The sequence below is a fragment of the Podarcis cretensis genome (genome assembly GCF_951804945.1).
Source record: "Podarcis cretensis genome assembly, chromosome: 6".
Lineage (NCBI taxonomy): Eukaryota > Metazoa > Chordata > Lepidosauria > Squamata > Lacertidae > Podarcis > Podarcis cretensis.
In genome coordinates, this window is record NC_137175.1 from 1,689,317 (window position 1) to 1,832,086 (window position 142,770).

A 142,770-nucleotide genomic window follows, 5' to 3' on the forward strand; every position below is an offset into this window, starting at 1 on the left:
TATTTTAATTTCTCTATTGCTGCGTTGAATATTTCTTTCCAGCTAAGTGTTAACCACAAGCAGGGTGCTACACTTCCAAAGAGGAATGCCAGCCAGCAGACCTGCAAGGGCCCAGGTGGGTTCCTGGTGATGAGTTGCTGGGGAAGGCTGTGCGTTTCGGTGGCATCACTTGCCTGGTCCAGGCGGCAGATTCGAGGCTAATTTCTGTGGACGACACAGGAGGCTGCTATCTGGCGCTGCCAATGGTTGCATACAAATTTAACAAATACAATACTAGAGTGATAATAACGATAAAGGACTTCAGCCTTGGTGGATCCATAGTGATGGTCTCCGTCAGGAGGTGGTGCACTCCCCTTCCTTGGAGGTTTTAAGTGGAGGTTGGGTGGCCGTCTGTCATGGATGCTTTTGCTGAGATTCCTGCATTGCGGGGGTTGGACTAGATGACCCTCGGGTCCCTTCCAACTCTTAAGATTCTATGAACTAGAGGAGCTATCGCAGGAATATCCACTCAGATGGGTCAATTGATTCTTTTGCTTGTGGTGTTACATCTGCTGGGCTTTCAGTTCTTTTTGCAGTACAGACCTTGGTTCTCAAATGCCTTGGTACTCAAACAACTTAGAACCCAAACAGTGCAAACCCAGAACTAAGTGTTCTGGCTTGCGAACTTTTTTCGGAAGCCGAATGTGCTCCGTTTTGAGTGTTACACTTCTGTTTCGAGTGTTATGCTGAGGTCCATCTCTTTTTGCTATTTATTTTGTGTTTTTGTGGCTCTTTTTTGTTTTGTTTTTGTGACTGTGTGGAACCCAGTTCAGTTCAGTTAATGGTTAATTGATTGTGTGACTGCAGTACATTGCTTATTGCTTTCATTTTATGGAGCAAGGGTCTCATTAGATAGGAAAAAATCATGTTAAAATGCTGTTTTAGGGTTGTTGTTTTTTAAGTCTGGGACGGATTAATCTGTTTTGCATGATTTTCTATGGGAAAGCACGCCTTGGTTTGGGAACGCTTTGGTTTTGGAATGGACTTCTGGGACGGATTAATTTTGAGAACCAAGGGACCACTGTAACTCTTTCCCTTTTTACTCTTGTGCAATGCCTCTTTTACATTTCCTAGGCGGCCATTCTAAGAAAAGAGAAGAAGAGCCTGCTGGATCATGGCCAATGGCCCATCATGCCCAGCATCCTGTTCTCCAAAGTGGACAACCAGATAGATGCCCATTGTGGGAAACCCACAGGCAGGATCCAAGCGGAAGCAGCAGCCCTTTTCCTTCCAGTGGTTTCCAGCAACTGGGACTTGGAAGCAATAGCAGGGTCCACTTCCTTCATATGAACAGGACTTGGGTCTGAGCGCATTATGCGTAGGCTTGTGCTGTCAAGTGTTTATTCTCTATTTATTTATGCCCAAATTATTGTGCCTTCTTGCTCAGCGCTAGTCATCAAGCTTCCCTGTGACTCTTCAACATTCCCAAGGATACACTGATTTCCGCAGCGTAAGTGTACTCGCGTCCCTTGGTCACAGCTGGCTCTATCTGGATGCTCAATAAAAAGGATGATGCAATAATTATGTGCCATTTATCTCTTCTTTAGAGCAGAGATTTGTGGAGTTAATTTCATCCTGACTGCTTCGTCGTCAGCTACACTGAAACGTCTGGGGCGCTGGCTGAAGGCGTCTGTCAAAAAATTATATATGTTTTTAATTTCAGGCCTATCTTTCAAGAAAACTCCCACAGAGATAACTGTGCGCACTCTGCTGTTAATGATACAGGAATTTGTTTGTTTGCTTTGTTTTCCTAAAGGGGGTGGGAGAAAAAGACATACTACACAATGTTTTGCAGGATTCCATGCAATTAGCTTTCCTTTCCAATTTGTGCTGGTAGTTTTTGCTTTTCACTACTTCAGATCTCCTGCAAATGAAACACATGGATCACCTCTTTGGTTTAACCGAGGAGTTTTTCTCCACTTTCCTTGAGCAATGAGGGGGCTCTCAGGGTAGTAGTCTGCAGAACCATTTTCCAGCAGAGAACACATAGCACACTTTTGCAAGAAATAGTAGTGGGGTTTATTTGCAAATCTGGAGAAGGTGGTGTAGCACCCTCCTTGTGGTTAACGCTTAGCTGGAATGAAATATTCAACGCAGCAATAGAGAAATTAAAATAATTTATTTGTCAGACAAATAAATGAGAGGCACAGTGGTATATGGTTACCAAGCTCTGGCCTGGCCTCCTGCCATTCTGGCCAGCACTTATATTTCCTTAATCCAGCCCCCTTGCTCCTCCTTTGGCTGCCTCTGTCCAATCAGCCTGGTTGAAATTCCTATTGGCTGTTTGCTAGAACCAATCACAAAAGATACACCCATTTCCTATTGCCTTTTATGGGAAATAAAAGCTATATATTCTTCTATCTATAAATGACAAATAAGTAGTCATTTATCTTACATTTGTCTCAACAAGGAACCTTAATTACCAGCTCACCTCTTGCCCTCCTTGCCCTATTGCCCTCCAAAACAGATGGTTAATAGTTTTAAATTTTTATCTTAAACAGATGTCAGAGATCTTGAGTTCACATCATCATTGAAAGATCTCCTTCTTTTGGAGGTCTTTAAACAAAGGCCTGACAACCATATGTGTGCTCTAATGGTGTTTCCTGCTTGGCAGGGGGCTGGACTCGATGGCCCCTGTGATCTCTTTCAACTATATGAAATAAGAATCTAGCATAAGCATTTAACATTTCTTAGTTTCTAAATCCTTTGCATAATTACATTTAAGCCAATATATTTCATACATTATCATAGATAGCTTTTTAGAAGAATAAACCTTCTCAAAGTAAAAAGGAAGGGACAGTTTACAGCCTCAAAATAAAATAGGAAGAAGCCTCTTCTTCTGTTTACACCCCCCTTCTCCAGCCAGCTGCTTTTTCCATTTGCTCTTGCCCTTTAACCTTAGGAAAATATGGCTCAAGTTTAATGGGAGGCACATGGTTTTATTTTACTATTTACCAACTCTTAATTATGTTTTTTCTCAGCTTTTTATATTCTGTAATATGTAGGGTCAGTGTAACCTTTGCTCTCAGCCTGTAATTCCCTTTTTACGACTTTGAGAATTGTTTTCTGCTATAAATCAGGGGGCCCCCTTGTCCAGGAGGATAAACATCTTGCCAAGGTTCTTAGGCAGCTGGTCTTCTGCCTGGCATGAAACATTTGAAAATCTTTAAGCTCATTTTAAAATATAGGCCCTGATCAAAATATAAGCCTTGATAAAAATGCAGGCTATGATTAGATGCCTTAGTGGATAAGAAAAAGTTTTTCTCCCTCTTTCATAACGTTAGAACTTGTGGACGTTCAGTGAAGCTGAATGTGGGAAGAGTCAGGTTGCATAAAACGACTTTCTTCACACAGCATGTAGTTAAAACGGTGGAAATCACTCCAACTGAAGGAATGAAGGACAGGTGACCCCATCTAGGCCCCAAGTCACCCCCCTGCCCTAAAGCAGGCTCAAAGCTTCTCAAAGCTTTTCAAAATCATTTTCTCAGCTAAAAGGCATTAGCTAAGCATCAGAAACATTTCGCTCTGCTGTAACAAAGGTCGCTTCTCAGGCTATAGTTGACCTTGCCAAACAGTACATTTGACTTGCAACTTTCTTTCCGGAACTATGCCAGAACAAGAGATTGAAACATATCTGAACACTCTGAAACCCCTTGGCTCTCACCACCCCCTTTCCTGGGAAGGGTGCCAAGAGTCCAATAGTCCCAAGACAGCTTTCTGTTCATGCTCAGAGGAACTCAGGGGCAGGACTCTGGAAGAAGGGGGAGGGAACTGGAAGGGGTATATATGTTTGTACACATCACTGTGAACTCGTGCATGCTTTTTGTGAGTTATCACACTTGCTCCTTCTACCAGTTCATGGATGGTAGAAATAAAGCTTTTTCTCAAACTATTCCTTGAGTGTCTGTTGACTCCCATTTTCCCTTTCCCACCCGAGGGCAAAGCCTCATAAGGCTACACAACGACACCTTTCTTTTTGAAAATTCAGGTAGGTAGCCGTGTTGGAGCAATGTCAAACCTCGACAGCTTCTTAAAAAGCAGAGACATCACCTTGCCAACAAAGGTCTGTATAGTTAAAGCCATGGTTTTCCCAGTAGTGATGTATGGAAGTGAGAGCTGGACCATCAAGAAGGCTGATCGCCGAAGAATTGATGCTTTTGAATTCTGGTGCTGGAGGAGACTCTTGAGAGTCCCATGGACTGCAAGAAGACCAAACCTCTCCATTCTGAAGGAAATCAGCCCTGAGTGCTCACTGGAAGGACAGATCCTGAAGCTGAGGCTCCAATACTCTGGCCACCTCATGAGAAGAGAAGACTCCCTGGAAAAGACCCTGATGTTGGGAAAGATGGAGGAAAGATGGAGAAATATAATGTATTTCTCTTAAATACATTATAGATCCCCCCCATTCCTTCTTAAAGTTCTTCCCTTCCTGGTTTCCGATTTTCCCAGTCAGTTTCGCCATTTTGGCATAATCCATCATCTTCATCAACCATTCCTCTCTGGATGGAACTTCCACACCTGGGCTTTTCTTCATGCAAAGTGTGCTGTGATATGAATCTAGACACAACACCTGCATATACAGAAGCTCCCCCCCCCCACCTATCAAGGGAGGTATCGCCCCCACCCTATCTTTGCTGAATTTTAATGTGTTTCTTTATTATTTATAAAGTGGGTGTGTGGTTTTTATTTTTTCATAAGTGTTATGAAATATTAATGCATCATATGACCCCCCCTCTTTCCCCTTCATCTCCTTCTGTTTTTGTTTCTCCCCTTTGGCTGACAAGCAGCTAAAAAATATAATGCATGCACACATCCTTTTATTCGGATGCTGCCCCTCCATGGTTAAAAACCATGCTGTAGGCAGCTTACAACATGAAAAAACACGCATAACTACGCATATAACAGAAATAGCCATAAACAATAAATAAAACACCGACAAGCACACAACAGATTTCCATATGCATCATAAGAAGATCTAAAACAATGATAGAAAAGATTAAAATCAGTAGCAGCAGCTTCCCCTCCACCCGACAAAACCACCTAAACAAGACGCAGGCCAAGAAAATAATCATAATCATAACGATGGGGAGGGGAAAAAAAGCTTGGGAGCCGCCGCTCTAACCGCTGAGCCACACTGCCTCCCTCGCAAGGAGGGCGGGGGAAAGGAATGCCGAGAGCAAGCGCGCCGATTCCCAGCCCGGCCGCCAGGGGCGCTAGACGCAATATGTACGCTTTACGGCGGCGGCGGCGGCGGCAGCGGCCCTTCTCCCTCCCCCTCCCCTTCCGGGCGCTTGGCGGCAGCTTCGCGGCCTTTTGCGACAGTCCGGAAGAAGAAGGCGGCGGCGGCGAGAGAAGCGCCGGTTGGTGGCGGGGAAGGGGCGCCGCCGGCATGGACGTCGGGGAGCTGCTCAGCTACCAGGTCAGCGAGGGGGGAGAGGAGGGGGGGAGGGAGGCGCCTGAGGTGTCACCATGGTTACCGGCCGGGGGAGGGGGCTGGGGGGGCTGCGTCATGGCTTGTTGTTTCGGGGTGGGGGAGGGGCCCGGGGGATCCCCGCCCCTCCCCCCTCCGGGTTCCCGTCACTTGCTAAATGGACATGGAATACCGCCTTTCGCCCGAAGGTCGCCCAGGGCGGCTCACGACATGGGAACCATCACCCTCATCATCATCATCACTTTTAATTTATGTACCTTCCAGTAGCACTTTAGAGGCCAGCTAAGCTTGTTCTTGGTATGAGCTTTCGTCTGCATGCACACTTCTTCAGATACACTGAAACAGAAGTCACTAGATCCCTTTTTTTTTGTTTTGTTTTAAAAATGATATTTATTAAGAATTTGGAAATTACAAAAAGAAGAAAAGAAAAAAGTCAAACACAACAAAACAATACAATACAGCACAAAACCAAAAACACTACATAAATATAACAAATAAAAAAAAACAATTAAAAACACATTCAATACTTTCAATATTGTTGTTGTTGTTGTTGTTTAGTCATTTAGTCGTGTCCGACTCTTCGTGACCCCCTGGACCAGAGCACGCCAGGCACTCCTGTCTTCCACTGTCTCCCGCAGTTTGGTCAAACTCATGCTGGGAGCTTCGAGAACACTGTCCCACCATCTCGTCCTCCGTCGGCCCCTTCTCCTTGTGCCCTCCATCTTTCCCAACATCAGGGTCTTCTCCAGGGAGTCTTCTCTTCTCATGAGGTGGCCAAAGTACTGGAGCCTCAGCTTCACAATCTGTCCTTCCAGTGAGCACTCAGGGCTGATTTCCTTCAGAATGGAGAGGTTGGATCTTCTTGCAGTCCATGGGACTCTCAAGAGTCTCCTCCAGCACCAGAATTCAAAAGTATCAATTCTTTGGCGATCCTTAAATCGTTTCAGCGACTTCATTGCACCTCCCTTTTTTGTATCCCACTTCAATTAATTGTTTCCGCAAATCCTTTCCATCTTCCTCAATTCTTTGTCCTATAATTTATCTTAACAGGTTCTAACCTTATTTTCCCTTTAATCCCTTTACAATTTATTGTACTTAATTCTTTATAGCATTTCTGCTAAAACCATGTAACTTCATTCCAACATCTTTCTAACATTCCTTAATTTTACAATGTTTCTGTAGATAGTCTTTAAATTTCTTCCAATCTTCCTCCACCAACTCTTCTCCCTGGTCTCGGATTCTGCCAGTCATTTCCGTCAGTTCCATGCAGTCCATCAACTTCAACTGCCACTCTTCCCGGGTGGGTAGAACTTGTGTCCAGAAGTCACTAGATCCTTATATATAGTGGGAGGGTGGGTTAGGGTTAGGGTCTGAATAGAGACATTGGATTCTTATCTCATTATAAAGCTATTTTTAGCCATCTCACCCCTTGCTTTTTCCTGTAGGACTAATTGCAGTCGCTAACAGTCGTCAACAGGTTTACCATGCCCATTGAGTCAATCACCCACCTCCTACGACCCTCCTGAGAAAAACCCCTCCCACCCTCCCACTATATATAAAGGTCTGGTGACTTCTGTTTCAGTGTATCTGAAGAAGTGTGCGTGCACACGAAAGCTCATACCAAGAACAAACTGAGTTGGTCTCTAAGGTGCTACTGGAAGGAATTTTTTTAATTTTTTAATTTTGTTTCGACTACGACAGACCAACATGGCTACCTACCTGTAATTTGTATACAGTCTTTCTATCTTACAATACCCAAGGCAGTTTACAGGCTGAAGAAACAAAGAACACACACCTTCTAACAATCTAGGTAAAGGGACCCCAGACCATTAGGTCCAGTCGTGGCCGACTCTGGGGTTGCAACGCTCATCTCGCTTTAATGGCCGAGGGAGCTGGCGTACAGCTTCCGGGTCATGTGGCCAGCAGCACTAAGCCGCTTCTGGCGAACCAGAGCAGCGCACGGAAACACCGTTTACCTTCCCGGCGGAGCGGTACCTATTTATCTACTTGCACTTTGAGGTGCTTTCAAACTGCTAGGTGGGCAGGAGCAGGGACCGAGCAACGGGAGTTCACCCCATCGCGGGGATTCGAACCGCCAACCTTCTGATCGGCAAGCCCAAGACGCTCAGTGGTTTACACCATAGCGGCACCATAACAACCTAATGCAATACAAAAATGTGATAATAAAGCATAACTTTAAAATAAGCAACCTACATCAAATAAAGTAACATTCAACAATCATTAGAATAGTATAGATTAATAATATTCTGTAAAAATACAAAGTGAGAAACACAAAGCACATTATAAAAGGGAAGCAAGCCAGTCACCCCCTCCTTCCACAGTCACATCTCACAGGTTAACTGTACAGTTGGAAGGGGCCATGAGGGTCATCCAGCCCAGCCACCAACAGCACAGAAATCTTTCAATTTAGGTGGGGCTCAAACCTGCGACCCTGAGATTAAGAGTCTCATTCTTGGGTGTGGGGAAAATTATTGGGTTCTTTGTGTCTTTGTTTTTATTATGTATTTTGTGTTTTTATAGTGTGTTTTTATGTTGGAACCTCCCTGAGACCTGTTGGTATGGGGCAGCATACAAATTTAATTAATCATAAGAACAATAATTCTCTGCCAGCTGAGCTATCCATTCATTATTTTATATATATATATATATATATATATATATTTATATATATATATATATATATATATATATATATATATATATATATAATATATATATATTATAACTATGCTGGCAGAGGAAAACCTTTTTATTCCCATAAGCATTTACTGGCCATTGGTGTTTATTTCATAAAATTTATACACTGCTTGATTGTAAAAAAAAAAAAAAAACCAATCTCAAAGTGGTTTTAAAATGTTGACTTAATTGTCCTCTGCTCACTGTTTTCTTGTCTCTGCATGTAGTTTGATGCAGTTTTATTGTGCTGTTTTATCCTTGTACCACCTGGGTAATTTTACAGTGTAAAGCGGTATACAGTGGTGCCTCGCAAGACGAAAAGAATCCGTTCCGCGATTCTCTTCGTCTAGCGGTTTTTTCGTCTTGCGAAGCAAGCCCATTAGCGCTATTAGCGGTTTAGCGGCTTTTAGCGGCTTAGCGGATAAGCGGCTTAGCGGCTTAGAAAAAGGGGGGGGAAAGGGGAAAAACCCCGCAGGAACTCGCAAGACATTTTCGTCTTGTGAAGCAAGCCCATAGGAAATTCGTTTTGCGAAGCGCCTCCAAAACGGAAAACTCTTTCGTCTAGCGAGTTTTCCGTCTTGCGAGGCGTTCGTCTTGCGGGGCACCACTGTATAAGTCTCTTAAAAAGTAATAAACATTGGAGAAAGAGAGACAACCTGTGGCTTGGTGGATAGAAGCACCAGCTTTGTGTGCAGAAGTTCCTAGGTTTAGGGCTCAGCATCTCCACGTTTTTTCTTCCTGTCTCACCTTAATACTAGAACCCAATGATGTCCTCCATCCATTGAATACCACTTGCTGGGAAGGCGTAATTGAGGAAGTACTGTTGCCTCCTATGGGCTCCTCAAGTGGCTTCTGGTTGGCCACACTGGGCAGAGTGTGGCCTTTGTCTGGTGGTAGGCACGTAGCCTTTTGCATTCATTCTAATGCCCACCTCATAAATATCAATCACTTAAGGTGCCATGGAGCAGTGATGGGAGACCTGTGCTGGTGTGTGGTTCCTAGCATTCTTCACCAGGCTGGCTGGGGCTGGTGGAAGTTGGGGGGGTCCAACACCCATCTGGAAGGCCTCAGATTCCCCTGTTGAAGCTCAGTGCTCAAATGAAGCAGAACATGCAAAAGAGAGAAGGTTGTACCAATAGCAGGAAAACTGTAAAAGGAGATGCAGCTTTGCTTCTATTTAACAGTTGAATAATTTCTCAAGACTGAAGGTATTTGAAATGGGTTAAATTAAAGTTGCACCTCATTTGCTTTTCCAGTTTCCATGTAACAAAAATAGGTAATTTTGAGAACCAAATTGAGGCTCCGTCTCGCCCCTTTCATTTTTTAAATGTTATTCCTTCCCCACCTACTCCTTCCTTTCCAAGCCTCTAGTCCTGGGTCCCTTCCCCAGCCACACTGGGCAGCTTCCAACAGAACAGTAAAATATAATAACCTATTAAACATTAAAAGCTTCCCTAAAGAGGGTTGCCTTCAGATGTCTTCTAAAAGTCTAGTAGTTGTTCTTCTCTTTGACATCTGGTGGGAGGGCATTTCACAGGGCGGGAGCCACTACTGAGAAGGCCCTCTGCCTGGTTCCCTGTAACTTGGCGTCTCACATCAAGGGAACTGCCAGAAGGCCCTCAGAGCAGGACCTCAGTGTCCGGGCAGAACGTTGGGGGTGGAAACACTCCTTCAGGTGTACTGGACCGAGGCTGTTTAGGGCTTTAAAGGTCAGCACTTTGAATTGTGCTCGGAAACGTACTGGGAGCCAATGTAGATCTTTCAAGACCGGTGTTATGTGGTCTTGGCGGCCACTCCCAGTCACCAGTCTAGCTGCCACAATCTGGATCAGTTGTAGTTTCCGGGTCACTTTCAAAGGTAGCCCCACATAGAGCGCATTGCAGTAGTCCAAGCAAGAGATAACTAGAGCATGCACCACTCTGGCAAGACAGTCCGCGGGCAGATAGGGTACCAGATGGAGCTGGTAGACAGCTGCCCTGAACACAGAATTGACCTGTGCCTCCATGGACAGCTGTGAGTCCAAAATGACTCCCAGGCTGTGCACCTGGTCCTTCAGGGGTACAGTTACCCCATTCAGGACCAGGGAGTCCTCCACACCCGCCCACCTCCTGTCTCCCCAAAACAGTACTTCTGTATTGTCAGGATTCAACCTCAATCTGTTAGCCGCCATCCATCCTCCAACCACCTCCAGACACTCACACAGGACCTTCACCGCCTTTACTGGATTTGATTTGAAAGAGAGGTAGAATTGGGTATCACCCGCATATTGATGAACACCCAGCCCAAACCCCCTGATGAGCTCTCCCAGCGGCTGCATGTAGATGTTGAAAAGCATGGGGGAGAGGACAGAACCCTGAGGCACCCCACAAGTGAGAGCCCAGGGGTTTGAACACTCATTCCCCACCACCACCTTTTGAACACGGCCCAGGAGGAAGGTGTGGAACCACTGTATAACAGTGCCCGCAGCCCCTCTAGATGGTACAGAAGGATGTTATGGTTGATGGTATCAAAAGCCGCTGAGAGATCCAGCAGAACTAGGAAACAGCTCTCACCTTTGTCCCTAGCCCTCTGGAGATCATCAACCAGTGCGACCATATTGGCAGCATCTAAATATGGTTTTTTAAGAAGCGGTTTGATAGCCGCCTCTTTCAGCAGGTCTGGGAAGGCTCCCTCACAGAGTGAAGCATTCAACACCCCGCAAAGCCCATCGCCGAGCCCTTCCTGGCTAGCTTTTATAAGCCAGGATGGACAAGGATCAAGGATACAGGTGGTTGGTTTCACTCGTCCAAGCAGCCTGTCCACATCCTCGGAGGAAACAGATTGGAACTGAACAGCTGAGCCTGCAGCATTTTGTCTTTCTTGGGATCAAAGGAGTGCAGCACTATCCAGAACAGGTTGGCTCCTATCCACCCACTAACAGTGCCTCAGCCTGGCTTGGATTGAGCTCCAGTTTACCGGCTCTTGCCTGTGGAAGTACAAAGCAGAAATAGTGCCGCATGTCATCAGCATATTGATGACACTGCAAAACAAATATTCAGGTGACCCCACTTAGCCGTTTCGTATAGATGTTAAGTGGCATGGGGGATATGATCATCCGCTGTAGAATTCAATATTGGAACATCCCCCACAAGCACCACTTTCATCCAAAAGCAATTAGAACCACTACAAAGTGGTCCCCCCCACCCACAACCAAGGCAGCTGAGTTGATTCAGGAGTCCCAAGGCAACTTATATAAAAGAATGAAATCCATCTAATCTCTTCTAACAGAGCAATTAAATCCAGAGCAGCTGTCTGCCCTCTTTATTGTACTGGGCCCAACACTTTTCAGGCCGTGGGGAGCAGCTGCTTGTGCTGGGAAAGAGGAAGATTTGTTACTGAATCTTAAGTTGCCTCCAGCCCCCCTTCTAAAAACTCTCTTTGCTACAGTCCCCATGGGGCCTAGCATTTCTGCTCTGCCGGCCCGAGCAGCCCCTTGAGGAGAAGTTCTTTTGGAGGTGCCCAGAAAATGACTCTGATCCCAGTCGCCATACCTTTGGATTCCTTGTAGTTCTGTAGAGGATGCTGAGGAATAGCTCTTGGGGCGCCTGGAGTTGCAAGGGACTCTGTCTTGAGACTCTTGGATCACATGCTGCTTTGCTGAAATTTGCTGCCCCCCTGTTGTGTAGCCCCGAGCAAGCTGATCATCTCCGTGTCCAGTCTGAAATGGGAATAACACTTATGAGGTCAAACAAGTTAAGTTCATATAATTCTTCCCTTCCTTTCCCAGTTCTAAAAATACGGCACTGCTATACAGTGGTACCTCGGGTTACAGACGCTTCAGGTTACAGACTCTGCTAACCCAGAAAAAGTACCTCAGGTGAAGAACTTTGCTTCAGGATGAGAACAGAAATCGTGCGGCAGCAGCGGGAGGCCCCATTAGCTAAAGTGTTGTTGTTGTTGTTGTTGTTTAGTCGTTTAGTTGTGTCCGACTCTTCGTGACCCCCTGGACCAGAGCACGCCAAGCAATCCTGTCTTCCACTGCCTCCTGCAGTTTGGTCAGACTCATGCTGGTAGCTTCGAGAACACTGTCCCACCATCTCGTCCTCTGTCGTCCCCTTCTCCTTGTGCCCTCCATCTTTCCCAACATCAGGATCTTTTCCAGGGAGTCTTATCTTCTCATGAGGTGGCCAAAGTATTGGAGCCTCAGCTTCAGTATCTGTCCTTCCAGTGAGCACTCAGGGCTAATTTCCTTAAGAATGGAGAGGTTTGATCTTCTTGCAGTCCATGGGACTCTCAAGAGTCTCCTCCCGCACCATAAAGTGGTACCTCGGGTTAAGAACAGTTTCAGGTTAAGAATGGACCTCCAGAACGAATCCAGAACCCCTTTGCATTATAGCCATGCCTTTATAATGATATCCTCCGTGCGTCACTTCACTACCACCCTTGACGAGGCATTTGTGAAACTCAAATCTGTATCTTAAGCACATTTCACTGAGCTCTCTTCATGTGGCAAATGGAATTTATTTCCAAGCTGTCTGCATGGGTGTTTGAAATGTGAAAACAGTTATCAGAAAGGTTGGCTGTGCACGTGATATCCTCTAGAAATGTGACAGTGGGGTGGTGCTTTCTGTTCCCGTTAATCGATAGGGTCTTAATGACACCCTTTCTTCTGTGGCAATCCGTACTCTGCCTTCTGCTGTAGCCTTTTCAACTCTAGAGCTGATGGCATTAAGAGTGTGCAAATAGAAGCAGTGCTTATCATTCTGATACCCACAAAAATGTGAAAAGCATTTTTAAGAGCCTTTTGGGGAAATGGCTCCATTGACGGGCAGCAGGCCAACAACTGCCCCATGGTGTGATTTTTTTTGCTGGCTGGCATCCTTGGCAACCTCTTCGAGTGCTCAGGGATAGTTTTCTAGGAAGCTGCGGCCAACTGTTGATTTTCCCTCCCCTTGCCAGAATAACCCTGCAAGGGCAGCCGAATGCAGACTCGCTAAATTTGACTGATGTTTTTATAACAGTGTTCTGATCCATTTATTTGCGCAGAGCCCAGAGTTTCATGCTCCAACAAGCTTATTCTTCATCTGACAATTCAGTGGGAAGCCAAAAAGCAGTTAAAGCATTAGCCGGAGTCATTACAGAGGGACATTCTCATTTAAGGGAGGTTCAGCTAGATTGATTTCCTCAGAGTCTAGCAGTTGGAGATGTCTTGGGAGCAGCTTCTGTTGGTAACCTTGCTGTTGCTTCGGCTGCAATCACACTCGTGAAGATGCTTTATCTTCTTCACAGCAGTGGCAGCGGCTGTGAGTAGATGGGTGCGAGTCTGCTGCTTTTAGAGTATAATGGGAAGCGCTCACCCTGTGTGGTTCCTTTGGCATAGGCTTGTTGGGGCGATACCTTCCTTGCGTCAGAGTCATAGAGTTGTACAGTTGGAGGAGACCCCAAAGGATTGTCTAGTCCAACCCCCTCCAATGCAGGAATCACAGCTAAAGATTCCCTGGCAGATGGCCACCCAGCCTCTCTTTAAAAACCTTCAATGAAGGAGAGTCCACCACCTCCCAAGGGAGTCCATTCCACTGTCTAACACAGTGTTTCTCAACCTGTGGGTCCCCAGATGATGTTGGACTACAACTCCCATCATCCTTGAGCTTTGCCCTTGCTAGCTAGGGATGATGGGAGTTGTAGGCCAAAAACATCTGGGGACCCAAGGTTGAGAAAGGCTGGTCTAACAGCTCTTAACTATCATAAAATTCTTCCTAATGTTTAGTCCAGTTTCCTTTCTTGTACAGCTTGAATCCCATGGTTCGAGCCCTACCCTCCAAAACAGGAGAAAACAAACTTACTCTATCTTTCATGCCATAGCCCTTGAGATATTTGAAGATGATGTCTTCCGGGTTGGCGCCATCGCCGAATGGCGGACTCCCTCCGAGCTCCGGAGGGAGCCTGCTCGGCAGGGGCTGGGTTCTACCGCGCCGGCGACGTGGGGACCCTCAAAAACCATGGGCGCTGAAACCCATGGGCATGGTGACTCGGCGGGCACCGTTTGCGTCCCCCCGACCCGCGAAGGAGCCTTTTTAAAGGCTGCGGAGCGGGTGACGGGGGGTGGTGGTGCTGTGAGTCCTCTGCTTCCCCTGCCGAGTGAAGCCGCATGCCATTCGACGGAGAGCGCTGACTTCTTGCATTGAAAATTTGGACTTTAAAAGAATAACCCGTGAGTAATTGGAACTTGGATTAAAAAAGGGGGAAAATTCTTTTTAAATTCGGAGCGAGCGGGGGAGGTGCAAAAAGGAAGTCAGCCTCCCCCCTGTTGTAGAGGAGCTAAAGCAAAGGATTTGACAACTAAGATCGAGTGCAACCTTTTTTTGATAAAATTATTAACTTCGCGATGGAAAATTATAAGACTGGGCTGGAGGAGAAAAGTGGAATGTGAATTAAAAGGCAACCCCCCCCCCCGGAAACCCCGGGAGCGATCCGTAAGAGCGCCGGGAGAGGAGAAATAGAGGTTTTGACAGCTGTCAAAGGAGCTGTCAAAGCGGAAGAACAAAAAGAGAACTTTGTTACGAGGACTTTGCTGGTCACATTTGTTACAAATTGGATATAAATTGTTTAAAACAAGGAATAATAAGTTACTTTGACTGTTGGGTGTGATCGGGAAGGAAACTGAGCTACTATAATCCCTCTAGAGGAGCTGTGGGTTATTACAAGTATTGTTGGCATCGAATTTGAATAGGACTTTTTATCTCCTGGGAAACTGCAGAAATGGAACACTATTTTGTCTACAGAGGTCTACACACTAAAGGAGACAATAGATTTATCTATTGAAGAATGGAAGGGACTTGACGTAATGTTTTGTTCCTGAATAACAAAGCCTCTGCAGAGGAATTAGAAGCTTTTTGGAATTAGAACATTTGTGCAGGAGAGCAGGAAAGAAAAAAAAGAGGAGGAGAGAGAACAACAAGAATAACAAGAACTGGACAAAGTTGGAAGATAGACTCCTTCCAAGATTGGACATGTGAAATCAAAGATGACCAAAAGATGGCAAAGACTAATAAAAAGACGGCAAAGCGGACTGGTGAAGGACTGTGGTTTAGATGTGGGAGCTCCAGGATGACAGTAGATACTGACGGACATTGGGAACGCAACCGGGAAAGGGGGGAGGGAAATTTGGAATCCAAAGGGTGTTAAATTACATTTTATTCTTTTTTCTATTTTTCTGTTTATTTTAATCTGTATTGCATATTAAAGAGGGGGACTCGTGGAAGGGAACAGGTCGATTTTAGGGGATGGGAAAATATTTTTTAAATTGGGTCAATGATAAATAATTTTAAAATTTGGGGTAAGAATTTGTTGAATCTATTTGAAAGAATTGGAATACAAGAGGGGGAGGGGAGGGGAAGTCCTGGAAGGATGCCAATGAAAATTAGGTTTTAAATTTGGATGTTTTTCTTTTTCTGTTATATTTGAAAATCTTTAATAAATATTATTTTTTTTTAAAAAAAGAGATATTTGAAGATGGATATATCATGCCACCTCTCAGTCTTCTCCTCTCCAGGCTAAACATGCCCAACTACCTCAGCTGAAAAGCCCTTGCACCTTCCTGATGTTCTGGGCTGCAGCTCCCACCAGCTCCAGCATCATGTGGCCACACTGGCTGGGACCGATGGGAGTGTTCGTTTAAAACATCTGGGTGGCGCCAGGTAGGCAAAGGATGCTTTAGGGCAGGGGGCAGCAAACCTTTTCAGCAGGGGGCCGGTCCACCGTCCCTCAGACCTTGTGGGGGCCCAAACTACCATATTTTTCGCTCTATAAGACGCACCAGACCACAAGACGCACCTAGTTTTTGGAGGAGGAAAACAAGAAAATAAATATTCTGAATCTCAGAAGCCAGAACAGCAAGAGGGATCGCTGTGCAGTGAAAGCAGCAATCCCTCTTGCTGTTCTGGCTTCTGGGATAGCTGGGCGGCCTGCATTTGCTCCATAAGACACACACGCATTTCCCCTTACCTTTTAGGAGGGAAAAAGTAAGTCTTATAGAGCAAAAAATACGGTATATTTTGAAGGGGGGGAATGAACGAATTCCTATGCCCCACAAATAACCCAGAGATGCATTTTAAATAAAAGGACACATTCTACTCATGTAAAAACACGCTGATTCCCGGACCGTCCGCGGGCCGGATTTAGAAGGTGATTGGGCCGGATCCGGCCCCCGGGCCTTAGTTTGCCTACCCATGCTTTAGGGTTTCCCTCTAGGAACTGCAAGGACACTTCTCAATTCCTGGCAGCTTCACTTCTGAGTATACTTTGGATTTCCTGGAAACATTTCTGAATTGCCTTTCTCTGGCTGATCTTTGCCACAATCCCTTCTCCCTCTGTACAGTGTTTGGATCTTCACAGGTTCTTGATATAGTTCCCTCTCCCCACCATCTCCGCGCCCCCAACCTGACTCCTGTACATTCCACACATTGTACAAATTCTTCATCTTGCTTCTAATCCCAAGTGAAAACATTCATTTTTCTCCTGTCGTTGTTTCTCCAGTTTTCATGGGTTTCGTTATTATTTATTACCCTCTTATTTAATTCTAAGTATTTTTGATGCAATTTGCATGTGGCACAGAAGACATTAGAAAATGTAATGCTGCGCTGTATTTCATCGAGCTCCGCTTGTTTCAACAGCTCGTCTGGAAAAGAAGATTGATTTTGCTCATATTTTTTCTTCCCGGTTTTAGAAATGAAAGGCTCCCGCAGTGAAAGGAAAGGGGGGCCTGCATCTATTCAGGCATATTTCAAATCCCTGCAACATTTCCCCCCCTTCTTCTTTCCCCCCACCCAAGCTTCACATTTCCCAGTGAGATGAGGCTTCTGCAAGCAAGGTTGGGGAAAATAAACATTCATTTCCTTATTTGTTTGCCTGTTTTCAAAGCATAGTCTGGGTATTACTTAGGAGTCAGCCTCTGCCCGTTTTTCCTCTCCCTTCCGCTTCTCAGACCCTGCGCTGCGCTTGGGTGACCCGCCTGCCGCTTTCAATGAAATGGCCCCATCACATCAGAACGCTGTCATTCATTCATCCCCCCGGGGAGTTGTGTGAGGGAGGCTTGGTTTACTTGCCTGTTGTCTGGTGATATCCCTTCTGAGGATGCTTCCTGTTCACTCCCACCTGGTGCTGCTGCCACGCATGACCTGTGGGGATTACGGAGTCTGTGAGCAGGGAGGATTGCGGCCACCTTCTTCCTACCAGGCTTGCAATATATTCGATGATTACAGGGAGATGTGAAAATACCCCTGAAGGAAGAAGGCAGAGGTTCTCAAAAGGGTGTGGCAGCAGAGGATGGCAAGGGTGGCAGGAAGATTCAAGGACAATCAAATAAACATTCACACAGCTCAGAAAATATTTTCATTATTATTTTGCAGAATATAGATAGGTACCTTTTCAAAATGAGAGCAAGAGCATCAAGTGATACCAAGCAGAATCCTGTTTGCGTTTTCCAATGCATTTCTTGCCAATAAAAAATTTGGTGTGGCGCGAGTAAATTTATGTTCTGAAAGTGTGGCCCAGAGGAAAAAAGTTTGAGGACGACTGGTCTAAGGTTTGGATTCTTCCCCTTCTTGTAAGATCCGCGATTATTTATTTATTTAGTGGAACAAATGTTTTTGAAGTGGGGTGCAATAAAAAGCAGGGTTTTTATGTGCGCATGCCCTTCGGATGCTGCTGCCGCCGCTTGTCTTACATTTGGATGGCAAGGCCCCCTGGAGGGCTGAGTCCTGTAGATCAGTTTGAGCCCAGGCCTCCAAGTGGGCATCCCACAGCATCGCCTCCATGGACTTTCTTTGGCCTTGCATTCATTCCTCCTCCGATGCCATTGAAATAGTTCTTTGAAAACAAAGACTCTGGGCTATCTGTGTTGAGGCAATTGTTGAACACATTATCTTAAAGTGGCAGTTAATGGCGTGCATGCCCTTGTTTCCTCTGTTTTTCCGCGCTTGAGGCAATGTTGGGCTGCGTTGAGTGTGCTTATGATCTTTATTCCACGGAGCCAAGGGAAAAGATGGTGATTTGTTTGCACCCTCTGGACCGGAGGACAGAATGCTGTGTCTGCACCGCTGTCAGTAGCTGGCGGTGAGCTATTCTTTGGCACCAGGTGTGGGTCAGGGGAGGAGCCATGCGTGGTTTTGCTGACATTGCCAGCAGCCCGATTAAACGGAAGCCAGCTTTGTATTATTGTGTTCCTAGTCTGAGGCCAGTTAATTCTGGTGCAGAGGCTTGGAGAGTTTGCTTCCAGGTGTAATGTGTTTGCTCCAGGCAAGGCTTTTGGTCCCGACACGGAAATGGATTGGTGGTTGTGCAGAAGTGCCATTTGGACGGCTCCCTTGGCCCTTCATGATTGTGTTGCCAAGGTCCTTAGGAACACGGCTCCCCCCTTTTCTGAGCCAGCTCGACTAATTGCTTTCCCATTTTGATTGTCCTGGATTTCTCTTCTCTAAACATTTAATCTATGCTGTGCTCCATCAAATAGTGGCTCTGCCTTCGTGCCAGGTTTGGCTTGGGCGACGCTGGGCACCGTGCCTCTTAATTCGGCACCAAACATTTGGTCAGGGGAGGGAGGGAAGGAGGGCCCCGCCTGCAACAATTGCACTGAGTACAGCACCTGTCGGTTTGCAAAGAGCTCAGGAACCCATAAACTTTTACACAGCGCAGCAAAACAGTTGCAGATGGCCTAAACTGATGATTAAATATTGCTGCTGTTTTGCCCAGAAAGGCTGTGCCCATACCCCATGTGTCTGGTTTCTGATTACTTCGTGTAATTAAGGGGTCGCAGCCAAGTCCAGCTATTTCCAAGGGTTCCTCTTCCAATCCATCTCGGGAGAGCAGAGGGGAAAGCAATTGTCACGATTGCCAAAAGCTGATTTGTGCTGCTGCAGTCAGTCAATTCCCAGTTGCCACTTTTGGGCCTCGGAACAGAATGCCTGTGTGATGCTTGAGGACAGCTGAGAGAGGCAAGACGAGGATGGATCGTGGGCTCTGCCTGCCGCCGGCGGTGCACAAGCGACTGAGATTGCTCTGGTAGGCAACAGGCTATAAATCGGCCTGTAGCGAGCCCACTAGATGCCAGGGGCAGCCAGTTTGACAAGACGCAGCCTTCTTGCAAGCCCCTTCCCTCACAGCCTTCCCGTGTTTCCCCCAGTTGAGAGGCCATTTTCTAGTGGGATTCCGTGGGAGAGTTCTGCCCTGGCTCACTCCTCAAAGAGCCACCCAGTAGATGAGGAGAGGGGCCTGGGCAGTGGAAAGCTCAGCCACTTGCTTTGCCTGAAGTTGCAAAGTTCTAAAACATGCCGGAACTGATTTTTTATTCAGTTTTCGTTCCCTCGAATAGCAGACTCTGTGTTCGTGTGTTGATGGACTCGGAGGCCCAGTGGAACCACAGGAAAAAAAATAGGGAGATTTCAGAATGGTAGGGTGAACCCCAGGGGATGCAGAGATATAAACAAGGGCACCCGCACGAAGAACAAAATGTTGACCTATAAAGCCTTAACAGACCGCAGTACCTCAAGGACTCCCCCCCCCCCACTTACCCCAACCCTCTGACCCTCATCTGGGGCCCTTCCTTGTGTTCTTCCTCCATGAGAGGTCCGGACGACGGTGACATGTGGACGGGCCTTGTCTGTAGTGGCTCCGCACTGGTGGGATTCTCTCCCCAGGGAGGCTTACCTGGTGCCTTCACTGCATATTGTTAGGTGCCAGGAAAAAACGTTCCTCTTCTAGACCTTTGACCAATGAAACAATCTATAGCCTTTTAAATGTATCCGTGGGAGGGGGGTTGTTGTTACGTTACACATTTTTTGTTTTGTACTGTAAACTTGCCACCTTGCGATCTTTGGATGAAGGGTGTGTGTGTGTGTGTGTAACTGTATACATTTAATTAATAGGAAACATAAATAAAAAATCCCATGGGGGGCTGAGCATGCTCAGTGGTCTCCAGAAACCACAGAGCATTGAGTGCTGGCTAGAAGATGAAAATGGATGACTGGGGACGGGTGTGAACTAACCAGCTTGAGACCCTGACAGAGTTATAGCCGGGAGTGTCCTGCAGGATTATTAGCCACAATATTTTGTTGCAGTTCCTACATTAGTATGTCAGGAATCCATAGATCTGCTCTGTATTTTAATTTCCTATTGTCTGTATTCATCCTGGCAGCAATGGTCTAGGTCGTTTCCTAAACACCAACATTTTTTTTTAACATTTCCATCAGCTGTGGGCTCTCATGAACGGTTCTAGTCTGTGGGTTATATAGCGACTCTGAGAAACGTTCAGCTTAGTTGAGTCTCACCCTCCTAACCTGTAAAAGGGCCAACTTGCAACTGTGTGTTTTTCCCCACTGGAAATGAGCGGTGCTGGAATAGGATCCAGTGGCTCTTGCAGCCGAAGGCATTTCTTGAGAGGGCTGCTGTCAAAAGCTCTCTTTTTGCTGTCTTGGCAAATAAAACAAGAATGGTGCACACATACTCTCACACACCCCTTCAGCAAAATGCCAGGCAGGGAAATCTTGAGAGTCGCCTGGTTCTTTAATCTGTTTCACATTCCGCAAAGTGGATGCTTGTCTGCTTTCTCATGTCTCCGGAGGCAACAGGAAAAGCTGTCTTGACAGACTTTGATGTGGAGTGTCTGATCTGTAGGAATTCTGGTGCTGCTCCTCTCCAACTCTGCCAGTCTGCTTATTGTCTCCATTATGGCCCAGATGGCCAAAGCAGAACTTCCAAGCAGTGCTGGGTGTACCAAAGGGGGCTGCTCCTGCGTCTCTGTGGCTTGGGAGGGGGCAGTTTGCTCCCTCTGCACCTGCATTTGCTCCCTTGTTATGCCTCCTTGCCTTGCTTTCCAAAACGGAACAAATGGGAAGATGGTGTAATGAGGGACCACTTTTTTCAGGTGACTGTCTCACCTTCTTCTGTAGCTCAAAGGGAGAGAGAGCCTCAAGGTCCATATCTAGCAACACCCTAGTGGTCTCTGGCCCTAAGGAAGTTAGATTAGCCTCAACCAGAGCCAGGGCCTTTTCAACTCTGGCCCCGGCCTGGTGGAACGCTCTGCCTCATGAGACCAGGGCCCTGCAGGATCTGATTTCTTTCCGCAGGGCCTGTAAGACAGAGTTGTTCCGCCTGGCCTTTGTTTTGGAGCCAATTTGATTCCCTCCCTCCCTCCCTCCCTCTCTTTTTTTTCTTCTTTTCCTTCTCCTCCTGCGATGAGGCTACATTTTAATATTTTAATGTTCCATTATTTTAATGTTGTATTTTATTTTTGTTTTTAAGTTGTAATCATTCTTCTTGTTTTTATTATTGTTTGTAAGCCGCTCTGAGCCCGGCCTTGGCTGGGGAGGGCGGGGTATAAATAAAAAATTATTATTATTATTATTATTATTAAAGGTTTGTTGGAGAGTTTGGGCTTGCTGTGCTTGTCGGAAGACAGTGGAATAGTTTACACGGTAAACGCAGTATGTCAAAGTGGAGAACCTGCATTGCGAAATGCGCTGGCCAGTATCCTGGCAGAGCTGTATCTTGGACCAGCTGCCATTTCCAGTCTGCCCCATATAAAGGGCATTGTATTGCTTCACCCAGTGTACAACTAGTACATGGGCAGGCGAGGTCACATCAGTCTCTGACTTTTGTCTTCTGGGTTTCTGGGTGCTTTCCTGTTGTTATTCTGTCTCTCACAGCTACAATAAACCTACCATTAAAATTATGGACTGGTCATTTCTTCGTCAGAGGGCAAATGGGCAAATTTAGCAGGGGATCAAATACTTCCCCTCCCCCACTGTATTATCTTGAATTGTGCTTATGGGGCAGTGGGGAGTCATTGCAGGCCCCGGGACACTTGCAGACTTTTGGCCCACTCTCTTTGCGCCAGCCTGCCCCCATTATGGAGAATGAGCAGGTTCGTCCCTTTGGAGTTTATGGCAGTGAGGATCCTAATCTCTCCATGCAGAGCTATATGCATGCAGTTTCTTTTCTCTGTGCTCACTTGTTAGCTAGTATGAAATGTACCCTTTAGAAATGCCCATGAATTTTCCTCTGCAAGGCAGCTTAATTTCCTAAAACGAAAGGGTGTGGGGGGGAAGTGTTTAGCTCTTGCTCTACCTGACACTGCTTATTGCTTTTGAGATGCACTAGAGAAAAGCAGGATTGAAGGCAGGCTGGCTTAACACAGGTGTTAGAAAAAAGATTAAGAGGTTGGAAAGATATCGCTGGAGATTTGAGGCTCGCTTCCTGAAGTCTCTCTAAATTGACAGCTAATAGGTAGTTCTTCTTGATGGCTCTTTCCAGCTATATTCAACCGGCGGAGATCCACGCACAAAGGGAGCCCTTTCACTTCCAAAGATTCATTTCACATTTCTTTTAACAAATGATTACTGAGCTCCACGGTAACAAGGTTATTTTGCTTTTGCACCATGCAAAGCAGGCACTTTGCTTTTATTAAACAGGCTTTATTAATTCATTTCCAGATTCTTCTCCCCCTCCCCTTCTCTCTCCCCCCACCCCGGCTTCTTATTCTCCATTTCCAATCACACCAAGTTGCTGATGAAGGCCTGCCAGTCGCTAGAGCTAAGCTCCTCAATTCACTCTTCTACTGGAAGGAGCTAGGGAAGACGGCCTTCTCCGAAAAGAACTGATTCGGGAAGCTAGTGCTGCTGTCAACAGGCCCTTGTCTGGTCACCTGCGGCAAGTTGCAGCTGCAGCAGATCAGCCAGAGAAGCATTTGCAAGGCTTCCAAAAAGCTTGCTTTTTCAAAAAGCCATTGAAATGCCACAATACGTATAGATGTGTTCTGTGTTGATGCTGTGGCTAGGAGAGCACAACCCTTTCCTGGACACCCGCTCCCCAGCTGGAAAATTGGGTGGATGTCCCAGGCCCTCACAAAATTGCCCGTCTCTAATAGCATGCTGGGTGCTTTGAAAGTTTATTAATTAGAAATGTATGGAACTTCTTGTGGGGGGGGGGGCGAGGAACAATCTGTGAAATGGGTTTCTGGAAGAACCATAGCCTGATGGTCAGGATGAAAACGCTCTTCCGTCTCTTTTCGAGGATATAAAAAGGAGGACCCCAAAGTCTGCCCCCCCCCCATGATCTCACATAGCAACCAGCCAGGTGCTTCTGGGAGGCCCGGGGGGGGGGGCAGGACAGAGAAATAGCATCTTTCCCCTCTTGTTTCTCCACAACATTCCCTGGCATTCAGAAGTGTATTGCTCTTGAATATGGAAAGTTTGTTCTTTGAGACAGTTTTGGTGACCTGATCACTCATCTCCCTGTTGCAGTATTGATGGCTGTTTTACTTTGACATGGTTTGGCTTCCTGTTGGTGATCGTTTGATACTTCCTTGACCTGGTCCCATCCAGAAGTTTCAGATTGCAACTTCCATCACTGCCACCCACATCACTCCCAACCGGCACGGCTGTATGATGCTGAGTCTGATGGTAGTTGTAGGTCAAAACATCTGGGGGCACCAAGTTGGGGAAGGTTGTAGAGAGACTCCTCCATGTGCCTTGGGATCTGCGCATCATAGTTTTTGTCTAGGAATCCAGTGATGTTCGGGTGCCAGTGGGTTGGCAGCATTAATAATTACACTCGAGGCACTTTCATAATTTATCCTAATGACTCTGTTACTGCATATTAGAGGAGATTTCTCCCCCCGCCTTCCCCAATTGAGGTCGAAGCAGATCGTAACTGCCGATAATGACATCGATTGCAGGCTCGGAGGAAATGGAGCTGGCTTTGTAGTGGAGTTTTAATTTAGCAATTGTTCTGGTGATGTAGCCCTCTTCTATGGTACATTACTTTGCGTCCAACCAAACGGTGTGCTCCCCTAGCCCCTCATTACGGCTGCAGTCTCATTGCTTTTTAATTAAAAAAAAAAATGGAGGGAGAAAAACAAGAACCGGCAGCCTTAGATTGCACGCTGCCTTGATAGGCAGAGTCGAAAGCAAACGCTTGTAGCCATTTCAGAACTTTCAACTTGCAATTTCAAGCTGGGTGCGAGAGCCGTTCCTTCTCAAGGAAACCGAGCTTAGCGGGGCATCTTTCCTGCCAGAATGTTTTTTCACCCCTTAAGTGGAGCTGAGTGAGGGCGGAATTACATGTTGCTTCCATTAAGTGCTTATTTCCAGACTTCTGTTTGCCCAAGTAAAGTGCATGCAGGGAAAGAGGGGCAGCAGGAGGTGTTTGCTTGACCTTTCCTACACCTTCCTATTTTTGCTGCTAAGCCCCTCCTCCCGCCCACAAGACCTTTGGCTCTCCAGCTGGACCCTTCCCCTCTTTTCTCATTGGGAGGAAAATGCCAGGTTTCCTTTGTAACGCTAGACTAATGTGCACCTCCAGTCTTGGCACACCTCCTTTTGTCTTTTTTTTTATAAATATAAATAATATTTATTAAAATTTTAAGGGTTACAAAAAGCAAAAGTAAAAGTAATAACACCATATTAAACAAAAGCAAAACAACACATCACAATAAGAGAAAAAGAAAAAAGAAGAAAAAAACAACAAAAACAAAAAACACGACTAATCTTCCTAACTTATCTTTCATTTGCTTGTTTCCTTGACCTCCTCACACCTCCCTTTTTTGTATTCTAATTCGATTAACTATTTCAGCAAATCCTTTCCATCTTTTCCAATTTTTGTTCTGTATTTTATCTCAATATAATGTAACTTTACTTTCCCTCCTTTCACCATTTTTTTTACCTTATTTTAGCATTTAAACTAACTCCTTATAACATTTCTACTAAATCCATAAAATATCAACCCACTATTTTTCTATCACTCATTAATTTTGCATTATTTCTATATATAAACTTTAAATTTTCCAATCTTCTTCCATCAACTCCTCTCCCTGGTTTTGGATTCTGCCAGTCCTTTCCGTCAATTACATATAGTTCATCAACCTGGAGATCTTATGTCCGAGGCTCTTAACTCTTTTCCAGGTCCCTTCTGCAGATCTTCTTCATATTCTTTAATGCTAGAAAACAAATCTTGAGAGAACTCCATCCGAACATTACTTTTATTCCTTCTGGACAGTTCAGCCAAATTTCCATAGTTGAAGCTAGAGTCTATACAGTGTTTCAGGACGTATTTCAAGATTCCTCCAAATCCAAAGGCCCCCAAAACTTCAATCTCCTTCAAATCCAAGTCCATGCCCCAAAAGTCAATTAATCCCTGGATAGAGAGATCTTTCCAATTTTCCTTCTTCAGTCCAAGCCGGGATCCAATCCTCAAAATCTGGCTTTTTCTAGATTCAATCATAAAAGGCCTCAATTTATAGTCCTCAATTTGCTTCTGTAGAACTAAGGATCCCGCTTGTGTTATTTTAGGTTCAAAAACAACGGCTTTCTCCTTTTCCTCCACCATTTGTTCTGCCAAGGTAGGTTCCTGTGCCAGGTCCTGAATTATTTCTGTGTTGGTTGGCACACCTCCTTTTGGGGCACTGTAAACTGAACCGCGTCGGTTTTCCTTGTAGGCCAAGAGCGTCTCTAATCACGAAGGCAGTGCTGGGTTGCAAACAGCGCTTCCCCACAGCACTTCCAAAAGGCACTGTGGTTTCTGGGAGTGAATGTGGGGTGTGTCCCCCCCCCCCCGCATCTGCAGTGTATGTGCCTTGATCTACTTTGCTTCATGCCAATCCCTGCCACTGAAAGGGTCTGGTGCAGGGGTCAGCAAACCTTTTCAGCAGGGGGCCGGTCCACTGTCCCTCAGACCTTGTGGGGGGCCGGACTATATTTTGGAGAGAAAAAATATATTAACAAATTCCTGTGCCCCACAAATAACCCAGAGATGCATTTTAAATAAAAGCACACGTTCTACTCATGTAAAAACACGCTGATTCCCGGACCATCCATGGGCCGGATTTAGAAGGCGATTGGGCCGGATCCATGGTCTAGTGCAAGGGCAGCTCATGTGAGAGTGGAGGAGAGAGTGGGATTATAGAATCATAGAATCCTAGAGTTGGAAGAGACCACAAGGGCCATCGAGTCCAACCCCCTGCCAAGCAGGAAACACCATCAGAGCACTCCTGACATATGGTTGTCAAGCCTCTGCTTAAAGACCTCCAAAGAAGGAGACTCCACCACACTCCTTGGCAGCAAATTAGCATTTCATCATCATCATCCTCATCATCATCCTTGTTTGTTTGTGCCCTGCCTTTCCATACAAAATAAAAAAAATTCCTTCCAGTAGCACTTCAGAGACCAACTAAGTTTGTTATTGGTATGAACATTTGTGTGCATGCATGCGAAAGCTCATACTGATAACAAACTTAGTTGCTCTCCAAGGTGCTACTGGATGGAATTTTTTTATTTTGTTTCAACTACGGCAGACCAACACGGCTACCTACCTGTAACTGCCTTTCCATAGTTAAACCACACTCAACATTGAAAAAAATACATAATTACAAAAATATAACGAAAGTAATCATAAGCAGTAAATAAAAGGTCTCAATAAGCGCTCAGTAAAAAGACACAATCTCCATATGTCATGTTAAGGCCTAACAATAGAGATGCAAGAAATCAGTACCAATAGCAGTAAAAGGTAAGCACACCCAAAATTAAATCTTGACCCCAGCCAAAAACCCCTGAATGAAACCCCACCCCAAGAGTCTCTGGGCACCGTGAGCCAGGAGGTCCAAACATGGTCTCTGGCCTGTTCAGCAGCCTTCGACTTTGTAGCTGGATTGCCCAGACAACTCGACTTGCCCTACATCCCAATGGAGGATTCTGAACAAGTGGGGGGGGGGGGAGAGCCTTGTGTCTGTGTTCCACATGATTCCCCAATCCCAGCAATTCCCACCTCTACCTGTATGGCAGGATTGGAGCTGCAGCTGGTGCTTTTGTTGGTTACTTTTTAAATTACTGCTACAAATGTTCACATACATTTATAAAATTGATTGTGATGACATTGCAGCAATGTATAAATACATTTAAACGTTAAGTAAACATTAAGAAATCTGGGTGCCTGCGTACTAGAGGGAGGATGTCTTGTATGGATCTGGAGTTTATAAAGCGTGCCAAAGTGTCGAGAGCAACCCTTCAAAGAAATAACCATTTGTTTTTATTACTTTTGCCTGTGTGAGGGAAAGGGATGGAAGTGGGTTCTCTTGGATCATTATATATATATTTTTCCCCTGTCCACAGCCAAACAGAGGGACAAAACGGCCTCGTGAAGATGAGGAAGATGATCTCAAAGTGCGGCACAAGCAGGGCGGTGCGCGGGAGCGTGGCCGTCACCGGGAAGAGGAGGCACCTGTGACGGAGGAGACGGAGGACGAGAGGAAGAAGGTCCTTCATATCATTGAGAAGGGCGAGGAGGAAGAGGAAGAGGTACTTTTCTCATGAGGAGGCTGTGCTACCCCTCTGCCCCTCTTTCTCTGGAAAGCAAAGGCATGTGAATTCAGTGTACAATGGTTTGTGGTCTGCAGCATGGGAAGAATTTCCTTGATAGCTGGACAGGATTATTTTGTAGAATTACAGAACTGTAGAGTTGGAAGGAATCCCCGGGGCAGGAATTTGTGCCCTTCAGTTTTCGGCTTAGTAAATACCCACTTTTTTGCGGATGCTGAATTTCCTCTACGGTTGAACAGCGTTTTGCGCTTATGTGGAGGAGATAAGATTTGAGTTGCACCCCTTCCTTCTGGACCCACAAGTGTACTTCTTCCTCTCCTCTTCTCCCCCCGCCCCCCACAGCAGGAGCAAGATATTCCATGGGGCTTGGGAGCTGATTCCACTCTATTTGTGTAGCAGTTAACAAGCCTGGGGGATCTAAACACTCATGGAGGGCTGCCCTTTCTGTTGAAGGTTTGGCGGGGGACAGAACGAGCCTTGGGGGTTGAGGAGAGACATTTAGCAAGCTTGCTTCTGTGTAAGGGTCGTAAAGGGAGGTGGGGGTGGGCAGGTGGGGAGACTGCACAACTTAGAACCAGTTCACAGCTGTTGGGTTGTGAGAGCCGAGGAAATCATGCAGTCTCGTACAATGAGTTAATTTGTGTGTTTGGCCAGGAGGAACCTCTGGATGAAAGTTCCGTGAAGAAGATGATCCTCACTTTTGAGAAGAGGTCTTACAAGAACCAGGAACTTCGGATCAAGTTCCCTGATAACCCAGAGAAGTAAGTCTTGGAATGATTTGGCTTTTTCTTTTTTCTTTTTTTTGCTTCATCCAACATACTCAGGTTACTAACTCGAGTTCCCTGTTAACAAAAGGTCCGGCCGAGAGAGACTTCAGCTGGTGGATAAATCTTTGTTGTTTTTTAATGCAGAGAACCCTATTTTGCAGAATGAGAGCCGGGCACTCACAGGCATTTAACTGAGACCTCTTTATACTTTGGAAATAAGCCTTCAAAGTCAGGCAGCTCCTTGGTTCAGAAACAAAGCTCTCAGCAATTTCTCGTGGATCCAGTGGCTTGTGAATTCGATAGGTCAGCTTCTGTTCTTGCACATGATCTGGCAAGCTGTTATTCAGTGCAAATCTGTACAGCGAGGCTCTGCCCTGCTGTCGCTTGGTGTCAAGAAAACAGACCTGACCAGAGGGATGTGCTTTGCTTTACATTCTCATCATGCCAGATATAGCTCAGAAACAGCGTTTGAAAGTAGCAGGAGGGGCTTCACTGAAGCTCAAGTAGCATTTAAGAAAGCTATATAAGGCAGAAAGTGGCATGAGCTAGTACAGAAACCGGCTGAGCATCGGGGCAAAACGTTATGGCTTCATTTTGAAGCATTGGTAGTTAGACAGATGGCTGTACAACCTCTGCTTAAAAACCTCCAAGGAAGGAGAACCCACCACATTCTGAGGGAGTCCGTTCCACTGTTGGAACAGCTCTTACCATCAGGAATTTCTGCCTAAGGTTTAGTCGGAATCTCCTTTCCTGTATGGATTGGGTACCAAAAACAAGCTTGCTCCTTGAGCTCATGCTTGCTTACAGCTCAGTTTTCTCTCTGTCCACCTCCTCTCAGTCAATTATTCTTTTACTTCCCCTTTAAAGAATTCATGTAGGGTTTCTGAGCGTTCAAAGATCTCTGCCTACTCAATATCTTCTTGTACAGTGGTGCCCCGCAAGACGAATGCTTCGCAAGACGGAAAACCCGCTAGACAAAAGGGTTTTCCGTTTTGGAGGTGCTTCGCAAAACGAATTTCCTATGGGCTTGCTTCGCAAGACGAAAATGTCTTGCGAGTTCCTGCGGTTTTTCCCCCTCCCCCCCTTTTTCTAAGCTGCTAAGCCACTTATCTGCTTATCCGCTAAGCCGCTAATAGCGCTAATAGCGCTAATCCGCTAAGCCGTCAATGGGCTTGCTTCGCAAGACGGAAAAACCGCTAGACAAAGAGAATCGCAGAACGGATTAATTTCGTCTTGCGAAGCACCACTGTAATCCTAAAACAACCTTAAATGGCAGGTCAGTTATTATCACCCCCATATTACAGATGGGGAAACCGAGGCTGCAAGAGCTGTTTCCCCAAGGCCACCTACCTAGTGACATAGCAGAGGTGAGATTTGAATCCGGGATTTCCTGCTTTGCAGCTCGGTCTCTTACCCCTTAGATGCCCCAGCATCTCCTGTGCTCCAGGGTCCATGTCTTTTTACGCCCCGCATCTCCACTCTAGCCTCTGACAAGCCTGCTACACTCCTCGTAAGCTCAGCCTAGGATGATTTTTGTTGTCTGCCAGGTGCAGGCCTGCCTGCTCACCTGCACCAGGTTCCCATCATTTTTTAAGAATGTACTCAGGACTTGTCGCCTGAATGGCACTTCCAGCTGCAGCTGGCTGTTGGTTCATGAAAGCCATTGGACGCTGCACCCAGGGAGCTTTGGGGTGAAGGGAGGAGGAGCTCTCCATTCTGTGGCAGAAATGGATTTTGCCACTCTGCTGCAGACCTTTTTGAGTGGCAATTTCTTACGGACCACGAACCGTTTCCCCTTCTTCGGGGCTCTTGCATTGATAGCTCTCCCTTCCTGCAGCTGCTGTCACCGTTCATCAGCCCTGCCAGTTATCTTGGCTGTCTGCTACCCTGCTTAGCCTCTGCTGGCACTTGCTCTTTCTCAGTTCCAGAGCCCAGTGAGAATCCAGATCTTTCGCGGCCCATCAGGTCGTGTTTGTGTCCCCTGAGAGCATCAGGCGGGTGTGCTGAGGCTGAGCTGCAGCTCCCTGCTTCGGCTGTTCGTCCCAGCTGGTGAATTGCAAGCAGTCGATCCATGCCGGATCCCCCAGGGCACCCCGAGCCATTCTGGAGGGCAGAGTTTCCTTCAAGTGTGGAGAAAAAGCTGCTTAGCAGAACACCTTGGACTGAATTGATAGGGTCCCAGTGGGCGAGTTAAAGGCAGTGTGGAAAAACAAAATGAAATCCCCCTTTGCTCCGTGGGCAGAATCACAATATTGTCTCTGGTTCAAATTTAGTCTCTGCCAGCGGTGTGCTTGCAAGCCTTACTCGTTGAATTTCAAACAGGACTTTTTGTTTGGCAGGTATAATGGCACCAAATCACACGGGAAAGATTGATGGTGTTTTTATAAAAAAATGTTGTTAAAATACTGCATGGAAAAATAATCACATTTTAACTGGACGCTATGCAAGGCAGTCAGTGTCCCCAAAATAGCAGGCTTGGACTTCGCAGTCCTGTCTGGTAGAAGGCAGTTCTGAAGACATGCAGTGAGAAGAGGCAGCTTTACCTGCAGCAATTGCATGTTGATTGCCCTCTTAAAAGACAAAGTCCAGCAACTGGAGGAACGTGTGGCTACGCTCCAAAGAATTAGAGAGCTGGAGCTCTTCTTGGAAGCAACAGAGCACACCGTCTCCACCAAGGAGGAGACAGGGGACTCCCCTGAGAAGGAGGCTAGTTCACCAACACAGGAGCCAGATATATGGAGAAACGTGACTCAAAGAAGTAGGAGGCCCAGGGTTCGCTCTGATTGTTTAGAAATACACAATCGCTTTGAGGTCCTCTCCCCTAGAATGGAAGACGAAGAGCAGACTCCATTTGAGGATCTCTCCCTCGTTACAGTCGATCAGGTATATGAAGACGAGCAGCAAAGTCAGTCCTCAGGGAATGTGCAGGCGACCTTGGAACGGACAGATCATGGAAGAACCCCGACCAAACCAAAGAGGAGGCGTGTAGTGGTGATAGGGGATTCCCTACTGAGGGGAACAGAAGCAGTGATCTGTGGGCCTGACAAGATGTCTTGGGAAGTGTGCTGTCTCTCCGGGGCTAAGATCCAAGATGTAACTGAACGACTGCAAGGAATCATAAAACCCACTGACAAATACCCCTTCCTCTTGGTTCATGTGGGAACCAATGACACTGCAAGCAATAGCCTCCAGAAGATCAAAAGAGACTATGAGGCTCTGGGCAGGAAATTGAAGCAATTAAATGCACAAATTGTCATCTCATCTGTCCTCCCAGTTGAACGACGTGGCCCAGGGAGAGAGAGAAAAGTAGTGGAAGTGAACAGCTGGCTTCGCAAATGGTGTAAACAGGAACGGTTTGGATTCTTAGATCACGGACTGCAGTTTCTTGAAGATGGACTTCTGGCAAGAGATGGGCTGCACCTCACAACGGTTGGGAGGAATGTTTTTGCCAAAAATCTCAGAAACCTCATCAGGAGGGCTTTAAACTGACTAATGTGGGGGAGGGAGACAGTGCTCCTGAAGGTAGGAGTCTATCAATTGATGAAGATGATCATCCAAATGTCATAGACCAAATGGAGCAAACAGCATGCAGACCTAGTGGTGGGAGGAAAAAAAAACCTTAAATAAGAGACACGGGGGAATGATTAATGGACTTCAATGTCTGTACACTAATGCGCAAAGCATGGGTAATAAACAAGATGAGCTTGAGCTCTTGGTACAGCAAACTAAATATGACATAATAGGCATCACTGAAACCTGGTGGGATAAGTCCCACGACTGGAATGTAATAATGGAGGGTTATAATCTATTTCAGAGAAACAGACCAGACAAGAAAGGAGGAGGAGTGGCGTTATATGTCAGGGATGTGTATACCTGTGAAGAGATCCAAGATTTAGAACCTCAAAGCCAAAGTGAGAGCATTTGGGTCAAAATTAAGGGAGAGATGAATAACAGCGACCTCATTGTGGGAGTTTACTATAGATCCCCAAGCCAAACGGAGGACATAGATGATGCCTTCCTGGAACAGATGGCCAAGCATGCAAAAGGAAGGGAGATAGTAGTAATGGGGGACTTCAATTACCCGGATATTTGCTGGATGTCAAACTCAGCCAAGAGCATAAGGTCAAACAGATTCCTCGCTGGCCTTGCAGACAACTTCGTTGTCCAGAAAATGGGAGAAGCAACAAGAGGAACAGCCATTTTAGATCTGGTCCTAACCAATGTTGATGATCTGGTTAGTGGGGTAGAAGTGGAAGGATCATTAGGCGCGAGTGATCATGCTCTTCTGAAGTTTACTATACAGCGGAAAGGAGCAGCCAAGCATACTAGGACTCAATTTCTTGACTTTAGGAAAGCCGACTTCATAAAACTTAGGGAAGTGCTGGGTGAGATCCCATGGACAGTAATATTAAAAGGAAAGGGAGTTCATGATGGCTGGGAGTTTGTTAAGAGGGAGATAGTAAAAGCACAACTTCAGGCAATACCAATGAGACGGAAACATGGAAGGTGCCTAAAGAAGCCGGGGTGGCTATCTAAAGAACTTTTAACTGAGTTAAGATTTAAAAAGGATGTGTACAAAAAATGGAAAAGGGGGGAAATCACCAAAGAGGAATTCAAACAAATAGCCAGCACGTGTAGACACAAAGTCAGAAAAGCTAAAGCACAGAATGAACTCAGGCTTGCTAGAGAGGTTAAAAGCAACAAAAAAGCTTTTTATGGGTATGTTCGTAGCAAAAGGAAGAACAAAGAAACAGTGGGGTCACTCAGTGGAGAAGATGGTGAAATGCAAACAGGGGACACAGAAAGGGCTGAACTCCTCAATGCCTTCTTTGCCTCAGTCTTCTCCGATAAAGAAAACAATGCCCGACCTGAAGAATTTGGAGCAAATGATTCAGCAGAGGAAACACAGCCCAGAATAACTAAGGAGATAGTACAAGAATACTTGGCTAGTTTAGATGTATTCAAGTCTCCAGGGCCAGATGAACTGCATCCAAGAGTATTAAAAGAACTGGCAGATGTGATCTCAGAACCACTGGCAGTCATCTTTGAGAATTCCTGGAGAACAGGCGAAGTCCCGGCAGACTGGAGGAGGGCAAATGTTGTCCCTATTTTAAAAAGGGGAAAAGAGAGGACCCAAATAATTACCGCCCAGTCAGTCTGACATCAATACCAGGGAAGATTCTGGAGCAGATCATTAAGCAAACAGTCTGTGAGCACCTAGAAAGGAATGCTGTGATCACCAATAGTCAGCATGGATTTCTGAAAAATAAGTCATGTCAGACTAACCTGATCTCATTTTTTGACAGAATTACAACCCTGGTAGATGAAGGGAATGCAGTGGATGTAGCCTACCTTGATTTCAGCAAGGCATTTGACAAGGTGCCCCATGATATTCTTGTAAAGAAGCTGGTAAAATGCGGTCTTGACTATGCTACCACTCAGTGGATTTGTAACTGGCTGACTGACCGAACCCAAAGAGTGCTCATCAATGGTTCCTCTTCATCCTGGAGAAGAGTGACTAGTGGGGTGCCACAGGGTTCTGTCTTGGGCCCGGTCTTATTCAACATCGTTATCAACGACTTGGATGATGGACTAAAGGGCATCCTGATCAAATTTGCAGATAACACCAAACTGGGAGGGGTGGCTAACACCCCAGAGGACAGGATCACACTTCAAAACGACCTTGACAGATTAGAGAACTGGGCCAAAACAAACAAGATGAATTTTAATAGGGAGAAATGTAAAGTATTGCACTTGGGCAAAAAAAATGAGAGGCACAAATACAAGATGGGGGACACCTGGCTTGGGAGCAGTACATGTGAAAAGGATCTAGGAGTCTTGGTTGACCACAAACTTGACATGAGCCAACAGTGTGACGCGGCAGCTAAAAAAGCGAATGCAATTCTGGGCTGCATCAATAGGAGTATAGCATCTAGATCAAGGGAAGTAATAGTGCCACTGTATTCTGCTCTGGTCAGACCTCACCTGGAGTACTGTGTCCAGTTCTGGGCACCACAGTTCAAGAAGGACACTGACAAACTGGAACGTGTCCAGAGGAGGGCAACCAAAATGGTCAAAGGCCTGGAAACGATGCCTTATGAGGAACGGCTAAGGGAGCTGGGCATGTTTAGCCTGGAGAAGAGGAGGTTAAGGGGTGATATGATAGCCATGTTCAAATATATAAAAGGATGTCTCATAGAGGAGGGAGAAAGGTTGTTTTCTGCTGCTCCAGAGAAGCGGACACAGAGCAATGGATCTAAACTACAAGAAAGAAGATTCCACCTAAACATTAGGAAGAACTTCCTGACAGTAAGAGCTGTTTGACAGTGGAATTTGCTGCCAAGGAGTGTGGTGGAGTCTCCTTCTTTGGAGGTCTTTAAGCAGAGGCTTGACAACCATATGTCAGGAGTGCTCTGATGGTGTTTCCTGCTTGGCAGGGGGTTGGACTCGATGGCCCTTGTGGTCTCTTCCAACTCTATGATTCTATGATTCTAAGAGGGTCCTTTCTCTTGTTTGTGCACAAACATCTCCTGCGGATCAATATCATAATAGCCCAAAGCGTTGGACCTGCCGGCATCCACACAAAAGAGCTGGGCTGAGCCATTCGGATTTCCAGTTCCCAACCCCATGGTATAAACTGGATGCATTTGGAATTTGTATAATTAATTTACATCTGAAGCTACTCTCTTAGGAATGCCCAGGATGAGCTGAATATGTGCCATCATTTTTGGTGTGTGTTTTTACAGCTCTAAGTATGCAGTCTTGTGAAAGAACAACATAACATTTTTTTCTGGGTCCCGGCAAAATGAAAGCCCAGCAAAATCTTCCTCCAAACTCTGCTTTGCTTTTTGCAATATTGAAATGGCCTTTGAGAAGTTCTGCGCCCTGTCTCCTTTACTTTCCAATTGAAGTTAATAGAACGTGCACTGCATGTAACTTACTGATCAGTCGTCGTCAGCAGCAGCAGCAGCAGCAGCAGTAGTGTTCTCTATTCAGCGCCTTGGCACTTGGTGTCCTGATATGGGCAGTTATGCTGATGTGCGCAGTTTTGGCTGATCAGGTCTTCGCCACAGTCCTGTAGCTTTCAATTTCACAAAATGCCTGGATCCTTTTTGCATGCTTTCTCTTCTAAATGACAGAGTTAAAATTAAATTTTGGGGATTGCTGGAACACAGAAGAGCCCACAAGGTAGTCTGGTGGCTGTGTGGGTGGATGGGGGTGGAGTGGGGGGGATTCTAGGGTCTGCATAAACAGGATCTGCTGAGTTTGGGATTTGGGGAGTGTCTTTGGCCTTGATACGAAGGGAACTCCTGCAGGCGAGATGGTGGCCGTGTGGGCACCTGACATACATCTGGCTCCACTTGTCACTGTCTCAGTGAGAGCAGCATTCAGCTGCTTATAGTCTAGAATGTAAGTCTGAGCAGGGTTAGGTCTAGAGAAATGAGGGAAGGCAAGGGTCAGGAAAATGGGTGAAGGTTGAGAGGGAGATAAGGAAAGCAAAGAAGCTTCGGAAGAACATGGAGGAGAAAAGCACCAGCAAAACCCGTTATCAATGTGGCCAAGTTCTAATGTGCAAGAGTATGGTCTGACCACAATAATAATAATAATAATAATAATAATAATTTATTATTTATACCCCGCCCATCTGGCTGGGCCTCCCCAGCCACTCTGGGCGGCTTCCATAAAAACCAAAAATACAGTAAAATATCACACGTTAAAAACTTCCCTGAACAGGGCTGCCTTAAGATGTCTTCTGAATGTCAGGTAGTTGTTTATCGCTTTGACATCTGCTGGAAGGGCGTTCCACAGTGCGGGGGCCACTACCGAGAAGGCCCTCTGCCTGGTTCCCTGTAGCTTTGCTTCTCGCAATGAGGGAACCGCCAGAAGGCCCTCGGCGCTGGACCTCAGCGTCCGGGCAGAATGATGGAGGTGGAGACGCTCCTTCAGGTATACTGGACCGAGGCCGTTTAGGGCTTTAAAGGTCAGCACCAACACTTTGAATTGTGCTCGGAAACATACTGGGAGCCAATGTAGGTCTTTCAAGACCGGTGTTATATGGTCTCGGCGGCCGCTCCCAGTCACCAGTCTAGCCGCCGCATTCTGGATTAGTTGTAGTTTCCGGGTCACCTTCAAAGGTAGCCCCACGTAGAGTGCATTGCAGTAATCCAAGCAGGAGATAACCAGAGCATGCACCACTCTGGCGAGACAGTCCGCAGGCAGATAGGGTCTCAGCCTACGTACCAGATGGAGCTGGTAAACAGCTGCCCTGGACACAGATTTGACCTGTGCCTCCATGGACAGCTGTGAGTCCAAAATGACTCCCAGGCTGCGCACCTGGTCCTTCAGGGGCACAGTTACCCCATTCAGGACCAGGGAATCCTCCACACCTGCCCGCCTCCTGTCCCCCAAAAACAGTACTTCCGTCTTGTCAGGATTCAACCTCAATCTGTTAGCCGCCATCCATCCTCCAACCGCCTCCAGACACTCACACAGGACCTTCACCGCCCTCACTGGTTCTGATTTAAAAGAGAGGTAGAGCTGGGTATCATCCGCATATTGATGAACACCCAGCCCAAACCTCCTGATGATCTCTCCCAGCGGCTGCATGTAGATGTTTAAAAGCATGGGGGAGAGGACAGAACCCTGAGGCACCCCACAAGTGAGAGCCCAGGGGTCTGAACACTCATCCCCCGCCACCACTTTCTGAACACAGCCCAGGAGAAAGGAGCGGAACCACTGTATGACAGTGCCCCCAGCTCCCAGCCCCTCAAGACAGTCCAGAAGGATGTTATGGTCGATGGTATCAAACGCCGCTGAGAGATCCAGCAGAACTAGGAAACAGCTCTCACCTTTGTCCCAAGCCCGCCGGAGATCATCAACCAGTGCGACCAAGGCAGTTTCAGTCCCATGATGAGGCCTGAATCCCGACTGGAAGGGATCCAAATGGTCCGCTTCTTCCAGGCGTGCCTGGAGTTGTTCGGCAACCGCTCGCTCAATCACCTTGCCCAAGAATGGAAGATTTGAGACTGGGCGATAGTTGGCCATTGTGGCCGCATCTAAAGATGGTTTTTTAAGAAGCGGTTTAATAACCGCCTCTTTCAGCGGGTCTGGGAAGGCTCCCTCATGGAGGGAAGCATTCACCACCCCACGAAGCCCATCGCCCAGTCCTTCCCGGCTAGCTTTTATAAGCCAGGATGGGCAAGGATCCAGGAGACAGGTGGTTGGTTTCACTCGTCCAAGCAGCCTGTCCACATCCTCGGAGGTAGCAGATTGGAATTGATCCCACTCAACTTGACCAGACAGAACTCTAGCACTCTCCCGCCCCGGTCCTGCTCCCACGGTGGAGTCTACTTCTTCCCGAATCTGAGCGATTTTATCTGCAAAAAACTTTGCAAAATCATTGCAGGAGAACATGTGGCCCGTACTGGGCCCCGATGTTGCAGGTGGTTCCGCTAAATTGTGAACCACCTGAAAAAGTCTCCTGCTGCTGTTTTCTGCAGATGCAATAGAGGCGGTGAAGAAATTCTTCTTCGCCGTCGCTATCGCCACTTGGTAGGCTCGACGTTGAGCTCTAACCTGTGTCCGGTCAGATTCGGAATGAGTTATCCGCCACCGGCGCTCTAGCCGTCTCAACGATTGTTTCATTGCCCTCAGATCCGTGGAAAATCACGGAGCTGTCCGGGCTCCATGCAATCGGAGAGGGCGCTTCGGAGCCAAACAGTCAATAGCCCTGGTTAACTCCGCATTCCAGCGGGCCACCAGGGAATCGGCTGAAAGGCCATCAACATGGGATAAAGCATCCCCTACCACTCTCTGGAAACCATTTGGATCCATTAAGTGGCGGGGGCGGACCATCCGAATTGGTCCCACCTCCCTGCAGAGGGGAAGGGTCGCGGAGAAGTCCAGTTGCACCAGGAAGTGATCTGACCATGGCACTTCTTTCGTTTCGCTTTTAGTTAGTGTCAGATCACCAACATCCATAGAGGTAAACACCAGGTCCAAGGCATGTCCGCGGCTATGGGTTGGGCCAGACTTATTCAGGGACAGCCCCATGGAGGCCATGCTTTCCACAAAGTCCCGAGCGGCCCCTTGTAAGGTCGTGTCGGCATGGATGTTAAAATCCCCTAGGACAACCAAGCTGGGTGTCTCCAGGAGAACATCCGCCACGACCTGAAGCAGCTCGGGCAGGGAATCCTTGGTGCAGCGGGGAGGTCGGTACACCAAAAGGAATCCTGTACTGCCCCTATTGCCCAACTTCCAGAACATGCACTCGGAAAACTGGGTCTTCCGAATAGGACGCCTGGTGCAAACTAATGGCTTTCTAAAAATCACTGCAACCCCCCCCCTCCCCGCCCACATGACCTGGGTTGCTGTGCGTAAGAGAAACCTGGTGGACAAGCAGCGGCAAGGACAGGCCCATCTGCTTCATCCAACCAAGTCTCTGTTACACATGCCAGGTCAAGTCCTCCATCCATGATCAAGTCATGGATGGCAGTGGTTTTATGAATCATTGACCTGGCATTGCACAGCAGCACCTTCAGGTCATGTGGGTATCCCTTGCTGATTCTAGTATCCATCCGGTCAGGACCAGACCCGGAGGCAGGAATAGTCCTCAGATAACGACTAAACCTGCCCCCTCTGTAATGACATGGTCTAGTCTTAGCGTAACTCCTCCTCCTACCCGTGATCACTGAGATCGGGTGTCCCAGTGCATCCCCCGCTGTGGAACATGCCCCAGCCATTTTGTGGGCTGGGGCCCACTCCCCGGCAGCCCTGACCCCTCCCCCTAAGAACAAAATAACACCTTAAACATACAAACAAAACCAATAAAACAATACAACAACAAAAATGTAAAAATTACAAAATAATAATTCCCCAGACCCAACCAAACATCCATCCCTCCCCCACCCCCCCACATACAAAAAATCCAAAAGAAAATTTTAAAAAACATTTTAAAACCACTCTGTGCCCCTCTTGCAATAACAACTGTCCTAGTGAGGCCTGTCAGGCCCCGCCCTGGGCCAGGTGGTAAGTGGCAGGAAGGAGCAGGACCCTCAGGCACTCACTCAGGGGAGTCCTCCTGGGCAGCAGGCAGCAAGCACCAAGCAGTCCTTGTGAGGCTTCAGGCCCCGCCCCAGGCCAGATGGTAAGTGGCAGAGAGGAGCAGGGCCCTCGGCACTCACTCAGGGGAGTCCTCCTGGGCAGCAGGCAGCAAGCAGCACGCAGTCCTTATGAGGCTTCAGGCCCCGCCCCAGGCCAGATGGTAAGTGGCAAGAGCAGGACCCAGTAAGAGCCAGTTAAAACCAGTAAGAGCCAGTTAAGGAGTAACCTAACAGCTAAATGCTAGAGTGAATAAACAGTTCCAAATAAGGTACAAGGAGGGTTCTGATATGTACAGTAATAAAAACACCGGGTTGAGTAGGTGTTTCTAAGGATTGTGGTTGGCTGAGCGAAGGGGCAATGGGCTGGCAGAAGGTGTTTGAGGAGAAGATGAAACAGCCAAGGGGACACACATCTTGCCTATATAGTTTGCATTCTAATGGAGAGCTCTCTTTGGATTCTGCCCTGTAATGTATTCCTGAAGAAAGTCTGAGCAGTTGGGAACTTGGTGTGCATCTCTGTACATGAGCCCCCAAAGGGAATTCGCCCCACGTTGGCTAGTCCAGGGCTGCAGAATTCTGCCTATTTATTAAGCATGTATTAAGCCATAGGGAGGGACGCGGGTGGCGCTGTGGGTAAAACCTCAGCGCCTAGGACTTGCCGATCGCATGGTCGGCGGTTCGAATCCCCGCGGCGTGGTGAGCTCCCGTCGTTCAGTCCCAGTTCCTAGCAGTTCGAAAGCACCCTTAAGTTCAAGTAGATAAATAGGTACCGCTTTATAGCGGGAAGGTAAATGGCGTTTCCGTGTGCTGCTCTGGTGCCGGTTCGCCAGATGCAGCTTGTCACGCTGGCCACGTGACCCGGAAGTGTCTGCGGACAGCGCTGGCCCCCGGCCTCTTAAGTGAGATGAGCGCACAAACCTAGAGTCTGTCAAGACTGGCCCGTACGGGCAGGGGTACCTTTACCTTTACCTTATTAAGCCGTAGGGGAAGAGGTGCATCGAAGGATGCTGGACTAGACTCACAACAGGTCGGCCTTTCCTCATCCCCTTCCTGTTTCCTTCTTTTCTTTGGGGTTTCCTATGGGCAGTGAGATGGCAGCAGCCGTATCTGCCCCAGGGGCCATGGACCTTTGCTGGCCCTGCTGAACTTTGCCCTGCTTCCTCCTGCAGGTTCATGGAGTCCGAGCTGGATCTCAACGACATCATCCAGGAGATGCACGTCATCGCGACCATGCCGGACCTGTACCACCTGCTGGTGGAGCTCAACGCTGTGCACTCCCTCCTCGGGCTGCTTGGCCACGACAACACCGATATCCTTTCTGGGGTGGATGAGCCAGGCTCTGCTGTCAGTGACACCCCCCCCCCCCCGCAGTTCTGGTTTCCTGTCGCTGCCCCTCTCTGTGTATTACCACTCACAGCACAATTGGGATTCTCGTGAGAGTCTGAAGCCAGGCATGCATGCTCAGAGCAGCATGTTGTGGCATTGTCCCTCGGCCTCAAAGCCAGCGGGGGGACCTTGGGCTAGTGGGGGCGTGAGCTGTGCTGATGGGATTGATGTTGCAGAGGTCAGTCTTGGCAGGGGAGGAACCCAGTCTGGGAAAAGCAGCAGAAGAAAAAGCAGACCACGTCTTGGGAGCAGGTGAGACTGGGAATAGTAATTCAAGGCTGCAGAGAGCACAGTGTTTTTCAGAAGGTGCAGACACATGCTGACAGCTGCTAGGAGCCACAGGTGAGAGTTGAGTGCAGGATGGGGACCAAAGGTGGACAAAGGACCCCAGAAGGAGCACGGCATGTTCTTCATCAGAAGTACTACCCCCTTTCCCCCCACATCCCACACCAAATGAAACTATGACTGTCTTAGAGCTTGGTCTGCTAGGCACAGAAGTGCCATGGCAAAAGGACTGCAAATGAGCAGGCAGGGTAAACACACACACACACAACTTGTTTGTAAGGATTTTCCAAAGTTCTGAGTCATTTAAGGATGACCATGTTGCAGTGGGAATGTTTAATCGCAAGTTGGGCAGTGTGTGTCCAAAAGGTGCAAACCAGATTCCTCCATGAAAATGAACGTGGCTTTTGTGGAAAGCTTTTACCGTGAGCTGCAGCTCTCCAACCTGTGACTGTTTCTCACCCGGCATTCAGAGCAAGACAAACCCTTTGCTCCTGGGTTTAGCGGGATTCTGTATTAGGCTTTTTGCTGCTTGCTCGCCTCTGCAGAGAACAACGTTCTGCAGATCAAACCCCACTGCTCATCTTCTCCCTGGTCTGGAGTGGAAAAAATTGCGAAGTCAGTTGTCTTTGGTCCCGCTGGCTGGAGTGGTAAGTGAGTCAGTCACAGGAGACGGGGCATTCTTGGTGGTGGTGCCTGTGCTCACAGAACTCCCCCCCCCCCAGGTTGCTTAACAATAACATCAAACAACCCTGCAGGAGAAACCTGTAGATAAAGGCTAAATACATCTTTATTTGTCCAGATATACGGTTTGGAGAAAAATGCTTTTTTGGTGGTGCTGGAGATAATTGTGTCAGCTGCACTCTGTTAAGACTTGTGGGTTTGTGGTTTTAATTGTGTCTTACTGTTGTGCGGCTTCGCTTGATTCAATTTACGTTAGCCCCCCTGTGCTCCAGTTGCAGGAAGAGCAGCTTACCAGAACAATGAATGAGTATTAAAGCCCAGTGAGTGCAGCAAAGCAGGAAGCGCCTGCTGTGCCTGGCCATCTCTGTCACCTTAGTTCGTGGCAGTGCAAAGCTTTGGCCGGAGACGAGGTTTGCGGGCAGCTTGAGAGTGGCATTTTGTACCCAAAGGTCAGCATGGATTTGTCATTCTCGGGGAAAAACACAAACAGTGGGGGGTTTGGCTGGGACTTAGTGGTCTTGCTTGCGGTGACCTTTAGAGGAAGGAATGCAGAGTGTTGTGTCTCTCCAGCCCTGAGAAGCTAATGCCTGGGAGTGACGGCCACTGCTGACGACTTGTCAGAATATCCATCGCTCAGCCCTGCATTGAGCAAAGCGGGGTCATCCTGTATCTGTCATTTAGATTGGGGGCAGAGGCTCGGCTGGTGACCTGCAGCCCCCCTGAGGAAGGCGCGGTTGCCAAGAGCTGCTGGAGCTCCTCTGAAATGTTGGAAGGCAAAGCAGGAGAGAGCAAACCGAATCCTTAGACTTGAAACGCTGCGTTTTAGCAGAAGTGAGAATGCAAGGATCATTTGAAGTGAAGTACCTGGGCAAATGCGGCTTTGTGTAAAGTGAGACCAGAGAGATGTTTTGAAGGCTCCCCCCTCCCCTCCCCGAAAGGAGTGCTAAACTGAGCTGGCTCTTCACACTTGATTTAAGGTTGGTGCTTTGGCAGGAGGAGGACGGAGAGGCGAGGTGGATAAAATCCCCAGCGATAAAATTAATTTGTGGACAAGGCAGCTCCTCTGCTGAACCAGAGCCAAGGATGCGAGGAAGCGGTAATGCTCAGGTGGTGGCTTAAATTAGCAAAGGCTGAGAGCCTCCTGGGAAGAGAAGCTGCTTCCTTCTCCAGGCCTCTTCAGCCCAGCTGGCAACATCTGCAGCAAGTTGATTCTGAAAAAAAGCTGCCTCTTAATGGAGAGGGATTGCAGACTTGAAACAGGCCTTGTGTGAGCTTGAAATTTTATTTTGCAGCGATGGCAACTGGAACGCAGAAGAGAGAGCGCTCTCTCTCTCTCTCTCTCTCTGTGTGTGTGTGTGTGTAGCCAAGCTGAGGCTTGAGGGCATGGCTGACAGAGACAAATCCTGCTTTCCTTATCCCCTCCTTTTCTCCCCCTTTGGCCTTTCCAAGATGAATTAACGGCACAGGGACTTCAGCATCTTCTTGATTCCCTACCTGCAGAGCTGTGCACAAAGATATTTATCCTGCTGCATCCCTCAAGGGCCGCAGTTTACAATGATATGTTAAGCCCCCACCCTGATAAATCTTGACACTAAGCCGCACTCTCTGATCCACCCAGATAAGGACTGCAAGCTAAATATCCCTTCTCCCATTGTACTTGCCCCCATTCACTAGAAAACCAGCTTTCAGATGCTTGTCTTAACAAAAAGAGTGGAAGAGAGTTGGTTACATGATGGAGCAAGTTTCAGGATAGACACACGAGCCCATGACTTGCCTGTTTGGTATGCTGTTGATTTCATCGATAGAACCCTCCTGGTGATCCCAGTGGGACCTTTGAGTAGGCTGGGAGGCTGCTGGTGGAGCCATCACTCCAGCATATAATATATTTTATTTGTTTATTGCATTTCTATCACACCTTTTGTCTTGGAGTTTCTACCTCCCCCTGCCCCAGAAAGCACAGCCAGGGTGTTCTCTGTGGCAGCCTCTAAACTGTGGAGCCCTCTCCTCACAGATCTGCTTCTGACACCTAATTGATTTAACTGACTTACACTGTACTTTTAAATAGTTGTAGTCCTCTCTGGGACCCCATTGTAGAGGGCCAACAACAACATATCTAAGTGAATAACAGCTACAACTCCTCTTTCCTGGTGGGCCAGAGAAAGTTTTCAACATTTATGAAGTAGGCTTTGTGGGCTCGACATTCAGCAGGGCATTTTCTTTCTGCTGCAAGCAGCTTCAGTCTTCTGTGGAGAAGCGACAACTCTGATGCTGCGCTATGTTGGCGAACCTGGCCTTGGAGTCCAACTATGCATTCCAGAAGGAGGGAAAGGAGGAGCACGAGATGAAGGCAGTGAGCTTTCTTCAGGAGGCCTCTATGTAGGACACCTCGAAATGTGGGTTGCCTTTTGTGATGTGCAGAGAATAGGTCAGGACTGATCATCGCGTATCGGAGAACAGTCAAGTAGGCCTAACGAGCGGGAATGTTTCCGACGGAGCTGCACTGCGGTTTAAAGGATCTATCTGTTACATAAGCCCTGAGTTACAGGTTTGGGAACAAGAAACCAGAAGTTTGGAAACCAGAAGTTTTCGTGCGCAGCAGCATCCTGGCCCAGTTGAGCATGGCAGCCTCATTAGGAGTCTCTTTGCTTTCAAGTTCGCAATGGCAGCATGACATCCACAGATTGGATTTTTGCAGTGCACTGTTTTCTGTGGAAAGTCTTTGAAATTATTCCCAAGTAAGATAGCAAAAAACAGGGAAACAGGAATGGGCTGACCCCAGAAGCTGTGAATTTTTTCAGATCGCATCCCTTGTCAATAAAATGAGGGCTGCTGTCCATACTAAATTCTATGATTCTACTCTGCCTGTGTGACATGCCCTGCAGCCATACCCAAATGGTCTAGCTTGCTGTCAGCTAATTCAAACATGGGTCCTGGTACCTCGGTTCCCTGCTTCTACATGGACTGGTGTTGAAGATAAATGGGGATATCAAGTTTAGGGCAGGTCGTAGCCCCAGGAGCAGCCACGTGGTGTTGGGTAGAGAAGAAGAAGAAGAGTTTGGATTTGATATCCCGCCTTTCACTCCCTTTAAGGAGTCTCAAAGCAGCTAACATTCTCCTTTCCCTTCCTCCCCCACAACAAACACTCTGTGAGGTGAGTGGGGCTGAGAGACTTCAGAGAAGTGTGACTGGCCCAAGGTCACCCAGCAGCTGCATGTGGAAGAGTGGAGACGCGAACCCGGTTCCCCAGATTAGGAGACTACCGCTCTTAACCACTACACCACACTGGCTCCATAGATGTCATGGGTCTTGCAGAGACTCTGGGCTGTCTCCTGAGAAAAAGGGGAGTAAAAGAAATTCGAGGGCCAGGTGGGATTGCAGATAAACTCTAGCCACAAACAAAATGTCCAGCCACTGCTTCCAAGCCACAGCTAAAAAGATAAATCTAAATTGGCTAACGATCACTTTCAGATGCAGTTACTGCAGGCAGCACCCGGCACTCCCAGGCTGCCCAGCACCACTTCCTAGCCAGGTGTCGCCCTTGACAGCACTTCTTTCATCATCGCCAGAGCCTTTGATTTGTATGCTGCTTTTCCATCGAGGCAGCTTACAACATGAAAAGATTTGCCTAATTACAAAAATATAACAAAAGCAGTCATGGGCAATGAATAAAAAGCATGTCAAAGCATACCAAATAAAGCAATTGCCACGTAGAGGTACTGATTAACTTAATTACTGGAATCTCGTTTTGCAAGGGATCCTGTTGTTGGGGTTGCAGTGTCTGTGTGTGCACAGCGGAAAAGGGGTGTCTTCATTGCTGCTGCAAGCGGCCTTGCCTACTTGGAAAACCTGGCGTTCCTTAACGTTCTGTACATGTGTCTATAGCTGTGGTGGATCTTCTGCAGGAGCTCACAGACATAGACACCCTTCACGAAAGTGAGGAAGGAGCTGAGGTCCTCATAGACGCGCTGGTGAGTAGCCCCTTCTGGCCAGACCACCTGCCTGGGTGAGAGCCCCCTGTGGTTGGCTCTTGGCTTGCATTTCCTTGTAACGCCAAGCCGGGATTTTCTTACCACGGCCATACACAGCCATCTGTTTGGTTGCGACTATTGAGAGATGAACAGTGCTTTCAAAGGCAAGCACTCCGCTTGAAAGAAGAGGGTCAGGGTGCATTGCCATTTGATGTTCTCGTGAGAGCATGCCAAAAGCCTTGCAGGGTGAGGCCAAGAACCCACCTAGTCCAGCATCCTGGTCTCTCAGCCGACAGCTGGACCTGGTGGGCCCTGAGTGCAACACCCCTCTCCTCCCTCGTGATCCCAAGCAACCTGGAAGGGAGCACAGCGTCTGAATATGCTCTGAACAGCGGGTGGAGAAGCTCAACCATTGGGTCTAGCAGCCAGGGATATGCTTACCCTCTTTGAAAAATGGTTTCTCCACGGGAAATCCGGGGACAGAAAGGACTAAATGGGAATATGCACGAGAGGAGAGAATATCCTTGGTTAGAGACAGCCATGCTTCTGAATACCACTTACGGGAAAGCACAGGAAGGGAGAGGGCTCCTCTTGTTCTCAATTCCTGCTTGTGGGTTTCCCTTTGGGGCATCTGGCTGGCCCCTGTGAGAACAGGATGCTGGGCTAGCTGGTCCATTGGCCTCATCCAGAAGGCTCTTCTGATGCTCTGACGTTCCCTTCTTCCTCCTAAACTTCCATTTCTTCCCTGCTGAGCTCCCCTTCCACCTCTCTCTTACAGCCCCTCTCGTTTCGCATCAAGCTATGGTAGGCAAAGCGGCTGACATAGTTGAAGGGCGCTCCTCCTTCACTGCGGGAAATGCATCCATGCCCTAATCGCCTTTTCCTGGGGAGAATTCTTGAGTTTTAGCTGGCCAGAACTGCCGGGCTGAGTGGGCTCTATGGGGCTGTGCTGGAAGGGACGCCAGGCCAGCTGTCAGCGCTAGTGCAAACATCTCAATGTGAGCCTTTCCACCCTCCGTTTCGAGGGGAAGGGGTTGCTGCGCTAGTGAAACACCTGGGTTGCTCTGCGGCCTTTTGGCTGCTCTGCGGGGGTGGAGAGGGCAGGGAGCTGTCAGTTTGGAGGAGCAGAGCAGCGGCTGCAACCTTCTCCCCGACAATCTCTCCTGCCTCTCCGTTTGTGATGTTACCTTCCAGAGGTTAATTACTGTTGCCCCAAATGAGTTCTTCTGGCTGGCCTCTGAGCTTTTTTAATTACCGGCTCTTCGTTACAAGAGCCGGCCGAATGAATGAGATGGCGAGGCTGGGTGGGGGTAGGGGGGGAGACCAGAAGTAGGTGCTGAGGCTGTGTTCTGAATCTGTTGCGCAGAGAAGCAATAAACCTGGACAAAAGCTCCTTTTGTGCCTGCTCCTTTCTTCCAAGCCTGCTGACAATAGCCAGGTTTCGAGAGTGCTTTATTGTCTACCTTGAGCGAAATGGGTCACGGTTGACTTCTGAATGACTCCCCTTTATTTTACGGGAATAATTACTTTCTGGACATCCGAGCCAAGGTCACTGGATTGCCCTCTAACGTGATTTTGCACCCCACGAGTGTTGCGGTGTTCTGACATCAAATTGTGAGGGTGCTCTGGTCCGTGGAACTGGATAGGATATCTTAACGGACCATCTAGTCAGATCTGCTGGAAGGGCAGGAGTTGGTCATGCTCAGCTCTGTCTACATGGTTAGATTCCAGGGGATGCTTTCTTGAACGATTCTTGTGCCAGCAAATCTTCAGGATGGAGCATCAAGGAAACTCATTACTTACTGCATTTATTTATTGAATTTATACCCCACCTTTTGCTCCGAGGAGCTCAAGGGGATGGACATGGTTCTCCCACCCTTCATTTAATCCCCACAACAACCCTGTGAGGTAGGTTAGACTGAGAGACAGCGACTGGGCCAAGGTCACACCCAGGGAGCTTCATGGATGAGTGGGGATTTGAACCCTGGTCTCTGTCAGGAGTGCATGCAGGAGCCAGGCCCTGGGACCAGTAGGGCTTTGCAGGACTGGGGCCTTCCTGAGTTTGTTCTGGGGAGGCAAGGCACGGCCGCACAGGGGAGGCTGCTTGGTAACTAACTGCACCTGGTGGCAAGAGCTGGGAAGGGATAGAAGGTCAGCATTTCCCTTTGGCTCTTTACCACAGCAATACGTTTCCTGCCTTGCTACGTTTGGCTTCTTGCTTCCTGATCCTCAGACCTCGGCTTCTTGACTCCTTGCTTCTCGACCCTCGGACCCTTGACTTTGTGACTCCCTGCTTCCTGACCCTTGGTCCCCTGGATTCTGGACTCTTGTTCCTGCTCCCACCCCACCATCTTGCCCCCGGTCCCAACGTCCTCAGCCGGGACTTTGATTGCCCATAGACCAGACTGTGACAGTCTCCCAGGTCTTAGTCTGACACGAACCCCCACACCATTACTGACTCTCCTTGCTTCAGGTCCATCCCGTGGACTCCTACCAACCGAAGAACTCAGGGTCCTATGGATTGTCCTTGCGGAGCCTAAACACATTGTGTTTAGGTTTTCCCACCCTAATGTTCACCCGCAGGGCTGTCAATGGCTCCTAGCCCCAATGGCTCTGCTATTCCTCCACAGTTGGAGGCAGCAGAGCTTCTCAATACAAGTTGTTGGAACTGCAGGAGGGGAGAGGGCTCTTGCGCTTGAATCCTGTTTGTGGGCTTCCCACTGGGGCATCTGGTCGGCCCCTGTGAGAGCAGGATGCTGGGTAGATGGGGCCCCCTTTGGTCTACCCCAGCCGGCTCTTCTTACGTTCTTAAATTCAGTAAATAATAAAAATAAACAATGAGAACCAGCTCAGTGAAATCGGTTGCAGCATAATAGCAGATGTCTTGGCTTGCTAAATTGTGCTCAGAGTGAATGTTGTTCGTGTCCAAAGATAATTTTAATCAGATAAAGTTGCCTTCAGCTGCATTCCTTGTGTAGGCTACATCATAAAAGGCAGGGAGTGATTGCTTGGTGTGTGTTCCCCCTCCCTCCCCCTTCTGAAAAGGCGGCATTTCTTCCCTAAGGCTTTCATTATGCGTAATTGCTGGCCCTTGGATTCTGCCCCAGCCCCTCAGGAGGCGAGCAGGACTGGAATCCCGCTCCATCCGCAACTGGCAATTGCTTTCAAGGCTGATAGGCAGCTGATGCCCAGTTGGGTTGTTCCGCTTGGCACTTTGGAATTCAGGGAGATTATAAGTCAATCAAGGCATGATTTAGGGAATAGCAGACTTGTGACAAGGTTCACATTCTTCAGGTGTTTTTCGGTTGTGTCTGACGTAGGAAAGTTGTCCAATTAATTACAGGGAAAACACTGCAGTGGAGTTTAAGGGGGGGGGGGAGCTTTGAGAGCCAGCTTGTTCCTTTATCAGAGTGCATCTCACTGCAGTGTTGGTTGTTATAATTATTATTATGTTTTGACTTCTGATTTTCCACCAACTCCTCTGCTTTGCACTGATTTCTGCCACCCCCACTCCCTTAGGAACCCCTCTCCTAACCTTTATGTCTCCCTCTTTTGTGGCTCAGGTTGATGGGCAGGTGGTTGCCTTGCTGGTCCAGAATCTGGAGCGCTTGGATGAAAGTGTCAAGGAGGAGGCAGATGGTGTCCATAACACTCTGGGTAAGGAGGGCTTGAGGGACAACCTCTCATCGTGGACCCAGTCAGCAAGGACACAGATGTGTGTCACTGTTTTATAATGTTCATAGAGCTCCACGTGGTGGATCACATTTGAGAGCAGATGTACCTGCTGGTGTCGGGGCCTGGGAGCAGGTCTTAGAGTGCAGCCAGGCCTTTAAAATGTCAGCTGTGCTATCTCTTAGCAGTATATTTGAAGGCAATCAGCTGACTAATAACTCCATCACTCACCTTGTTCCATAGCGAGGGCTTCCACGTAACTTTAGGAATGTAGGGACATACCTTCAGCCATCCATTATTGAGTGGAAATAATGAGTTGAGGTGTATCTGCGACTACCCTGCTTTCCTTCATACTGATGTTTCCCTTGCAGCCGGGTGCTGGAATCAGATGACAATCCACTTAAGCGCCCTGTTTCCTTGGAGCAATCTCTTAAATCAGCTCCACCACAATATAATGGCCAGCTCCACCACAATATAATGGCCAGCAGCCCCCCTGAATCTGTTATCTTCCACTCAGTTTAAAAAAAAGGTTGATATTTTGCTGACTAGATATACCTGTAGAGGAGATAAGAGGGAAGGAAAATGCCTGAAGACTTGGTGCTGGAGTCTGGGAATCTGAAATTCCTTCTGGGTGCAATAGCTATTGAGGTGTAGATGTGGATGGATGAAAACAGAGTTTTGCAGCTGGGGGAGTGGCAGGGGATGCAGGAACTTGGAGGTTCTCTCTCTCCCTCTGTGTATGGAGAGTTCTTCACTTTATTTGGATGCTGGAGAAGGAAGTTGCTTCTCCCCATAAACAGAGCAAGCAGCAACCAATAAATGCCTTTTCCAGACACAGAATCGCGCTTCCTGGGCAACATTGCAAAGAATGACCCCAAAGTAATGGCTCTTGTGTCAGAGCTGGTTGGTTTGTCAACAGAGAAAAAAATGCCACAAAAACAAAAGACCCTCTGCTATGTAAGGCTTTTTACCAATTCAAGAAGAGCAGCTGGTTGTTTTGGGGTCTTTTTTGGGTAGGGTGTGTGTGTTCATAATTATGAATGCTGGTTTAAGCCTGGATATTTATTTTCTTTTTAATTTTTATTGATTTATTAACTGCCCCAAAAGTGCAATCTTAACGAGATGAAACCCCTCCCCACACCAAGAATCAAAAGTTTAAACCATAAAGTGTTCCAGCTCCGGAGGCAAATAGAGCAACTCCAAAGAGGGATAGTAAAGTATTAATTTATACAAAGATTCACTTTACAAATAATAAAGATTTATAAAATATGAAAGTGTTCTTCATCTGTGAGTTCCATCCTAATCGAGAATAAAGTTTCTATATATATTAAATGAGCCAGAAATTTGCATGTACTGTGACAGCACTGAGTCACCATTTGCCTTAATATCTGCAAAAGAAATAAAACCGTGCCGTAACTTTCTTTTTCTTACCTGTTCCTTCCCCGCCCTTCCTTCCAAAGCTATCATTGAGAACATGGCAGAGTTCCGTCCAGAGATGTGCTCAGACGCTGCCCAGCAGGGCCTCATGCAGTGGCTCCTCAAGAGGCTGAAGGCAAGTCCCCCAGGCCTCTCCTGATTCATGCGCCAGACACTGATTTTAGCACCTCTTGTCCTCCCTTTTTATTGCTCCCCCTGGCTAGCTCTCAGCCTGTGGTGCAAGGAGGGAGCTGCGGCCCAAGATAGGTGTTTCCTTGTCAGCTCTTTTCCCACCTCCTTTAAATGACTTCGTATCTCCAGGTGATGAGCTACACCCAAGGCTACTAAAGGAGCTTGCAGATTTATTCTCAGAGTCAGTAATCTTTGAGAATTCTTGGAGAACAGGCGGAGTCCCTGCAGACTGGAGGCAGGCAAATGTTGTCCCCATCTTTAAAAGGGGGGAAAGTCTACCCCCCGACCGGTCAACTTCACATCGATACCAGGAGAGGTCCTAGAATTTAGATGTATTCCAAAGCAGTGCTGCCTCCCAACTGTGGAGGACAGAGCAGAGCCATCTTGGCTAGGAGCCATTGGCAGCCCTCTGCGATTCCATGAACTTGTCCGATCCTCTTTGAAAGCCACCCGAATTGGTGGCCATGCCTGCCTCCTGTGGCAAGGAGTTCCATAGTTCAACTCTGCGCTGTGTGAAGAAGTGCTTTCTTTTAGGATGAGGAGTCAAATGAAGGCAGTGCGCCCCCAATCTGCGCTGTCTTTGTCCTTCATGCCTTTCCTTTCAGATAAGCTGGCTGAAACAGGAATGCCCAAGGGCCCAGTTTTTCGTTTGAGCAGAGCCATTGTCCTTCCATCTTCCCCTGCTCTCTGGCTGCCACAAGTCCCCTTGCGCACTCCTGTAAGGAATATGCCGCCTGCTGCAGAAACCCATAAATGTTCCTCTGTGACCCTATGCACTTGTTAGTAGAAGCAATTTGTAATTTGCTGGTTGCAGGTGATAACAGAACTTACGTTTTCTGCTCCCCCCCCCCCGCAAGCCACTATTCTAATTTTATTCTACGCAAGTCTGTCTTGAGCATAAAACTGGTCTCTGCTTTGTAATTATCCTGCTAACTCAATGTCTTAGAAACTGGGGCATCTAGAAATAGCAATGCAGCTCCTCCATTTCAAGGCACCACCGTCACCTCGCCACGTTTAAAATTCCCAGTCCTCGGTGCAGGATCCACACCTTTCCCCTCTTACTTCCCACACTGGAGGGTTCCGCTGGGTTGGATGAAATGTGACCAGGTGGCAGAGATATCCCAGTATAGAGGAGGGTCATTAATGGGGAGCTTTCCTGTTCGTGGGGCAGTTCGTGGGGCAGTGATCTGATGACCTTCCCAGGGTTCTCCTCCCTGTTTGGAGAAAGGGAGAGTTAAGAGGCGCCATGATAGAATTCTATAAAATCCCGCATGGCATGGAGGAAGTGGCTCGGGAAAGGTTTCCCTCCCTCTCCCATGACACAAGAACTCATGGACAGCCAGTGAAGCTGAATTTTGGAAGGTTCAGGACAGACAAAAGAAAGTCCTCCTTCACACAGCCCATAGTTAAGCGGTGGAACTCCCTCCCACTGGAGGCAGCCATGGCCACCAACCTGGAAGGATTTAAAAGAGGATGAGACAAATTCGCATAGGAAATTCCTGGAAGCCACAGGAAGGCTGAGTGCTCTCCTGCCCGGATCCTGCTCGCTGGTTTCCCACAGTTGGCCTCCATGAGAGAGCGGGATGCTGGGCCTGATCTAGCAGATGCTCTCACCTGACGCTCTCACCTGACCGGCTTCTCTGCTCTGACTCTTCCAACAGGCAAAGATGCCCTTTGACGCCAACAAGCTCTACTGCAGCGAGGTCCTGGCGATCCTTCTCCAGAATAAGGACGGTGAGAGCGCTGACCTCGGCGGATTGGTATTCTGCTGGGCTGTGCCTCTGGCTTGTTTCAGATCATGACAGCTTCTGCTCTCTCTCTCTGTTTCCCTCCCCATCGGTGCCTCGCCCCTCCTGCCTTTGGCTTCCCCTTCCTTCTGCTCACTCTCTGTCTCCTTCCCTCCTCTTTCTCTCGGCAGCTTCTGTACTCTGTCAAGCCATATTGATTTTGTTTGCTGATATATCGGTGTTAGATGGCTGTAAAATCTGACAGTTGGCTTCATTCTCCCCCCCCCCCCTTCCTGTAGACAACAGGGAATTGCTCGGGGAACTGGATGGAATCGATGTGCTGCTTCAGCAGTTATCTGTGAGTAATTCGCCGCCATCTTCCTTGCCATTGGGAGCCCCAGAGCCAGGCTTTTAGAACCGGGGAGGAAGGGCAGGAGCAGAGAGCAGCTCCCAGCAGTGGCAACGGCAGGTGCTTCACAGCATATAGGCACTTCCAGGCGCATGCCTGCCATCCTGGATGACTTTAAAAGAACCATAGAATTGTAGAGTTGGAAGGGGTCTAGTCCAACCTCCTGGGGCATTCATGGAGAATTTGGTCACCAGGGGCTCCTTGTCATTACTTGCTTTATTTATTTCATTGCATTTATAAAGGTAAAGGTAAAGGGGCCCCTGACCATTAGGTTCAGTCGTGGCCGACTCTGGGGCTGCGGCGCTCATCTCGCTTTACTGGCCGAGCTTCCAGGTCATGTGGCCAGCATGACTAAGCCGCTTCTGGCGAACCAGAGCAGCGCACAGAAACGCCGTTTACCTTCCCACCAGAGCGGTACCTATTTACTTGCGCTTTGACGTGCTTTCAAACTGCTAGGTTGGCAGGAGCAGGGACCGAGCAACGGGAGCTCACCCCGTCGCAGGGATTCGAACCGCCGACCTTCTGATTGGCAAGTCCTAGGCTCTGTGGTTTAACCCACAGCGCCACCCAAATCCCCTTTTCTCCGAGGAGTTCAAGGTGGTGCACACATGGTCCTTCCCCTCTTCATTTAATCCCCACAATGACCCTGGGAGGTAGGCTAGGCTGAGAGAGGCAGTGAGTAGCCCCCAAGGTCACATCTAGGGAGCTTTTTGGCCGAGTGGTGGGGATTTGAACCCTGGCCTCCCAGGTCCTAGTCTGATACTATTACACCACCCTCACTGCCACCCACCCACCCACGGCTGCTCCCGGAAGCCTCCATGATCCCTTGTTTCGGCCATTGTGTCAGCGCAGAATGCCTTTTTAAAAAAGCTTCCTGCATGCAGGTTGTTAAGGAACCTCCTTGTGGTGCTGGTGATGAGCAGACCAGCCCCACCTCCCAGTGAGAGCTGGATATGACCTTGTGGGTCCCCTGCCTATGTCTTCCTGTGCTGCCCTAGTTTATTTTCCTCACTGCCCTCGGATGTCAGTAATTAGGGGGCGCACACATACAGCTGATATTTATGAGATTGTTTTAGGGGGTGTTGCTTTTCGAGGAGGGACGAGACAGACAATAAAGCCTTCCGGCTTCCTCCCCACACAGGTGTTCAAGCGCCACAACCCTGGTGCGGCAGAAGAGCAGGAGATGATGGAGAACCTCTTTGACTCCCTTTGCTCCTCGCTGATGCTGAGCTCCAACCGGGACCGTTTCCTGAAGGGAGAGGGGCTGCAGCTGATGAACCTCATGCTCAGGTGAAAACTGGCGGACATGAGACATGGTGCCTGGCCCCTTGTGGCAGCGAGACCTTCCTCCCCACAACTCCTCCCCCCCCCAATATATCTAGGGGTTGGGTATTAGTACTAGTATTATATTCATTTTGATCCCTTCTTTTTCCCTGACCAGGGACTCAAGGCTGCTCACAGCTAAAACAGAAACTGATAAAAACATAGTGGGCCGAAAACAATCATTTAAAAACAATTAAACATTAACAGTATGCGCCTGTGTATGTATGCCCTGTTAGAATATACAGACCATTACAATAAAAACAGCAAAGGACCAGGCCTTTTGTTAAAAACAGTCAGTTCCCCAAAGCCTGTTGGAACAAGAAAGCCTTCAGCTCCCAGCAAAAGGACTATCTTCTCTAGGCAGGGAGTTCCAAAGTTTCCTGATAGCAGCCACCACTGAGAAGGCCCCCTTCCACATCCCCACCAAATGTGCCTGTGAAGGGGGCAGGGCTGAGAGAAGGGCCTTTGCCAAAGATCTCAAAACCTGAGAAGATTCATACGGAATATTACGGTTCTTCAGAAAGCCCGGACCTAAGCCGTATAGGGCTTTATAGGTCAGAACCAGCACTTTGAATTGTGCTGGAAACTGACCAATAGCTGGTGTAGCTCTTATGACGAGGATATCTTGAAAAGAGGATTAGACAGCTGCATGGAGGAGAGGGCGATGGAGAGGCCGACTAGCCAGGGTGGGACGCTGGATGCTTCTGAATACCAGCTGCCAGAAGCCACAGGAAGGGAGAGTTGCTTTTGAGCGCCAATCCTACTTGTGCCTTTCGCATTGGGGCATCTGGTTGTCCACTGGGAGGACAGGATGCTGGACTAGGTGGGCCATTGGCCTCATCCAGCAGATGTTCTTCTTATGTACTAGACTGAAGGCCTGTATGGCACCCTGAGATGTTGATGGTGGTCACTGAAGGCTGCAGGCCCATTTGGAGACGCCTCCCTCTGCCGCCAGCTCCTGCTCTCCCAGAGATGTTTTCATATACAGCAGCAAAAGCATCTGTGCAAACGGCTTGTGCTTTGGGGCGGGTGTGTGTGTGTGTGTACTGGACTGAAGGCACCCCACACGTGCCTGTATTCGGAGCCTTACGGTGTCTGTGAGGGAGGTGGGTCTGAATGGCAGCCCACTTCCTCTTGGCACACACAAGACACACACTTCTCACGTTAGACTTCTTTGTCTTTTGCATGTCCAAAATTCACAGCTGGAATCAAAGTGCTGCCAACCAGGCTTTGTGCTGGAGGCTTTTGCTGGCTGCTCAATCATTGCTTCTTGCGAGTCCCACGAGTGGCTACGGACAGACATTCTGTGGAGGTAGCTAAAAAGCTCTGCCTCCCTTTTTCTCCCCCCTTCTGTTAACCCTGCTAAGAGTGAGCTTTTTTAATGAAACAGCTTCCGGACCCTCCTCCCATTTTTTCGTTCCCCCTTGCGTGCCCAAGTCCCAGCCTCGATGCCTTCCTTGCCCCCTCTGGCATCCATCTCTCCTTGCCCGTCCCCAAACCGCGCCCTGCCCAGGGCTTCCTGCCTGCCCGCCCACTCGCTCGCTTTCCCTGGGTGGGCTGAGCGGCGCAGAGAGGCGGCTGGCAAGTGCTGGCTGGCAAGAAATGATCTATTCCTGCAGACTAAGGCTGGTAATGTGCAACGGCAGCAGCAGCAGGGAACTGAATAAATAACCAGGAACGTGGATTATTATTCAGACCGGAGTGCTGAGTTTTCTTAAGGCTAATTAAAGCAAAGCTGCAAAGCTCTGAAACCCTGAACAAGAGGGAGGCTTCTCTCTTCTCTCTCGCTCTCTCTCTCTCCCTCTCTCCCTCTCTCCCCCCCCCCCCGCCTCCTGGATTTCCCGTCCTTTTCTCCTCTGAACGCTAAGCTTGCACCGCTAGCCTTGCAGAACTAATCACCTGGAGTCCTTGAGCCATATGGGTGGGACCTTGCATTTTAATTTTTAATTTTTTTAATGGCTTCCCTTCCTTTTTTGGGTGGAGTGGGGAGGGGGCTGTGCTGTTCACCACCCTTCTCTTCCCTGGTACTAGCTGGCAAATAACAACAAGGAGAAAATGTCTCCCTGGACGCAGCTGCATTTAAAAGGAGCTCTGAAGGGCAAAGCGTAAATAAACCAGCAGCCCCATCTGTTGCTGCTGCTGCTGTAGCACCTCTACATCCACCATAGAATGAGGTAGGACGTCTCTTTCCCTGATAAGGATGGCTGGGCATGGGAGGGGGGTCATGCACAACCCAGAATGTGCAGCCATTTCCCATTGCTGTATTCGTGAGTCTTCAGATGGCACAGCGTCACGGCCTCCAAATACTAAAGGCCAGGGCACAGCCAGCATGGTGCCTCCATAAGCTATAGATTGCAGCTGCATCAGACTTGGCCGTTGGTTGGGACTGACTGCAGTTGTAGCCCACAGAATCTGGATCAAATTATTACAGTGTGGCATACTTGGGGTTGCCCTTGAAGACGACTCTTGAAACTTCCAGCTGGTCCAAGATGCAGCGGTCCGATTCCTGGCTGGGTTGCTTTCAGAACCCCTGCAGCTCCGGTTCTGAGACAGCGGCATTGGCTGCCAGTTTGTTGCCCAGTTCAATTCAAGACACTCACTCTAGTGTTCAAAGCCCTAAAGGGCTAGGCCCCAGGTACCCTAGAGACCGCCTCCTTCCCTGCAAACCCTCTCGGGTGTTGAGACCATTGTTAGTTCCAGCTCCCTCAGAAGCTTGGGGAGGGGTTAGTCTTGGAGAGGCATTCTCTGCAGCAGTCCCTGAGTTGTGGTGTTCCCTTCCCACAGAGGTGCATCTGGCATCTTCACTCTACAGCTTTTGGTGACTGCTGAAGATGCACCTCTATCCCTGCCTTGGACATCTGAGATGCGTGTTTTCAGGACCTACCCTTTTCCTGTAATCTGTTTCATTTTAAATCTGAATTTTAAATGGTTGTGACCTGTCCTGGACCTGATGATTAAGGGCAGATCGTCATCATCATCATCATGGTATAACTTGACCCAAGCTCACCTCCTCCTCAAACTCCACTAGCTTTAATGAGAGACTTTGCCACTGGGTAGAGGTGAACCTGGTGCAGCAAGTTGTGAGAATCTGGACTCTAAATCTTCCATGTTCTAGAGGAGAAGGAATTAAATCCGGCATATATCTTTCCCTTCATGCCAGAGAAATGGTCCATAGGTTAGTGGTGAAATGCATGCTTTGCACACAGAAGGGCTCAGGTTAAATCGCTGGTGTCTTTGGCAGCTGGTCATGGGCAGGAACCATTTCTAGATGGCCTAGGAGAGCTCCTCTCACTTGAAGAAGACAGCTAGATGAGTCTGACTCTGCACAAGAACATAAGAGCCCTGCTGGACCAGGCTGGGGCGAACTGTTCCCACAGTGGCTAATTCACAGGCAGGATTCGAGCACAAGGACACCCGCCTCAAAGTGGTTTCCAGCAACTGGTATTGCTGGAATTCCAGTTCCACTGGTTTTACTAACATCTAGAGTGCACTGAGGCTGCTTGTTTCAGTGGCAAGAAAGCAATGTTTTCTGGAGTGAATGTGGATCATGTGAACTGAAGGGGGCCGGGGCAGTTAGGAGTGCCTCATCCGTATGGAGATGGGGCACGTTCTCTCCGTGAAGGGCAAGGGGAGTCCGCTGGAAGGAGCCGCATCATTTTTGGTCCGAATGTGAAGAGTCTGCATGGGTGGGATTCCTGTTTGCTTATTCAGCAAGGGACGTGGGGAGGGCCTTTGCCCTCGGACCACCTTCCTGTAAACTGGATGCGTCCCACGTGAGGAGGAGGAGGAGGAGGAGAGGAGAAGGCCAGGCCGGGGAGGAGGCGAGATTGCTTGCTTGCATGTGTGCACTCCATTCCATCAGTGGGGAGCGTATTTGCCTTGGCTGCAAATGAGCAAATGCAGTTTGCAGGTTGGTGGCCTCCAACTGGAGGTTTAGAAATGTCACATCCAATTAAGGTCTCTCCCCAAGCACAATTCAATTTCTTTCTCCAGATTGGGAGCTGCCTGAGGCTTCCAGGAGAGAAAGTGAGGTGTCCTTCTGAGGCTTGCAGAGCCCCTTCTTGTGTGGAGGAGAAACCCTTCTTCTCTCAAGCAGCTGCCTGGGAAGGCCTCACCCTGTATTTGTAGCAAGCAGGGAATGCGCTTGTCTTGACTTTTAAGTGCCAGGAAGCACACAGGGGAAATGGAGAGACATATTGAGTGTGGGGGAGAAGGTTCATAAAGCTTTTCTCGGCGGGGTGGGGTGGGGAGGATCTCTTGCAAAGCCATTTGTGGTGGCTTCCCTTGACCACCTTTTCTGGCTGCGAGAGGGTTGTGGGCCCAGTCAGGAATAACACATGAAAGTCAGGAGTGTGTTTGCATGCAGAACGCACTGCAGCAGCCCCTGCAAAAATATTTCATTACGTCTCTTGTTTTCATGTCACATCAGCTCCTTGGAAACCCGAAAATTAATGTGTATCTACTGAAATTTCCTTTCAGCACAGCCTCACGCTGTGTTTATCTAGCAGAATCAGAGCCTCGCGCCACTGTTTCCTAATGCGCACCCTTCTGCAAACATCCTGCGATAACAGTCCTTCGGTGAAGTGACTTTGGCTTCTGGTACCCTGCTTTGGGGGAGTTTCTTGGGGTCTTTTGTCTTCCTTCCTGACAGGGACAAGGAAGGGAGTTGCCTGATGGGCAGGGTTTGACAGCAGTGCTTCTGAAGACCACTTTCTGGAGGCCACAGGAGGGGAGAGGGCTGCTCTTGTGGTCGAATCCTGCTTGTGGGTTTCCCATAATAGGCATCTGGTTGGCCACTGGGAGAAGAGGAGGCTGGATGAGAGAGGCCACTGGTTTGACTTAGTAAGCTCTTCGTATGTTCTTGGTCATTTGGCCCCAATGCCCTGTGGGTGCTTCTGAAGTCATTCTTCCATAGATTGCCAGGATTTCAAGGTATCTGGGGAGGGAAGGAGGGGTTGGACCCGGCAGCTGCCATTCTCACCTCTCTAATTCTGGAGGTTAGACTGCCACACAGGGGCTGCCCTTGACTCCTAGCAGCTGCAGAGCATGTAGCATATAGTCCGCCAAGAGTGGTTTCTGGGTGCTTTTTGAAGCGCTCTTCAGACGGCCTCCTTCCTGGAACCCTCCGCCACCATCGCCACCCCTGTGACTGTCCTCTTCTCCATCTTGGAGGCTGATCCACCTTCACTCTCCTGCTTGCACAACTTGTGACTTGCCAAGCCAAAGGCAGTCCACCAGCTTTGCTTGGTGACCTGCTGGGTGCTTATTATATCACCACCCCCATTTCTTTCAGTTTTGGACATGTACCAAAGCCAGGAGGTTTTTTGAGCCTTCGCATGAGTTGTGCTTGGCCTGGTGGGTTTCCAGTGCCAGGGAGTTGTCAGTGCAATGAGTTTGTTCCTGGTCTTTTTAAGTTCCAGGTCAGTCGCTCGTTTGGTGAGGCTCCCAGGCTGTGGTGTCTGAATTAGTTCTCACCCAAGAGAGATTTCAATAAGCCCAAGATGAGACTAAGATAAACTGCTTGCCCTCTAGTAGAATAAATATTTCAAATAAAATCAACCTGAGACAGTCCAGTCAAACAGCTATTGATCTCTACAAGCCTGAACTTAAACCCAATGAATATTCCAGAGATCAGCTCCCTGCAACCTGCCTAAATGCTGATCAATATGCAATTACTTCCCCCGAAAAAGGAGTCCTGAAGTTCTCCAGCCAAAACCTGAACTTTATTTTTTAGCCTTTTATTATTGCCGCTTGCAAGGTGAAGGAGAGCTGGAAGTGGCAAGGGCAGGAGAGGGAGGAGGAGGTGAGTGGATTACTTTCCACAGCAGGCTCCTTCCTGTAAGCGCTCTGTGCTGCCCTGCTGAGCACTCGAAAGGGTAGCCTGTGAAATGGGTTCGTCTTACAGTGACGTTCTATCCCAAGCATCAACACACTTGGCCTGCTCCACCGTACAAGGCGCAGATTTCTTGGGTAGCTTTCTGCATTGCTTTACATTGTGCACCCCTTTGAGACATCTTGTGAAAAGGGGTGTAGAAGTATTCTTAATAGATGCATCAGGGCAGGCTTCTAATAAATCAGCTGGGCAATATGGTTGCACATTTAAGTTGCAATAATTTACCTCTCGGTTTACCTCTTGGTGTTAAGATCTCAGAAGTGGCGTCACCTACACTGAAGAATTTTTGTTGGGATAAAATGGAGGCATGGAGTGTGACGTGCGTTTGCCGCCTTGAGCGCCTTCTCTAAGGTGCAGTTGTGATTGGTTGCTTGGATGGGTGGCCGTCTGCCAGGGATTCTTTAACTGTGATTTCTGCGTTGCAGGAGGTTGGACTAGATGACCCTTGGGTCCCTTCCAACCATAGCTGTCAACTTTTCCCTTTTCTTGTGAGGAATCCTATTCGGAATAAGGGAATTTCCCTTTAAAAAAGGCAAACATTGACAGCTATGCTTCCAACTCTACAGTCATATGATTCCGCAGACCTGCAGTCTAATGCATACCCCATGTGCCATCATATTTTGCAATTCCCTGCCCCTCTTTTGCATCATTTGCATCACTGGCTGTGAAACACGCAGCAGAAAGGCACTCTGGGCATGGGCAAGTTGGACGGCGCATTATGGAAGGGCAGTGGTGGTGGAATTAATCCTGAAGCAGCTGCTCTTTGCCTCTGCCCTGTGTGCAATCTTAATCCTGCTCCTCTTCCTCCTTATGCTTTCTTGGCTTCCCTGGAGGCTTCCCTACACAGCACAGGGCAAACAGGATGTCTGACGTCTGCCTCTGGCAACGCAGCCCTGTGTTCTGGGATCAAGGAGGCAAGGAATTGACCCTCCTTGGCTGGGCCCAGCATGAGGCTGTGCTGGCCTTTTTAGCGTCGTGTTGGAAGGAGTTGGCTTTGACTTGCAAGAAGCTGCCAAGATTTGTTCATCCTCTTTCTTCCCTTCCTCTCATCTGCTCATGTTCCAATTCAAGCATCTTGGTGGCTGTTCTTCTCTTTTGGTTTTGCTTCAGGATTTTTGTTTCTCCAAATCGGACGCCCGCCCCCGAACAAATTGGGAGTTATGCTTTGCTGAATGGAGCTGTGTCGGCAATCAAACGCCTGCTTCCTTGCATTCTCTTTCTTGGCATGAATTTCAAACATACGTCCGCAGTGGCATTTTGCAGCAGCATTTTGCGAAGTGCCTGTTTCATTCCCTGCTGCTGGCAACAGCCATGGAAAAAGGCAGAAAATCCTGGCTGATTTGCTTACTGGTGTTCTGCATTCACAGGCCAAAATGAGGGCTGAGTTCCAGCTTTGCTCTTGAACACAGGGAAGAAAAACACACATACACCTAAAATAATTAAGTCGGTTGCTGGTAAACCATTGTGGATTGCTGGGTTCTGGGGCTGTGAGAGGATGGTATCCTATAAAGGGCCACTTCACATATTGCATGCTTTAAGTGTACGTTTGAAATGAAAATGTGAAACGGAATTGAGCAGGTGTAAGAGCCTGAATGTGGCTTCTTCCTTTCCTCTATTCCCCGTTTCTGCTTCCTTGCACACACATGTAGCTGCCATACAAGAAATATGAAACATTATTAGCGGATCAATATGGCTATGAGTAGGGAGTGCTTTCCCCCTGCTTGACATATCCATTGCGCCTCATCCCTCTTGCTAGTTACAGCTGTAAGAGGGGAGACCCAGTCCCCATGTACGAAAGGTCAATAAAACAACAAGAACACCTTGTGTGAAATAAATTTGCACTCTGTTTCATGTTTGAGAATTAGACTGTAATCGTGGCTGACTTCCATCCTCCCCTGTACTGGGGATACAGCTTAAAGGAATCTCTCTTGGCTTCAGAAAGGGAGGTTGTGTGCAGCTGACAATCCAGGTTCTGCCGAAAGGTTAGCCTAGTCTTCCCTGACCTTGCGCCTTCCAGCTTCCGACTAGGGCTGATGGGAGTTGTAGTCCAAGCCATCTGGATTGGGTGGCAGGTTGAAGAAAGCTGGGGTAGAGTACAGTGGTGCCCCACAAGACGAATGCCTCGCAAGATGGAAAACCCGCTAGACGAAAGGGTTTTCCGTTTTGGAGGCGCTTCGCAAAACAAATTTCCCTATGGGCTTGCTTCGCAAGACGAAAATGTCTTGCGAGTTCCTGCGGGTTTTTTCCCCTTTTCCCCTCTTTTCCTAAGCCGCTAAGCCGCTTATCAGCTGATCCGCTGATAAGCCGCTTAACAGCTGATCGCTAAAAGCCGCTAAACAGCTAATAGCGCTAATCCACTAAGGTGTCAATGGGCTTGCTTCGCAAAACGAAAAAACCGCTATACGAAGAGCCTCATGGAACGGATTCATTTCGTCTTGCGAGGCACCACTGTACAAAATCGAGCTTTGGAATTGAAAGGGTTCCAACTCAGGCACTGAGATGGTTGGGGGCTGTTCTGGTTTTCCATATAGACAGCTGGACTTGGAACTGGGTCCCATCTCCATCATGTGGTTGTTGTGCAGGCTTGGTCTAGTAATTCTCTCAGCTTCTGTTTCCACATCTGTGAAATGGGTAGAGCATTGATCCGCCCTATGGTCGCAAGCACAATGAAGACTGTAAAGCACTAAGGTAGTAGCATTAATAATAATAATAATAATAATAATAATAATAATAATAATTTATTTATACCCCGCCCATCTGGCTGAGTTTCCCCAGCCACTCTGGGCGGCTTCCAACAAAGAATTAAAATACAGTGGTCTGTTAAACATTAAAAGCTTCCCTGAACAGGGCTGCCTTCAGATGTCTTTTAAAAGCCTGGTAGTTGTTCTTCTCTTTGACATCTGGTGGAAGGGTGTTCCACAGGGCGGGTGCCACTACCGAGAAGGCCCTCTGCCTGGTTCCCTGTAGCTTCACTTCTCACCGCCAGAAGGCCCTCAGCGCTGGACCTCAGTGTCCAGGTAGAATGATGGGGGTGGAGACGCTCCTTCAGGTATACTGGACCATTTAGGGCTTTAAAGGTCAGCAACAACACTTTGAATTGTGCTTGGAAACATACTGGGAGCCAATGCAGATCTCTCAGGACCGGTGTTATGTGGTCTCGGTGGCCACTCCCAAACACCAGTCTAGCTGCCGCATTCTGGATTAGATGTAGTTTCCGGGTCACGTTCAAAGGTAGCCCCACGTAGAGCGCATTGCAATAGTCCAAGAGAGATATAACTAGAGCATGCACCACTCTGGCGAGACAGTCTGCGGGCAGGTAGGGTGTCATCCTGTGTACCAGATGGAGCTGATAAACAGCTGCCCTGGACACAGAATTGACCTGCGCCTCCATGGACAGCTGTGAGTCCAGAATGACTCCCAGGTTGTGCACCTGGTCCTTCAGGGGCACAGTTACCCCATTCAGGACCAGGGAGTCCCTCACACCCACCCGCCTCCTGTCCCCCAAAAACAGTACCTCTGTCTTGTCAGGATTCAACCTCAATCAGTTAGCCACTATCCATCCTTTAAATTGAAAGTGCCAAATGATGATCAGTAGTGTTTTTAAACAGAGGTTGGGTGGCCATCTGTCAGGGATTCTTCAGCTGCGATTCCTGCACTGCAGGAGGTTCGACTTGATTGCTCTCGAACAAAAATACCAAAATGGTGACAAAACTGATTATTAAGATAGAACCAATGACAAAGAAAACAGAAGCGGTGGAGGTCTTGATGCGAAGGCTAGAGGAAATTTTTAGAAAAATTGAAAATGTGATGGATATGAAGAAATACCAGGAGACACTATGGGCAGATATGGATGGCATGGGGGTGGGCAGAAAATATTTGGGAATGCCTTGGTGGCTTAAATGAGGCAGGAATTGCAGCCTATGAGACTAAGAGGAGACTGTGAGGAAGGTGAGCAGGATTTTAAATCAGACTTAACTAATAGTCACCTTCCAGTGAATTTTAAATATGCCAAAGTTAGGAAAAAGAATGGGAAACAGTTATTATATATGTGCAGAGTAAATAAATTGATACATTGGCAGGCTCAGATTACACACATGCAATTAGCAAAATTTGGATAAAATTAGAAGAAGAAGAATTGATGAAGTATGTGTAAGGAAATGCAGAAGAATCTTGTTAGAATCAGAAGAATAACTGATGAAGTATGTGTATGAAAATGCAGAATTTTGTTAATATAAGGAACCAGAAGAGGGAATGGAGGGAAGCCATGATGTCTAAAGAACCTCAAAGATGAGGTTTTGAAATGTTTTTGTGAATGGGGACGGGGGGGGGGGTTGTTTTTTGTAGTTAATTGTGTAAATTAACTGTGAAAAAACCAATAAAAATTATTTTCCCGGGGGGAAAAGAACTTGATTGCTCTTGGGGGTCCCTTCCAACTTATAGATTTCTGATTCTAACTGTGTGAAAGGCTTTTAACTGGATTGGTTTCTTGCCTACTGATGTGCAAGCAAGTTTCTCATTCATTGGTGCTTGCTTATGCGGTGCAAGTGAGCCCTTTTAGCAGTTGGTGCAAGAGGAAAGGAGGCAGAGAAGTTCACTGTGTCTCAGCGGCCAACCCAAAATAGAGAGTGCTCCGATCCTCTCTCTTCTGCGGACTAAGACTGAACTTTGCTGCTTGTTCATCATTGTGTTCAGCCTCATCCTACTGGCGGGTGAAAATCTTCTGTATCTTGTGGCAAAGTGCATTGCCCAGTTCACTGACAAACGTCCTTCTGCTTCTACAGAGAGAAGAAGATATCCCGGAGCAGTGCCCTGAAGGTTTTGGACCACGCCATGATTGGGCCCGAGGGAGCAGACAACTGCCACAAGTTTGTTGACATCCTCGGCCTTCGGACCATCTTTCCACTTTTCATGAAGTCCCCCAAGAAAATTAAGAAGGTTGGGACCTCCGAGAAGGAGCACGAAGGTAGGATTTAATCCCACAGAGGCTGCCTTGCTGACCATGAACCCTTCGCCAGCCTCATAGTTCGAAGTGCAGCCTCAATAGACTTGCGCCGCCAGGAAGCACTTGTAACTCTGAGTCGCTTGCCAGCGTCTCCTCCTCTCTGGCTGCTACCAGCATGGCGGTTAATTAGCTCCTGCATATGTGCATGTGAGCCTGCCGTTTGAAGCTGTCTCTTTGATGCCAGGCTCTTTTGAAAAGAGTAATGAGCCAACTGCAAATGTCACCTCCAAAGCCGTGTTTTTTCCTGGCTCCGCGCACTGAAGTGTGACGTGAACATCAGGCGTCGCAGGCACAAACTGCTTGTGACTCTCCTGTGTTCCCCCTCCATCCCCTTCTCGGTTTCCTTCCACCACCCAGCCGCCCGCTCCCTGGAGGAGATCCAGAAGCCCCACGAACCTGATCTGGAGCTGGTCTCGACGTTGTCGCTGCTGCTACTGCCAAGGGGTGGAGATGCTGGCAGGAAAGGCTGACCCTCCTGTGGCAGGCAGTGGTGAATGAAAATGACTCACCACTGACTGGTGAGGATTATCCATTAAACACACACACACAAACCAGGTAGACAGTATTGTTTGTTGCACTGAAAAAACGAGTGCCGTGAAAACCGCAGTGGAATGCACATTCCAAATGGAGAGATGGGGTGTCTTGTCCCCACCCTCCTTACTTCTCCAGAGCAGAACATAAGCTGAGAGACGTCTGTTTTTTCTGCCTGCTGGAAAAGGAGAGGGCAGAAGCCTGTGCTGTGCTGTTGACAAGATTGCACTTGGGGGCGAGGGGCGGCGGGTGTGCGGGTGACTGGTTCAGCGAGCAGCTGTTTCCCTGCTGAAAAATGTGCCAGTGGGTGAGCTGGTAACAGAACATTTGCTTTAGAGCACCAGCATTAGGAACACGATAACGTTATATTAATGAAGGCAATGGGTTGGCAAGGCACGTTTTTACAGGGCTTTAATAGCTGCCCAGTTGAGCTTCTGCGCCTTGGATTCTCCGCTGGGAACGGGTGCAGAGAAGACTCCAGGCAGAGCACCTGGAGGCTTTGGAAAGCTGCCATCATGGATGGTAGCTTTTGAGGTGGGAAGGGGAGGGAGGCCTGCTTGCCACACAGAGGCAGCCAATTCTGTATGGCAAAGTGGAGTTTTCACTTCCTTCTGAGATGGGGTAGGATAGAACCACGGGAGACTTGGCAGGGGTACAGCTTTCCTTGCACCCAGCATGCAGCTCACCACCCTGGTTGGTGAAAGAGGGCGTCCAATGAGTGAAGGTTGCTACAGGGGAGAATGGGTTAGTTTTGTTTCCCAGGCCCTGCCTGTCACTTAAGGATCCCAGGAATAATAATAATAATAATAATAATAATAATAATAATAATAATAATAATAATAATATCAGGGCAGGATTCACAGAATCCAGGAGTGGACTTGATAGACTTAAAATAGTGGATTTTTTTTTAACTTTATTTTTTGGTGGGTTCAATTTTCTTTGTTTGAGATTGTAGCAATTCCAGTTAATAGAGATGTTTAACTGGCCTCCCTAGAGCTTGGCTGGCCATTATACTGATGAAGGAGTGTGTGTACGTGTGTGTTTGTGTGTGGTGCAGCAGTTTCACATCCTTCCCAAGCCATGCTAGATTTCTTCTTGTGCTCAGACAACCCAGCAGGGCTATAGGCATTGATGGCTTGAGAGGGTCTCTAGGTCTAGCCGTTTCTGAATCTGAATCCTGTTCCCCACATGAGCCACTACTGGGCCATCGTTTTCACCTGGGCCCTATATTTACAGCTGGGCCATCTTCAACTCAGTTGATGTAAGCAATGAATGCAGAGCTTGCCCCCTGCTTTGTATGCGATCCTGTAGTGTCCACAAAATATTTTAGTCTTTAAAAGTTACAGTGGAACCTCGGGTTACGTACCATCCTCCTTATGAACGCTTCGGGTAACGAGCTCCGCTAACCCAGAAGTAGATGCTCTGGTTGCGAACTTTGCCCCGGGATGCGAGTGGAAGTTGCGCGGTGACAGCAGCAGGAGGCCCCATTATTAGCATAAGCGGACCTCATGTTAAGAACAGTTTTGGGTTAAGAACGGACCTCCGGAACGAATTGAGTTCGTAACTGGAGGTGCCACTGTATAGAACTAACGCTGAATGTTTGGGGTTCAGCCCAGCTTAGTGGTTGAGAAAGAGCAATCTATCAGAACAATGCCCATTTTGGGAAGGCAAAACTCTGAATTCTCTGGAGCTGTTAACCCCAGTTGACCTGGTTTGGGAGTTGCTTTCTCTCCAGTGCTCAGATGTGACCCCCTTGTACACTGTAACAGTGAATAGAACGGCCCTAGTGAAATTTGGGCGGGGGCATGAAAAGGAAGGCTAATTGTGCTATAGTGCAAGCATATTTACAAGCTCAAACCAGCTGGCCATCAAGCCCAATGTTATTCTGCCTCCAACAGATGTCACTCAGAGAGCCGTCCGTGCGGATTAGAGACCTCTGGGCTCAGTTTGTCCCTTGGCGTGTCCATCAACTTAACCGTTTTGGTCTGCTCTCATCTGTCCTCGTCAGAGTTACTGTACGGCGCAGCCCACAAAATCTCCCACCCTCACAGACCCCCTTACCCTCCCAGGCAGCATCTTCAGAAGACCAGCTGCAGGATTCTTGCATGCAAGATCTCATGTCACTGTCTCCTCTGCTCCCAAAGATCCACCAGGACGTTTCTTTTGCATTCTTGACGGTATTTGCTTGCAAAGGCAGGTGTCCTCGTTTTCCCAGGGATTCCTGCTGGGTTGCATGCTATAATGCAGTGTTTCCCAATATTGTGCCTCCAGCTGTTTTTGGACTACAATTCCCATCATCCCTTGCCACTGGTCTTGCTAGTCAGGGATGATGGGAGTTGTAGTTCAAAAACAGCTGGAGGCACAAGGTTGGGAAACACTGCTATAATGAACCTCAGTCGCATTGTTCCTAGTTCATTGCTGACCTCATGGGTGTCAGGAAACACCCAGAATTCAGAGGATGTTGCTAAAGAACAGAATGCAGCACCTTTTTCCTCTTCTAGCAGCGGCCTCTTCATTGCCTCCTTCATCCTATGTCGTCTTTCTGTTCTTCTTATATGGAATTTAAGGTCTTCAGTCACCCTGAGTCATGCTCAAACTGTGCTTTTCATAGAATCCTAGAGTTGGAAGAGACCACAAGGGCCATCGAGTCCAACCCCCTGCCTAGCACCATCTTTGTCTGAAAAGTTGGTAAACAGGTGGTTAATGAGAAAAGACATGGTTCAGATATGGTAAAGGGTACTCAGAGTCAGTACTTGCTCTTATTGTTGAAGCCTTAGTCTTGGAAAGGAATTGGTCTGCGTTGGTGGTCCTTGATGAATGAATGGCAGCTCGATAGGATTTTGTGTCTATAAAATCAGCTAGCAACACCGCCCACTTGAAAGGCCATCATTATGAAGATTTCTCACCTGCCCTTCACCCTAAGGCCCTAGAGCAGATAGCAGCAATATTTTAAAAATGCTGTATTAGAAACAGTTCAAAACTAATTACAGTGGTGCCTCGCAAGACGAAAATAATCCGTTCCGCGAGTCTCTTCGTCTAGCGGTTTTTTCATCTTGCGAAGCATCCCTATTAGCGGCTAAGTGGATTAGCGCTATTAGCGGCTTAGCGGCTATTAGTGGCTAAGCGGCTAAGCGGCTTAGAAAAAGAGGGAGGAGGGAAAAAACTCGCAAGACTCACAAGACGTTTTCGTCTTGCGAAGCAAGCCCATAGGGAAATTCGTATTGCGAAGCGCCTCGAAAAACGGAAAACCCTTTCGTCTAGCGGGTTTTTCGTCTTGCGAGGCATTCGTCTTGTGGGGCACCACTGTACAGTCACAAGAATAGGGCGGCTCCTAAAAACACAAATCTTTGGGTGTCAGAGGCCATTGTAAAGAGGTGCATCCTCCGTGAATTTATATGATGTGGGGAGGGTGCTCTGGTCTTTCAGGTATTTGGAGCCTGAGATGTTTACGGCTTTAAACCCCAACGTGGGCATCTTGAATCTGGCATCGCTCCTTATCGCTGTTCCTCTTCGGAGTCAGCTTTTCCTGCTTAATCAGAGCCTTTGGGATAGTACCTGCATGCAACACCTAGCTGGACCCCGAAAGGTGCAAAATCCTCCACGTGCTAGGCATGTGTTTGTGCGTATACATGTGTGCATGCCACCTACCCTTCTGAGCCAGAAATCTCCAAAGAGGATTTTTTTTCCTGCCAGACTATAAAGCCTTAAACACTCAATGCCATTTAAATTAAAGAATGGCATTAAGCTGTTCACTAACAGGCACTTTGTGTTAAACAAGGATTAAAATGTGTGTCTTGATGGTTTTTGGTGGTGTTTACAAAATCTCACCACTGAGCTTGGATCTACTTCGCTTCGAAATTCCTCCAGCATCCCTGCCGGCTCTAAGCACCTCTCCCCACCCCTCCACGGGCCCAGTGTTCATCCAGCCTCTGTGCCCACATCCTCCACACTTAGGGACCTGCGTGGTGTGATTCTGCAAAATGCAGAATTTGAAAGCGGACCCAGAAATCGGCACCCGAAAGAAAACTCTGCTTCAGAACATCCGCTTGATGTTTTTGAAAGCCTGTTCCCAGGAGCTGCGGCAAAGTGCAGGCGGAGAATACCTTGCAGAAATCAGAGTGTGATGGGGAAGAGGGGGCAGGTGAGGAAAGGAAAAGAGAAGAAATGAGCTGGGTCAGCTGAGCAGCAAGATCTGGCATGAGCGGGGGGAGGGATGTCTCTTCCATGCTATTCAGAGCTATTCCCCCTACCCCTGGACCAGTAAGAAGCAGAAACTATTCTTCCAAACGAACAAAAAATATACACCTGCTTTTGCTTCAAGGCGCGTGCTTTCTGCAGGTTACAGAAAGCCGGTGCTGCAAGGGATGTTGACCAGGCCAGGCCCTTAGTCCATCTAAGCCTATCAGTGTCTATTCTCACCACCAGCAGCTCTCCAGGATCTCAGGCTCAGAGGGGCTTGGCTATCCCTGCTTACTCGAGATGCTTGAGATTGTAGACTGAAGACAGTACGGCAAGACCTTCAGCCATCGACCTCTGGCACTTGCATACTTCCTTCAAATACATTTCAACGTGGAGCAAGAACGTAAGAAGTGCCTCCTGACTCAAGCCATTGGCCCATCTAGTCCAGCATCTTGTTCTCACAGTGGCTGACCAGATGCCTCAATGGGAAACCAGCAAGCAGGATTAGAGCACAAGATCAGCCTTCTTCCCTATCCCGTTTCTCCATGCTATGCAATAATGTCACCTTTCCGCTAAACTGAAAAGTCACAAACGTTGCAGCCTTTCTCCACCCCCTTGATCATTTTGGTTTCTCTTTTCTGAACCTTTCCCAAACTCTTGCCTCTCCTCTCTACTGCTTTCTGCATCTGACTTTGCTTCAGAGATGGCTTCTGGTTCTTTCCCTCCTTTTTAACCACCTGCTCAGGTTTGGGGCTCACTTCCTCAAGGGCTGGGATTTGGAGTTTGGGAAGTACCTGAAATGCTAGACCGTAGCAGCAGTGCGTGTGTCTCAAAGAGCATTTCCTCAAGCTTGCCTTGGATAGCAGCGATGCACCTTGAGTCTTGTTCAGGTTCAGTGCCTGCTGAGCCCAAGCACTGGAGGGAAAGAGCGGCCAATTATTGAAGATGGCCCACCAGCTCCAGCCTTTTTCAGTGCACCAACTGTCGCCTGCATGAGTTGGATTGGAAGCAAGTCCAAGAGCCCGTAGTGGAAAGAAATGGATTGTGCAAGGTCGTTGGAAGAAGAGCAGCAGTTCTGGGGTTGAACACTTGCAGAGAATGATGAACTAATGTAGAACAGTGTGTGTGTGTGTGTGTGTGTGTGTGTGTGTGTGTGTAAGAGAGAGAGAGAGAGGGAAGCAGTTGCAATTTTATACCCTGGTGGGATTTCACAAAGTCATCATCAACCATGGTGATTTCCATTAGGCTCTTGGAAACTGTAATATTTGCTGCTGCAAACTTCATAAAAATAGCGCCACTGGGAACTGAAGTCTGGAACCAGCTTTACTTTCTTATTAGCAGTGTTTGTGTTTGTTTCTGAGGTAATAAGTGCAGCACAGAGATCAGACTTTGTCGGTCTCCCTATAGCTTGGTTCAGAATGTTGCTACCCTAGAGTGGAGTTTTATTTCTGTGTTGCTATGCAAGTATGATATTAACATCCATACATTAAAATCAGCATCTGGGAGACTGAGGTTCAAATCCCCATTCACCCACTGGGGTGCCTTGGACCAGTCACTGCCGATCAGCATAACCTACCTCGCAGGATTGTTGTGGGGATTAAGTAAAGAGGGGAACCGCTGTGCGCCACGTTGAGCTTAGATGGAAAGGTGGGTGTCAGGGCAATACATAATTTGAGTGTGCAAATGTGTCTGTTTGGGGCAGTTCATGGTGTTTTTTCTGTGTGGGTTAGTGCTTTGGAATTTGCATGTGGGTTTGTACAGAATATTGGACTTCGAAATTTCATGTCCTTGGAAGATGGGCTACAAAATACAGCGGGCAGAATCCATTGGGTGTTTGTGTGTACGTGTGGAGAGTGCTAGTTGCAGTTCCTGGCCCCTCCAGCTGAAAGGATCCAATTCAGCTAGGACTGAACAAGACCATGTAGAATCACTTCCATTTAGAAAAGGCAGGAGAGGAATAGACGGGAAGAGTCGTCCGGTTCCTGGATTAGCTCCTTCAGCTTCACCTCCATTGTTTTCTGGGCCTAGGGAGGTGAGTATCATCTCTCATGAGCGTCTCTTTCCCCCAAATGAAAAACAGTAGCTTCCCTTTTCAGAGATGTGAGGTTGCAAACATCCGACTATGCAGCAGCCTTGAGGTCTAAAGGCAGAGCCTCATGAAAGAATAATGCAGAAGCAAACTTGGAACTTCTTTTCTCAATGGTCTTGAGATCCTGAAACAGACCCTTCTTATCTCTGCTTAGGAAAATAGGTAGCTGCCGTGTTGCAGGTCAGACTATTTCTCCATCCATTCCTGTCTTGTCTACTCTGGCCAGCTGCAGCTGCTCTTGCCGGTGGTCTCTCTGCCTCTCTTTCCCATCACCTGTTTTCCAGTCCTTTTAACTGCTGGGGAACGAACTTGAGACCTCCTGCATGCAAAGCTCTGTCACTAGGCTGTGGTTCCTCCCTTGCACAATTCTTGATCTTTGCACTCCGCATTCTTCTCCTAGGAGGAAATGCTTCAGTGCCATCCCCCCCCCCAACTCTTTGCCTGCCCTTCCCTTGTGCAGGATACCTTCCTGGCAGCTGGTGCCCAGAGCGGATACCTGGGCGGGGCGGGGCTTGCCTGGGGCGGGAAGGAGGACGCGTCCTTGGGCCGAAGCGGCAGCCAGCCAGACGTTTTGCAAGCCCTGCGTGTGGCACACGTCTCCTTGTCCGCCTTTATGGCCCATTAACTCAGAAGTCTAATTATGCCAGCTGAGATGACAACCTTCCTGAAACGCTTTGCCAGTGAAAAATGTGTTGGTTGCATCTGTTTGTGACGCACAGGCTCCCAGGGCAAATTTCCCCGGAAGGGAGGGGGCACCTTAAGCGCTAAGCGGAGAACGATGTCTTACAAAAGCAGGTCTGCTGGCAGCGGCTCACAAGGGGGCGCTTTCCTGGCTGTTGCTGCAGATAATTAGCTGTTCCTGTGATGACCCCTTGGTTCTTTCTCTGAGTCCAATGCAATGCGCGCAGAGGAGCACGCCTGTCCAGCAGGTGGATCAAATCCAAACATGGTTTGCCTGTCAAGGTAATAGAACTGTAGAGCTGGAAGGAACCCCAAGGACCATCTAGTCCAACCCCCTGAAACACAGGAACCACCGCGAAAGACTCCGTGACAGATGGCCACCCGACCTTTGCTTTAAAAAACCCTATGAAGAAGAGCTTGCCAACTTCTCCATTCCACAGTCAAAGGCTCTTATCGTCAGATAATTCTCCTTGACATTTAATCGGAATCTCCTTTCTTGTAACTTGAAGCCGTTGGTCCGGATCCCACCCTGTGGAGCAGCAGAAGACACTCTTGCTCCACAGATGACCCCTGGAGCCCCTAACAACCCTACCACTCAGCCCAAGGGCAGAGAGATGGTGTTGCCCTTAAGGGATGGAGCGTCTTTTTCACCTGCCCTGAGTTTTATGAAGGCAATGCAGCTCCCCTGGCAGGTGGCTTCATGGGCAGAGAGGAGCCCCACTTGGAAGGCGGGGTGGCAGTGCCTTTTCCTCCCTATCCTGGAGCTCCCACAAGGGGTGCCCACCCTGGCATCACACTCAACGAGATGGAACGCAACTGAGCCCTCCTGCGTTTCATGTCGGATTATGTGTAGAATAACATTGATCCTCTTAGCCAAAGCTCTTCCCCCAACTGCCGGCATGTATTATTTCACCAAGGTGGCTTGGGCAGCTTTCCTTTGTAACATAATTCCATGGGCCCTCATTAAAGTATATTACAGGGGAGAAATTTTAAAGCTATTTATCTCTGGGAAGTTTATGGTGCGGTATCAATGCCTCACAATGGAACAATTTCTGCAGAACTCTTAATTCTCCTATTTGCCACCATACCACTTAGATTTTTATTGCTAAGCATTTGAGAAATACTTTTCTGTAAGTAGCAGTGCATAGTTAAAACTGTGGAACTCCCTCCCACAGGAAGCAGTGAGGGCCACCAACCTAGAAGGCTTTGAAAGAGGATTAGACAAATTCTTGCAGGAGAGGGCTGTTAATGTCTCCTAGCTACAATGGCTATGCTGCGACTCCACTGTCAGAGGCAGTGATGCTAAAACCCTACTTGAGGGTTCCCCATATAGGCATCTGGTTGGCCACTGTAAGAACAGGATGCTGGCCTAGAAGAGCCATTGGCCTCATCCAGCGGATACTCTTTGCATGTTCTTATGCAAGTCCTTCTGGAGAGGTTTCGCGAAGAAAGGGGATGACTGACACCTTGAGACTCCTAGTCCCCTCAGGCCGTTCTGGGATAGGCTGAAAGTGTTCAAGGTTTTCACCAAGTCCTGTTTCTTCTATAGATTTTTTCCCAAAAAAAAATTCCACGATACGTTATCAAAGGCCTTCTCCGCATCTATTATGACCTAGTTGAGATTCCTGCATTGCAAGGGGTTGGGCTAGATGACCCTCAGGGTCCCTTGTTCTCAAATTCAGGAGGTCTGAGTTAGGGCTTTTGACACCCAGAACCCACTTGACTGCCTCTTTTCCAGCCTCCGGGTTACAAGTGAGCACACCGGCATGGGAAGGATCTCTGCTAGGACCCCCCCACACCTGCTCCATCCAGACAAAGCAGCCAATTTTTCCTCCTATAAATTTTTAATTATTGCTCTTATCTGCTCCTGCGATAACACTGCAGCCTGGAGAGCCTGCCTGTTGTTTATGCCCCCTTCTAATCTTGTATGTACAAACAAAACTTCTTTTGATAGGAGAGATTATTTGCTTGCCTTTGCTGCCTCAGCCCGGAGGCCGCAGCATGCGCCCTAATTTCCTGGCTGCGCAGCAGAGATAGGGAGTATAAATTTAATCGAGGTGAACTTGGGAGTGTTTGAAGATTGCAACAAAGCCTCATGAATCCTGCCACCTTTTGCACTCCCGATGAGCTGGATTTCTGTACCCAGAACCTCCGAGGTTATGGAGGGCAGCGAAGATTGGCAGCCGACAAAATCTAGAATTTAATTGCTATTCATGAGGTCCGTAGGTGGCACTAAAATCTTGATAACAAAGTGGCTTGGAGCTGCAGCTGCCCCAAGGCTTTTCAAATGTCAAAAAGGGAGAGCTGCTTTTCCCCTTTGCCTGTCCCTGTAGAGACTCCCGTATAGTTTTGAGGGTAGTCATGTATCTGGAAACACATCAAGGAGAACCAGTGATGCCTTCCAGTGTCTCCTTGTGTCGTGACAGCCTGCATGTTGGCAGAAAACGTGCTTGACTCTGTTAACTTTGCTCAGTTGAGGGCAGCAGGGGGAATCTGCCTACCAGGTGCAGGTGAGCTATGGGATCAAAACAAACTTTGGTCAAGAGAGGCTGGGTCATGGTTTTAGCAGGCCTGAAATAGCTCCGTTTCCCTGGAAATACCGTCCTTTCTAGGCAAGAAGATGCTGCAAGCAGTGGACAATCTGGCAAATGTTTTCACAGGGGTGGGCAGATTGCAGATGCCTGCTAAAGTTACTATTTTGTCTAGTGGTCTCCCCAAAACAGATTGCTCTAAAACACTGTGTTTGTACATGTGCCTTCCAGTAGGTGTAGACCTAGGCTGTGACCCTAAACGGTCAGCCTCATTTTTGTGTTCTTTGCCAAGGCTGTTGCAAACTGCTTCTGTTCTCTACTGACTTTGCCCTCAGTGCAAAACATGCCTTGCCCTGTTTCAAGTGCTCTTCTTAGCGCCATTTTCCTCCACTTCCTCTACCTCAGGTGAGGCTCTCACTGCCATTCAACCCAGTTGGTGCCACTGCTCTGGGTGATTTTTCTGGCAATGCCACCTGGCCTGAGCACAGTCAATTGTTGACAGAATCACACATGGGCAGCCAAGGCAACCTGGGCCAAGAGGAGGGGGAGAAGAAGAAGAAGAAGAGAAGGAAGAGGAAGAAGAATTTGGATTTGATATCCCACTTTATCACTTTCCTGAGAAGTCTCAAAGTGGCTAACATTCTCCTTTCCCTTCCTCCCCCACAACAAACACTCTGTGAGGTGAGTGGGGCTGAGAGACTTCAGAGAAGTGTGACTGGCCCAAGGTCACCCAGCAGCTGCATGTGGAAGAGCAGGGAATCGAACCCAGTTCACCAGGTTACAAGTCCACCACTCTTAACCACTACACCACACTGGCTCTCAAGAGGGAGGAAGAGGAGGAGGAAAATCACACCAAGGCGAAACAGACACTTCCGCCAGAACAGAAACCCAACCAATAGCCTCAGCTCAATGTGATCATTTAGTGATGAAGATATCTCTTGGCTTCATATACTTTTGAAGTGCCTATCGCAATCGGAGAGCCTCTGTCGCGGTTCTCTGCAACCTGTATCACACTATACAGGTATGCTCACCTGGGAGCCAAGATCTACTGGCACAGCAGCAAATCCAGGTTTGCCCTGTATAATAAATTAAAAGCAGCCTTTAGCGTTAATGAAACCCGTTAGCCACCCCCCACAACACGTTACCCGGAGGGAGGAGGGGGCCGCGCAGGGAATTGCTTCCAGTGATGTCACATTTAATGACTGAAATTAGCGTCGACCAAAAAGTTTAATTCTGCCCGGCGCTGGGGCTGTTTGTTTTGGGATTAGCTGCTTGTTGTAATCTTCTTGATTAAGGATTATGATCCCTTTAGAAGCATAAGCCTGGCAAACCTCCCAGGAGCCGACGGAGCGCCACGCACAATGTGCATTGCGGCGCCGCGCTTGAAGGGAGTGACCTTTCCCAGGCAGGCAGCTAATCCAGACAGCTCAGCAGAAGTTTTGTGGCTGAGGGTAGCAGAACCTTGCTCTTGGCTCCGTTGGCACAGGGCACAGCTGGCCTCTGACAGGAAGCGTGCCACCTGGAGGCATTGGTGGGCACTTCCTCCTCAGCAGTGGGAGAGGCAAACTGTGCCCGGAGGGCCAACCAAAGCCTGCTTCTTCAGCTTCTGAAACTTCTCCCTCTTCCAGTGGGGACTAGAAAAATGCTTGACAAACCAGTGGCTACGGGAGGCTCTCCTGAAGCCAAATGATGTGCTGTATGGAGATGTCTTCATGCCTTCAATGGGCAGCTGCTTGGACCAGCCAACAGAGAGAGAGCCCTTTGATCCTGCTAAGAGCCAAGGCCAATGCTGGGAGCAGAGACTCTTGCTCTTTCTCTTTCCCGTTGATGGGAGACGTCTGCCCCTGCAAAGAGCACACCTGTGCTCTGATCTTAGGCACGGCATCTTGCGTGAACTCCTGCCTTCACCTTGTGGCTCTGAGGAAATAGTTGCACCTGAGATTTTTTTTTTCTTTTAAAATTTTATTAAAGATTTTCTTGTTTTACAGAAGTATGTGTAATGTCTCTCGTATTTTTTCCATGTAACATTTTTACAAATCAGTTTCATTTGTTGAGACATTGGGGGGGGAGGGGGGGAGGGTGGCAATGTTTCTAATTTGCTTAATTTATGTAGGGTTTCATGTCAGCGTTGCTCGTGCAGGTTCTTGGCTGTTCATTTGTGTTTCTTCGGTGGTGAGCGAGGTTGGGGTTGGCCTATGGTGTGGTTGTTTGTTTGTGATTGGCTGTGGTGATCTTTGTTTTCATGTGTGAGTGGGGTGGGTGGGTGTTTTGGATCAGGTTAGCCATATTGATTTGTATGCTGTTGGTGGGTTACTGTCATTGTCTTGTTGGGCTGTGTATGTGATAAAGGGGAGCCATACTGGGGGGAAGGCGTCTTCTTCTATTTGTCCCTGTGTCAGTTTCAGTTTATTGATTAATTTTTCTAATAAGGCTGTTTCCCATACTATTTGGTACCATTGGTCCATGCTTACTACTGACAGGTCTCTCTAGTGTCTGGTTATGGTGTTTCTGGCTGCTGAAAGTAGGTGGGTTATGAGTTCTTTGTGGTGTAAATGGGCATTGTTGTCTTGGAAGATGTTTAGTAGGGCCAGTTCTGGGGTGGTGTCTAATACTTGCTTAGTTATTTTACATATTTCTCGTATGGCTGTTGTCCAGAATAGTTGGATTTTGGGGCACTCCCACCACATGTGGAGGTATGGTTGCACCTGAGATTTGTGGATCAGCAACAGATACACAAGAATGATCAGAGTCGTTCATTTGACAAGAGGCAGCCCCATCCCGAGTTGAGGCCTCCTTCTTGGAGCCAGTGACTTCCATTGCCTGTCAAGAGGAAGCCTTTGGCTCTTGATGGGGATGAGACTCTCTTTTCTTGGAGGTTTTTTCCGCAGAGGTTGGATGGCCACCTAGTTGAGATTCCTGCATTGCAGGGGATTGGACTACATGAACCTCGGCGTCCCTTCCAACTCTGCAGTTCTGTGATTCTATGAAACAGCACTTTCATTCTCACAGGTGGTGGGGTTTGAAGGCTGGCTCACTCAGAATTTGCAATCACAGGTAAAATGAAGAGTTGACAAGCACTCCGGTGCATGCAAAAAGATATTTCAGGCACCCACCTGGGCCATTCATAGAGCTCTTTGTGTGGTATCTGTAGAACAGATGAAAGAGGAGCTAGTGAAAAAAATCCTTTTTGGGTTTTCCAGTGGCCATGGATTGCTTTTCATCTCACTTCATGCACAGATATGCTTGGGGGACGTGGAAACACATTCCAAGTTGATATGCCTCCAGTTCTGGGCGCTACAATTTTAGAAGGATGTTGACAAGCTGGAACATGTGCAGAGGAGGGCAACCAAGATGATCAGGGGCCTGGAAACCAAGCCTTATGAGAAACAGTTGAGGGAATTGGGTATGTTTAACCTGGAGAAAAGAAGACTGAGAGGTGATAGCCATCTTCAAATATCTGAAGGGCTGTCCCCTGGAAGAGCGAGCAGACTTGTTTTCTGCTGCTCCAGAGGACAAGAAAGGAGATTCCAGTTAAACAGTAGGATGCTCTTTCTGACAGTAGGAGCTATTTGAAAGTGGAATGGACCACCTTAGAAGATGGTGGACTCTCCTTCCTTGGAGGTTTTTAAACAGGTTGGGTGGCTAGATGTGATGGATTTGTTGGTTGTAATGCCTGCATTGCCAGGCCGGGTGGACTAGATGGCCCTCATGGTCCCTTCCAACTGTACAATTCATTGGTTCTCTGCTGCGTGTGGAGGGATTTGCCCCAGGATAATTGGTGGCACAAACCAGTCCTGCTCCTGAATCCTCCTTTCTCAGCTAGCTTCAGAGCCTGGCCATGCCAGATGTCCTTGGGCCACAGAGCTGTGGGGCTTCTGAGCTTCAATCAGCTGCCTGTTTAACTTTCCCTGTGACAAGCTAAGCTGACATCCAGCGTCAAATGTGTAAATCGCCTCGCCACCAAAACATGCATCTCACTTGCAGCATCACGAAAGTAATGAATCAAAGTGTCAAGTAGCTTGAAGAAAATGAATTTGTTAATTGCCTGCATACTCAGACTCGGGGTAATATAAAAGGGAAGACTTGGAAACGCTCAAGTAGGAGGCAAACTGTGACCTCATTGCTGTTACTGAGCCCTGGCAGGAGGCGGGAAGTGGAGGCGGCTGTGTGATCAGAATAATAAAATCACCACCTTGGAAGAGGCTTGGGTGCCCCTCCAAGCAGCCAGTGCAAGATTGCAGGTTATGGAATTGTTCTGGATCTGAGCAGTGCGCATAACAAGCCAGCAGCTGCGCATGAACAAAGCTAGTTTTTCATGCATCACAAAGTTAGACTGTGGAACTCGCTGCCACAGGAGGCAGTGGTGTCTATCGACCTAGACTGCTTTAAAAGTGGATTAAACAAATTCATGGAAGAGAGGACTATTGGTGGCTCTGCTCTGTCTCCACAGTTGGAGACAGCAGAGCTTCTGAATCCCAGTTCCTGAAAACCATAGGAGCGGGAGAGTTGCGCTTGTGCTTGGATCCTGGCTACGGGTTTCCCATAATGGGTGTCTGGGCAGCTATTGTGAGAACAGGATGCTGGACTGGGTGGGCCACTGGTCTGATCCAGAAGGCTCTGTTTATTCCAGGAAGTGAGAAAGCATGGAAAGGCAGGATATAAATGTAACAAATACATTTCTCAGCAAGCAAGCTGTGTGGTGGAATGCCTCAATATCTGCTTCTTTCACCCCACGGATATTGGGTGTGTCTCCTGTCTTTGCAGGTGTGGGAGTCAGATCCATGGGTGAATGGTTTGTGCTCTGGGAGTTGGCACCATGTTGGAGTTGCCGACAGGCTTTCTCAAATGCACATTTCCAAGCTAGGCTGAAGAGCTCACTAGTCCATCAGCGGGTCAGACCCCCTCTCTGCATCTGCCTCCTTCTCTGTATCCCACCGAGATGTATTTGGACAATTGAGGGGGTTCCCTTCCATACACAAAATTTGCAAAGTCACACAGCAAGGCATTCCTGGCGGCTGCTCCCTAGTTTACACATTCCTTTCCTGCACAGCCTGAAATGGTTCCCTAAGCAGAAGCAAAATATTGCTTTTTTGGGTCAGCATTTGGGGCTGGAGACGAGCCTGTTTTGGGCAGACGCTGCATTTATTACATGCTCCGAGGTGTTGCCTGCCCTGAGCCTTTGGGGAAATATGGAAGGATCTCTTTCAAATAAGTGCATCAGCTGAATCCCAAACACTCCCTGGCAGGTTTTCAGACAGGGGTGGATCTTATCAGGGAGCCAGATCCTAAATCCACAGTTGCGTTTCATGTGGTCCTTTGGAAACAGTCTTGCTTGTGCCTCAGCTGGAGCTTCTGTGCCAGCCTGGGGGCGGAAAGCACAGCTGAGCTCTGCTGCAGCCCCTGTTTGTTTCAGCGAGCCTTACATGGAAGCTTTTTCCCCTCCCACACTGCACCATGGTTAATTGACAGTGCAAATATTTTCAGTCTCTTCAGCTTCATAATACCTTAACAAGATCCCTTTAGCACATCTACGGCTGTTGACAGTGCTCTGAGAACCAAGAGAGGGGCTTTGTTTTGTTTTTTTGCACACAGAGGCAATGTGCAACGTGTCTCAAGGCTGCCATCACACCAGCTCCCTCTCAGTTTAGCACGGCTCCACATTCTAGGCTGTTGCCAGGATGCTGTGTTTCCTTAGCAGTCACAAAAGTCTCTGTTTGCGTACACACACACACACACACGCCTGCCTATGGTTTTTGAGTCTTGCAGTGTCATTATCCTCTTGGAATCTGGTAACTTCTTCAGAGAGAGAAGCACTCCTGAAGTCCACCCCAGGAGTGAAAACTGCAATCAGGGCCTTGAAATGCTTTAAAGACATTATCATCTGAGGAAGATATTCCAGACAGGACCTTATCTGGAAGCCTGTCTGTTGTCAACTGCTTGAAGCATTCTTTGCTATAATAATTATTTTTGTGCTGTATGGTTCTGCGTGAACCTTGCTGAAATGTGCACTTTGCAGTTGTAATGATACTTTTATTGAAAACTATGGCCTCATTATCAATATATTGCTGCAGCCACATGCACCTTGCAGCACTTTTATAGAACTGTGCCCTTGTTTGTGATCTTGCAAAAGAGTCAGCATGCCAGGGTTCTGTGGCCAAGCCCAAGGAGCAGCCACACCGGAGGGCGGGACACTTGACAGCCTCAAATTCAGTTAGGACCACCATGACTTTGCTTGCGCCAGAGATCATCCTCACCTGTAGGCGATGAGTGGCGACTTTGCCTGTTTTGCATTGTAAGTCATCCCGTACTTCTTTTGTGCCTGCGTCGCAGGGGGTTGGACTAGATGACCCTTGGGTTCCCTTCCAACTTCACAATTCTGTGATTCCTCCAGTACCTCACAAAGGCATCTGTTGAGAGTGTTGATATTGTGCATTTTAAAAGTACAGTGGTGCCTCGCAAGACGAAAAGAATCCATTCCGTGAGTCTCTTCGTCTTGCGGTTTTTTCGTCTTACGAAGCAAACCGCTTAGCGGCTTAGCGCTATTAGCGGCTTAGCGGATCAGCTGATCAGCGTCTTAGCGGCTTAGAAAAGGGGGGGAGGGAAAAAAACCCGCAGGAACTCGCAAGACATTTTCATCTTGCGAAGCAAGCCCATAGGGAAATTCGTTTTGCGAAGCGCCTCCAAAACGGAAAACCCTTTCGTCTAGCGGGTTTTCTGTCTTGCGAGGCGTTCGTCTTGTGGGGCACCACTGTAGCTGATTGTTTGAAACGGTGCGAAATGCAGTGGTTTGAGTGCCCACTGGGGTAGGATACCCCCCAACATGCCACCCCACTGTGGAAAGAATTGCCCTGGCTTCCAGTTAGCTACTGGGCCAAGTTCAAGGTAGCAACGTTGGTGTACAGAGTCCTATACATCTTGGGACCAGGATACCTGGTCTCATACCCCTTGTGTACCCAATAGATCACTGTGCTCTGCAGATATCTTTTCAGGAGGTTCATTCCCCACAAAATAGGGACCAGGTCTTCAATGCTGGGGTACCTCCTGCCTTTGGAATGCCCTCCCCTTAAATATCAGGCAGACACTGCCACTGCTGTCTTTGTGGCTAAATATAAAGAAGGCAGATGTTCTTGCTGGCCTGGCTTTGATTTCCAACACCTGGGGTGAAGTGTGGGCTGCAGCGAGCTTTTCCTTTAAGCGAGCATTCCATGCCCTTGTCAAAAGCTGCTCTCATCTCTGTGTCTACATGGTAAAGCCAGTGATCTGACCGTTGTTTTTCAAGACAGACTCGTGCCAGTGGCACGGAGGGAGCCTCTGCCTGTTGTGGAGGTGGGGGTGGCTTGGGACGACAGGCCAGGGCAGGGGGACAGTCTCTGGTTCTGGTGAATGCAAAGCGCTTTTGTGGGGGGCTCCTTCCGTTCTAGCAGCTCAGCTGTGGATCCAGGAAGCAGTTTGCCCGAAAGAGGCAGCCTGACCCTCTTTGGGTGGGGGGACAATGACAGGCAGTGAGGAGCAGTTCTCTGGAGCCTCTTGCGAACCCCTTGTTCCATCCTGGCAAACGCAGCAGACGGACAAAGCCGATTGGCATGGAGGGCACGAAGCCCAGCTCCTCTCCTCCCTTTCTGCTCCTCATCAGAAATCAAGCCAGGATCTGGAGAGGGTCTTCAGGCGGCTCCTGCGGCTTCACTCCACTCCCCTTCCTGAGCTTGTTAGCGAGGAAACTGTCCTCCCAGCTCCCTCCACCCTCTATCTTGCTGCGTTTTATCTTGGATCTGCTCTAAGAAGTCCACAACACCCTCCCTTTGCGAGGATCCGCAGCGCTTTGTGTGTTGCTGTGTTGGTTTTTCCGAGGGGGCTGTGTGTTTTCTTCCGAGCCGGCATCAGTATTCTGCCCGAGTGTGCACAGGCTTCCACTCGGCCTGCTGCCTTTCGCCTCCCCTGCTGGGCAGATGTCCATTATAACACAGTGCAAAAGGGGGTGGGAAGGAGGGGGAAACAACAACAACAAAGGCAGAACAACGCTGCCGGGTTGAGGCACGGTTTGACGGGACCTCCTGCAGCTGCCAGCACGCCAGCCACGGAATAGACTCATCTGCATTCCGCCGCTCAGCCGCCAAAGTCAAGATCAATCTCATTAGGATGTTTTCGACACTCCCTGCATCCCAAAGTCTCTCCCCACCCCAGCCCCGTCCGCTTGCCCAGGGGTGGACGGCTGGAAACTGGCATGAGCACAATCTCCACGGGGTAGAGCGGGGCAAGACTTCCAGCACCCTGGTTGAAATGGCAAAGCAGGGCAGCCGGCTTCCTGGCGCCTGATCCACAGTTGCAGAACATCCCTCTTATCTGCAAAGAACAGTGGTCGTTGGGGAGATAGTGCCTGCGTTGTGCTGCGCATTTTGCTCATGGGGCTGTGGATCTGCGTGGGGTTTGGTTTCGTTCTTTAATTGGGGGAAGGGGCAGAGCACGTGTTTGGAGTGCAGAAGGTCCCGGGTTCAATCCCAGGCAGCATCTCCAGGTAGGGCTGCAAAACACTGCCTGCCTGGCAACCCTCGAGATCTGCTGCCAGTCAGAGTAGAAGCCACACAGAGCTAGGTGGAGCCCAGTGGTCTGGCACAGGTGGACCCTGCCGAACGGGCGGACCCAGGCTGAAGACAGAGATCAGGGCTCCATGGGTAATTATCAACTGCCTTTCTGTTAAGCGGAGGCCTATGGCAGCCCACTTAGCTGGCTCAGAACTCCTGTCTCCTCTGTCCCACCCTGGGACTTTTGAGGCTGGGAAAGTTAACTTTGTTGTTTGTGTCGCTGCCGCTGTCTGGGAGCTTCCTTTGCAAAACTGCAGGCTCTCAATTGCGATGCCTGGAGTGTCGCCCCAAGGCCTGTCAGCAGTCTGCAGAATGCTGAAAGTGGCCCCGCAGCGGGGCGGAGGGGGGAGAGAGATCAAATGCGATCTGCTGCAGGCGCCTCGCTTTGTACTCAGCTCAAAGTGTGCGATGGCGCCTTCGGCCCCCTCGGATCCGGCTAAGAGCTGAGCCTGGTGCTTGGTGCTTTTGTTTTGAGTGTGCTTAGTTTGGTGACGATACCAAAACAGCAGGTACCAAAACGTCAGGAGCACCCCTCTGGTTGTGCCCCTTTCCCCTGCGGCTGGAGCTGCTAACACAAAGCAAACCAAATGCGCAGCAGATTGGCCAGGCACGGAGCAAGGAGAGAGAGCTGTGGCTCCGTCTCCCCCTTTCTCCCTCCCCACAGATGCTGCGAAAACAGCAGGATCTTAGGTTTGGCTAGGAGGGAACCTTGATTAAGGAAGGGGGCCAATTCTTGAGCCATGTCAACTCCCGGCATTCGGTACTGCCTCAGCATTTCCTAGGCTGTTGGTGTCTGTGCTTTAAAAAGAAAGTGCAAAATTCCCTTTTGCTGTTGTCTTTCATGGGAAAAGGGGATTATCTTCAGTTTTTTGGCAAGAACCAAAGTCACGTTGGCAATGCACCCTTGCATCTTTCCACATAAAGGCAAGAACTCCCGGGACTGGTATTCTTTGCAGATAGCCTTGCCTAGGGTTCTGAATTTTTCTCCCCACACTCCTTTAGAGCAGAAGGTTCTGGCTTGATAGAGAGACTGTGTGTGTGCACGCGCATGTGTTACAATGTGGTTGCTTGCCACTGTACGCTTTGCTCAAACAGGTTGTGTGTTGGTGTCTCTCCAGCTCACCTCCATCTTGCTCCGTCGGAGTAATGGAACCACTGAGCCCGGCTGCCCACCAGATAACAGGTTTATCGCCTCTCCTGTTCCTGCTGTCAGCTCCTCTCTCCCCTCCACCAATCTCCTTGGTGCATGAAAAATTGACACCCCCTCAAGTTGAAATCTGTTGCCGAAGGAGGAACATTTATTAGCGGCTTAGAAAACCTGTTCGCCCGGCAGGCTCTCCTTTTGCTTGTCGCCCTGCGCTGCCCAGGTGCAGAGTGTGGGATCCCCGGGCACAAGAGAGGGGCTCCTCTGTCACTGGGGATCCCGCATGCCTATTGCAGAGCCCTTCTCGCAAAAGGCCGAGACACCGGTTTATTGAAAGCCCCTTGCAAAGAGGTGCCTGTCGCTCCTATTCCATGAGCAATTGATCACAGCTTCTCTCAGGCCCCCGGGCTAAGGCAGAGCTGTGGAAACTCATGTTAATCTGTCTTGACAGCAATGAGGAGATGATCCCTCTTCTCCGTACATTGCATTTTCCTCTCTGAAAAATAACAGATTCTGACACCCCTCTCCTCCGGCAAGCCAATAGAGGCAAATTTTATGGCCCCCCTTGCCTCATCAATCTTAATCGGCGGGATTAAAGCAAAGGTGGCGTGGAGAGGTTGGAATTGCATTTGCTCTGAAATGCCTGCAAGGCGAGGCCGGCTCTGAGCGCAGGAGGGATCAGCCGCACCTGCCTTGGTAAGAGGATTTGCACTTGGGCTCTCTCGGTGCAAAAGTGGACAGCTCTGCTTCTCTTTTTACAGTGAAGACAGACACAAGGCGTTCAGAGCAGTGAGCGTTCAGTGTTCCTTTTTAGGGTCTAGCAAACCAATCTGCAGTCTTGGAACAGTAGCCCACTGGGCCCTTGTCATGCAAAAACTGGAACACCCTGGTGTTGCTTGTTATGTTGACTCTGTTTGGTGCCTGCTAAACCCAGCCTGGTGCCTCTAGACCACGGCTGCCTGTCATTGCCAACAGCAGTGCTGTCTGGGGATGTGAGCTGGCACCTCAGTAGGGCACCAGGTTGGCAGAGGCCGCTGCTGGTGCCATAGAATCATAGAATCCTAGAGTTGGAAGAGACCACAAGGGCCATCGAGTCCAACCCCCTGCCAAGCAGGAAACACCATCAGAGCACTCCTGACATATGGTTGTCAAGCAACTGCTAGCCGTAGCTGCTGGCCCCACTGCTTGCACCTGAACCCAAGGAAGCAAAGTGTTGTTGGAAGATTCAGGGCAGATTAAAGAAAGGACTTCTTCACACAGCACATGGTTAACCTGTGGAACTCGGACCTGCAGGAGGCAGTGGTGGCTAGCAGCCCACCTGGTTTTAAAAGAGGATTAGGCAAATTCATGGAGGAGGAGAGGTGGCTATTGGGGACTGTGCTCTGCTTTCAGGGTCAGAGGCAGCAATGCTTCTGAATACCAGTTGCAGGAGACCACAGGAGGGCAGGGGGCTCGCGTGCTTGAATCCTGCTTGCTTGTTTCCCACAAGGGGCATCTGGTTGGCCACTGGGAGAGCAGGATGTCGGCCTGATCCAGCAGGGCTCTTCTTCCATTTCTAATTTCCCATTTCGCTGAAGGATGCCTTCGCCTTCGTCCCTTCAGGATCAGGCCTGTGAAGGTGCAGGATGGAGATTTGGAGTGGAACTGTTGGTCTTGGTGCCAGCAAGAGCCCAGCGGAGAAAGCAGAATAATAATAATAATAACAGTAGTAGTTTCCTTTTGGGGCTTCTTCTCTCCCTCTTTTCCCAAGACTTCTGCTGCCTTGAACTTGACCCGTCAGCAAAATCTGAGAGGCTGCAAAGCAGGCAAGAGAAAGCTCATTATTTTGGGCAGCCTTTGTGCCTAACTCTGTGTTTGGCACAATGGCCTTTCTGTGAATAGATGCAAGCCTAGTTGCAGAATCTGCTGTAGCTAAATCAGGCTCCGCGATCAGGAGCCGTTTGTTCCTGTCATGTCCCAATTGCCATCCCTTCAATGGGAACTTGTTCAGGAGAAGGGGCAAGCCTCTCTCGAGTTGCTTCTCTTCATACTGCACTGCAGGGTGTTGGACTAGATGACACCTGGAGGTCCCTTTCAACTCTACGATTCCGTCACACTCAGCTGCGCAGGAAGCTGCCAACTCCTCTGCCCCTTGGTGAAGGGATGGGAGGGGGGACGGCCTTAGCTACCCGACCTGAGTGTGTGCATCTCTTTCTCTGCCCCCAGAGCACATCTGCTCCATCTTGGCCTCCCTCCTGAGGAATCTGAGGGGACAGCAGAGAACTCGGCTGCTCAACAAGTTCACGGAGAACGACAGCGAGAAGGTGAGAGAGACGGGGGGGCAGTGTTGGGGAGCTGGGAACAGGAGGGGGATTCAGAGCCTGGTGGGGGCGGGAGAAATTGGGCACTGTCTCAGTGATGCTGTCCAAATGGTATCCAGGATGGTGAGAGGCAGTGTGGTGGAGTGGTCAGAGTGTTGGACTACCAGGACCTGGGAGACCTGGGTTCAAAACCCCACTCAGCCATAAAAAGCACACTGCCTCTCATGCTGGGATTAAACGTGGGGACCCCCTTTCATGCCACCTTTTATTCAACCAGTTATCTTTTTTCCTGCCCCCACAAGTTCTGCTAACATTTGGCACAATGTTCCACCTGTCATGGATGCTCGAGTTGCGATTCCCGCATTGCTGGGGGGGTTGGACTAGATGACCCCTGAGGGTCTCTTCCAGCTGCTCAATTCTGTGATTCTATGACAATCCTCCAAAGGAGTTCCCTTGCGCAAGACCCACCGTGCTGTTGCCCCTTTCCTATTCCAGTGGGGCTTGTGCCCTGTGGTGCAACACTGCTGCCCTTAACAGAGCATTCCCACATCTTCTGCGCATGCGCACGGCGTTATTTTGCGCTTCTGCGCATGCGCACAATGTTATTTTTGCGCTTCTGCGCATGCACAAGCGGCGAACAGAAGTAACCCTTTCCGGTACTTCCGGATCTCCGCGGGCCGTAACCTGAAAGAACGTAACATGAAGCGTATGCAACCTGAGGTATGACTGTAGTGGCATAGGCTTCCTGCAGGGGACCCTTCTTGAGACCACCAACCCCTTTGAGCGCAGCCCTGCCCCGGCTGCATGGATAGGGTGGGCTGGAGTCCTTAACCCCCGGTTTCTCCGGGGAAACCTGCAGTTTCAACCACCAGCATTTCAAGCTAAGGAAATGGTTAGTGCTCTCAGTGCTCCTGAAAATTGATATTGGCTCTGAGGACCTGTATCTTCTTTGGAAATCAATTAGAGGAGCGGAGAGGGAACCAGGCATGTCCCGCTGGAGGGGAGGGCCTGTGCAAGCCTGCACTTCTGGTGGGACTTGCAAAGTGGGTCCCCAGGGGCTGCTGTTGGTTTTGTTCTGCAGAGAGCAGCCGCTAATGCATCCTGAGAGCTTCAGACGTCTGCCATTGGAATAAAATCTGCCGTCTCCGCACGCACCCACCCTGAAATATATGTGGGAGAGCAGGGTCTGGCAACGGCTGCTGGCCAAGATAGTTGTCAACGAGGGGCAGAGGCAGGGAGGTTTCTCCTATGCCCTCCTTGTGGGTTTCCTGGCAGCACCTGCCTGGGAGCCTGGTGCAGATTTCTCCCGTTTTTGCCTTGGAAATCTTGCTTCTCGGGAGACGCGGATGCAGCTCCTTTGGCAAGACAGAGAACTGTGTAAAGGGAGCCCCTAGGTCAGCTTGGAGGAGCAATGAAGAAGGGGGTGGGAAGGGAATTGGGTGCTGAGCGGGAAGGTAAGCGGAATCAGTGCCATCTCAGAGCATCTGGGGCTGTTGGGTGCCGTGCAGCCTCTTTGCTTTCCGGTGCCCCATTCAGTACGGATGTGGCACCCCGGCTTTAGAAGCCCAACTTGTTCAACGCAGAGGCTCCTGGCTGTCCATGGGCGCTTTATCTTGCTAGGGTACCTGAAGGAGCATCTCCACCCCCATCGTTCTGCCCGGACACTGAGGTCCAGCACCGAGGACCTTAGAATCATAGAATCATAGAATCATAGAGTTGGAAGAGACCACAAGGGCCATCGAGTCCAACCCCCTGCCAAGCAGGAAACACCATCAGAGCACTCCTGACATATGGTTGTCAAGCCTCTGCTTAAAGACCTCCAAAGAAGGAGACTCCACCACACTCCTTGGCAGCAAATTCCACTGTCGAACAGCTCTTACTGTCAGGAAGTTCTTCCTAATGTTTAGGTGGAATCTTCTTTCTTGTAGTTTGGAACCATTGCTCCATGTCCGCTTCTCTGGAGCAGCAGAAAACAACCTTTCTCCCTCCTCTATGTGACATCCTTTTATATATTTGAACATGGCTATCATATCACCCCTTAACCTCCTCTTCTCCAGGCTAAACATGCCCAGCTCCCTTAGCCATTCTCCCTTAGGCATCGCTTCCAGGCCTTTGACCATTTTGGTTGCCCTCCTCTGGACACGTTCCAGTTTGTCAGTGTCCTTCTTGAACTGTGGTGCCCAGAACTGGACACAGTACTCCAGGTGAGGTCTGACCAGAGCAGAATACAGTGGCACTATTACTTTCCTCGATCTAGATGCAATACTCCTATTGATGCAGCCCAGAATTGCATTGGCTTTTTTAGCTGCCGCGTCACACTGTTGGCTCATGTCAAGTTTGTGGTCAACCAAGACTCCTAGCGGTCCCCTCCCTGCGAGAAGCCAAGTTACAGGGAACCAGGCAGAGGGCCTTCTCGGTAGTGGCACCCTCTGTGTGGAACACACTCCCACCAGATGTCAAAGAGATAAACAACTACCTGACATTTAGAAGACATCTGAAGGCAGCCCTGTTCAGGGAAGTTTTTAATCTGTAATATTTTAATGTGTTTTTCATCTTTGTTGGAAGCCCCCAGAGTGGCTGGGGAAACCCAGCCAGATGGGTGGGGTACAAATAATAAATTATGATGATGAAGATGATGATAATGATGGGATGGCTGTGTGATGAGTTCAAACCTTTTCCACTCTTCCTCTCTTCCTCCCCCCCCCCCGGCAGGTTGACAGACTGATGGAGTTATATTTCAAGTACCTGGATGCAATGCAAGCAGCCGATAAGAAGATTGAAGGAGAAAAGCATGTAGGTGTCATCACCCCCACCCCAACCCCTCCTGCCAGTTCATTATGAGATGATGCCTGCAAGTTCCCTGAAATGCTAAAAGCTCCCCATATGAACCAACCCAGACCCTGCGGCCATTATTCGAGGCCCTACTTCGTGTGCCCCCCCCCCCCGTGAGAGATCCAGAGGACGCCAACACGAGAACAGGGCCTTTTCTTCATTGGCTCCCCCTTTGTGGAATGCTCTCCCAGGGAGGCTTGCTGGGCGCCATCATTACATAATCTTTAGGCACTAGCTTAAACTTTGCTCTGCACCCAGGCCTTCAGCCTTTAACTATCAGTTGCCTTTTAGAAGTGGGTGGGATGTTTTTAATGTAAACACACACCCCCCCCCCCATTTGATGCATATGTCAGGTTTTCCTTTTACCTCTTTGTTCTTTTAGTGCATTGAGTTGCTTCAGGCAAGGTAAAGTGACTAACACATTTAATTAATATTATTAATAATAAATAATAGTATTAATAATTTTTCGGTTCTTAAAGAGGCAGCTGTGGTTTGCTGAAGGGCTCGCTTGCTTCCTGCCACACTGCCTGCGAGCTCACCAAAAGCGGCCTCCAGAGACAAAGGCTGCTGCCCAGCTTAAGCGAGAGGGCATGCGTGTGTTGTTCTCTTTTTTATTTTTTTATTTTTTATTCATTTTATAACACAAATAAAGAACACAAACAGAAAAACAGACAATACAAACACATTCTGGTCATATCCTTATTTTTCTAAACATTGTTAATTGTTAATTCCAAGTCCCACCTAACCTATCTGATTTTCATTTTACTTCACCTTTAGCAGTTTACATATATCATAGTTTCTAGCCATCTTTTTTTTTTATCACACTTAAAATAACTTCACATTTTATCGCATACAAATAATATTATTTTAAAATCCACTATCTTCTACTGGAGAATAATTTGCAAAAAACCTACAGTTATACGGTGGTTTATAAATTCAATTAATAGTACAGTAGGCCCTCGGGTTACGTTACTCTTGAGTAACGTAAACTTCGGGTTGCGAACGCAGCAAACCTGGAAGTATTTTTCCGGGTTTTGCCGCTGCACATGCACAGAAGCGGTGCCTCTGGGTACGAATTTTTCGGGGTGCTCTTGGGCCCCCGGAACGAATTAAATTCGTATCCAGAGGGTCCACTGTAGTAATAATAATAATGATAATAATACCTACCATGAGTTTGGTTATTTATCGAAGTCTATCAAATCCATTCAAATAAAATAGCAAAAAAGCAGCACAGTGTATCCAAGAGTGGCTTTATATTTGGTTGGTAGAGTACTTAGGGAAGCCAGATTCCACGTTGTCCCGTGGAGAGGGCAGCCGTCCCTGTGCTTTGGAGCCCTGAGACGCAGCAGAGTCAGAGAAGGAGCAGGTGTCCCTCCAGGTAGGACATGGCAGGAACCCCAAGGAATGCTGCCACTCAGAAAATCTCAATGTGTCAGGTTGTGGTGAAAAAGTCTCCCCTCTTCCCCAGTCCATTTCATGTTTTATTTGAGAAAAAGGTGGCAAGCCACCACAGCTCTTTAACTCCCTCAGAGACGAGGCGCAATTATAGAGCCTCAGCGGTGATCTCTGCAGAAAGGGAGGCAAAGGCAGGTGATGACTTAATGCATTTCTTCTTAGTTCTGCGAGGAAATTATGCTCAGCAGGTTTATTCAATAAAAGCGCTCTCGCCGGATACTTTGCGCCATAACGACTTACAAATTAGATGCTAATTGTGCCACTGTTAAGTCATTCCATCCTTGAAAGGGAGAATCGGCTTCCGTGGGCTTTGATAGCCTAAATGGGGTTTTGGAATTAACCTGGCATTTGAGTGGGGCAGCAAATGGCTTATATTGCACAGAAGTGCCTTGCGAGAGGGTGATCATGAAAGGGGTTAATGCAGAGCGTGAGGAACAGCAGCGTTGGCCGGAGGCTCCGCAGCCCAGCTGAACTTCCTCAGCTGCTCAGACCTTCCTCACCTGAGCTGAAGCCCCTTACCGTATTTTTCGCCCTATAGGACGCACTTTTCCCCCTCCAAAAATGAAGGGGAAATGTGTGTGCGTCCTATGGGGCGAATGCAGGCTTTCGCTGAAGCCTGGAGAGCGAGAGGGGTCGGTGCACCCAACCCTCTTGCTCTCCAGGCTTCAGGAAGCTATCCGCAAGCCGTGGGAGAGCTGCGCAAATTCGCGCAGATCTCCCACCTCTTGCAGAGAGCTGCCTGCACCCAGAAGCCTAGAGTGTGCTGAGCTCACGGCTTGCGGATAGCAGCCTGTTCTGGGGGCTGGGGTCGGGGGAAGCTCGGGCTTCCCCCACCCCAGCCCCGCGCCGGGGGGGGGGAATATTTTTTTTCCTTTATTTCCCCCCCAAAAAAACTAGGTGCGCCCTATGGGGCGAAAAATACGGTACATCCGTTGCCGACTGAGCACAGCTGCTCATCCTAAAAGCCCCATGACGACTTATCCCAAACAGAGTGAAAGAACTTGCAAGGCCTGCACCTGTTTTATATGGGACGACTCAGCTCACAGGGAACGCTTTGCTAGATTGGCCACGGGCCTGATCCTGCAGGCTCTCCTTATGTTCTTCTGCAAATGTGACTAGCAACAAGCAACCTTGTCCCTCCCATTAGCCAACACTGACTCATCCTGCAGGGGTTCTACATTTGTGTGCCTTTTGCATTGCTTATCATTTTGCCCTGCAAGTGTCGGGTCTCACATCTGGTGCCAAACTTGCAGCTCTCCCTCACACTTCAGCCTCTAAAGGAAGTTTTGAGCCTTCCTTCTTGAGGCTGCAGCTGTTACATAAATGCCCCTTCAGTGCCAACTCTGAAAGCTGGAGAGAGAAACCAAGCCTTCAGTCCAGAGTTTTCTCCTCCCTTGGTTTGAGCTCCCGTTTATGGGGCCGGGGTGTGTGTGTGTGTGTTTGCTGGCCTTCAAGGACCAGTCCTCCTCCCTCCCCGCCTGGCATAGATTGGAGTTGGCCCCCTTGACCTCTTCCCCTCGGCCAGCAGCCCCAGCTGGTGGAAGCAGGAAGATCTTGCCTCCGCCAGCCTCCTTCATCAGCCTTTGCTCAGCTTCACCGCAGTTGCTCCTCACGCCCCAGCTGGCCTGACGGGCTGTCCCAACCTGTCTGTCACCCTGACAGCTGATTTTAATTGGGAAGCGGGAAGAGATAATCTAGCCTGACACTCGCGCTTACCTTGCACAGAGCAGCCGGAGCGGTCTGCACTGCTGTGCCCCCTGGCCGCGAAAAGGTGTGCCAACAGGGCATGTGCCACCAAGCCACGTCCTGCAGAAGTTGCTCCTCCAGGCGGCAGTGACAGCCACCAACTTGAGCTTTAAAAGGGGACGAGACAAATTTGTGGAGGAGACTATGGACAGTTGGAGGCAGCAATGCTTATGAATATCAGTTGCTGGGAACTGTAGAAGATGCGAAGGCTCTTGTGCTCGTATCCTGCTTGTGGGTTTCCCACAGACACCTGGTGGGCCACTGGGAGGACAAGATGCTGGACTAGATGGGCCACAGGCCTGATCCAGCACGACCCTCTTTCATTCTTTAGCAGTGGAAGAAGCAGCAGAGTAGCCTTCCGAGGACGTTTCCGAGCACAATTCAAAGTGTTGGTGCTGACCTTTAAAGCCCTAAACAGCCTCGGCGCAGTATACCTGAAGGAGCGTCTCCACCTGCATCGTTCAGCCTGGACACTGAGGTCCAGCGCCAAGGGCCTTCTGGTGGTTCTCTCACTGCAAGAAGCCAAGTTACAGGGAACCAGGCGGAGGGCCTTCTCGGTGGTGGCACCCGCCCTGTGGAATGCCCTCACAATATATCAAAGAGAAAAACAACTACCAGACTTTTAGAAGACATCTGAAGGCAGCCCTCTTTAGGGAAGCTATTAATGCTTAATGGGTTATTGTAGTTTAGCGTTCTGTTGGAAGCTGCCCAGAGTGGCTGGGGAAACCCTTGAAAGCCCTAAATGGCCTCAGTCCAGTATACCTGAAGGAGTGTCGGGGTATAAATAATATATTATTATTATTATTATTATTATTATTATTATCACTACTACTACTATTACTACTACTACTCCTGGACCCCCTGGCAGAGGACTAGGAGGAAGATCCTTCGTAAGCCCCAATAAAGCAGCCAGCCGCTTCCTGCCCCCTTGCACATCTGCGAAGTACCCAAGGGAAATGGCGTTGATGCTTGATTTTCCAGCACCCAGAATCCTGCCACCCATTGTGGCAGGCCGGGGTGGCTGAGAGGAGAGGAGCAGGGGCAGAATCTCCGCTGGGATCAGGAAGCCTCCCTGCTTGAATCTGCAGCAGGCCCCGCTGGGCTCTGGCAATCGTCATTTTGCCATTCCCCGAATGTCAGTCCAGCCTCATTACTGTGAGGGGATCTTGCTTCAGTGTCACAGGAGCCCATCTTATTGCTGTCGTCTCCCATCAGCATGGAGCATCTCGCAGCAGATAAGGAATGGCACCTGAGCACTCATTTGGAGGTTAGCATCTTGACGGCTGCAGAGGGTTTGGGGTGGGGGAGAGAGAGAGAGAAAAAGATTAACAACAGTTTGAAGGGGGAGGAATGGTGGCTGTGAACAGGGCTTTCAAAAATGGCATGGTGGTGTCGCAGCCATCCACGCACCAGCTCCCTGCACACTGGCAAGCAGCTTTGGCTAAGTTTCCCGGAGCTCGCTGCGTTTTTTGCCTTGCTGCCAGTCCCGCAGGAGAGGCTCCCGCCTTGCGCGAGAGAAGAGCCGTCCCGGTTTCCGCCTGCGCAATCAGCAGATCCGGCCTCCAAATCACTTCGTTATCCTGGATTGCAGGTGTCGAGCTCCTTGCGCCTCAGATGTCAGCTTGAGCTGCCACGGCTGATGGCTTCGAAAACACTTGCCATTCGCATTTCTAAAAAATGAAAATCAAGAGCTGTCAAGGCGGAAGGGCAGAAATTAGGAGCTGGAGAGGCAAGGGGGGAGAGCCTCCTGCCAGGATTTTAAGGGTCTCTGAGGCTCCAGCGCATTCCCCGAGAGGCAGCCGCCACAAGCCAGGTCAGTGCCTGGTCACAAGAGGGCAGGTCCTTGTTGTAGCAAAGGGTCTGGGTCATAGAATCATAGAACTGTCGAGGTGTAAGGGGCACTAGGGATCATCTAGTCCAACCCCCTGCCATGCAGGAGCCACGCCTAAAGAGTCCCTGACAGATGGCGACCCAACCTCTCCTTAAAACTAGCAAACCAGAAAAGGGTGTGGTGGCTTTCCAAAAGGCGGCGGGTTTTGAGCATCCAAAACCCAGACTGCAAGGTGTGGGCCTGCAAAAGCTGGAGTCGGGAAGCGGAAGAAGTGAAAAGTCAGGAATGGAGCTGAACAGGGTGGTCCCTTTTTGAGTCTCAAACTCTCAGGGTCAGGGTAAGGGGAGCACACCTGTTTTTGTCACCTGCCTTGGCAAAGAGGCGGTGTTTTCAAGGCCCCAGCAGACCACAAGATGAAGCTGGGCGAGTCCTACGCTGTGCTGCTTGGCTTTCGGTCTTGGTCAGGTGGGCAAAAGAAGCCCGTTGGGTGGAAGTTGGAGGACAGTATAGGAATACGAGAGCTCCAGAGGGCAGCAACATGAGAACGGGGCCTTTTCTGCGGTGGCTCCCCATTTGAGGAATGTTCTCCCCAGGGAGGGTCACCTCATACCTTCATTACATATCACCAGGCGCCAAGCAAAAACGTTTCTCTGTCACCAGGCCTTTGACTGATTCACATTCTGTGTCCTTTCCAGTGTGTTTGGCGGGGGGCGGGGGGCGGTGGCGGTTATTGGTTTGTTTTTGTTTTTATTATGTGTTTTGTGTTCTCGTTTTGTATTTTTATGTTGCAAACCACCCTGTGCTCTTTGGTGAAAGTTAATAAATAAATAGGTAAATAGAAACCATTCTCTCCTGATAATACCCTTCGTTAAACTATGGAACTCACTGCTACAGGATGGATGGCTTTAAAAGAGGTTTAGACAGTTTCACATAGGAAAGGGCTCTCAATGGCTACTAGCCACCATGATGGGGCTCTGCCTTCAAGGTCAGAGGCAGCGGTTCTTCTGAACTCCCGTTGCTGGAAAGCGCATGAAGGCAGAAGGTTTTGTTTTGTTGTTTTGCATGGTTTCCCAAAGGCATCTGGTCGGCCATTGTGAGAGCAGGATGCTGACCTGGGTGGGCCATTGGCCGGATCCAGCAGGCTGTTCTTAGCGCCTTAAGTTCTTCGCATCGCTGCTGTCCCTGGACTCTTCCTGTGGGCTGGTGCTTTGCTCAGCAGCTTCCTTGCAGACCTTCCTCCGTCTGGGACCTCTCTTGCTTCATGTGGGCTCTGGGGAAGGAAGGTCTGGGGCTAGGCAGCTGGCTGGGGGGGGGCAGAGGAGCTTGCCGCTGCCCCACAGCCTTGCCTTTCCCCTATTTATGCCTGCGACACACACACACACACACACAGGAGGGGGGTCCCTCCTTGCCAAGTCTTGCAGGTACAGCGGGTGCCCGCTCTAATGAGGAGACATTGCTCCAGCGGACTGCCATGCACCTGCTGGGCCGCCATATAATAAATCACAGAAGCAGCAGGGAGCTTGCGGGTTGGCAAAACAAAATTCCAGCGTGAGGATAGCAAAAGGTCACGTGTGGCGCAGGGCCAGCAGGAAGCGGAGGGTGGGCTGGCAGGCTTGCGCTGGGCAGCGGGGGGCCCACAGGGACATGTTTTGCCCGGGAACAAATGGCTCTTTCACTGCGTGAGGGATTTCTGCGGACTTTGCAATCGGAGCTGCTCTTGGTGCTTCTCTCTGACGTGCGATGCTTTGGTTGAGACTCTTGAATTGTGGGGTGCTGGACTAGGGGACCCAAGGTAAAGGGACCCCTGACCATTAGGTCCAGTCGTGGCCGACTCTGGGGTTGCGGCGCTCATCTCGCTTTACTGGCCGAGGGAGCCGGCGTACAGCTTCCGGGTCATGTGGCCAGTATGACTAAGCCGCTTCTGGCAAACCAGAGCAGTGCACGGAAATACCGTTTACCTTCCCGCCAGAGCGGTACCTATTTATCTACTTGCACTTTGACGTGCTTTCGAACTGCTAGGTTGGCAGGAGCAGGGACCGAGCAACGGGAGCTCACCCCGTCGCGGGGATTCGAACCACCGTCCTTCTGATCGGCAAGCCCAAGAGGCTCTGTGGTTTAACCCACAGCGCCACCCACGTCCCAGGGGACCCTAGGGGACCTTTCCAACTCTGTGATTCTGTGATTCCAGGACATGGTTCGCCGGGGAGAGATCATTGATGATGACATGGAGGATGAGTTCTATCTCCGCCGCCTGGACGCTGGCCTCTTCGTCCTCCAGCTCGTCTGCTACATCATGGCAGAGATCTGCAATGCCAGCATTCCCCAGGTGAGGGCAGCACGGCTGCCACATTACCCCCACCCCCCGCCCCCAGTGTTCATGGTCTATGGGCCCCCACTGGACTGTGTCTTTGCTTCTGTCCCTCCCTACCAGGAAGGACCCAGAACTCAGGGCATCTGCATCAGGGGGTGCTTGGTGCACACATTTTATGTTGCAACCCCCTTTTTGAGTTTTCCCTTGGCTAGGGATGAAGGCAGTAGCCCTATATGGCCTAGGACCCTCGTACCTACGGGACCGCCTCTCCTGGTATGTCCCACGGAGGACCTTATGGTCTTCAAACAAAAACATCTTGGAAGTCCCGGGCCACAGGGAGGTTAGGCTGGCCTCAACCAGAGCCAGGGCTTTTTTGGCTGTGGCCCCTGGTGGGACGCTCTGTCCCAAGAGACCAGGGCCCTGCGGGACTTGACATCTTTCCGCAGGGCCTGAAAGACAGAGCTGTTCCACCAGGCCTTTGGCCAGGGCACAGCCTGACCCCCTCCTTTGGTAATCCTCACAGAACTCTAGCCCAATGGTTGCCATTAATTTGATTCTGAATTGATTTTAGAATGAATTGATTTTAGAATGCTGTGTTACTTTTATTGTTGTTAGCTGCTCTGAGGTAGGCTTTGGCTGGGGAGGGTGGCATATAAATAAAATTTATTATTATTATTATTATTATTATTATTATTATTATTATTAAAGGTGGCAGCCTTTCTAGCAGGTGGATGTCCCTGTTTCCCCTCCCCTCCTTGGGCTAATACACCTGAGTGGGGCGAGGGAAGGATCCGGCAAGGTTTCCCTTTGCCACATGGGCTGCTTCCACATGCAGAATCATGGAATTGGAAGGCCTTCAAAGGGTCATTGGGTCCAGTGCCCTGATCCCAAGGCCACATATGCAGGGCTGCTCATTCCTGCTCACACAGATAAAGGCACTTTCCTTTCTGGCCATTTTGGGGCCGTGTGAGTGTGCTGTGTCAAGATCCCGGCACAGTTCAACCAAGCTGCCTCCCTGGGGGAAAAAAACCCAACTCTCCTGTGGGTTTTTTGTTCTCTGTTTCCATTACAATTACTGCAGCTTTCTCTCTCTCTCTCTCTCTCTCTCTCTTTCTCTCCCGCCCTCTCCTGTTTTTCATTCCCTGGCCAGATTCGTCAGCGAGTCCATCAGATCCTGAACATGAGGGGAAGCTCCATCAAAATAGTTCGACACATCATCAAAGGTGAGTCCTTGAGCCCTGGAGAGGGGGAATGGCTTCCTCTGAGGTCCCACTCAGGCTCCTCTTTGGCCAGCAGCCCCAGCAGAAAGCAGGGAGCCAGCCTCACAGCCTCAGGCACGTGGAGCCGGGCAAGAGACCGCCTCTCTGCCTATTCATCCGGCCGCCGTGACCCCTTTTGGTAGACCCTGCCTTCCAGCCCCATTGTGCTGCCTGTGAGATTGTCGAAAGTAAGGGTTCGGGGTAAGGGGACGCAGGTGGCGCTGTGGGTTAAAGCCTCAGCGCCTAGGGCTTGCCGATCGAAAGGTCGGCGGTTTGAATCCCTGCGGCGGGGTGCGCTCCCGCTGCTCGGTCCCAGCGCCTGCCAACCTAGCAGTTCGAAAGCACCTCCGGGTGCAAGTAGATAAATAGGGACCGCTTACCAGCGGGAAGGTAAACAGCGTTTCCGTGTGCGGCTCTGGCTCGCCAGAGCAGCGATGTCACGCTGGCCACGTGACCCGGAAGTGTCTCCGGACAGCGCTGGCCCCTGGCCTCTTAAGTGAGATGGGCGCACAACCCCAGAGTCTGTCAAGACTGGCCCGTACGGGCAGGGGTACCTTTACCTTTACCTTTAAGGGTTCGGTGCAAAGCCGTCACCAGCAGCAAGGTCTGGGCTGGCCTCTGTGGCTCCTGGCCTGTGGGCTTCTGTACACAGCTGTCAACGTTTCCCTTTTTTTAAAAGGGAAATTCCCATATTCCGAATAGGATTCCTCGCAAGAAAAGGGAAAAGCTGACAGCTATGCTTCTGCACTGAAGAGGAGCGGTGGCATTTAGGAGACCCCTAAATTTAGATGCAATATGCTTTGATGGTGGGCAAGGCTTGGGGAGAGAAGCAGTGTGGTGTAGTGGTCAGAGGGTCAGACTATTAATGCAATAAATAACTAAAAACAAAATAAATAAAATTGCTGCTGATCTCCTCTTCCACCACCTCTAGCCCCCCAGACCTAGATTCCCCACTGCTGGGTCCTGAGTCTCCCTGAGAAATTCACAGTTCACCTTCTGACCTGAACTGGCACATGTGTGGTTACAACAGCACCCAGGCAGTCTGACCCACCCTAGGAGGGTCCGGGGCAAGCGGGGCTTCCTCAAGTCCTCCATCAGGCTCCAGGTAGCCACCCCCTCCCCCTGCGTAGGGTGGGCAGAGCTGGATTCCTGCCTTTCTCCTCCGGTGTGGGATTCTGCTCACCTTGAGCCTCGCACAGCTGGAGTCGTAAGCCATTCTTGCTGCAGGAAGAAGACAGGTTCTTTCTTGAGGGAGGGGGTTTCTCTGGGGCTTGGAGCCAGATGGTGGTGGGGAGTGGCAGGAGCACCCAAGCAGCAGCAGAATCCGCTCCCGCCCTCCGCCAGCGGAGGCTCAGCTAATTCAGCATCTTCTGCCTCCTTCCCTTTTTCCGCTTGGCATGCAGGGCTCTGGTCCCCTTCTCTCTCCTGCTTTTTTGCATGCTAATTGGAAGCCTGTTTCTTAGTTTGATTTTTATGGCCTACATATTTTCCCTGTTTCTCTGGCAGCCTGACAGCTGATGGGTCCCTGGGGAGGGCCAAGAATTGCTTCGAATGCAAAGGGAGAGAGAAATTGGGCTCTCCATTTATTTTAAGTGGGGATGGAGGCAAGCAGGGAGGGGCAACAGCCTCATTAAGGCTCCTCTCTGATGGCTGACCAGGCTGGGCTTTGGGGAGAAATTTTGGAGGTGGGGGTGCAGCTGCCTTGGTGTGGGAACCAACAGCGTCTAGGAGAAACAAACCACCCTGGGTGCCCCACTGAGGCAGGGGGCTTTGGGGTGTGAGAGATCCAATAACTGTTGAAGCAAGGTTTAGCTCCTTCTCCCTCTCCCATGTATGGGGTCATGTTTCTTGGGATTTGTTAAAGCTATATTGATGGGAGTGGTGGCCACCAAGCTAGATAACATCATTGTTAGCATTAGCATTTCTATACCATTTTATATCAAAGCAGTCTATAACATTAAAACAATCTACAACGAAACATTACTGAATAAAGTACACATTCAGAGCAGGAATTAACAGGAAACTAAAATGCTATCTTAAAAATTTCAAATTAAAACATTGCAAAACAGGTCAACTACAAAATGCACATTTGATTCAGCAAAGTTAATAAAAAAAGTAGACGTTTTAAAAGAATGAGAAAGAGAGAGCCAAATGAAATGGCCCTTGCCATCTCTTTGGGTTGGTAGTTTGGTTGACTGCTGTGAGAAGAGGATGCTGGACTAGATGGGCCCAGGGCCTGATCCAGGAGGCTTTTCTCATGTTCTCGTATATTTTTCTCCAAGTGACCTCTGCTTATTTGCTTGAGCTTGAATGCATTAAATTGCTCCTTGCCTGCAGATACTTCCTGCCTCTTCTGTGTCTCGTTCACTCCCTGGGACACATAGTCATTTGAACAGCGCAGATTAATCAGTTTAGCTGTGTGTGGATCCTTGACTTGCTTCTGCTTCTGCTGAATTTGCCACCCCAAAACAGTGGCCTCCTGTCGGTTGGTTGAGAAGAGTGTTGGCTCGCTTGTCTGCTTCTTCCAGTTTAGCCTCCTTAGGTGGCTAATGGCATCTCGACAGCCCAGCGCTGAAGATGCAGGGGAGAGCAGTGACCTTGAGGTGCCTTCGCAAGTGATGCGGAGAAGCCATTTCTCTCCCTAATGGGGCTGCTAGGTGGTGCCTCGTTGTGCTCAGGACTCGTGGACATGGTCCGTGGGGCGTGTAAGGCCAGAATCGGCTCTCCAGGAGTTGAGTGATGGGCCTGCAGTTTGACACGTCTTGCCAGGTGTGCTCTCAGTCGCCGATGCTTTTGTTTGGCACAGAGCAGCACTGGGCGAAGGCTTTTCTCTGGGCGAACAGGAAGGGGGATGAGACTCACGCCTTAGGAAATGGTGGCTGTAGCATTTCTTCTGAGCGTGATAGGAGAGCCTCCTGTTTGAGAGAAATGCCAGAATCGGCTCGTGCAAAAATAACAACTCTTGTACCGGTTGTGTGCAAAATGCTTTGAAATTCTTACTTATCCATGCAGCAGCCCTGTGTGGTAGGATAAGGCAGACAGAGAGAGAGAAAGAATTGCAAAGGAGCAGAGTTAAGCCCAGACTTCTTCGGACCAAGCCCCTGCCCCACTTCCCATTGGCATCCCACAACCTGCATCAGCATGAAAAAAACACACAATTACAAACATTAGCAAAAGCGGAAACAATAAATAAAACTTCAAAAAGTATGCAACCAAACTGAACACTTTCCACATATGGCATAATAAAATCTAAAGATACAAGAAATTAATACTGATAGCAGCAGCAACAATCTGAAACAAAAACCCCAAACAAGACCCCTTCCGAAGAGCCTGTTCGGCAGCTTCAGCTTCTGCAGCTGGAGTCAGTCCCGGTCCCACTTCTCATGCCAGATGGAAAAGGCCTGCAAGGCTGGGAGCAGGTCTCCCAGGACTCCCAGCCAAGAATGGCCTTTCGTGGCCTGTTGTCTTACTGACTTTTTGGACGCCAGCCCTGCTGACTGGGGCTGACGGGAGTGGTAGTTCGAAACATCTGCAGGGCGTCAAGCTGGGGGAGGCTGTGGTGGAACAAGGCTAGAGATGTTTGGAGAAGCAGGGATGAGCAAGCCCAGATTGCGGGGCTGGTTTGTAGAATCGATACACCACCTAATAGTGTGCTTGTGGTTCTTGCCCCATTTGTGCTTCCAGTGCCCCAGTTACTGGGGGGGGAGCGAGGTAAAGGGACCCCTGACCATTAGGTCCAGTCGTGGCCGACTCTGGGGTTGCGGCGCTCATCTCGCTTTATTGGCCGAGGGAGCCGGCGTACAGCTTCCGGGTCATGCGGCCAGCAGGACTAAGCCGCTTCTGGCGAACCAGAGCAGTGCATGGAAACATCGTTTACCTTCCTGCTGGAGCGGTACCTATTTATCTACTTGCACTTTGACGTGCTTTCGAACTGTCGCGGGGATTCGAACCGCTGACCTTCTGATCGGCAAGCCCAAGGCTCTGTGGTTTAACCCACAGCGCCACCCACGTCCCTTTTGGGCGAGAGAGATGTGCAAATGGTCCAGGGATTTAAGCCTAGCTTTGAGGCCATCGCTCTGCCCCCCCCCCTCCACCCTGTAAATGTTGCAAGGGCTGCTGGGCAGGCAGGTCTCCCCTCTCTTTCACATAAGCCCAGAGGGTTTGCTGCTGTGCTTGCTGCTGTGACTTCTCCCTCTCAGTTTCCCTCCTCCCCGCAATCTCTGGAAGTGAGGAGCAGAGCCTGCCCTGCCTGTTGGAGCAAGTCGAGCCACGGAGGGCACAGCCCCCATTGCAGGAGCTGCTGCCAGGCTTGAGCTTCATGCATATTCAAGTCCCTCCTCCCAGGAGCCCTGGCAGAGGCGGCAGCAGAGCAGCGTTGTTTGTGTGTGCTGCTTGTGGTGAGGGGGGAGCAGCATCCCCATGCATTAGGGGGCTCACAGACCCCCCTGCCCTGTATTAACGGGAGCCCTTTGCCCTGCAAGCTGTTACAGCTCTGTTTTGGAGACCGGGTGGCACCCTGCACAGGAATGGAGAAAGCTGCTCCTTTTCCCTCTGAGGTACCTCTGGAATTACTGGGAGAATTGCAGGTTTTCCACAGGTATCTGGGTGGCGCTGTGAGAACCGGATGCTGGACTAGATAGGCCACTGGTCTGATCCAGCAGAATCTGCTTGAGTTCTTATGTGGTCACAGGATGGGCCGGTTTGCCATGCCCTGCTCAGCTCCTGGCTCTGGGCCCTGCTGCCCCCCTCTGCTTCCCCTCAGCTGCCCTCCTTCCCATAATCAATATCCCACCCCCATGACTAGCCCCCAAACACGGCACCAAGTATATCTGCTGGTTTCTAGGGGGCTGTGAGGCATTGCTTAATAGGGCCCCTTACCTCCTAATTGAAGCTCGGAAGACAAAGCTTCTCCCTTTCTTACTTGGGTTTCACCTGCGGGGAGGGGGGGCGTGTTGCCCCAGATGTAGAGCTACAGCCGCTGCTTCTTCTCCTGAGAGCCACCTCTTGTCTTCCTGCAGAGTATGCGGAGAACATTGGGGACGGGAAGAACCCCGAATTCCGGGAGAGCGAGCAGAAGCGGATTGTGGAGCTGCTGGAGAATTTCTGAGGGTCCCCCACTCAGCGACTGCAACACCACCTCTTTCAGGACCCCGTGACCTTGTGCTGCAACTCTGGAGCCACAGAAAGGACTTGCTGGAGGAAATAAGCCTCTGGGCAGCTTTTTGAGATATTAAAGGATATTTTGTTTTGGTTTTTTCCTTACGTTTCCCGACTGATTCTCTGCTGTGGGAGCACAGGATGAGGCCCACCTCCTTGAAGTGGAATGGATTGCTTTGGGCAACTTTATTGTCCCACTTCATTTCCAGGTTTGGGGCAGGCTAAAAGTTGAGGGGTTCTTGATGCAATTTGATGGTCCTTTGCAGCATCCATCAGATCTTGTGTGGTGGCTGCTCTGCATTCCCAGCTTCCTTACCCCAGTATGGAGCCCAGGGTGCCGTTGGGTTGACTGATTCCATTTTTATGCTCTCCTTTCTCCCACGGGAGCTCAGAGCTGTGAACAGAGCCAGTGTGGTGTAGTGGTTAAAGCATTGGACTAGGGCCTGGGAGAGAGACCAGGGTTCAAAACTCTACTCAGCCATGATGTTCACTGGGGGGTGGCCATGGGGCCCAGCCACTGCCTCTCAGCTTAACTTACGTCTCAGGGCAGTTGTGGGGATTAAGTGGGGAGGAAGAGAGCCTCGTGCTATGCCACTCTGAGGCCCTGGGGGGGGGGGCGGGAGCAGAAGCAGAATATAAATGCAACAAATAAATAAACTGTTCATTTCTAAAATCAAAACTGCACAAAGCAAAACCAGCTGCTAAACCATCAGTAAACAAAATTTATTCATTTCATAAAATTTATTCACGGCTTGATTCTGGAAAAAATCTCCAAGTGGTTTACAAAAGAGAAAACAGTAAAATCAAAAATGTACAACCCTACTTAAAAGCATACAAAATATGAAATACTAAAACATAAAAGAATTAACCTTAACTTTCTTAGCATTTGGGTAGGCTTGTCTAAACGAGAATGTTTTTTAGCAGGTGCCAATATGAGCGCTTATTTTAATAGGCAAAAGTGGAATACATGTTGTGTGGCCTCTGTAGCAGCACCAGTTCTGCTGGTTGGAGTGGCCACTTGAGCACAGAAAGAGCTTTTAAGCTCTCTGCCCTCCTGGTGGGGGCAAGGGCTGCCCTGGGATGCTCTCCCAGAAGTTGGATGGCCCTGGCAAGGTCTGGCGAAAGCATCGCCCAGCCATCATGCAGAGCGAGCCTTGCCCACCCCACTCCCTGGAAAGCAGAGAGCCTTAAAGCTCTTTACGTGCTGGGTAACTCCAGCCAAACCTGGCAGAAAGAGCTTTCAAGACCTCCTTGGTATGTGGACTCCTGAAGTATGGAGGTTTCTCTCTCCCCACAACCGCTGGCCACGGGGACAGCTCCAAGGGTCTTGGCACACACACTTTCCATGCATATGCTGAACTCTTGGAACAGAGTCCCACATAAGATGTGATTGTGCTATGCGGTCTGCTGCTCCTTTGGTAATAGCTGCTTAGACTAAGATGTTCCTTGTGGGCACTTCTGACTCTTATGATTCAAACTTCCTTGAGGACCAGAGCCCAAACCAACTTTTTCTTCTGCTGTGGTTGGTTTTTCTGGAGTCGCTTTCCATCCCCCAAGGCTCGTGCCATCCCCTAGAGCAGCGGTTCTCAACCTATGGGTCCCCAGATGTTGAACTACAACTCCCATCATCCCTGAGCTCTGGCCTTGCTAGCTAGGGGTGATGGGAGTTGTAGTCCAACAACATCTGGGGACCCACAGGTTGAGAAAGGCTGCCGTAGAGAGTTCTCTTTCCCGACCAGAGCTTTGACCTTCCTGTCCAGCCTGAGCTTCTGATCCTGTCCTGTCTCCTCCAGGTTAGGGAAAGAGGTCTGCTCCTGATGTGGGGCTCCCCCCTGGGTGTGGGTGCCTTTCCTTTCAAGGTGCCCCTGTGGGGCAGAGGGGATTTGCCACGGCTGCTCTGCCTCCGCTCTCTCGGCGTTGTCCCTGTCCATCTGCACAAAGCCACGCAGCTTCTCCCATGGACCTGGGCTGGGCCTCATTTGGAGAGATTTACATGCTGGCAGCATTTGTTCCTTATCTGCAAAAAAACGCCTTGTCAGGGAAGTTTAGAGGCGCCTGTTGGCATCGCAGGCCGGGAGGCTGTTATTTTGGTCACCAGCCTGGGATCTGCAGAGCCCGCTAGCTGGAGAAAAGCAGTGGAAGCATTTCCAAAGAGGCTCTCAGGGCCTTTGCCTCTCTCCTTCCGCTTTCTGTACAAATAACCTCCCTCCATTCTTTGGAGCGCTGGAGGGAGTCCATAAGAGAGACCCCCGTGGCCTCCCCATGCAGCGCTGTTTACTGGCAGCTTCAAGCTGCTCCAAAAGAACCTGGGACCATGTTGAATGAGGCCACAGGCAACTCGTTTCCTTCCAGAACCACGAGAAAACCAGATGGTGGGGAGGTGTGGACCCGTATTGTGCATTTCTGCGTGGGTTGTGTCTTGCCCACTCGGAGATGTTGCAGACATGTCAAGCAACAGCATCCAGAAAAGCAAAATACTGATTAATATGGAATGAGTACCTGTGCATGAGAGAGAGACAGTACTGTACAGAACAAGTGCATCTTAAATGCATTAAGTTCACTTGATTTCAACCATTAGCAGCAGGAATGCTTGAAATTCCACCAGCTAAATGCAAGCAAGGCAGAGCTTAAAAGCGCTTTTCCTGCCAGGAAAACCTGGCGCAAAAGGAGCTTTTGAGCTCTCTGGTCCAGGGAGGGGGGGGGGCAAGTCTCTCTTGTGCCACTGTCTCCTGCACACTAGGGATGCTCACGTGAGGGCGGTTTGAACATACGTGCCATCTGCAACATAAACCCCTTTGTAAGATGTGGTCATACTGTATTAACTTGCATTTTTCCCAACTTCTCTCCAAGCTAAGGGATATTTGGAGATCAAATGCACTAACGCACACATAGAAATTGGATTTGGCATTCCCCAACCTGGTGCCCCCAAAATGCTTTGAACTACAACTCCCATCAACGCCAGCCAGTAGGACCTTGCTAGCTGGGTTGCAGCTCCTGCCGCCTAGCTCGTTCTTTTGGGATACTGATGAGGACACTTAACTGGGTGGTGCTATGGGTTAAACCACAGAGCCTAGGACTTGCCGATCAGAAGGTTGGCGGTTCGAATCCCCGTGACGGGGTAAGCTTCCGTTGTTGGGTCCCTGCTCCGGCCAACCTAGCAGTTCGAAAGCATGTCAAAGTGCAAGTAGATAAATAGGTACCACTCCGGTGGGAAGGTAAACTGTGTTCCCGTGTGCTGCTCTGGTTCACCAGAAGCGGCTTAGTCCTGCTGGCCTCATGACCTGGAAGCTGTACGCTGGCTCCCTTGGCCAGTAAAGCGAGATGAGTGCCGCAACCCCAGAGTCGGTCACAACTGGACCTAATAGTCAGGGGTCCCTTTACCTTTAAGGCCATTGTCTCACAAAGAGACTTGCCTGACCAGCTCAACAACAGAACCCTCTATTGGATTCTAACCCTCAGTGGGTACAGGACCCCAAGAACTGGAAGGGACTCAGGTCATCATACATACAGACTGACAACACACACACACACCCCAGGGGGAAAAAACCCGCCCACATGCATGTGTTGCTTGCTGCTCTCTTGAGCTGCAGGTAAAGGAATCGTGCAGCTGCTCCCGGAAGTTGGTGAGACAGACGTGTCGGCTTCTGGACCAATGGGAGATGCCTGGCAGATTTTCAGAGGAAAGGGCTGCCCCACAGCCCAGCTCTAGGGAATGGGACCTCCTTGACACAGTTGCTTTCATTAAGGATCATGGAATTGTAGAGTTGGAAGGGACCCTGGGGGTCATCTAGTCCAACCCCCTGCAGTGCAGGAATCACAGTTCAAGAATCCCTGCCAGGTGGCCATCTAACCTGTTTAAAGAAACTCCAATGAGTCCTGGAATCGCAAAGTCAGAAGGGGCTCCAACGGCCATCTAGTCCAACCCCCTGCAATGGAAAGGATGAGTCAAGAACCTGCACTGACCCTTGGAGTTCACACGCCAGATCTCTGGACACGGAGTGCTTTGCACCGACCTTTCAAGATGAAAGTGCTTCCCTTCGCATTGAAGGAGGCTCTAAAGAACAGCGGGAGCTCCCCCCGCCCAAAGCCTGCAAAGATAATTCTTGCTTGTTGTCTTCCTCCTCTGCGTTTCTTCTCCCAAATGAAAGAAATGTTTGAGGGGATTATAAAAAAAAACCTGAAATGCCATAGCTTATCGGAGTACAAAGCAATCTTGGTATCTTGTCCCTGTGATGGATGCTGAACGAGGCTCCATATGTTGCAGGCATTAAGCACACAATTCCTGTTATCTGGGCCAGGACTGGCTGTCACTAACCAACGCTGCTAAATTCCTGCAATCCTGATGCCTTCCAAACTTATTTATTGCTATTTTGTTTATGTATTGCATTTATAACCCACCTTTCCCTCTCTCAGGAGCTCAAGGGGGCATTCAGGGTTTCGCCTCCTCGTTGAATCCGCACAACGACCCTGAGAGGTAGGTTAGGCTGGGAGGCAGTGAGCAGAGCAAGGTTACACCCTGGGAGCTTTATGCCCAATGAGTGGGGATTCAAACCATGGCCCCCCAGGTCCTAGTCCCACACTCTAACCACTAGGCCACCCTGGAGGGGAGGAACAGGGGACAAGCGGTTGACTACAAGCCCTGGAAACAGGCGAGACCGGTCAGGTCACAGAGTTCAGGCTACGAGCAAATCTATCCCTGCTCCAGCATAGATTTAGCATCTGTTCGCTGAATGATTTATGTTCATCCACCACTTCATCACAGTTCAAAAATTGAAAAAGCAATAGGAATATAAGCAGAGGATCTGCTGGATCAGGCCCTTGGGGGCCCATCCCGTCCAGCATCCTGTTCTCACAGGGGTCAACATGATACCCACAAGCAAGACCCGGGTACGAGAGCCACACTCTCCCCTCCTGGGGTCTCCAGCAAAATACTCAGTGCAATTGGATGCTAAATATCGCAGAACTGCAGGGTTGGGAGGAATCCCAAAGGTCATCTAGACCAACCCCCCTGCGTTGCAGGAATCGCAGCTAAAGCATTCCCCACAGACCCAACCTCTCTTTAAAGACCTCCAAGGAAGGCACCCTGCTCCCCCTGAAACTGTTAAGCCTGTTCCAGCTTCACTCTGCACTGGTCATGTTCAGCTCCTCCTCCTTTCGTTCTTGATCAATTTGGCATTATTTCAGCATTTGCCCCGTGTTGGGTGCTGTTATGGGGAATAGAGGTCCTTTCCTCCAAGGTGGCGTGCGCAGTCTTCCTCCTTCCCATTTTATCCTCAACAACAACCCTGCGAGGTAGGTTAGGCTGAGAGGGAGTGCCTTCCAATGCTTTATTGCTATTTTGTTCATGTATTGCATTTATAGGCCAACCTTTACTCTCCAAGGAACTCAAGGTGGCATTCAGGGTTTTGCCGCCTCACTGAATCCGCACGACAACCCTGAGAGGTAGGTATGGCTGAGAGGGAGTGCCTGGCCCAAGCTTCGTGGCTGAGTGGGGGTTTGAACCCTGCTCTCTCCCAGGTCCTCACCCGACTCTAACCACTGCACCACACCATTGTGCCCCAGCCACCTTTGCCCGCCGAAGGTGCAGGCAGGCCAGTAATGCATGAGAGGAGAGGCCTTTTCCCTCCACTGAAAGGGTCTTGAGCAGGACATGAAGGAGGGAAGGAGGGAGAGAGATGCTCCGGAAAGAGCAGCGTGGCTTAGCATGTGTCTGGCAAGGCGGTCCTGGAGCTGCCAGCCCATAAATAATGGTAATCGCTAAATAGGGACAGTGCCTGGGCTGGGCTGGCATCTCCTTCCCACATGCAGTAAAAATTCATTAGGAAAGGAAGCTGCAGCGTTCCAGCAGCGCGAGGGCCATAAATCTCCGGCCAGGCTGCTTCGGGGGCCGGCTGCCTGCCTCGCTGCCTCCGCGGGCCTCATCCTTGGGCCCTCGCCTGGGTCTCGGGGCAGAGCCACCACCTGCCGTGGCATCCCCTCGACCTCCAGTGGGGAAGCGTGGCTCTGGCTCATGGAGGGACCCCCAGTAGCTATCTAGTCCAACCCTCTCAATGCGGGAATCACAGCTAGAGAATCCCTGACCGGTGGCCACACAACCTCTGCTTAACAATCACCTTCCCGGGGAGCCCAGTCCACTTTTGAGCAGCACTCACTGGATGTTTTTAAAGAGAGGGGGGATAATAATAATAATAATAATAATAATAATAATAATAATAATAATTTATTATTTATATCCTGCCCATCTGGCTGGGTTTCCCCAGCCACTCTGGGCGGCTTCCAACAAAGTATTAAAATACAGTGGTCTGTTAAACATTAAAAACTTCCCTAAACAGGGCTGCCTTCTAGAGATGTCTTCTAAAAGTCTGGTAGTTGTTCTTCTCTTTGACATCTGGTGGGAGGGCGTTCCACAGGGAGGGCGCCACCACTGAGAAGGCCCTCTGCCTGGTTCCCTGTAACTTGGCTTCTCTCAGTGAGGGAACCCGCCAGAAGGCCCTCGGCGCTGGACCTCAGTGTCCGGGTAGAACGATGGGGGTGGAGACGCTTCTTCAGGTATACTGGACCATTTAGGGCTTTAAAGGTCAGCAACAACACTTTGAATTGTGCTTGGAAACATACTGGTAGCCAATGCAGATCTCTCAGAACCGGTGTTATGTGGTCTCGGCGGCCACTCCCAAACACCAGTCTAGCTGCTGCTTTCGGGATTAGTTGTAGTTTCTGGGTCACCTTCAAAGGTAGTCCTACGTAGAGCGCATTGCAGCAATCCAAGCAGGAGATAACTAGAACATGCACCACTCTGGCAAGACAGTCCACGGGCAGGTAGGTCTCATCCTGAGTACCAGATGGAGCTGGTAGACAGCTGCCCTGGACACAGAATTGACCTGCGCCTCCATGGACAGCTGTGAGTCCAGAATGACTCCCAGGCTGCGCACCTGGTCCTTCAGGGACACCGTTACCCCATTCAGGACCAGGGAATCCTCCACACCTGCCCGCCTCCTGTCCCCCAAAACAGTGCTTCTGTCTTGTCAGGATTCAACCTCAATCTGTTAGCCGCTATCCATCCACCAACCACCTCCAGACACTCACACAGGACCTTGACCGCCTTCACTGGTTCTGATTTGAAAGAGAGGTAGAGCTGGGTATCATCTGCATACTGATCCATCCAAGAGGGATTCTTCAGCAGCTTTTCCTGCATTGCAGTGGTTAGACTAGAGGACCTTCAGGGGTCCCTTCCAACTCTACTATTCTATCCTCCTGTTATTCCAGCAGGGCTGGTGGAGAAAGAGAGCGCCAGAGTGGGCCCTCGTGGCCAAGTCTGCCTGGCCCCTCTTCTGCCCTCCAGGTCCCAATCCAGCCTCCTCCTCCCCTGCCAAGAGAGGAGAGTCGAAGATCCCCTGTATGCATGGAGCAAGTTTTGTGTGTAATTCCTCTTAAACCTATTAGTGGATGAATGCAGAAGTCTGACTTGGGAGGATTAAAGCCTTTAAACCCACGGCAAGGGCTGAACACCTGCCATCCCTTCAGAGTGGAGGGAAAAGTGGGCTTTCTGGAAAGGCAGGTGGGGGGGGGAGAGGCTCCTCCGCTGTCTGTTCACTTGTGCAATAGAGCAAGGAAGAAGCTGCAGCCCAGCCAGTGGGCGAGGGCAACAAATCCACCCGCATCTCAGTGCCGTTCTACAATGAGTGTGCGCCACTTCCAAGATAACTCTGTATAGAGGCACCTGCACACAGTCTCCTTCCCAAGGGCTCTCTTGGTCGGATTCTCTGACCCACCCCATAAAAATAAAAGAAGAGTCTGCTGGATCAGGCCAGGCCAGCATCCTGTTCTCATAGTGGCCAAGAAGATGGGAAACCAGCAAGCAGGATCCGAGCACAAGAACAACTCTTCCGTCCAGACATTTATCATCATCATCATCATCATCATCATCATCTTATTTATACATACATACCTACCCACCCTGCCTACCTGGCTGGGTTTCCCCAGCCACTCTGAGTGGCTCCCAACAGAATACAGTGATACCTCAGGTTACATACGCTTCAGGTTACAGACTCTGCTAACCCAGAAATAGTGCTTCAGGTTAAGAACTTTGCTTAAGGATGAGAACAGAAATTGTGCTCTGGCGGCACGGCAGCAGCAGGAAGCCCCATTAGCTTCAGGTTAAGAACAGTTTCAGGGACGCGGGTGGCGCTGTGGGTAAAAGCCTCAGCGCCTAGGGCTTGCCGATCGAAAGGTCGGCGGTTCGAATCCCCGTGGTGGGGTGCGCTCCCGCTGCTCGGTCCCAGCACCTGCCAACCTAGCAGTTCGAAAGCACCTCAAAGTGCAAGTAGATAAATAGGGACCACTTACTGGTGGGAAGGTAAACGGCGTTTCCGTGTGCTGCGCTGGCTCGCCAGATGCAGCTTTGTCACGCTGGCCACGTGACCCGGAAGTGTCTCCGGACAGCGCTGGCCCCCGGCCTCTTGAGTGAGATGGGCGCACAACCCCAGAGTCTGTCAAGACTGGCCCTTACGGGCAGGGGTACCTTTACCTTTTTAAGAACAGTTTCAGGTTAAGTACGGACCTCCAGAACAAAGTAAGTACTTAACCCAAGGTACCACTGTATTAAAAACAATAAAACATCAAACATTTAAAAACTTCCCTAAACAGGGCTGCCTTCAGATGTATTTAAAAAGATAGTTGTTTATCTCCTTGACATCTAATGGGAGAGCACTGCATATGACGGGAGCCACTACCGAGAAGGCCCTATGCCTGGTTCCCTCTAACCTCACTTCTTGCAGAGAGGGAACTGCCAGAAGGCCATCGGAGCTGGACCTCAGTGTCGGGGCTGGACAGTGGAGGTGGAGATGCTCCTTCAGGTATACCGGACCAAGGCCATTTAGGGCTTTAAAGGTCAGCACCAACACTTTGAATGCTGCCCAGAAACATACTGGGAGCCAATGCAGGTCTTTCAGGACTGGAAGCATATCTTCCTCAGAGGCAGAGCAGAGCCATCCTGGCTGGTAGCCATTGATCGCCCTTTTCTCCTCCACAAATGTGTCTGACGCTCTTTTAAAGCTCTTTGTTGTTGTTTAGTTGTGTCCGCCTCTTCGTGACCCCCTGGACCAGAGCACACCAGGCACTCCTGTCTTCCACCGCCTCCCGCAGTTTGGTCAAACTCATGCTGGTAGCTTCGAAGACACTGTCCAACCATCTTGTCCTCTGTCGTCCCCTTCTCCTTGCGCCCTCCATCTTTCCCAACATCAGGGTCTTTTCCAGGGAGTCTTCTCTTCTCATGAGGTGGCCAAAGTCTTGGAGCCTCAGCTTCAGGATCTGTCCTTCCAGTGAGCACTCAGGGCTGATTTCCTTCAGAATGGAGAGGTTTGATCTTCTTGCAGTCCATGGGACTCTCAAGAGTCTCCTCCAGCACCATAATTCAAAAGCATCCATTCTTCGGTGATCAGCCTTCTTTATGGTCCAGTTCTCACTTCCATACATCACTACTGGGAAAACCATGGCTTTAATTATAAAGGTAAATGTAAAGGGACCCCTGACCATTGGGTCCAGTCATGACCGACTGTGGGGTTGCGGCGCTCATCTCGCTTTATTGGCCGAGGGAGCCGGCGTACAGCTTCCGGGTCATGTGGCCAGCAGGACTAAGCCGCTTCTGGCGAACCAGAGCAGTGCATGGAAACGCCGTTTACCTTCCTGCTGGAGCGGTACCTATCTATCTACTTGCACTTTGATCTTCTTTCGAACTGCTAGGCTTTAATTATACGGACCTTTAAATTTCCCCTGATGTTTAGTCTGAATCTCCTTTCTTGTAGCTTGAAGCCGTGCCATGTAGATTCCAAAACAATTTCATCGAATCACAGAAGGGTAGAGTTTCTGACAGTGAGAGCCGTTGGACAGTGGAAGTGTCCCCCACAGGCGTTTGTGGATTTTCCTTCCTTGGAGGTTTCCAGGCAGAGGTTGGACGGCCATCTGTCATGCATGCTTTGGCTGGGATTCCTGCATTGCAGGGGTTGGGCTAGATGACCCTGGTGGGTCCCTTCCAGTTCTACAATTCCATTATTTGAATTTTGTGTTTGTTGCCTCTCCACAACTAGGCGGTCTCCTTGGCACCCCGCCAGGCAACGGCACCCGCCAAATGAAGAGGCCTTTGCTGTGCCTCCTCCACTGGCTGTTTCTGCTGCTAATTGAGCATGGAGAAGGGAAGGCGGCTGAGCCAAGCTTTCCTCTCCCCCGCTGGGGCAAGCATGCCGGCTTGGTCTGCCTAATTCCCCAGCAAGTTCATTAAGCAAAGGCCCCAGAGCAGGTTATTCCAAGCGAAGATCTGCTGCCTTGCATCCAGTGGGAAGGAGGGTTTGCTGGGGAAACGGGGCTATCTCCTGCTCCGATGTTCTGACTAGAGCTCTTGCCTGCATTTGCAATGAGATTCTGGTTCGGAATGTGAATCCGTCCAGCAAACAGTGCTTGGTTATCTAACAAGAGCAGCACAGTTTGCCGGGAAAAGAAGCCTTTCCAGTCAAATGTGACTTGGCACAAGCCCCAGAAGCCAACAGCCAGCAGAGCTGGTTTTAGGAGATGGGTATGTTTAGCCTGGGACGTGGGTGGTGCTGTGGGTTAAACCACAGAGCCTAGGACTTGCCAATCAGAAGGTCGGCGGGTTGAATCCCCACGACGGGGTGAGTTCCCGTTGCTCGGTCCCTGCTCCTGCCAACCTAGCAGTTCGAAAGCATGTCAAAGTGCAAGTAGATAAATAGGTACCGCTCTGGCGGGAAGGTAAACGGCGTTTCCATGCGCTGCTCTGGTTCGCCAGAAGCGGCTTAGTCCTGCTGGCCACATGACCTGGAAGCTCGGCCAGTAAAGCGAGATGAGTGCCGCAACCCCCAGAGTCAGCCACGACTGGACCTAATGGTCAGGGGTCCCTTTACCTTTTTTATGTTTACCCTGGCAAAGAGGAGACTGAGAGGTGATGGGAGAACTATCTTTGACTATCCAAAGGGGTGTCACAATGGAAGATGGAACAAGCTGGTTTCCTCTTGCTCCAGAGGGGAGGAGCTGAACTAATGGATTCAAATTTCTAAAAAGGAGATTGCAACTGGACATGAGGGTGTTCTTTCTGACAAGGGGTGGAATAGATGACATTCAGGGGTACCTTCCTACACAATGATTATATGTCTCTAGGAGTTTCTTCCCTCTTTGAGTGCTTCCCCCCCATTTCCCCCAAACATTTCATGGGGTTGTCCTCCCCCCCCCATCAAGACCACAAGACCCCTCTTTCCTGTTCCAGATGTACATTACACACACAAAACTAAACACCACCAATGCCCATTGTGAGGTGGGGAAACCCCCCCCCTCCATAAAGGCAATTCCCCCCCACCCCTGCCAAAAGTTGTAATCACTCAGCTAATTATGAGCTTAACTTAAAGGAGCTACCTCTGCCACTTTTCACCTTGGCTTGGCTTCCAGGGACCCGTGGAGCTCAGAAGACCTTTCACGCCTTCCTCTCATTGAGGTCCCCCACAAATGTGTGTCTCAGCACTAAGCGTCTGTGATGGTATTGACACTGTTGTGGGTTGTGAGGGTCCATCTGGCTTGGGGCCCTGCACCTGGGGAGGGCTAGACTATAATAAAGGAAGTTGCTGAGATGGTCAGGCAAGTTCCTTTTGTAAGGCAATGGCCTTAGCTGGCCCCTGAAGTGTCTGCATCAGCATCCCAAAAGAAGGAGACAGGTTGCAAGAGCTACAGTGGAGTGGCAGTGCCCTCCAAGCTAATGGGTGGGCCTTTCCTCCCCCCCCCCTCCTAGCTGCTAGGTAGGAGAACAAGTGCCAGAGAGAGCTAGGCTGGCAGCTGGAGACCCAGAGACCAGCTTGCTCTGGGCTGGATCCAAAGCTGTGACGAATGGAGAAGGAAGATCTCCTGGGTTGTGGATGCTGTGACCCTTCCATCCTATACTCAGGTTGCAAATAAAACCATCTGAAGACACCGCAGTCTCCACTGACCTTCGCTCCAACCTGTGGGAATGTTCAGGGATGCAGGAGAGGATATATTGTTGGATTATAGCCTTTCCAACTTGTGTTAACAAGTTCACAATTTAGCAGAGTAACATCCCTCCTTTTAAACTTGCAGCAGATGCGTTTGCTACCTCTATAATAACTGTTCTGGTATTATTCCCTCATAAAAGATAAGACACGACACAGTCTTCTATAAAAGTATAAAAAGGTTTACTCACACATCATTCTGTTCACAATAGGATCCCAGAAGGCAGACTTAGCTTAGAAAAGTAACATATACCTAGAAACTATCTCATAAGGAGACAGTCCCTTTGTCCTCTCCTGGCTGGAGGCCAAGAGAGCATCTTTGGCTAAGCAGATGTTGCTTCTTTGATGCATGTAGTCAAAAAGAGAGAGATGGCTGCCCTGCCCTGTGCTTTTGTTGTTACCTGCACAGGTGAGGCCACGCCCACCTCTAGTCACATGCAGAGGAAGTCTGTCCCAGCCCAGAAGGAAACAGGAAGTTGACCTGCTGGCTGGACAAACATTCCTCCCCATGTGTAACCAGAGGCCTTTCTCCTGGGCATGGTCGGCCAATTGGTGCCAAAGAAGGACAGAACTTTCTTTATGTCTGCTACAACAGCAGCAAGAATACTCATTGCAAAGCATTGGAAGACACAAGATCTACCCACCCTGGAAGAATGGCAGATGAAAGTAATGGACTATATGGAATTGGCTGAAATGACTGGCAGAATCCGAGACCAGGGAGAAGAGTCGGTGGAAGAAGATTGGAAGAAATTTAAAATCTATCTACAGAAACACTGTAGAAACCTTATTGAATGTTAATGACGTTGGAATGAAATGAAGTGGTTCTAGTAATAAGGTAAAATAAGAATATGCAAGAAGGGATGGATATCAGATGAAAATTTGAAGTTAGAATATGTGAAAATAAATAATTAAAGGAAAAATATGAGGTTATGAATTTGCTGAATAAATTTTTAAATGGAATACAAAAAAGGGAGGTGTGAGGAAGTCACGAAAATAAGTAAATGAATGTAAGATATGATAAAAGAGGGAATTTTAGTTTTTATTTTTTTATTCTTATGTTAAATTTTTGGTTTTTGTATCTTTGTATTTTTTTTCTTGTGTGTTATTATTTTGTAACTCTTTTTTGTTAAAAATTTAATAAACATCTTAAGTCACCAAAAAAAAAAAAAAAACATGTTCACTCTAGGAATGTTGTACTTGACTGCTCTTGTGCTTCACATCCCACACAACCTGGGCAAGTGCCTGGAACCCCTGGAGTCTCTCACTGCTCAGAGATTGGGGTGGCAGGTCACAATACTTTCTCCAGGGACAACAATCTTTCATTCTTATTTAGCATCTTAAAGGGATGCCAATTTGGGGCACGAATGCAGGTGTCTTTTAAGTGTTCAGGTGCGCACAAGTCTGCCCTCCTTCAAACACCAGTGTGGTTTCTCACTTTGAAAAGCAAATCCTGCGAATGACAGCAATTCAAGGGAGGGACAGAGCCAGCCTCTGACCTGAGCCCCTTCCCTCTCCCTCCATTTCACTGCAGGGCTTGGACTGGAGAAAGGGAAGGAGCCAATTTATTGCCTCTTTGTTTGGGGCCATATTTTCTTGTCTCCAGTTGTAAGCAGATTTGACTAAAGAGGTAAATTAGAAGTTAATTAGTGGAAGCATGATTGATCGAGGCACTTGGAGGCTAGGGGTGTGGAAGCGGAAGGCAAGGGAGTGAGGGAAGTGGCCCGGCCACTGTTTTTGCTCCTACCCATTTGCACAGCAGCTGTTGCCCTTGCTTGGGGGGCAATGGGGGCATTTGGAAACCCTCTTGTTGCAGACCCTCCCTCTGTGAAGCGATGAGAGAAGAGGAGGAGGAGAAAAAGGACTCCAGTATGCAGAACGCAACAGGGGCTGCAAAATCCCAGCTCTTGCTGCTTATAAATGATCACATTTATAACATGTAAAAGGTAAAGGGACCCCTGACCATTAGGTCCAGTCGTGACCGACTCTGGTGTTTCGGCACTCATCTCACTTTATTGGCCGAGGGAACTGGTGTACAGCTTCCGGGTCATGTGGCCAGCAGGACTAAGCTGCTTCTGGCGAACCAGAGCAGCACACGGAAACGCCGTTTACCTTCCCGCCGGAGCGGTACCTATTTATCTACTTGTACTTTGACGTGTTTTCGAACTGCTAGGTTGGCAGGAGCAGTGACCGAGCAACGGGAGCTCACTCCGTCACAGGGATTTGAACTGCCGACCTTCTGATCCGCAAGTCCTAGGCTCTGTGGTTTAACCCACAGCACCACTCGCATCCCTTTATAACATGACTGTCCCCTTAAAAAAATTAGTTCAAGGTAAACACATGCAGTCACTGCTGGATTTTCAGTTTTGCATGCCTATCCACGGAATAGATGGCACGGGGCTCCCCTCATGTTCCAGCTTCTGTCTTTCTTGGGCAGTGACCAGGGTCAGCAAAAGTCTACAGCGAGCTGTAGTCTGACTATAGCTCCCATCAATGCTTAGCACATTGGCCAAGGCAGATAGGAGCTATAGTCCAACCATTTCCAGAGGGCAACAGGTTGGGAAAGGCTGGCCAAAGGTGGCCCTCGCTCCTGCACCTCCCTTCTTCCTCAACACCATGGGATCTCACTCTAGGGCCAGCGGTTCTCAACCTGTGGGTCCCCAGATGTTGTTGGACTACAACTCCCATCATCCCTGAGCTCTGGCCTTGCTAAGGGTGATGGGAGTTGTAGCTCAGCAGCATCTGGGGACCCACAGGTTGAGAAAGGCTGCCTAGGCACTCTCTCTCTCTCTCTCTCTCTCTCTCTCTGTGTGTGTGTGTGTGTAAGAGAGAGAGAGAGAGAGAGAGAGAGAGAGAGAGAGATGTTAGATGGGTCGATGAGGCTGGGTGGTTTGGCCTTTGGATAGGTGGGACTTTGGTGGTCTTTGAGCAAGTCACAAAAAATTGACTCTGTGATCATCGTACAGCCTTGAGAAAATTAAAAACAAGCCCAAACAGATCTGAGTATTTGCCTTGTCACTGCTTTTAGCCTTCTCTTGTAAGGAGCTGATGGTCCACAGTTTGTGGTGCCTCTCACCACGGAACCTCTGCTTGCCAAACAGCATCAAGGGACAAGTTATTAACTCCTTCCGTCCTGTGGCAGGGAGTTGGACTGGGTCTGTTCCAACTCTACAGTCCTAAGATTCTGTATCCTTTGGCCCCAATCAGATGCTCGAATCCCCTCCTCAGCTCTGAACGTTTGTGGAACAGCGCATTCCAATCTCCATGGCAAACTGGCTTAGCGAAGCCTGCCTGTCAGCTCTGTTTTGCAGGAGCGGAGGCAGCTACAGACGACTCTTCTCCCTCCTCTCCAGTGCCAGAATCTGCCAGGTCTAGACTAAACACTGAGTGGGTGGTTCTGGAAGGGCTTGGATCCAAAACAGGCAGCCTCTGAGAGTTCCTGTCCTTTTCTTGAGTAAGCCACAAATTTAGTGACAAATAAGAGGCCCGTGTGCTCACACACAAACACGCTGTTATGGAAATTAAAGTTGTTAAATGTTACAAATATTATGCCTGAATGTATCCTTTCGACTTGACAGCTCAGGGAAGATACCTAGCTTTATAAATCATATAAAATCAACTCCTTTGCCAGTTTCCTCCATTTCAGCTCTATTTTGCTCTTGGTAAAAAGGACTCTTTTCCCTGCCACCTCCCCAAGCGTGAGGACATGTATACATGTATACCTCCTACCCCAGGAAGTGCCCAGAGGTGGCAATTGCTGAGCTGATTGTTGGCCAAGGAAAGCCTAATCCCATCACCAAACTTGCCAAGGGGTCCAGACATGCAAAGGAAGTTCTATTGTACTTTGGGTGGTGGGACTTCAGAGGTGTTTGCCTAGGCTAATCTTATACCTGGGTCTTGCCCTGCCATGTCTGCTTATGCTAATCTTGTACCAAGGACTTGTCTGGACATGTTTGCCAAAGTTAAACTAGTGTAACCCCTGTCTAAGGTAAAGGTAAAGGTACCCCTGCCCGTACGGGCCAGTCTTGACAGACTCTGGGGTTGTGCGCCCATCTCACTTAAGAGGCCAGGGGCCAGCGCTGTCCGGAGACACTTCCGGGTCACGTGGCCAGCGTGACATCGCTGCTCTGGCGAGCCAGAGCCGCACACGGAAACGCCGTTTACCTTCCCGCTGGTAAGCGGTCCCTATTTATCTACTTGCACCCGGAGGTGCTTTCGAACTGCTAGGTTGGCAGGCGCTGGGACCGAGCAGCGGGAGCGCACCCCACCGCAGGGATTCGAACCGCCGACCTTTCGATCGGCAAGCCCTAGGCGCTGAGGCTTTAACCCACAGCGCCACCTGCGTCCCCTGTCTACCCCTCCCCTTTTGTGACATGTCAGGGATGTAGCAATGATATATTGATGCTGCTGTACAAACTCTATTCTGGGATATGGTGGGAAGTTTTAAAAGTCAATGTCGCCCCATACACTGGGTTCACTTGCTGCTGTTGAACCTGTTGCGCAACAATAAAGGATCTCCGTCTACTGGCTGCTGTTTTGCTCCAAATTGCTTGGCTGGAATTTCCTTCGTTTACTGACCGCCTGGATCTGCGGGGGACCTGGTACCCCAATGAGCTGGGCTGCTGAGTAGTCTCTCAACCCAGAATTTTCCCTATCACACGCACACAGAGACACTGATCCAGTTTGTGGCTCCAATTGGTAAATCTGGTTCAGGACCATTCCAGACCTGATCCGACCAGATCCGGATCTAAGTTTTGCAAATCACCAAGAAATTCCATTGTCTTGCATTGTGAAATGAAAATGGCTGTAACATTCTTATTTTTTGACATACAGACACGGCCTTTGGGGACATGGTAGTCATAATCCTAAAGGGTCATCTAGTTCAAGTACTGCAGGAATCTGAGCTAAAGAATTGCTCACAGATGCCCATCCAACCTCTGCTTAGAAACCTCCAAGGAAAGAGAGCCCACAACCTCCCAAAGGGGTCAGTTCCACTGTCAAACAAAATTTACTGTCAGAAAGTTTTTTCTGACTATTTAGTCAGAATCTCCTTTTTCGTAACTTGAAGCCATGGGTTCGAGTCTTACCCTCCAGAGCAGGAGAAAACAAGCCTGTTCCCTCTTCCATGTGACAGCCCTTAAGATATCTGAAGATGTCAATCATATCTCCTCTCAGTTTCCTCTTTTCCAGGCTAAACATACCCAGTTCCTTCAAGCGCCCCTTGTAAGGCTTGGTTTCCAGACCCTTAATCATCTTGGTTGCCCTCCTATGCACACGTTCCTGCTTATCAACACCTTTCTTAAATTGTGGTGCCCAGAAGTGGACACGGTATTCCAGGTGTGGTCTGACCAAGGCAAAAAAGAGTGGGACTATCACTTTCCTTGATCTGGACACACTAGACTTCTGTTGACGAAGCACAGAATAGCATTAGGTTTTTTTGCTGCTGCTGCTTTTAATTCATGTTAAGCTTGTGGTCCACCAAGACCCCTGGATCCTTTCCACATGTACTGCTAGCAAGCCAGGTGTTCCCCATCTTATAATTGTGCATCTGGTTCTTCCTGCTGAAGTGCAGACATTTCTGCCTGTTGAAATTTTGGACCAGAATTCCCATCATCTGCCCCAACCAGCATATGCAGATGACACAACCTTGATGGCAGAAAGTGAGGAGGAATTAAAGAACCTTTTATTGAGGGTGAAAGAGGAGAGCGCAAAATATGGTCCGAAGCTCAACATAAAAAAACCTAAGATCATGGCCACTGTTCCCATCACCTCCTGGCAAATAGAAGGGGAAGAAATGGAGGCAGTGAGAGATTTTAATTTCTTGGGCTCCATGATCACTGCAGATGGTGACAGCAGCCACAAAATTAAAAGACGCCTGCTTCTCGGGAGAAAAACAATGACAAACCTAGATAGCATCTTAAAAAGCAGAGACATCACCTTCCTGACAAAGGTCCGTATAGTTAAAGCTATGGTTTTCCCAGTAGTGATGTATGGAAGTGAGAGCTGGACCATAAAGAAGGCTGACCGCCGAAGAATGGATGCTTTTGAATTATGGTGCTGGAGGAGACTCTTGAGAGTCCCATGGACTGCAAGAAGATCAGACCTCTCCATTCTTAAGGAAATCAGTCCTGAGTGCTCACTGGAAGGACAGATCCTGAAGCTGAGGCTCCAGTACTTTGGCCACCTCATGAGAAGAGAAGACTCCCTGGAAAAGACCCTGATGTTGGGAAAGATGGAGGGCACAAGGAGAAGGGGACGACAGAGGACGAGATGGTTGGACAGTGTTCTCGAAGCTACCAGCATGAGTTTGACCAAACTGGGAGGCAGTGGAAGACAGGAGGGCCTGCCGTGCTCTGGTCCATGGGGTCACAAGGTGTCTAAAGAACAACAACAGCCCCAGCCAGCACGACTCTGGAGGCTGATACTGGAGGGAGCTGCAGCAGCCCTGAGCATCTGGAGGGCACCAGGATGGGGAAGGCTGTGGTCTGCTCCTTGGGCCTGTGCAGATAAGGAGCTACTGTCCATGAGGACGCCAACCTTTTGCTGCCCCTCATGTCCAGCTAATGCTCTTTCTGCCTCTTCGAGACACCGAGGGCAAGTTGTCGTGACTGTAGATGTCTGACCTGATGCCACCTGCCCTCATCTTACTGAATGACTCCCCCCCCCCAGCATTTGCACCCAAAGCAGGGGGTGTCCCCCTCCCCCCTCTTGTTCCATGAGATCTGCGTGCATCACAAGATGGCATTACCAGCAGCCAGCGATCAAACAAAAGGCAGCGTTTTATTACACAAGCATGTTACAAGAACGATAACAGCTCCATGGAGACAGCTAAGGGCAGATTTTAGATATAAAAGGAATAATCAAAAGGAAGGCTGTGCCAAGGATTTATGGCAGCGCTAGCAGGGAGAGCTGCCCTATTTATTCAATGGGAGAAATAATGCCGGGCTGGAGATGGATTTAAACGCCGGTGGGATTGGGTGACTTCGGGAAAGGGGGGGCTGGAGGGGCGGGGGGGGGGGAGGAAATTGTGCGCTGGTGATAGAAGCCCAAGGACACGGAAACCGCAGAGGCTTCTTACTGTGGCCTCCCTTCCCTCTCACCCCACCGTTGAAATGTAAACTGTAAGCTCCTTGGAGGCAGAGGCCTGGATTTTCCTTGTGCTGATATAAAAAAGGTAAAGTGACCCCTGACCATTAGGTCCAGTCATGGCCGACTCTGGGGTTGCAGCATTCATCTTGCTTTATTGGCCGAGGGAGCCGGCGTACAGCTTCCGGGTCATGTGGCCAGCAGGACTAAACTGCTTCTGGCAGCGCACGGAAACGCTGTTTACCTTCCCGCCGGGGCGGTACCTATTTATCTACTTGCACTTTGAGGTGCTTTCGAACTGCTAGGTGGGCAGGAGCAGGGACCGAGCAATGGGAGCTCACCCCGTCGTGGGGATTCGAACCACCGACCTTCTGACCAGCAAGCCCTAGGCTCTGTGGTTTAACCCACAGCGCCACCCACGTCCCATATGCTGATATAAAGTGCCACTTATAATGCAGCCTAACCTACTTCACAGGGTTGTTGTGAGGATAGAATGAAGACGGGCAGAACCACGTAGATCACCTTGAGCTGCTGGGGGGAAAGGTGAAAGGAAAGATCTATCAAAGGCTCCCAGCCAGGGTGGCTCTGCTCTGACTCCACAGCGGGAGACAGGGATGTTTCTGAAGCACAGTTACTGGAAACCACAGGAGGCGAGATAGTTGGTCTTGTGTTCGAATCCTGATTGCTGGTTTTCCACAGGCAACTGCTCAGCAACTGTGAGAAGAGGATGATGGGCTAGATGGTCTAATCCAGCAGGAACCTCTTATGCTCCTATGCTCTTGACAATGACAACGCCAAATGAACTTGCAATCACCTTCTCTTGGGTTAGTTTGCCGTGATGGGATGTCATGTATTTCCTCAAAGGCCCAGGAAACTTTGGCTTCTTCCTTGCTTCTCTGTCCCCTGCCCTGGACTCATAGAATCCTAGAGCTGTAGTTGGAAGGGACCTCAACGGTTATCTAGTCCAGCCTCCCTGCCACTCAACCCCCTGCAATGTAATTCCGTTCTTTGATTCCATCCTCAGTGCTATTGCAGGAAGTGGCCAATGCCAGCTCCTTTCATTTATGTAAAGTGTTTCATTTGCAAATGTATTTGCAGTTTTGTGTGTGTGCATGAGTGTGTGTGTGTGTGTGTGTGTGTCTGTCATCTTTCACACCTGCACTGTGACAGGCACAGATTTCCTTCTCGTTCTGTAAGTAAAGGAACTGAGATGAGGAGGGGGTGTCTGGGCTGAGGCAGAGATCCAGCTGTGCAGGGAGGGGGCTCCTGGATACCCCAGACATAAGTCAAGGCATCTCCTAGGGCCTGTGAGTGGATGCGGCAATCTGTACATTGAAGGAATTAACTGCTCATGTTTACAGAAGGAACCCAAAACCAGAAGCAGATGCAGCAGGTCTGGGAGAAAATGCCTTTGCTGCAGAACCTGGAAGAGAGGAGTATGGGATAGTTGGACCTCTGAGAAGAATCCTCAGGTAGCAGCTCTTTGTACTGAACCGCTGAAGAGTTCAGACAACTCAGGGCTGATGCCCACATCATGGCTCGACACGCACTCTTAAGAGGGGCCAATAGAAGTGGGAGAAACATCTGGAAACAGTCTGTTAAGGGGGGGGGGGGAGAGAGATGGATGCCTTCTGGTGTCTGGAGAAAAAAGAGGGCCAAACCAGTTCTTCCCAACAATTACCTCTCCCTAGCCCAAAACCCCACCCCACCCTCCCACTATATATAAGGGTCTGGTGACTTCTGTTTCAGTGTATCTGAAGAAGTGTGCATGCACACAAAAGTTTATACAGTGGTACCTCTGGTTAAGAACTTAATTCGTTCTGGAGGTTCGTTCTTAACCTGAAACTGTTCTTAACCTGAGGTACCACTTTAGCTAATGGGGCCTCCTGCTGCCGCTGCACAATTTCTGTTCTCATCCTGAAGCAAAGTTCTTAACCCAAGGTAATATTTCTGGGTTAGCAGAGTCTGTAACCTGAAGCCGAAGTACCACTGTACCCAGAACAAACTTAGTTGGTCTCAAAGATGCTACTGGACAATTTTTTAATTTTTTTATTTATATTCCTAGCCAGGCGCAGGATATCCTCTTTGTTAGGTAGATGAGGGTGACAACCAGAATGCCTAAATAGGACAGCCTTTTCTCACCCTGCCCCTCAATGCCCAAGATGGAAATTGAGTTCTGTGAGAGGAGAACAACAGAATGGCAGGTGTGGAGTTGCACAGAGATGGAGAGAAAGGGTTGCATTGCAGGGGGTTGGACTAGATGAGCCTTGGGGTTCCCTCCAACTCTACAATCCTATGAGTTTTAGAATCTGGAAGCTGAGAGTATTTGTGGGCAAAGGAAATCTGCGGGATGAAGCTTATCTCACGCTTTGTGTGAATAATATCTGATGCGGCAAAGACACCTATTGAGCACACGGTGCCCCCCCCAACACCCCTTTTCTTTTCATCGAAGCTGCTTCTCTGTGAAAAGATTGTTTGCTTTGAATAATTTGCCCCCCCCCTCGCTTCCCTTTATTTAGCTGGTTCCGCTGCATTGTATTTCGCTGACAGCCACCCTGCAGAGGATGCCCCATTACCGCAGATCAGAATTATTTCTGTGACGATTTCACATATCGATTTTTCAGGGGGCAGGAATCAAAAACCTGAAAGGAATCGCCCGATTTGCCTCGCTTTGTTTTATTTGCCTCGGCCTCGGATAAAACATTCCTTGCCACGGAGATCTTAAGCAGAGGGGAAGCAATGGCAGGAGAAGGGAGAATTTGTGTTTGTGAAAACCTGCGCTCCCCTCCGTCCCCCAAATGCGACGGTTGTCTCTTTGCATTTGGGCCTGCTCCTCTCCCCCTCCGAAGGCTGCCAAAAATTATTCTTCACTCCTGATTTCGGCTCGTTTTCCTCCTTGCTCCGAGGCTCCAGAGCACCGCTCAGGTGGGATCAGAAGAGGAGATGAGCGGATACGCACCTCGGTGAAGCTGCCCCACGGGGGACCCTCTCAGCCGCTCCCGGCAGCTGGTGGGGCATCAAAACCGGAGCGCTTACATTGCCCAAACTGAGCTTTTCCCAGAACCCATTAGGAAGGCATTTAGGCTGCTTTGCATAAGGTTCCTCAAGCTGTCGCTGCCACCAAACCTCTCCCTGGAGACTCTGGGCTTGCAGATAGGAAGCAGGAGGCTCGGGGAGACAGTCTTTGCTCCTTAGATGATCAGCCAAGGCTGTGGACATCTCTAAAGAGGTCTTTTAAAAAATAATAAATAAATAAATAAATAAAAATGCCTGGGCCTCCTAACCAGCTCAGCTCGTTCCCTGGTTCATCTAATCATTTCACACACACACACCCCCAACACAGCAGGACAGGAGGAGCAAAGACTGGATTTATTGTCCTAGAAAAGCAGATGGGGACCCAAAAGAGGCAAACAGGATTTGTCTTGTATAACTTCTGCAAAATTTGTATCGCTTCCCCTACAAATCTGGCTCAGCATCCAGACCAGTTCTTCAAGGCATCCAACACAGAACTATCATCTCATGAGGGTCTTGTCAAGTCAGGATTTGGAAACTTCAGCCCTGGGGGCCAAATGCAGCACTCCAGGCCTCTCCGTCAAGCCCTTGGGGCTGATCTTGGGGCCTCACCCCTTTCCCAGCCACACCGTCTCTCCCCAGGCCACCCCCCTTGCCAGTCTCACTTCACACCCAGCTTTGGGGCTGGAATCTGACCTTGGCCTCTGACAACGCCTCCTGCTCGCTTGTGTGCAGGACAGGCAAGGGTGTCAGGTTGCATGTGAGGAAAGCAACCTGCTGTGCAAAGGTAAAACTCACACTTGCTGCTCCAATATGATTGGAAGAACCAAAGAAGATGATAGATAGATATAGATAGGTCCCACCATCTCATCCTCTGCCGTCCCCTTCTCCTTGTGCCCTCCATCTTTCCCAACATCAGGGTCTTTTCCAGGGAGTCTTCTCTTCTCATGAGGTGGCCAAAGTCTTGGAGCCTCAGCTTCAGGATCTGTCCTTCCAGTGAGCACTCAGGGCTGATTTCCTTCAGAATGGAGAGGTTGGGTCTTCTTGCAGTCCATGGGACGCTCAAGAGTCTCCACTAGCATCATAATTCAAAAGCATCAATTCTTCAGCGATCCGCCTTCTTTATGGTCCAGCTCTCACTTCCATACATCACTACTGGGAAAACCATAGCTTGAACTGTATGGGCCTTTGTTGGCAAGGTGATGTCTCTGCTTTTTAAGATGCTGTCTAGGTTTGTCAAGATAGATAGATAGATAGATAGATAGATAGATAGATAGATAGATAGATGGATAATTTATTATGGTCGGAGACCAGCTTATAAAACACACTTGGGGGTACAGTCTTTACAAACTTTAAGATAAGCTACTGCAGAGAGATGACCCAGAGTCACCCATTGAACCGAGTTTGGGGTTTTTCTTAATGAACTAGTTTGAGTCGGGGGGTGGTCTGCACCTACAGATTTGTACACCAAAGAAGTTGCTGTGTGCCATAGAAGAAATGGGGGTGGCCTCCCCCCATCTCACACCCCTAGCTGCTAGGAAGGAGAACAATAGTCTGCAGTTTCCAGCAGACTCTCCTTATGTTCTTGCAAATGCACAAGCTCCTGGAAGTGTGTTGTGGGGTGGTGTCCTGTCCTTCTGCATCAGTGTTTTCTGAATTCACTCTGAATATAACCCTCAGAACTGCCTGCAAACGTAAGCCCTCTGCCTCTTCACGGGGTGAATGAAACCCCTGCAAGGACCAACCCCACCCCCTTCTGCAGAATCCCGTTCCCTCGTATGATAGGAGGGGATGACAGAAGGTCTTCATCATTGGGCAGAGGATGCTGAGCTCTGCAGCCGCCTGCCTGGCTGCTGTAGCCTCAGAGTTAACCCTCCATGGATGACTTACGGGCCCATTTGCCCTCCGGCTGGGGAGGCAGAAATCTTCTGGAGACGGAGATGGATGGGGAGCAGGCCTGCTCCCCACCTGGAGACGCTCCTAACTTTGTGCGCGATTTATGCCCTCCTCTGCTCCCACCTAGCATGATTTAAGCACATTTGATTATGCAATAAAAGTTCTTAGCAGGTTTCAGCCATTTAAATGTAATTATGCAACATCGGCACCGGGATCCCAGAGATAGATCATTAATACGTCTGCTACCTCTGCGTGGCACAGCTGCTAGGCAGGCAGAGCCTGACACAGAAACCCACCGAGGGCAGGAGGCAAGCGGGAACGGTGGCAGCCCAAGCTTAGGGGCAACTTTTAGGGGCAGCTTGAATGTGGCAACTTATTCACGCAGTTCACAGTTAAACTGCAGAACTCGCTTCCACAGGAGGCAATGATGGCCACCGACCTAGATGGCTTTGAAAGAGCTTTTGACAAATTCATGGAGGAGAATTAGGCTATAGATGGCTGTGCTGTGCCTTCACAGTTGGAGGCAGCAATGCTTCTGGATACTGTTGTAAACAAAAAGCTGCCCTTTTCCCCCTTATGGGGTATCCAAGAGCCCATATAGAGTCCTTATGTAGGTTCCCTCTTGGTAGGAGAAAATAACAGAGGCCAACCAGAGAATATTGAGAAGCAAAGCAGCTAGTAAGCCTGATCTTTATTAAGCTGTTGCAGGAGGGTCCTCACTCACCACACGCAGGAGGGAGAAGGAACCCAGAACAAAGGCTTTATATAGACTTTTGAAATTGCCACCCTGTAGATCAAGACCACCCCCAGACACACCATACCTACATCACAGAAAGGGCAGTCTACAGCAGAAATCCGAGTGCGTTACTTATCTCCTGTCGTTGTTTATCTCCTGTCTGGCAGGTTACCTGTTAATGCTCACTTGATTGGATACCCTGCAGAGCCTGGCCAGTCTTCTGTAATGATAAATACTTAGTTCCTGAGCCAGGTCACAGCTCACACCCTATTCATATCTTAAATGTGCCCTTAATACAGGATTTGTGAGGAAAGAGACAATGGGGAGGTTTCCCACTTTGACCTTGCAGAGAAATAATTGAGGTCAATTTGTTCAGGACTCTTTTTCGGTGGGGTTTCCAAACATGCGGTTTATATATTTATGTACGTGTTTGCTTGGTACATTTCTGGACATTTATAACATATCTAAGACCTTAAAATTCTTATAACAATACCAGTTGCTGGAAACCCCAGGAGAGGAGAGGACTGCTCTTGTGCTCGGATCCTGCTCGCAGGTTTCCCACAGACATCTGGCTGGCCCCTGTGAGAACAGGATGCTGGATTAAATGGGCCATTGGCCTGATCCTGCAGGCTAGCCTTATCTTCATAGCTGATGCTTGATGGGAGCTGCAAGTCAGCAAAATCTGGAAGGCCTTATCCAGGACTGTCGTTTTAAAGGCACAGATAAACAATGGGGCTGTCACATGCCTGGCTGGCCGTCTTCGTGGCAGTCCCCTTCTTTAGCCTTTGTAGCAGCTGCAGTTGGTAAGGACTACTCTTGGTGGCCTTTCCTGGCAGCTGGTGGTGGTGTGGAACTCCAGATGTTGTGGGTGGAGATGGCTCAGCGTGAGGATTGCCCTTGGAGCAGATTGCTTCTTGTTGCATGCACCCTCATGCTGAGATCCAGATGGCACATTCAGCAGTGGTCTGGTGCCCACACAAGCGGGCAGCATTGTCAGGCTAATGGCGTGTCCTGAACTCTGAGCACACGTTGAGTTTTAGCCCACTGGTGAGAGAGAGCAGAGAACATCAGGGGCTCCTGAAAGCTTGCAAAAAAAGGTCATTATTGGCCCATCCTAATGAAAGTTCATTGTCCTTCAAGCTCAGTGGGTCAACTGATTTCAATGGGATTTTAATCACCAACGTGCCTTAGAAGTCTGTGCATCACGATAGCCTAACCCAGTGTTTCCCAACCTTGGGTCTCCAGCTGTTTTTGGACTACAACTCCCATCATCCCTTGCTAGCAAGACCAATGGTCAGGGATGATGGGAATTGTAGTCCAACAGCAGCTGGAGACCCAAGGTTGGGAAACACTGGCCTAACCAAACCTGCTCAGAACCTTTGACTAATCACTATTGGGAACAAGATGGAGGGTGCTTAAATTTTGTAGCTACTGAACACTTTGAACCAAGTGAGGCTCACACAGCTGAGTTTTCATTTGTTGTGAAATGCTACAAGTAACTAATAGCTTTGTTACTTACCCACAAGCAGGTTTTGACTGCAAGAGCCCTCTCCCCTCCTGCAGCTGTAGTTCAGCCACATCTGGAGGGCTATCCCTGATCTGAGACCGTTCTGCCACAAGGAAGACAAACCAGGGTTGCGGGCTGAAGCCAAACACCTTGTCAGAAATTGTAGCCAGCTTCAGTGAAGCCCACCATGCCTTGCAATGCTCACTGAGTAATGCTACACTTGTGGAAGTTGTGGTGCCTTCCAGCTGTGTTGGGTGACAACCCCCGTTGGCTGAGGCTGACTGAGGTGGATGGGCTGCCAGCTGGAGGGCACCATGTTGGGGGGGGGGGGTTGCCCTACATTGTTGAGCTACATGTCCTGATGTGACATGGTGCGCAAATTGTTCTCACCTTTCGGCAGCAGGAAGGATCACATTCACACATGCATTTCTCTTACTCCTTGCCACAAATGATTCGGCACAAGAGTGATGTGTGAAGACTTGGGACTCAACTGGCAGAGGAGCATTGCCTGACCGTGTTGGATTGTGGCCAAGATACTCATTGGGCACTGGCCCTGAGCTGCCCTCCAATCCAATCTGGATAACGTCCAACCAAGTCCTCCCTGGAGCAGACCCATTGAAATTAATGGCACTCATCTAGTAGGTTTACTCTGGGTAGGACTAGCAGTGGATACAACCCAACAGTTTCCTTTGGGAAGGCTTGGTGGGTGGATTTTGCTCATTTTCAGCTCCACTCTTTATGGGTGTCGTGAAGAACTTTTGCCTCCAACCGGAGAGTTGTGGGTCAGTGGATCAGAGATTGGTCTTTGTTGCAGCCGGCTGAGTGGTTCTTTTCCATGTGGGGAAAATGAGGTGTTTGCTGGGTCTGTGCCTTTCTGAGTTGCGAATAACTATATTGGCAGGTGATGCAGCCGGGACAATCGCAATGCTATGAACCAAAAACATCTTGTTCTCGAATGTCCTGAATCCCATTTGATTTGGGAATGTACACTTGCTATTTACTGTTAAATTGCTTCAGGATGTTTCAATGAGAAGCGAAATGTAAATGAAATGAAACAAATAAATATTTGCTGCATGCAAAACAAACAGCCACATATTGATTTCTCTCCCCCTCGGAAGAACTGAGCGAAGCACACCAGGCATTGCCTGCATCCCTCCAATCAGCGTTGATGAAGCCATGGCTGGACCACCCAGGAAGCTTGGGGAAGCAGTCGCCTCAGGGCAGCTGGTTGCGGGGAGAGGCAGATACAGGCCCTGTTTCCTCCTCTGACCCTGCCCCCCCCCCCCACTTTTCATGGTGGCGGGGGGGGGGGCAGACAGCATTTTCTGTTTTGCCTCAAAAAAGCACATCTTCCTGGGCTAGTCTTGGCTGGAGCATTGTGTTGGTTCCTGCTTGGGACACCCTCAGGGTTCTGACCTGCTCAGGGTGATCTGGGTGGGGGAACTGGCAACTGGTTGGTTTTGTTTCTTGGTGGAACCTTCTGGTTCTTGTGTCTCTGCCCCCCCCCAACCCAGGGGCTCAGGCTTTATCCAGAGCCCAGGCAGAGGTGCTCACCCAGCTGAAAGGGAAAGAGCAACACACAAAGGCAGCCCAGACACAGAAGCCGGATTAGCTTTTACATCAGTAAATAAAATCTCCCCATAAAGTTCTCTGGGCTGGTCTCTCCAGGCATTGGCTTTTTATAGCTCCGGCATATTTCTCTCATTGCAACTGGTAGGCAGCCGGCTCCCATCTTCTCCACCATGCAATTAAAAGGTGAAATGCAAATTATAATGGGACGCTTGACTAAAATGAAATAGTTATGGCTAATTGCAGCTGCCCCCTTCCCTGCTTCCAGATGCAAAATGCATCACTTATGAATTACTGTCTAGCAGAGAGAGAGAGAGAGAGAGAGAGAGAGAGAGAGGGAGAGAGAGAGATGAATGAAGGAGCCCCAGTGGGCAGATGCAGCTGAGTGGTCTCTTTTGGGGTTGAAGCATATGGAGGGAACTGCCTGATGCCATGAAAGACCACTGGGCGCTTCTACTACCACCAAACCCCAATGGAAGTTTAAAAAACATGGGACCCACAGAGTTGTTTGTTTGTTTGTTTGTTGCATTTCTATTCCACCTTTCCTCCACAGAGCTCAAGGTGGTATGCAGTTCCTATTTATCCTCACAACAACCCTGTGAGGTAGGTTAGGCTGAGAGTGAGTGGCTGACCCAAAAGGTCATCCAGTGAGCTTCCTGGCTGAGTGGGAATTTGAACCCAGGTCTCTCCCAGGTACAAGGAGAAGAGGACGACAGAGGACGAGATGGCGGGACAGTGTTCTCGAAGCTACCAGCATGAGTTTGACCCAACTGCGGGAGGCAGTGGGAGACAGGAGGGCCTGGCGTGCTCTGGTCCATTGGGTCATGAAGAGGCGGACACGACTAAACGACTACACAACAACAACAACTCTCCCAGGTCCTGATCTGACACTCTAACCACTGCACCACATGGCGTGCTACATGAGGGCTAATTGCTCTTCTTTGTAGAGACCCTGAAGAACTTTTATTCAAAATTCAGCCCTTCCCCATTTTTGCTGTCTTTGGGAACTTCCTCCCCCTTGGTTTCTAGCTTCCACTTAGCTGGACCCAACTAACACGCTTTGGCTATCCTGCCCTCCATTTTCTTAATATTTGTGGATTCTAGAGCCAGTGCTATTTTTTAAGGGGGAAAATCACTCTGAACCCCTCCCTCATTCTCTTAGAAAGGCCATGGTGCCCCCTTGAGAGGTCTCGGGCCCCAATTGAGAGGTGCCAGAACTGAGTTCTAGCTGGGGGGGGGAGCCCAGTCTATAGCCCACCTCTCTTCTGCCCCTTCTGCCATGGAACCCCCAAGTTGGAATGCCTGGGGAATTCCCTCTAGACCCAGACCCAGACCTGGTGGCCTTGTGTGGCCCTTTATCTCTGGGATGTAAGGAGGATGCACAAACAATCCAAAGCAAAGGGCAGTTTGCAAATTATTGGAGAGCAGAGGATTGCAAGAGAAAGTTAAGGCACCAGCAAGCAAACCTTGCCTTGCACATTATTTCAGCTTATATGAATCCAATTTATACATTCTGTTTGGCTGGACACAGCAATCTCCTGCCTTAATTTCCTAGGCCGGTGAGGAGGGAGGTTGGGCTGCAAGATCTCCCTGGACTTCTCGGTTCTTGACTTCGTTGATGCCGCAACTGCTCACCAAGCTTGAAGGATGCTGACTTTTTTATATATACAAAGGTCAGATTAAATCCCTAAATTTATTTCTTCCCCGTTTTCCTATTTTGGGATGGGACGCACATTTATCGTTATTAAAAATGCATTCATTGCTCTCCCTGATTTTCTGGTTAAGTGGTCTAATCTCTCTCTGTTAATAGGGGAAAGTAAAATGCAAGAGTGAGGGCCATGAAATATAAATGGTGAGAACCCATAAATGCTGCATTAGGCAAGGCTGTTTGCATACATTATGCACGCAACATATTGAGGGAGAAGAATTCGTGTCCCCCCTCCCTGCAAAGTGCGAGAAGCACATCGCAAATCACCACTTTGCCGAGTTCCCCTTCATAAGAGGGTACAATAAAATGAAAGCTTAATAGTCTCTAATACGAGATTTGAAGGCTTCGCCACCTACTCTGTACCAGCGCAGAGCAATAATCTATGCAAATCCGATGCCTGTGTTTTCTACATTTGGGTGGTTTATAGGAGTGGGCCGGGCTTGGAAGGCCTTCCTCTCTCTCTCTTTCTCGCTGGAAAGTAAATTATTTATACAGAGAAATAAAAGAATGATGAGGCAACGCAACTCAGCCGCTTCAAGTCCTTGCCAGGCTCCACCCTCTGCTCCCCCCCCCCCTTGCAGGGCTAGGAGAGCCACCTGCTCCAGCCACAGGGCACCAAGGAAAAGCACATGGGCACATAGGAAGATGCCTTATGCTGAGTTAGCAAAACAAACCCCTGTGTTGCAAAGAGAATGTCAGCAATGTCTAGGCAACACGGTGACCATGTACATGCACAATAGACAATCTTTATATACTGAGTTAGGTCACTGGTTCATCTAGCTCAGTATTCTCTACACTGACCGGAAGCAATGACACTCCAGGAGTTCAGGAAGGAGTCTCTCCCGAACCCTGCCTGGCTGATGGGCGCTGTCACTCAGCAGCCTTTGGAGTGCCAGAGCTTCCCCACACCTTCTCTAGATGAAGGGGCACCAAACGCCCCTCACTATGGAGCCATCTGCTTCCTTGGTCCACCCCCCCACCTGTGAAGCAGGGTCTCCCATGGCCCTTCCACCACCTCTGGCTCCTGGCTTGGGCCTTGTGCTGGCGTTGCGAGTGCCCTCTTGCCTTCCTCCCCTGGGAGTCCCTCTTCTTCACTTGATGGCCACTCCTCTTCCTCCTCTTGCACTTGTCCTTTTCTCTCCCCCTCCCTGCAAGCCTGAAGACCTTCCCCAATCTTCTTCCCCTCTTGGTGACCCTGCTGCCCACCCAATCCACGGATGTTCCATACTCTCCAACATTTCTCTGATGAAAATAGGAGGCATCTTATTCCATTATTATTACAGTGGTACCTCGGGTTGGACGCAGGTGGCGCTGTGGGTTAAAGCCTCAGCGCCTAGGGCTTGCCGATCGAAAGGTCGGCGGTTCGAATCCCTGCGGCGGGGTGCGCTCCCGCTGCTCGGTCCCAGCGCCTGCCAACCTAGCAGTTCGAAAGCACCTCCGGGTGCAAGTAGATAAATAGGGACCGCTTACCAGCGGGAAGGTAAACGGCGTTTCCGTGTGCGGCTCTGGCTCTGGCCAGAGCAGCGATGTCACGCTGGCCACGTGACCCGGAAGTGTCTCCGGACAGCGCTGGCCCCTGGCCTCTTAAGTGAGATGGGCGCACAACCCCAGAGTCTGTCAAGACTGGCCCGTACGGGCAGGGGTACCTTTACCTTTTTACCTCGGGTTAAGAACTTAATTTGTTCTGGAGGTCCGTTCTTAACCTGAGGTACCACTTTAGCTAATGGGGCCTTCCACTGCCGCTGCACAATTTCTGTTCTCATCCTGAAGCAAAGTTCTTAACCCGAGGTACTACTTCTGGGTTAGTGGAGTCTGTAACCTGAAGCGTCTGTAACCTGAGGTACCACTGTATTGTTATTGTTGTTATTCCCCACCCATTTGACTGGGTTGCCCCAGCCTCTCTGGGCGGCTTCCAACATACCATATTTACGTGAATCTAAATAGGGACCGCTTACCGGCGGGAAGGTAAACAGCGTTTCCGTGTGCGGCTCTGGCTCGCCAGAGCAGCGATGTCACGCTGGCCACGTGACCCGGAAGTGTCTCCGGACAGCGCTGGCCCCTGGCCTCTTAAGTGAGATGGGCGCACAACCCCAGAGTCTGTCAAGACTGGCCCGTACGGGCAGGGGTACCTTTACCTTTACCTTTTAATACACCATCAAATCTAATGCGCACCTCAATTTTCAAAGCCTTGAAACAAAAAAAGTATTTGCTGGCTAAGGTCAACGCGCCATCAAATCTAATGTGCACCCTAATTTTTGCAACGTAATTTGGTGAAAAGCAGTGCACATTATGTTCGAGTAAATACGGTATACAAAAACGTAATAAAACATTAAACACTTTAAAAACTATACAGGGCTGCCTTCATATTTCTTCTCAAGGTTGAATAGCTACTTGTCTCCTTGGCTCAGGTGTCACATAACTCCATACCCTCCAATATTTCTCTGATGAAAATAGGGACATCCTAAGGAAAACAGGGACATTCAGGGATCAAATCAGAAACCGGGATGGCTTCTCTAAATCAGGGCCTGTCCCCTGAAAACAGGGACACTGGAAGCAGGGAAGCAGATATGGCGCCGGGGTGCAAATAGCCGACCAACGCCACCAAATTACCATGGATAGTGTTGGGGTGGCCTTAGCTGTGCACTGCCAGTCATCGGGGGGGGGGGCGCAACTCTCCCCCATGCCGCTGCAGGAGAGCGATCCCTGCAGAGGCTTGGGAGTGAAGTTGCACCCCTCCCAAGCCTCCTCGGGAGGAGAGCGATCCCCGCACAGGCTTGGCAGGCTTGGGAGGGAAGCTGCACGCCCGCCAGCCTTATGGTTGGCGGGGTGCAGCTGGCGGGCATGCAGGAAAAGGGGAGGCCGCTGGAAAAGCTATGCAGCTCCCCCGCTTTCTGGGGTGCCCCTGAGAGGCCGTCGCCCTGGCGCAACGCACCACTAAGCCCTATGGAAAAGATGGCCCTGACTGGAAGGGTCTGTTGTCCTGGGCCAGCTCCATTTTCTGCTGTTTTCCTTCTCCCAGTCCTCCCTCAGAGGAATCATAGAATCATAGAGTTGGAAGAGACCACAAGGGCCATCAAGTCCAACCCCCTGCCAAGCAGGAAACACCATCAGAGCACTCCTGACATATGGTTGTCAAGCCTCTGCTTAAAGACCTCCAAAGAAGGAGACTCCACCACACTCCTTGGCAGCAAATTCCACAGCTCTTACTATCAGGAAGTTCTTCCTAATGTTTAGGTGGAATCTTCTTTCTTGTAGTTTGGAGCCATTGCTCCGTGTCCAGTCCTGAGGATCCAGTCCTGTGCTCAGCCCCCAACATGCTCTCCTCCACCTTGACTCTTCTCTCTAGCTCATAGTTATCAGTGCTTCCCCCTTTTAAAGGGAAATTCCCTTATTCCGAATAGGATTCCTTGCAAGGAAAGGGAAAAGCTGACAGCTATGCATCCAGCTCCTGCGATTTCCAACTCCCAGCTGTGCACGTGCCAGGATCTACACCCAGAAAAGTGATCCCTCCTAAATGCATCAGGCTCTGTGCTGTGAACCTGGGGACGGTACCAAAGCTTGCAATCATCTCTGCCTTGTTATACAGAGTTGGCCCTCTCCTGATGCTCAGCTGATGTTCGAATCAAAAGCCTCTCACCCCCCTCAAAGTCCACCCCCCCAGCTCAGAGTGGTTAATGAGCTTCTGTGCAAGTGTGATCTGCCCAAAGCCAGATGCAATTCTGCTGCTTTGCATAAAGGGAGGGAGGGAGGCCTTGTTAACCCCCTACTCTCCAAGGAGGTCTTGTTGACTTTTGATTTATCTATTTCATAAAATTTATACACCGCTTGCTTGATTGTAAACAAAACAAAAACCCACCCATCTCAAAGCAAATTATGAAAAGACAGAACTATAAAAAAGGAAAAAGAACAGCAATAATTTAAGACTTTCGAAAAGTCAAAATAACAACAGACTAAAACTAAATCAAAACTTTCTAACCATCTGGGGTTTCTAATCAAAAGAAATGCCAGCAGGTGAAGAGCGATTCCATCAAGGCGATCAAGCTGCACACCTTTCTTGTTCCTCTCCTTACCTGCTTGTTGTCCTGCTTTGCTGGTGATACAGGACTCCACAACCACAAACTGAGGGTGGGGGAATAAGAACTCCTGAAATTTGGCCCTGTTTATGTATGTGACGACAGTAGTAAGAATGATATATGCCCAGGTCTGGAAGGAAGAGAGAACCCCATCGAAGGAAGAATGGATGTCGAAATTGATGGACTTTGCACAAACGGCGAAATTGACTGGGAAGATTAGACACCAAGATTTTTAATTTTTTAATGAATGGATTAATTTTATAGATTACATGGAAGAGCACTGCAAACATTTAAAAACGTTAGCAGGGTTAGATTAGCATTTGTAATAAAATGTATGGGAAAGGGAGATTTAAGAGATTGGATTAAAGTATTTAGTCGCAGAAAAGATAAGAGACAAAAGATAGAAACCGGTGGATGGAAGTCCAGGGGTGGCAAGAACCCCTATATAAATATTGAAATTGTTATGAATGAATGGAAATAATACTGTATGCAAAAATCTTTAAAATAAAATGGGGGGGGGGGAGAAATCCTGACATATTCAGGTGGGTCCTGCCAACACACCTGGAGCAAACGTTTTTGCTTTTCTTTTGTAAAAAAGAGCGTGACTTTTATTGGATTGCTTTTTACAGACATTGCTACAACATTCCAGACAATCAAAATTAAATTATTTATAATGTTTACTTAACAGCACATACTGCCTTAATTGCAGGCATATTTATTTTTCAGAACAATCATATGCATAAATTGAGGTCAGGGGACAATCTTAATCAGGAGAGGGAGGGGGAGTTGACCACCCCTCCCCTGAATTCTGATCTGATTCAGACCCCTCACCCCACAGCTTCCGATAATTTAAAAAAAACAGCAAGAGATTCTAAGCAGAGAGCTCTTACGTTGAGCATTTTATAAATTTGTTGGTATCTGTCTGCCTTGAGAGACAATGACATCAGGGGTAAAGTCACGCCAGTGGAGAGTTACAGCACCTGCTATGGTTGTAGAGACCGATAAAGGAGAGACATGTTTTATTGCATCTGGGGCAGAAGAAGGCATCCAGGCACCTGGGTGTTACTTCTCTCTGTGCTCCTTCCAGTGGTCATTTATCCTCTGGTCACTGCTATGACTCCACAACCTACCTACCTGTTTCCAGGCATTGTGGTCATCTGCAAGGAATTCCTACACAGTGAGGTTAATGTTTTATATGCCTGTTGTCTTTGTCCATGGAGTTTTCTTGGCAGGGATACTGGAGTGGCTTGCCGATTCCTGCTCCAGAGAAAAGCAATGACAAACCTAGACAGCATCTTAAAAAGCAGAGACATCACCTTGCTGACAAAGGTCTGTCTAGTTAAAGCTCTGGTTTTCCCAGTAGTGATGTATGGAAGTGAGAGCTGGACCATAAAGAAGGCTGATCGCCGAAGAATTGATGCTTTTGAATTATGGTGCTGGAGGAGACTCTTGAGAGTCCCATGGACTGCAAGAAGATCAAACCTATCAGCCCTTGAGTGCTCACTGGAAGTACAGATCCTGAAGCTGAGGCTCCAAGACTTCATGAGAAGAGAAGATTCCATGGAAAAGACCCTGATGTTGGGAAAGATGGAGGGCACAAGGACGACAGAGGATGAGATGGTGGGACAGTGTTCTCGAAGCTACCAGCATGAGTTTGACCAAACTGTGGGAGGCAGTGGAAGACAGGAGGGCCTGGCGTGCTCTGGTCCAGGGGGTCACGGAGAGTCGGACACGACTAAATGACTAAACAACAACAAGAGGTTGATGTTGCCAGCCTTCATGCCTCAATTGCAGACAACTTTGCAACACAGAGTTAGTCTGCCAGTTGGCCTGGTGCAAACATGCTGGGAACTGGGACTTGGAAGAGTACATTTTTCTTTGAGATTCTGTCCTGCCATGCCATGCCCAAAATCCTCCTGACACAGTGCATATGGAAGGCATTTAGGCATTCCTCCTGAGGTTGTCCATGACTCACTTCCATAAAACATTAAACACACAATCCTGGTAGACCTTCATCTTGGTGTGGGTCGTTAGAATCAAATTCTCCCATACCCTTTTGAGCCATTGCTGTAGCTGCCTGGACAATAAGCTTGTCCAGCTCAGCATCAATGGAAAGGTTGCTGGTTAGCTTGGGATATTAAATGCAGTTCACCCAACAATTATTGCCAGATAGGCACATGAAGGAGCTGAGGCTCGCAGAATTTTTCTCTAAACTTGCTAGAAGGAGCCCTGTGAAAACAATCCCCTTGTGCCCTGACAGGAAGAGAGCATAGCTATATCTTCTCCTCCTTGCCTGGGCACACACTCTTTCTGATCTTCTCCACCAGGCCAGCAATGTGAGAACACCTGCAAGTCTGAGCTTAAGCAAATAGATCCTCTCCTAGCATCTAATCACATCCCAACAGTTATGGTGGAGCCCAGGTAGACAAAATTGTCTACCACCTCAAGCATGTGGTCACCAATACTGATGTGTGGAGTGCTGGTGACGCCTGACCCAAGGTGTTGGTCTCCCCTGCAGGCTTGGGCAAAGTGGTTGGTGAGTCTCTGAATAGCCTCCCCAGAGTGTGCTGTAAAGGCTGTGACATCTGCAAACAACATATTATGGATAAAAACCCATTGCACTTTTGTCTTGGTGCTGAGGTGTGCAAGGCTGAACAGACCCCCGTCCCTCCTTGAGGGGAAGTACACAAGGTCTGCAGTCGAACTGAAGGCACACGAGAGCAACAGGGAGAAGAATATGCCAGAGAGAGTTGAGGCAGGAACACTGCCCTGTTTCACAACACTCTTTATAGGGAAAGTCAAAGGATTTTACTGTAAGTAATTACAGAAGCAGGGACGTGGGTGGCGCTGTGGATTAAACCACAGAGCCTAGGGCTTGCCAATCAGAAGGTCGGCAGTTCGAATTCCTGTGACGGGGTGAACTCCTGCTGCTCGGTCCCAGCTCCTGCCAACCTAGCAGTTCGAAAGCACATCAAAGTGCAAGTAGATAAATAGGTACCGCTCCGGTGGGAAGGTAAACGGCGTTTCCGTGCGTTGCTCTGGTTCGCCAGAAGTGGCTTAGTCATGCTGGTCACGTGACCCAGAAGCTGTACGCCGGCTCCCTCAGCCAGTAAAGCAAGATGAGTGCCCCAAATGATGCCTTGCCTCAGAGGAGGAGTCACTGCTGCCATCTAGACAGAGGCCCCTTTTCTGCCACTGGCCACCTTTCCTTGATAAGCTCCTCTTAGTGCATGTTAAAAGGTCTCTCTCACACACCTTGCTCTACTCATTGTTAAGAGCTGATACATTTAAATAGGCTTCCCATGAATCAGTGCTGTTGCCGAGTTCTCTCTTACACACACTCCCCCCCCCTCCCCGTTCATGGCAGTGATGGATGAGCCAAAGGGAGCCATTTAGACGGTTCCACATATAGCCCCAAACCACATGGTGAATGATTTCCAATGCCGGCTTTAATTTATTTTTAAATGAAATTTGCTATTGATTCTGGATTAAAAGAACAAATCTTAGAGCAGTTACTACTGACAGGCTATGAGGGAAATCAGGGGGGACTTTTCCCTATGGCGGGAAATGGCACTCCTCTCGGGCATGGAGAAAACCAACATTGAAATGCAAGGCAGCTGATCATTAATCCCATGTCTCCTTTTTCTAAATAAAAAAGGGCAAATAACCAAGATCTTCTCTGGAATCCAGATGCTGAGAGGCAGATGTGACAAGAGGAAGGCCTGAATAAAATGTATTCAAAAACGAAAAAGGAAAGGGAGGCTGGGGCCGCAAATGTCAGTTGCAATCCTTGCCTCACGTGGGATTGGAGAGTCCAGAGTGAAGTGGGAGCACACAGAAGTAGTACATGGTTTGCATCCTCAAGATGTTTACCTTGGTTGCTAACAGGGAGCTCCAATCTAAAGTCTTTCAGGTGTCAGACTTAGAGATGCCCCGTGTATGCTCCCCAATCCCAGTAGCTGGGAGGCCAGTATTACAAAGCTTGGCATCTTCATATTTCCATTGTTGTTGTTTAGTCGTTTAGTTGTATCCAACTCTTCATGACCCCATGGACCAGAGCACGCCAGGCACTCCTGTCTTCCACTGCCTCCCGCAGTTTGGTCAAACTCATGCTGGTAGCTTCAAGAACACTGTCCAACCATCTCGTCCTCTGTCTTCCCCTTCTCCTTGTGCCCTCCATCTTTCCCAACATCAGGGTCTTTTCCAGGGAGTCTTCTCTTCTCATCAGGTGGCCAAAGTCTTGGAGCCTCAACTTCAGGATCTGTCCTTCCAGTGAGCACTCAGGGCTGGTTTCCTTAAGAATGGATACGTTTGATCTTCTTGCAGTCCATGGGACTCTCCAGAGTCTCCTCCAGCACCAGAATTCAAAAGCATCCATTCTTCGGCGATCAGCCTTCTTGATGGTCCAGCTCTCACTTCTATACATCACTATTGGGAAAATCATAGCTTTAACTATACGGACCTTTATTGGCAAGGTGATGTTTTTCATATTTTCATTAGAGAGCCACATCTTCACCAGATGAAGTGGGAGACCATGTTAGTTTGGATGGCAAGGGAGTCAAAGGTGTGCTAATGGAGGATAAGGAAACTGCAGAGATAAGGAGCCAAGTCTGCTGAGGGCACTGAATTGTTACAGCAAAAAGTGGTTGTGAACTGCTCCAAAAGGACTTCTTCAAACTGAACGAGTGGACAGTAAAATGGTGAATGCAATTCAATGTAAACAAGTGTAAAGTGATGCATGTTGGGGGGAAAGGTCTTAATTTCACATAGACACTCCTGGGGTCTGAACTGGCAGCGATGGACCAGGAACAAGACCCGGAGGTCATAGTAGACAGCTCAGTGAAGATGACCCAGTGTGCAGCAGCTGTAAAAAAAAAGGGGGAGGGGATCCTTAGGGAGGGAATTGAAAATAAAGCTGCTGATAACATAATTACATTAAACAAATCTATGGTGTGCCCACATTTGGAAGACTCTGCATCTTTCTGGTCACCTCAACTCAAAAAAGGTACAATTTTAAAAGGTTCAGCAAAAGGACACCAAAATGATCAAGGGAATAAAATGATTCCCCTATGAAGAAGTGTTGCAGTATTTGGCGATTTTTAGCTTAGAGAAAAGGCAAGTAAGAGAAGTTTTTAAAGTTATTCAAGACATGGAGAAAGTGAATAGATAAAAGTTTTCCCTCCTCGCTCATAACATTAGAACTCACAG

General features: G+C 49.1%; 1 protein-coding gene across 1 annotated transcript; it reads left to right on the forward strand.

Moving 5' to 3' along the window:
* Positions 1–5,290: 5,290 nt before the first annotated feature.
* CTNNBL1 (catenin beta like 1) lies at positions 5,291–104,059 on the forward strand. The gene is made up of 16 exons (XM_079979398.1): positions 5,291–5,458; positions 27,304–27,489; positions 28,165–28,271; positions 40,549–40,688; positions 45,602–45,699; positions 49,263–49,356; positions 50,832–50,923; positions 52,641–52,713; positions 53,006–53,064; positions 54,257–54,405; positions 65,113–65,294; positions 87,273–87,370; positions 90,080–90,160; positions 97,420–97,557; positions 98,693–98,765; positions 103,820–104,059. The coding sequence occupies exons 1-16, from the start codon at positions 5,429–5,431 to the stop codon at positions 103,906–103,908; spliced, it is 1,689 nt and encodes a 562-aa protein (XP_079835524.1). The 5' UTR covers positions 5,291–5,428; the 3' UTR covers positions 103,909–104,059.
* Positions 104,060–142,770: the final 38,711 nt, after the last annotated feature.

Coding starts and splice junctions, on each gene's coding strand:
- CTNNBL1 (XM_079979398.1), top strand. CDS start 5,429: ATGGACGTCGGGGAGCTGCTCAGCTACCAG. Junction 49,357..50,831: donor TGGTGTCCATAACACTCTGG/GTAAGGAGGGCT, acceptor TTCCTTCCAAAG/CTATCATTGAGAACATGGCA. Junction 97,558..98,692: donor GCAATGCCAGCATTCCCCAG/GTGAGGGCAGCA, acceptor TTCCCTGGCCAG/ATTCGTCAGCGAGTCCATCA.